General features: G+C 45.6%; 1 protein-coding gene across 2 annotated transcripts; it reads right to left on the bottom strand.

Annotated features, from left to right (window-relative positions):
* Positions 1 to 59,057: 59,057 nt before the first annotated feature.
* LOC138662920 (oocyte zinc finger protein XlCOF22-like) lies at positions 59,058 to 130,006 on the bottom strand. 2 transcript variants are annotated; one of them, XM_069748923.1, is made up of 7 exons: positions 129,917 to 130,006; positions 116,010 to 116,159; positions 115,701 to 115,880; positions 115,495 to 115,618; positions 115,314 to 115,411; positions 114,207 to 114,297; positions 59,058 to 60,473 (listed from the first exon to the last, which is right to left on the bottom strand). In XM_069748923.1, the coding sequence occupies exons 1-7, from the start codon at positions 129,941 to 129,943 to the stop codon at positions 59,113 to 59,115; spliced, it is 2,031 nt and encodes a 676-aa protein (XP_069605024.1). In that variant the 5' UTR covers positions 129,944 to 130,006; the 3' UTR covers positions 59,058 to 59,112. The 2 variants fall into 2 exon arrangements, with proteins under 2 accessions (XP_069605024.1, XP_069605025.1); XM_069748924.1 differs by having other exon boundaries at positions 59,058 to 60,470.
* Positions 130,007 to 144,179: the final 14,173 nt, after the last annotated feature.

Raw genomic sequence — 144,179 nt, 5'->3', positions numbered from 1 at the left:
CACCACCATCAGAGACACTTCATTGTACTATGAGGGACCCTGTGTCAGTGCCGTCGCCCAAAGAGTGGGCACACTCACCTGTCCAGGCAAACGGCACTCGCACGGGTGCTTGCGCCAAGTGGTGACCACGGCCCTGTGGGGGGAGTCAGCCCATTTAGGGAGGTATGAAAATGGCCTATGGTGGACATTCAGCAGCTGCAAACGGAGGAATTGGAGCAGTCAGTAAGAGGAGGCCAAAAGCAAGACATTTTTCAGGCAGGCTACATGTCAGCAGGGGAAGGTGGTGCAAAATAATTAGAAATCCATGATTTGTTCATTTTAATGAAGGTTAGATCATCAACATTTCGGGTAGCCAGACGTGTCCTTTTTTCGGTCAGTATTGAACCAGCAGCACTGAAGACTCTTTCTGATAGCAAATTAGCAGCTGGGCAAGCAAGCTCCTGCAATGCATATTCTGCCAATTCAGGCCAGGTGTCTATTTTGGATGCCCAGTAATCAAAGGGGAATGACCTGTGAGGGAGAACATCGATAAGGGAGGAAAAGTAGTTCGTAACCATACTGGACAAATGTTGTCTCTTGTCACTTTGAATTGATGCAGCAGTACCTGTCGTGTCTGCGGTCATTGCAAAATCACTCCACAACCTGGTCATACAACCCCTCTGTCCAACGCCACTTCGGATTTGTGCACCTCTAACACCTCTGCCATGTTGCCCCCTACAGCTCGTGTGAGAACCATCACCGCCGCTGTGTGCTGGGAATGCCTGAACCAAACGGTCTACAAGAGTTGCTTGTTTGGTAGCCAATATTTGCTCCAGGTTCTCATGTGGCATGATATTTTGTAATTTTTGCTTTGTATCGTGGATCCAGGAGGCAGGCCAACCAGTAATCTTCATCGGTCATCATTTTGATAATGCGGAGGTCCCTTTTTAGGATACGCAAGGCATACTCTGCCATGTGGGCCAATGTTCCAGGTGTCAATTCACTGCTTGTGCTGGGTTGAGGAGCACTTTCTTGCAAATCAACTTCACTTGTGGCCCGCAAAAACCCTGTACATGACCTTGCAATGCCACCAGTTTCTATTGCCCCCTGAAAAGCATTTTCCTCCCATAAATATTCATCCCCATCATCCTCTTCCTCCTCCTCCTCTTCGTCCGCCACCTCGTCCAGGAGAGTTCCCTGACCAGACAATGGCTGACTGTCATCAAGGCTTCCCTACTCCTCAGCTGCAGACGCCTGCTCCTTGATGTGCGTCAAACTTTGCATCAGCAGACGCATTAGAGGGATTCTCATGCTTATGATGGCGTCGTCTGCACTTACCAGCCATGTGCATTCCTCAAAACACTGAAGGACTTGACAGAGGTCTTGGAGCTTCGACCACTGCACACCAGACAACTCCATGTCTGCCATCCAACTGCCTGCCCATGTATGTGTATCCTCCCACAAATAAATGACAGCACTCCTCTGTTCGCACAGCCTCTGAAGCATGTGCAGTGTGGAGTTCCACCTTGTTGCAATGTCGATGCTGGGGAAGATTCAGCGATCACTGATGGTTCAGCATACGGCTGGAGTGTACGGGCGAACGGCGGATGTGCGAGCAAAGTCTTCGCACCTTCAGGAGCAGGGCTGGTAACTCCGGATAATTATTCAGGAAGCACTGCACCACCAGGTTCAAGGGGTGAGCCAGGCAAGGAATGTGATTCAGTTCTGAAAGGGCTATGGCAGCCATAAAATTCCTTCCGTTATCACTGACTACCTTGCCTGCCTCAAGATGTACACTGCCCAGCCATGACTGAGTTTCTTGCTGCAAGTACTCGGCCAGTACTTCCGCGGTGTGTCTGTTGTCGCCCAAACACTTCATTTGTAGCACAGCCTGCTGACGCTCACCAATAGCTGTTCCATAATGGGACACCTCATGCGCAACACTGGCAGCTGCGGATGGAGTGGTCGTGCGACTGCGCTCTGTGGACGAGCTTTCACTTCTGGAGGAGGAGGAGGAAGGGTGGTGAACGCCTACAGCCAACTGTTTCCTAGACCGTGGGCTAGGCAGAACTGTCCCACTATGGCTCTCCCCTGTGGACCCTGCATCCACCACATTAACCCAGTGTGCCGTGATGGACACGTAACGTCCCTGGCCATGCCTACTGGTCCATGCATCTGTTGTGAGGTGCACCTTTCTACTGACTGATTGCCTCAGTGCATGGACGATGCGGTCTTTGACATGCTGGTGGAGGGCTGGGATGGCTTTTCTCGCAAAGAAGTGTCGACTGAGTAGGTCATAGCGTGGTACTGCGTAGGCCATCAGGGCTTTGAAAGCTTTGCTTTCAACCAAACGGTAGGGCATCATCTCTAACAAGATTAGTCTAGCAATACGGTGAGCTGGACTGGAGAGCTGCATATGATGGAACTAGCGCTGGGGGTGGTGGACATGGCAGATTGAGAGAGGGTTGGTGATGGTATTCTTGATGTTGGCCTACCTACAGTGTTTCCTACCAAGAACCTTGTGATTCCCTGACTGCTTTGTCCTTGCGACAATACCTCCACATTTGCTGCTGGTGGTGTCCTAACCGGTGGGCTTACTGTGAGGGACGCAATGTAGCGTTGCTGACTACCTTCATTCTGAGCAGGTGCACCAACGGTACTGGACGTTTGGTAGTTAGTCCAGGCTTGCAAGTGCATGCTGGTTAAATGTCTACGCATGCACATTGTATTTAAACTTTGGAGATTCTTCCCTCTGCTAAAGGTCTTTGAGCACTTCTTACAGATAACTTTGCACTGATCATTCGGATCTTGGTTAAAAAATGCCCACACTGCACTCTTCCTACTATGGAATACCTTTTCAGGCATTGCACGCTGTGCTACTTTCACCAGATGGCCATGGTGTCCTAAAACTGTTTTTGGATTTGACAAACATTTTTAGCCAGATATGAGCCTGCCAGATGAAAGCTGTTGCGATGTAGATGGCTGCTGCGGATCATCCTCCTCCGCTTCTGAGCTACTGGCAGCGGCACCCTCTTCCCCCAATGGCTGCCAATCTGGGTCAACAATTGGGTCATCTATCACCTCCTCTTCAATTTTATGTGAACCTTCCTCTGTGTCACCGTGTAAGGTGCTACAGCGTTCGTGATGGGGCACCATAGTCTCATCAGGGTCAGATTCTGGCTCAGTACACTGCTAGGGCAATGTAGTGATCTGAGTCAATGGAACAGCATAATAATCTAGCTGTGGCTGTGCATCAGTGCACTCCATGTCCGATTCATCTTGTAATGGGCTTTTAACAATTTCCCTCTCTAACCCAGGCACGGTATGTGTAAAGAGCTCCATGGAGTAAACGGTAGTTTCGCCTGCCGCATCCTTCAATTTTGGTTTGGGTGAAGGACACAAGGAAGCGACTTGTTCCTGACTGGGAGCATCCACTGACGACTCGCTGCTTTTAGATTTCGAACCTTCTGAAGAGGAGGCGAAAGAGCTAGAGGCTGAGTCAGCAAGGAAAGCCAAAACTTTTTCCTGCTGATCCGGCTTTAAAAGCGGGTTTCCTACTCCCAGATAAGGGACCCTTTGAGGCCTTGTGTAGCCAGACGATGATGCTGGCTCAACACCTCGAGCCTTTGGTGCTATTTTGCTTTTCCCACTACCACCAGATGCTCCACCACCACCAACACCACCATCAGACTTCCTCATTTTTGGAAAAATCTAACCAAAATAACAACCGTTATATGGTACTGTGAAACAAGGTAGAAGGTGTATATAAACTTGTGGAGAATTTTAATCTCCCTTTTTTTTGGGGGGGGAGACTGCAACAAAACTCAGGCCCAGTGTATTACACTACACTAGGGTTGAGCGAAACGGGTCGGTCATTTTCATAAGTCGCCGACTTTTGGCAAAGTCGGGTTTCATGAAACCCGACCCAATCCCTGTGTGGGGTCGGTCATGCGGTACGCGACTTTCGCGCCAAAGTCGCGTTTCAATGACGCGAAAAGCGCCATTTCTGAGCCAATGAAGGTGGACGCAGAGTGTGGGCAGCGTGATGACATAGGTCTCAGTCCCCACCATCTTAGAGAAGGGCATTGCAGTGATTGGCTTGCTTTCTGCGGCATCACAGGGGCTATAAAGGGGCGTTCCCGCCGACCGCCATCTTACTGCTGCTGATCTGAGCATAGGGAGAGGTTGCTGCCACTTCGTCAGAAGCAGGGATAGTGTTAGGCAGGGTCAATTAACCCCCAAACCGCTTGTGCTGTAGCGATTTCCACTGTCCAACACCACCTTTTGTTTGCAGGGACAGTGGAGGCTACATTTTTTTTTCCTCAGCGCTGTAGCTCATTGGGCTGCCGTAGAAGGCTCCCAGATAGCTGCATTGCTGTTTGTACACCGCTGTGCAAACCAACTGCTTTTTTCAAAGCACAAGTCCTGTTGCTCCTTCCTTTCTGCACAGCTTCCTTGTTTGTTTGTCCACACTGTTGACTTTTTTTGTGCAGCAGTCCACTCCTTGTTATTGCTGCCTGCACTACTTTGCTGAGATTGTTTCGTTATATCTCTTCAAGCCACTTTCTGCCACAGAAAATATACTCTAGTAAGTGGCCCAGATTTATTCACTAGTCTCCCTGAAGAAGAAAAGAGTGCAGATTAAAATTGGCAAATCTGTATCAGTGGCAGTCCTGTGTGTGGCACCTGTCTCAAATTGTGTGCCACATTAAACCTAGTGTGTAATACTGGGTCAGATTTCTTTTAAATTCTCCCTGAAAAAAAATAGTGGGAGATTAAGATTGGCATTTCTACTTCAGTGCCACTCCTTTGTGTGCCACCTGTCTCAAATTGTGTGCCACATTAAACCTAGTGTGTAATACTGGGCCAGATTTATTTTAAATTCTCCCTGAAAAAAAATAGTGGGAGATTAAGATTGGCATTTCTGCTTCAGTGCCACTCCTGTGTGTGCCACCTGTCTCAAATTGTGTGCCACATTAAACCTAGTGTGTAATACTGGGCCAGATTTCTTTTAAATTCTCCCTGAAAAAAAATAGTGGGAGATTAAGATTGGCATTTCTACTTCAGAGCCACTCCTGTGTGTGCCACCTGTCTCAAATTGTGTGCCACATTAAACCTAGTGTGTAATACTGGGCCAGATTTCTTTTAAATTCTCCCTGAAAAAAAATAGTGGGAGATTAAGATTGGCATTTCTGCTTCAGTGCCACTCCTGTGTGTGCCACCTGTCTCAAATTTTGTGCCACAGAACATATACTGTATGAGAGTGGGCCACATTTCTTCAATATTCTCCCAGAAAAAATGAAAAGGGGGAGATTTGAATTGTTAGTGTCTGCATCAGTGTCATTCCTGTTATTGGCACATCTGTCTGCCACTGAAGCTGTGTACTGTTATACATTGGGCCTGATTTTCCCTGCTGTCTGACCCACCTATAAAGGGATATATAAATCCAACAGAAGTTTGAGTTCACCTTGTAACTGGTTTTACAGTAACAAATTTCTGTTAGTTTGGTTATGTTTTTAAGTCTGGTGGAAGAGGTTGTGGCCGTGGGCGGTCATTGCCAGCTGGTAATGATGGTAGTGGTGGTGGAGCATCAGGTGGTCGTGGGAAAACCAATATAGCACCTAAGTCTCGAGTTGTTGAGCCAGGTTCGTCGTCTGGCTACATAAGGCCTCGAACGCTCCCTTTTCTGGGAGTAGGAAAACCGCTTTTAAAGCCGGAGCAGCAAGAACAAGTTTTGGCTTTCCTTGCTGACTCAGCCTCTAGCTCTTTCGCCTCCTCTTCTGAAACTGCTAAATGTAAAAGCAGCGCGTCGTTAGTGGATGTTCACGGTCAGGGACAAGTCGCTTCCTTGTCTTCTTCACCAAGAACAACAGAGAAGGATGCGTCAGGCGACACAACGGGTTACTCCATGGAGCTCTTTACACATACCGTTCCTGGGTTAGAAAGTGAAACAGTTAACAGGCCATGCCCATTACAAGTTGAATCGGACATGGAGTGCACAGATGCACAGCCACAGCCAGATTACTATACTGTTCCTTTGACTCAGACCACAACATTGCCCTCGTAGTGTACTGATCCAGAATCAGACCCTGATGAGACTATGGTGCCCCGTCACGAACGCTATACCACCGGCTTACACGGTGACACAGATGAAGTTGCACACGAGATAGAAGAGGAGGTCATAGATGACCCAGTTGTTGACCCCGACTGGCAGCCATTGGGGGAACAGGGTGCAGGCGGCAGTAGCTCTGAAGCGGAGGAGGAGCCTCAGAAGGCATCAACATCGCAACAGGTTCCATCTGCCAGGCCTGTATCTGGCCAAAAACGCGTTGCAAAACCAGTTGTAGGACAGCGTGGACATCCGGTTAAAGAAGCTCAGTCTGCAATGCCTGAAAAGGTATCCGATAGTAGAAAGATTGCAGTCTGGCATTTTTTTAAACAACATCCAAATGATCAGCGCAAAGTCATCTGTCAAAAATGTTCAACTACCTTAAGCAGAGGTCAGAATCTTAAAAGTCTAAATACAAGTTGCATGCGTAGACATTTAACCACCATGCATTTGCAAGCCTGGACTCACTACCAAACGTCCCTTAAGGTTGTAGCACCCTCGGCCAATGAAGCTAGTCAGCAACGCTACATCCCTTCCCTCACTGTAAGCCCACCATTTCCCGCACCACCTGCAGCAAATGTGCAGATTTCGTCGCCAGGCCAAAGCAGTCAGGGAATCACCAGTTTCGTAGTAGGAAACACTGCATGTAGGGCACCAGCAAGAATACAATCTCCAACCCTCTCTCAGTCTGCCATGTCCACCGGCACCCCCGCTAGTTCCACGATCTGCAGCTCTCCAGTCCAGCTCACCCTACATGAGACTCTCGTTAGGAAAAGGAAGTACTCATCCTCGCATCCGCGTACACAGGGTTTGAATGCCCACATTGCTAGACTAATCTCATTAGAGATGATGCCCTACCAGTTAGTTGAAAGCGAAGCTTTCAAAGCCCTGATGGACTACGCAGAAGCATGCTATGAGCTACTCAGTCGACACTTCTTTTCGAGAAAAGCCATCCCAGCCCTCCACCAGCATGTAAAAGACCGCATCGTCCATGCACTCAGGCAATCTGTGAGTACAAAGGTGCACCTGACAACAGATGCATGGACCAGTAGGCATGGCCAGGGACGTTACGTGTCCATCACGGCTCACTGGGTTAATGTGGTGGATGCAGGGTCCACAGGGGACAGCAATATTGGGACAGTTCTGCCTAGCCCACGGTCTAGGAAACAGTTGGCTGTAGGCGTTCGCCCCCCCTGCTCCTCGTCCTCCTGCAGAAGCAAGAGCTCGTCCACAGACCGCAGTCGCACGAGCACTCCATCCGCAGCTGCCACTGTTGCACACAAGGTGTCCCATTATGGGACACCAAGTGGCAAGCATCAGCAGGCTGTATTGGCAATGAAGTGTTTGGTCGACAACAGACACACCGCGGAAGTTCTGTCCGAGTTCATGCAGAAAGAAACTCAGTCATGGCTGGGCACTGTACATCTTGAGGCAGGCAAGGTAGTGAGTGATAACGGAAGGAATTTTATGGCTGCCATAGCCCTTTCACAACTGAAACACATTCCTTGCCTGGCTCACACCTTAAACCTGGTGGTGCAGTGCTTCCTGAAAAGTTATCCGGGGTTACCCGACCTGCTCCTCCAAGTGCGCAGACTTTGCTCGCATATCCGCCGTTCGCCCGTGCACTCCAGCCATATGCAGAACCATCAGCGGTCTTTGAACCTTCCCCAGCATTGCCTAATCATCGACATTGCAACAAGGTGGAACTCCACACTGCACATGCTTCAGAGACTGTGGGAGGAGTATTTGTGGGAGGATACACATACACGGGCAGGCAGTTGGATGGCTGACATGGAGTTGTCAGGTGTGCAGTGGTCGAAGGTACAAGACCTGTGTCAAGTCCTTCAGTGTTCTGAGGAATGCACACGGCTAGTTAGTGCAGACAACGCCATAATAAGCATGAGCATCCCCCTAATGCGTCTGCTGATGCAAAGTTTGACGCACATAAAGGAGCAGGCGTCTGAAGCCGAGGAAGAGGGAAGCCTTGATGACAGTCAGCCATTGTCTGGTCAGGGCCATCTACAGGACGAGGTAACGGGCGAAGAGGAGGGGGATGATGGGGGTGAGTATTTTTTGTATGAGGAAGCTTCTCCGGGGCCAATAGCATCTGGTGGCGTTGCAAGGCCGGGTTCAGGGTTTTTTAGGGAGACAAGTGACGTAGATTTGCCTGAAACTGCCCCTCAACCCAGCACAACCGCAGATTTGACAACTGGAACTTTGGCCCACATGGCGGATTATGCCTTACGTATCCTCAAAAGGGACCCACGCATTATTAAAATGATGACCGATGACGATTACTGGTTGGTCTGCCTCCTTGATCCTCGTTATAAAGGCAAATTGCAAAATATCATGCCACGTGAGAAACTCAAACTAATATTAGCAACCAAACAAGCAACTCTTGTAGACCGTTTGAGTCAGGCATTCCCAACACACAGCGCCGGTGATGGTTCTCACACGAGCTGCAGGGGGCAACAGGGCAGAGGTGTTAGAGCTGCACAAATCAGAAGTGGCGTTGGACAGAGGGGTTTTCTGACCAGGTTGTGGAGTGATTTCGCAATGACCGCAGACAGGACAGGTACTGCAGCATCAATTCAAAGTGACAGGAGACAACATTTGTCCAGTATGGTTACTAACTATTTTTCATCCCCTATCGATGTTCTCCCTCAACCGTCATTCCCATTTGATTACTGGGCATCCAAAATAGACACCTGGCCTGAATTGGCAGAATATGCATTGCAGGAGCTTGCTTGCCCAGCAGCTAGTGTGCTATCAGAAAGATTATTCAGTGCTGCTGGTTCAATATTGACCAAAAAAAGGACTCGTCTGGCTACCTAAAATGTTGATGATCTAACCTTCATTAAAATGAACCACTCATGGATTTCGAATTATTTTGCCCCACCTTTCCCGGCTGACACCTAGCTTTCCTATAAAAAAGTCTTGCTTGTGGACTCGTCTTACTGACTGTTTCAATCTCTTAATTTGCAGCAGCTGTTTGTCCAGCATACAACATGTTTACACCTCCCTAAATGGGCTAACTCCCCCCACGGGGCCGTGGTCGCGCCACTTGGCGCAAGCACCCGTGAGAGTGCCGTTTGTCTGAAGAGATGGGTGTGCCCGCCTTTGGTCGACGGCACTGCAACTGGGTCCCTCATAGTACAATAAAGTGTCTCTGGCGGTGGTGGTGTGCACCCAACGTCAGACACACCGTTGTAACATGAGGGACCCTGGGCCTGTACCGCCGGCCACAAGAGAGTTCCCCCCCAGCTCAAACAGTGCTCTACCACTTGCAAAATTATCTCTCCCAGCTCCACCAATGTTTAGTCTATGCGCTGATATCCTTCAATGCCTGGCACTGACAATACCAATTTGTTGACATGTATGATGCTAGTTAAAATAGTCAGGGTCAGTGTCCTATATTGACACCAGTAAATACTTAGCGCCAAATTACTATGTTTGAAACTCAGCAGAGGAGCCCACCCCTATACCTAAGTATGCCAGCCTTTTGTTTTTTGTTTTCGTTGTTTTGCGAGACATTAACATCTATTTATTTTTTGGGAGTACTAACTGTGTCAGACACTCCTTCCAATCTTCCTCCGCTGACCACACCAATGCTGCCTGTGTACCTCTGCAAGATAATTCAAACTGCTTTGAGCCTAATTTGTTTTATATTAGGCCTACTAAGTCTGTCTGCGGTCCCTCCTTCCAATTGTCCTCCGCTGAACACACCAATGCTGCCTGTGTACCCCTGCAAGATAATTGAAACTGCCTTGAGCCTAATTTTTTTTATTTTAGGCCTACTAAGTCTCTCTGCGGTCCCTCCTTCCATTTGTCCTCCGCTGAGCACACCAATGCCGACCGTGTACCCATGTAACTTTTTTTCATCCTGCAGTGAGCCTAATTTGTGGTGTAAGGCCTACTAGCAGTGTCTGTCTGCACCACTTAATAGAGCTGTCCTCCTCTAAAAAAAATGGCAGATTTTCAGCTTGTCAGAATTATAAAACTGCATTGGGGCCACAAGTTTCGTTGTGGTCTACATACTGAGTCTTCCGCTCCAAGGTGTTCTCTCTGTTGCCTCTCCTTCGCTTCTATCTTGAAGCGCTTGTTAAGTAGTTGTTGAAACAACACTGCATTAGGCCTACAAGTTGGGTCTGGGTTGTAGAGACGATGTCTGCCGCTCCAAGGTGTTCTCCAGGTTGCCTCTCCATAGCTTCAATCTTCATGCTCTTGTTAAGTAGTTGTTGAAACAACACTGCATTAGGCCTACAAGTTGGGTCTGGGTTGCAGAGACGGTGTCTCCCGCTCCAAGGTGTTCTCCAGGTTGCCTCTCCATAGCTTCAATCTTCATGCTCTTGTTAAGTAGTTGTTGAAACAACACTGCATTAGGCCTACAAGTTGGGTCTGGGTTGTAGAGACGGTGTCTGCCACTCCAAGGTGTTCTCCAGGGTGCCTCTCCCTAGCTTCAATCTTCATGCTCTTGTTAATTAGTTGTTGAAACAACACTGCATTAGGCCTACAAGTTGGGTCTGGGTTGTAGAGACGGTGTCTCCCGCTCTAAGGTGTTCTCCAGGTTGCCTCTCCCTAGCTTCAATCTTCATGCTCTTGTTAAGAAGTTGTTGAAACAACACTGCATTAGGCCTACAAGTTGGGTCTGGGTTGGAGAGACGGTGTCTGCCGCTCCAAGGTGTTCTCCAGGTTGCCTCTCCATGGTGTTCTCCAGGTTGCCTCTCCATAGCTTCTATCTTGAAGCTCTCGTTAAGTAGTTGTTGAAACAACACTGCATTAGGCCTACAAGTTGGGTCTGACTTGTAGAGACGGTGTCTCCCGCTCCAAGGTGTTCTCCAGGTTGCCACATAATCGAAGCTGCATAGAGCCTATTTTGTTATTTTAGGCCTACTAAGTCTTTCTACGGTCCCTCCTTCCAATTGTCCTCCACTGAGCACACCAATGAAGACCGTGTACCCATGTAACCTTTTTTAAACCTGCATCGAGCCAACTTTGTGGTGTAAGGCCTACTTGCAGTGTCTGGCTGCGCCACTCAATACAGCTGTCCTCTTTAAAAAAATGACCTGCAATTATCAGGTTTTCAGCCTATCGGAATTTTAAAACTGCAGTGGGGCTACTAGTTTGGTTGGGGCCTACTAACAGTGTCTGCCGCTCCAAGGTGTTCTCCTGGTTGCCTTTCCTGAGCTTCTATCTTCAGGCTCTTGTTAAATAGTTGTTAAATGGAACAACTGCATTTGGCCTACTAGTTGGGTTGGGGCCTACTAACAGTGTCTGCCACTCCTTGCTGTTCTCCTGGTTTCCTGTCCTGAAATTCCATTTTCAGGCTCTCGCTAAGTAGTTGTTAATGTTAGACTGCATTTGGCCTACTAGTTGGGTTGGGGCCTACTATCGGTGTCTGCCGCTCCTTGATGTTCTCCTCCACTGAACAAACCAGTGCCGCCTGTTTACTTCTGTTACCAATTTTGAACTGCATTTAGCCTACTTACTGATTTGGGCCTACTCACTGTGTCAGCCTCTCATTACATTTGTACTCCACTGAACAAAGCAATTCCCCCTGGTTAGTCCTGTTACCAATTTTGAACTGCATTTAGCCCACTTTATTCTTTGGGCCTATATCTGTGTTTCCTCCTCATCCTGCCCATTGCCCAGCCAGTGATAGATGAGTCTGCTGGTAAATTGACCCATAACGCAACATTCCCCGTGCACACTACACAGCAAGATTGTGACCCTGCTGAAAGTCAGGTTCCCCTTCCCGCATACCATACCAGCTTACACGGGGACAAAGAGGAAGGTGCAGATGAAAGTGCAGGTTCCTTCATCAGGTGGGGGGAGGAATACTCGTTGGGGACGTCACTGGCACAGGGCCCCTCATAGTACGCAAAAGTGTCGCTGCCGGTGGGAAACGCCCCCGCCGTGCAAACACACCGCCGTACTTTGCGGGACCCTGTGCCAGTGCCAATGCCAACGAGTGGGCCCCCCCTGCTTGCTGAGGATCACAGCACTTGCAAAGTTGAAATACTTACCTCTCCCTGCTCCACTGCCGTGACATGGTCCAGATTTCCTGGGCCCACTAAATACTTGAACCAGCCCTACCCCCCACAACTTTAGCCAAATGACCCCCAATTTCCAATGCCTTACTATTATTATAAGGTAAATTAAGATTGACAAGCTTCAGTAACAAGAATGTATGTTTTTGCCGTTAAAATGGGCACTGTACATGTTTTCCTGGCCTCCACTCACTGCCGACTATGCTCCCCCATTGACTTGCATTGGGTTTCGTGTTTCGGTCGATCCCCGACTTTTCGCGATAATCGGCCGATTCCACTCGACTCGACTTATGAGATAGTCGGGTTTCACGAAACCCGACTCGACACTAAAAAACTAAAAGTCGCTCAACCCTACACTACACAATGTAAGTGGCAGAACGTGGCTGGAAGATGTACGACAAACTAACAGAACTGTGACGTAGATCCACTTAGTGCCAATTTAAATCTCCCTTTTATTTGGGGGAGACTGCACCAAAACTCAGGCCCAGTGTATTACACTACACAATGTAAGTGGCAGAACGTGGCTGGAAGATATATAAAAAAATACAAGGGCTGTAGTACTATTTCAATCTCCCTACAATGATCAAAGGACAAGTATGGCAGCAATAAAAAGGACTGCTGCACACAAAAGTGTGGACAAATAAACAAGATAACTGTGCAGAAAGGAGCAACAGGATTTTTGCTTTTAAAAAAGCAGTTGGTTTGCACAGCGGCGTACAAACAGCAATGCAGCTATCAGGGAGCCTTATAAGGCAGCCTAATAAGCTACAGAGCTGATGCACAAAAAAAAACCACTGTCCCTGCAAAGAAAAGGTGGTGTTGGACAGTGTAAATCGCTACAGCACAAGCAGTTTGGGTGTTAATCTTCCCTCCCAAACTATATCCCTTCTTCTGATGAAGCTGCAGCAACCTCTCCCTATGCTACGATCGGCAGAAGATGGCGGTCGGCGTGCACACCCCTTTATAGCCCCTGTGACGCCGCTGAAAGCAAGCCAATCACTGTCATGCCCTTCTCTAAGATGGTGGGGACCGAGACCTATGTCATCACGCTGCCCACACTCTGCGTCCTCCTTCATTGTCTGAAAAATGGCGCTGAACGCGTCATATGAAACGTGACTTTGGCGCGAAGATCGCCGACCTCATGGCCGATCCCACACTAGGATCGGGTCGGGTTTCATGAAACCCGACTTTGCCGAAAGTCGGCGACTTTTGAAAATGTCCGATCCATTTTGCTCAACCCTACTTATGAATTAAGTGAGGTCACCTAAAAGAATTAACAAACATTAGTGATGAGTGAGCACTAAAATGCTCGGGTGCTTGATGTTCGGATCGAGCAGATTGAAATACTCGGGTACTTGAACTGAGCAACGAGCCCAATGTAAGTCTATGGGAGACCCGAGTATTTTTACCGCGATTGCCCCTGGGCATCCTTTTAAGGTCTAAAAACGTCTGAAAATGATGGAAACACTGCTCAAATGACACGGGAACATCATGAGGATCGCCTCTGAAAGCATTTCTGACTCCTAGATCCCAGCTGTAAGCAATGTCAGAGTCTCACGCCATTTTTACAGGTGCACCAAAAAACATACAAAAACAAAACCAAAATGGATTTTGCTGGGAAATATGTTAAGGTACATCCTTTCCAGGGTAATGACTTGTATTATATATAAGACAAAATAATTAACCCCAGACCAAAATGTGCCTCCACCACTTGGGCTATGTTCACACGCAGCGTTTTGGTACGTTTTTTGACTTTAGCATTGCTTTCAACCACTATAAATGCATTCACTGGGAAATGTCATTGTAACATGTAACACCCCTAGCTGGCCATGTGGTGTGTGACACATAAGAAGACCCATCTTGTTTCATTTAGGAAGTAGGGACTCTTAAAGTCATAGAGCCTATTTTTAGAGGGGCATGGGGCGGCATTAATATTCTTAAAGGGCCATTATTAACCCCTTTACCCCCAAGGGTGGTTTGCACGTTAATGACGGGGCCAATTTTTACAATTCTGACCACTGTCCCTTTATGAGGTTATAACTCTGGAACGCTTCAACGGATCCCAGTGAATCTGACATTGTTTTCTCGTGACATATTGTACTTCATGACAATGGTTAAAATTCTTTGATAGTACCTGCGTTTATTTGTGAAAAAAATTGAAATTTGACGAAAATTATGAAAATTTTGCAATTTTCCAAATTTGAATTTTTATGCAATTAAATCACAGAGATATGTCACACAAAATACTTAATAAGTAACATTTCTCACATGTCTACTTTACATCAGCACAATTTTGGAACCAAAATTTTTTTTTGTTAGGGAGTTATAAGGGTGAAAAGTTGACCAGCAATTTCTCATTTCTACAACACCATTTTTTTTTAGGGACCACATCCCATTTGAAGTCATTTTGAGGGGTCTATATAATAGAAAATACCCAAGTGTGACACCATTCTAAAAACTACACCCCTCAAGGTGCTCAAAACCACATTCAAGAAGTTTATTAACCCTTCTGGTGCTTCACAGGAATTTTTTGAATGTTTAAATAAAAGTGAACATTTAACTTTTTTTCACAAAAAATTTAATTCAGCTCCAATTTGTTTTATTTTACCAAGGGTAACAAGAGAAAATGGACTCCAAACATTGTTGTACAATTTGTCCTGAGTACGCCAATACCCCACATGTGGGGGTAAACCACTGTTTGGGCGCATGGCACATCTCGGAAGCGAAGGAGCGCCATTTGACTTTTCAATGCAAAATTGACAGGAATTGAGATGGGACGCCATGTTGCGTTTGGAGAGCCACTGATGTGCCTAAACATTGAAACCCCCCACAAGTGACACCATTTTGGAAAGTAGACCCCCTAAGGAACTTATCTAGAGATGTGGTGAGCACTTTGACCCACCCAGTGCTTCACAGAAGTTTATAATGCAGAACCGTAAAAATAAAAAATCATATTTTTTCACAAAAATTATCTTTTCGCCCCCAATTTTTTATTTTTCCAAGGGTAAGAGAAGAAATTGGACCCCAAAAGTTGTTGTACAATTTGTCCTGAGTACGCTGATACCCGATATGTGGGGGTAAACCACTGTTTGGGCGGATGGGAGAGCTCGGAAAGGAAGGAGCGCCGTTTGACTTTACAATGCAAAATTGACAGGAATTGAGATGAGACGCCATGTTGCGTTTGCAGAGCCCCTAATGTACCTAAATAGTAGAAACCCCTCACAAATTCACAAATGACACCATTTTGGAAAGTAGACCCCCTAAGGAACTTATCTAGATGTGTGGTGAGCGCTTTGACCCACCAAGGGCTTCACAGAAGTTTATAATGGAGAGCCGTAAAAATAAAACAAAAATTTTTTCCCACAAAAATTATTTTTTAGCCCCCAGTTTTATATTTTCCCGAGGGTAACAGGAGAAATTGGACCCCAAAATTTGTTGTCCAATTTGTCCTGAGTGCGCTGATACCCCATATGTGGGGGGAAACCACTGTTTGGGCGCATGGGAGGGCTCGGAAGGGAAGGAGTGCCATTTGAATGCAGACTTAGATGGAATGGTCTGCAGGTGTCACATTGCGTTTGCAGAGCCCCTAATGTACCTAAACAGTAGAAACCCCCCACAAGTGACACCATTTTGGAAAGTAGACCCCCTAAGGAACTTATCTAGATGTGTGGTGAGCGCTTTGACCCACCAAGGGCTTCACAGAAGTTTATAATGGAGAGCCGTAAAAATAAAACAAAAATTAATTCCCACAAAAATTATTTTTTAGCCCCCAGTTTTGTATTTTCCCGAGGGTAACAGGAGAAATTGGACCCCAAAATTTGTTGTTCAATTTGTCCTGAGTGCGCTGATACCCCATATGTGGGGGGGAACCACTGTTTGGGCGCATGGGAGGGCTCGGAAGGGAAGGAGCTCCATTTGGAATGCAGACTTAGATGGAATGGTCTGCAGGTGTCACATTGCATTTGCAGAGCCCCTAATGTACCTAAACAGTAGAAACCCCCACAAGTGTCACCATTTTGGAAACTAGACCCCCTAAGGAACTCATCTAGATTTGTTGTGAGAGCTTTGAACCCCCAAGTGTTTCACTACAGTTTGTAACGCAGAGCCGTGAAAATTAAAAAAAAAATCTTTCCTCCCAAAATTATTTTTTAGCCCCCAGTTTTGTATTTTCCCGAGGGTAAAAGGAGAAATTCGACCCCAAAAGTTGTTGTCCAATTTATCTTGAGTACGCTGATACCCCATATGTTGGGGGGAACCACCGTTTGGGCACATGGGAGGGCTCGGAAGGGAAGGAGTGCCATTTGGAATGCAGACTTAGATGGAATGGTCTGCAGGCGTCACATTGCGTTTGCAGAACCCCTAATGTACCTAAACAGTAGAAACCCCCACAAGTGACCCCATATTGGAAACTAGACCCCCCAGGGAACTTATCTAGATGTGTTGTGAGAACTTTGAACCCCCAAGTGTTTCACTACAGTTTATAACGCAGAGCCGTAAAAATAAAAAATCTTTTTTTTCCCACAAAAATTATTTTTTAGCCCCCAGTTTTGTATTTTCCCAAGGGTAACAGGAGAAATTGGGCCCCCAACAGTTGTTGTCCTATTTGTCCTGAGTACGCTGATACCCCATATGTTGGGGTAAACCCCTGTTTGGGCACACGGGAGAGGTCGGAAGGGAAGAAGCACTGTTTTACTTTATCAACGCAGAATTGGCTGGAATTGAGATCGGACGCCATGTCACTTTTGGAGAGCCCCTGATGTGCCTAAACAGTGGAAACCCCCCAATTATAACTGAAACCCTAATCCAAACACTCCCCTAACCCTAATTCCAACGGTAACCCTAACCACACCTCTAACCCAGACACACCCCTAACTCTAATTCCAACCCTATTCCCAACTGTAAATGTAATCTAAACCCTAACTGTAACTTTAGCCCCAACCCAAACTGTAGCCCTAGCCCTAACCCTAGCCCTAACCCTAACCCTAACCCTAGCCCTAACCCTAGCCCTAACCCTAGCCCTAACCCTAACCCTAACCCTAGCCCTAACCCTAGCACTAACCCTAACCCTAGCCCTAACCCTAGCCCTAACCCTAGCCCTAACCCTAACCCTAACCCTAGCCCTAACCCTAGCCCTAACCCTAGCCCTAGCCCTAATGGGAAAATGGAAAGAAATACATTTTTTTAAATTTTCCCTAATTAAGGGGGTGATGAAGGGGGGTTTGATTGACTTTTATAGTGGGTTTTTTAGCTGATTTTTATGATTGGCAGCCGTCACACACTGAAAGACGCTTTTTATTGCAAAAAATATTTTTTGCGTTACCACATTTTGAGAGCTATAATTTTTCCATATTTTGGTCCACAGAGTCATGTGAGGTCTTGTTTTTTGCGGGACGAGTTGTCGTTTTTAATGGTAACATTTTCAGGCACGTGACATTTTTTGATCGCTTTTTATTCCGATTTTTGTGAGGCAGAATGACCAAAAACCAGCTATTCATGAATTTCTTTTGGGGGTGGCGTTTATACCGTTCCGCGTTTGGTAAAATTGATAAAGCAGTTTTATTCTTCGGGTCAGTACAATTACAGCGATACCTCATTTATATCATTTTTTATGTTTTGGCGCTTTTATACGATAAAAACTATTTTATAGAAAAAATAATTATTTTGGCATCGCTTTATTCTCAGGACTATAACTTTTTTATTTTTTTGCTGATGATGCTCGTTTTTTGCGGGACAAGATGACGCTTTCAGCGGTACCATCCAGGGATTCAAGCTTGAAGCTTGAAGAGGATTCAAGCTTGAAGAGGCTAATTTGCATATTCCAGGTGCCTTCTGGGAAGAGCGAAGAGTCTCCCTAAGCTAGAAGATCGTTGGGTACAGCCGGGACCAGCTGCTTGGAAAGCATCACCAAACTGCGCGCCTTATGGCGCGCAAATTTTTGCCTGTAGGACATTATTGCAAGAGAGCTTGGCTGAGTAGATTACACAAGAAGGATAACACACAGCAAGTCAGCAGGATCTAGGAGCAACATGGCAGATGTGACAACCTACATGGTGAGCTGCAGCATATGCTACATGTTCACAGATCGACCAGAAGAAGAATCAAATTTCACCTGTCAGAAGTGTAGACTAGTGGCCCTTTTAGAAGAAAAGGTGCGGGGTCTGGAAGAAAGAATAGCAACTTTGAAACTCATCAAAGAGAATGAAGACTTTCTAGACAGAACAGAAGCATCTCTACTGGTCACAGAAAGTGAAAAAAGTGTCAGAGAACCTCCAAAAGCAGATGAGTGGAAGCATGTGACCAAAAGAAGCAAGAAGACCATGGAGAAATCACCAACCACACAACTGAAGAACTGACATCAAATCTTTGTAGAGGATGAAGATGGCACACCTAAGGATGAAGCAATACCAGCAAGCAAAAAAGAAAAGGGCACACAGCAACAAGTGACAGCAAAAAGTACAGCCAAGAAGCAACGAAGAGTGGTGGTGGTGGGAGACTCACTACTGAGAGGCACAGAAGCAGCCATCTGCAGACCGGACATAACTGCAAGAGAAGTATGCTGCCTTCCAGGTGCGATGATCAAGGATGTGACCGATAGGATACCAAAGCTCTTCAGCTCCAAGGACGTCCACCCATTTCTTCTGATACATATTGGCAACAATGACACGGCAAGGAAGGACCTACCGACAATCTGCAAAGACTTTGAAGAGTTGGGGAAGAAAGTAAAGGAACTGGATGCACAGGTAGTTTTTTCTTCTATCCTTCCAGTAGACGGGCATGGCACCAGGAGATGGAACAGGATCCTTGATGCAAACAACTGGCTAAGACGATGGTGCAGACAACAAGGATTCGGATTCCTGGACCACGGTGTGAATTACTTGTATGATGGACTCCTCGCCAGAGACGGACTACACCTCAACAAACCTGGGAAACACACATTCGCCAGAAGACTCGCTACACTCATCAGGAGGGCGTTAAACTAGAAGAAGAGGGGACGGGAAGAAAAACATTAGACTTGAACAAAGAAGACCCAGGAAAACATACTCAGAAGGGAGGTAAGAACATTTCTAAAACAATCCACAGCGAGGAGATTGGAACAAAACAAAATCCTCTAAACTGCATGCTCGCAAACGCCAGAAGCCTGACAAACAAGATGGAAGAAATAGAAGCAGAAATATCTACAGGTAACTTTGACATAGTGGGAATAACCGAGACATGGTTAGATGAAAGCTATGACTGGGCAGTTAACTTACAGGGTTACAGTCTGTTTAGAAAGGATCGTAAAAATCGGAGAGGAGGAGGGGTTTGTCTCTATGTAAAGTCTTGTCTAAAGTCCACTTTAAGGGAGGATATTAGCGAAGGAAATGAGGATGTCAAGTCCATATGGGTCGAAATTCATGGAGGGAAAAATGGTAACAAAATTCTCATTGGGGTCTGTTACAAACCCCCAAATATAACAGAAACCATGGAAAGTCTACTTCTAAAGCAGATAGATGAAGCTGCAACCCATAATGAGGTCCTGGTTATGGGGGACTTTAACTACCCGGATATTAACTGGGAAACAGAAACCTGTGAAACCCATAAAGGCAACAGGTTTCTGCTAATAACCAAGAAAAATTATCTTTCACAATTGGTGCAGAATCCAACCAGAGGAGCAGCACTTTTCGACCTAATACTATCTAATAGACCTGACAGAATAACAAATCTGCAGGTGGTCGGGCATCTAGGAAATAGCGACCACAATATTGTACAGTTTCTCCTGTCTTTCACTAGGGGGACTTGTCAGGGAGTCACAAAAACACTGAACTTTAGGAAGGCAAAGTTTGACCAGCTTAGAGATGCCCTTAATCTGGTAGACTGGGACAATATCCTCAGAAATAAGAATACAGATAATAAATGGAAAATGTTTAAGAACATCCTAAATAGACAGTGTAAGCGGTTTATACCTTGTGGGAATAAAAGGACTAGAAATAGGAAAAACCCAATGTGGCTAAACAAAGAAGTAAGACAGGCAATTAACAGTAAAAAGAAAGCATTTGCACTACTAAAGCAGGATGGCACCATTGAAGCTCTAAAAAACTATAGGGAGAAAAATACTTTATCTAAAAAACTAATTAAAGCTGCCAAAAAGGAAACAGAGAAGCACATTGCTAAGGAGAGTAAAACTAATCCCAAACTGTTCTTCAACTATATCAATAGTAAAAGAATAAAAACTGAAAATGTAGGCCCCTTAAAAAATAGTGAGGAAAGAATGGTTGTAGATGACGAGGAAAAAGCTAACATATTAAACACCTTCTTCTCCACGGTATTCACGGTGGAAAATGAAATGCTAGGTGAAATCCCAAGAAACAATGAAAACCCTATATTAAGGGTCACCAATCTAACCCAAGAAGAGGTGCGAAACCGGCTAAATAAGATTAAAATAGATAGATCTCTGGGTCCGGATGGCATACACCCACGAGTACTAAGAGAACTAAGTAATGTAATAGATAAACCATTATTTCTTATTTTTAGGGACTCTATAGCGACGGGGTCTGTTCCACAGGATTGGCGCATAGCAAATGTGGTGCCAATATTCAAAAAGGGCTCTAAAAGTGAACCTGGAAATTATAGGCCAGTAAGTCTAACCTCTATTGTTGGTAAAATATTTGAAGGATTTCTGAGGGATGTTATTCTGGATTATCTCAATGAGAAGAACTGTTTAACTCCATATCAGCATGGGTTTATGAGAAATCGCTCCTGTCAAACCAATCTAATCAGTTTTTATGAAGAGGTAAGCTATAGGCTGGACCACGGTGAATCATTGGACGTGGTATATCTCGATTTTTCCAAAGCGTTTGATACCGTCCCGCACAAGAGGTTGGTACACAAAATGAGAATGCTTGGTCTGGGGGAAAATGTGTGTAAATGGGTTAGTAACTGGCTTAGTGATAGAAAGCAGAGGGTGGTTATAAATGGTATAGTCTCTAACTGGGTCGCTGTGACCAGTGGGGTACCGCAGGGGTCAGTATTGGGACCTGTTCTCTTCAACATATTCATTAATGATCTGGTAGAAGGTTTACACAGTAAAATATCGATATTTGCAGATGATACAAAACTATGATGAGGTTTAACAATGATAAATGTAAGGTTATACACATGGGAAGAAGGAATCAATATCACCATTGCACACTGAATGGGAAACCACTGGGTAAATCTGACAGGGAGAAGGACTTGGGGATCCTAGTTAATGATAAACTTACCTGGAGCAGCCAGTGCCAGGCAGCAGCTGCCAAGGCAAACAGGATCATGGGGTGCATTAAAAGAGGACTGGATACACATGATGAGAGCATTATACTGCCTCTGTACAAATCCCTAGTTAGACCACACATGGAGTACTGTGTCCAGTTTTGGGCACCGGTGCTCAGGAAGGATATAATTGAACTAGAGAGAGTACAAAGGAGGGCAACAAAATTAATAAAGGGGATGGGAGAACTACAATACCCAGATAGATTAGCGAAATTAGGATTATTTAGTCTAGAAAAAAGATGACTGAGGGGCGATCTAATAACCATGTATCTATAATATAACGCTGGGAGCGTCACTCTGTCCGAAGCCTCTATAGACTGCGCAAGCGCAAGCGCCGGAGCAGTCTGGGCCTCACAGAGCGACGCTCCCGGGAGATCGCGGTGTGCGTTCACACTGAACGCACACCGCGATCTCCACCGCAGAAGCAGGGACCGCCAGGAGGGTGAGTATCGCCTATATTCACCTGTAACCGTTCCATCGCTGAGCGGCGCCATCTTCCCGGTCTTCGGCCTTTGACCTTCAGTTCAGAGGGCGCGGTGACGCGCTTAATGCGCGCCGGCGCCGCCCTCTGACTGAACAGTCACAGCCAGGAGACCGGGAAGATGGCGCCGCTCAGCGCTGGAACGCCGGACAGGTGAGTATAGGAAGTGCTGGGGGGCCTGAGCTGGCGGCGATACCGGCACCTGACCCCCACAGCGCGCCGGTGTCCCCGCCTGCTCAGGCCCCCCAGCACTCGGCGCCGAGCGGGTCAGAGGCAGTATGGGGACGCAGGATGGAGCAGCACATAAGGATGGGGACGCAGAATGGAGCAGCACATAACAGTATGGGGACGCAGGATGGAGCAGCACATAAGGATGGGGACGCAGGATGCAGCAGCACATAAGGATGGGGACGCAGGATGCAGCAGTACATAAGGATGGGGACGTAGGATGCAGCATGAACATGAGGATGGGGACGCAGGATGCAGCAGCACATAAGGATGGGGACGCAGGATGCAGCAGTACATAAGGATGGGGACGCAGGATGCAGCAGCACATAAGGATGGGGATGCCGGATGGAGCAGCACATAAGGATGGGGACGCAGGATGCAGCAGCACATAAGGATGGGGACGCAGGATGCAGCAGCACATAAGGATGGGGACGCAGGATGCAGCATGAACATAAGGATGGGGACGCAGGATGCAGCAGCACATAAGGATGGGGACGCAGGATGCAGCAGTACATAAGGATGGGGACGCAGGATGCAGCAGCACATAAGGATGGGGATGCGGGATGGAGCAGCACATAAGGATGGGGACGCAGGATGCAGCAGCACATAAGGATGGGGACGCAGGATGCAGCAGCACATAAGGATGGGGAGGCAGGATGCAGCAGTACATAAGGATGGGGACGCAGGATGGAGCAGCACATAAGGATGGGGACGCAGGATGCAGCAGCACATAAGGATGGGGACGCAGGATACAGCAGCACATAAGGATGGGGATGCAGGATGCAGCAGCACATAAGGATGGGGACGCAGGATGCAGCAGTACATAAGGATGGGGACGCAGGATGCAGCAGCACATAAGGATGGGGATGCAGGATGGAGCAGCACATAAGGATGGGGACGCAGGATGCAGCAGCACATAAGGATGGGGACGCAGGATGCAGCAGCACATAAGGATGGGGACGCAGGATGCAGCATGAACATAAGGATGGGGACGCAGGATGCAGCAGCACATAAGGATGGGGATGCAGGATGCAGCAGTACATAAGGATGGGGACGCAGGATGGAGCAGCACATAAGGATGGGGACGCAGGATGCAGCAGCCCATAAGGATGGGGACGCAGGATGCAGCAGCACATAAGGATGGGGACGCAGGATGCAGCAGCACATAAGGATGGGGACGCAGGATGCAGCAGCACATAAGGATGGGGACGCAGGATGGAGCAGCACATAAGGATGGGGACGCAGGATGGAGCAGCACATAAGGATGGGGACGCAGGATGGAGCAGCACATGACAGGATGGGGACGCAGGATGGGAGCAGCACATAAGGATGGGGACGCAGGATGGAGCAGCACATAAGGATAGGGACGCAGGATGCAGCAGCACATAAGGATGGGGACGCAGGATGGAGCAGCACATAAGGATGAGGACGCAGGATGGGAGCAGCACATAAGGATGGGGACGCAGGATGGAGCAGCACATAAGGATGGGGACGCAGGATGCAGCATGAACATAAGGATGGGGACGCAGGATGCAGCAGCACATAAGGATGGGGACGCAGGATGCAGCAGCACATAAGGATGGGGATGCAGGATGCAGCAGTACATAAGGATGGGGACGCAGGATGGAGCAGCACATAAGGATGGGGACGCAGGATGCAGCAGCCCATAAGGATGGGGACGCAGGATGCAGCAGCACATAAGGATGGGGACGCAGGATGCAGCAGCACATAAGGATGGGGACGCAGGATGCAGCAGCACATAAGGATGGGGACGCAGGATGGAGCAGCACATAAGGATGGGGACGCAGGATGGAGCAGCACATAAGGATGGGGACGCAGGATGCAGCAGCACATAAGGATGGGGACGCAGGATGGAGCAGCACATAAGGATGGGGACGCAGGATGCAGCAGCACATAAGGATGGGGACGCAGCATGCAGCAGCACATAAGGATGGGGACGCAGGATGGAGCAGCACATAAGGATAGGGACGCAGGATGCAGCAGCACATAAGGATGGGGACGCAGGATGGAGCAGCACATAAGGATGAGGACGCAGGATGGGAGCAGCACATAAGGATGGGGACGCAGGATGGAGCAGCACATAAGGATGGGGACGCAGGATGCAGCAGCACATAAGGATGGGGACGCAGGATGCAGCAGCACATAAGGATGGGGACGCAGGATGGAGCAGCGCATGACAGGATGGGGACGCATGATGGAGCAGCGCATGACAGGATGGGGACGCAGGATGGAGCAGCACATGACAGGATGGGGACGCAGGATGGGAGCAGCGCATCACAGGATGGGAGCAGCGCATGACAGGATGGGGACGCAGGATGGAGCAGCGCATGACAGGATGGGGACGCAGGATGGGAGCAGCACATAAGGATGGGGACGCAGGATGGAGCAGCACATAAGGATGGGGGCGCAGGATGCAGCAGCACATAAGGATGGGGATGCAGGATGCAGCAGCACATAAGGATGGGGACGCAGGATGGAGCAGCGCATGACAGGATGGGGACGCATGATGGAGCAGCGCATGACAGGATGGGGACGCAGGATGGAGCAGCACATGACAGGATGGGGACGCAGGATGGGAGCAGCGCATCACAGGATGGGAGCAGCGCATGACAGGATGGGGATGCAGGATGGAGCAGCGCATGACAGGATGGGGACGCAGGATGGAGCAGCGCATGACAGGATGGGGACGCAGGATGGAGCAGCACATACCAGGATGGAGACAATATACCAATATAAATGCTCGCCACCCGGGCGTAGAACGGGTTCAATAGCTAGTAAGTATATAAGGGGACAATACAAATATCTCGCTGAGGATCTGTTTATACCAAGGAAGATGACGGGCACAAGGGGGCATTCTTTGCGTCTGGAGGAGAGAAGGTTTTTCCACCAACATAGAAGAGGATTCTTTACTGTTAGGGCAGTGACAATCTGGAATTGCTTGCCTGAGGAGGTGGTGATGGCGAACTCAGTCGAGGGGTTCAAGAGAGGCCTGGATGTCTTCCTGGAGCAGAACAATATTGTATCATACAATTAGGTTCTGTAGAAGGACGTAGATCTGGGGATTTATTATGATGGAATATAGGCTGAACTGGATGGACAAATGTCTTTTTTCGGCCTTACTAACTATGTTACTATGTTACTATGTTACCATCGTTATTTAAATCTGTCCTTTAGATCGCGTGTTATTCCACTTTTTGTTTGGCGGTATGATAATAAAGCGTTGTTTTTTGCCTCGTTTTTTTTTTTTTTTTTTCTTACGGTGTTTACTGAAGGGGTTAACTAGTGGGCCAGTTTTATAGGTCGGGCCGTTGCGGATGCGGAGATACTAAATATATGTACTTTTATTGTTGTTTTTATTTATTTAGATAAAGAAATGTATTTATGGGAATAATATATATATATTTTTTCATTATTTTGGAATATTTTTTTTTATATTTTTTTTACATATTTGGAAATTTTTTTTTTTACTTTTTTACTTTTTCCCAGGGGGAGACATCACAGATCGATGATCTGACAGTTTGCACAGCAGTCTGTCAGATCACCGATCTGATAGCAGTGCAGGCTGCTTCACAGTGCCTGCTCTGCGCAGGCTCTGTGAAGCCACCTCCCTCCCTGCAGGGCCCGGATCCGAAGCCATCTTGGATCCGGGCCTGGAGTAAGCAGGGAGGGAGGTAAGACCCTCGCAGCAACGCGATCACATCGCGTTGCTGCGGGGGGCTCAGGGAAGCGATGCTTCCCTGCACCGCCGGCACATCGCGATCATCTTTGATCGCGGTGTGCCAGGGGTTAATGTGCCGGGGGCGGTCCGTGACCGCTCCTGGCACATAGTGCCGGATGTCAGCTGCGATAGGCAGCTGACACCCGGCCGCGATCGGCCGTGCTCCCCCCGTGAGCGCCGCCGATCGCGCTGGATGTACTATCCCGTCCGTGGTCATAGGGGCCCACCACACCTCGACGGGACAGTACGTCCAATGTCAGAAATGGGTTAAACAGTGAGTCTCCTATGCTGTTATTGCCTATGCTGTGAGTGGCTGGGCTGCCAAGAATTACAATGCACCCCAATACCCCTTTCATGAGAGGTACAGGAGGGCCTCCTGAAAAATGTTCCATTGAATTTAAGGCCTGCCCTGCTACCAAGTCATATGCACCCAATAAGCCTTTGAACCCAGGTACTGGAAGCCACAGGAAAACCCACTTCACAGTCTTCAGTTGGTCCTGCCATACAGGTTCCTTATGCATTCAATGCAAGAGCCGCCTTTAACCAAATTTGCACGCACCCCAATCCCCCCTTGGAAGAAACATGGAGGAGGGCGTCCTAAACAAAAGTGTCCCATTACCAAGGAGCGTGTCTTATAGACTCATACTCATATGGGCTGATGTTATTAACTGGTGGTTTAGGAGCAACAGAACTCACAAAAGCAGAACTCACAAAAGTGCCACTTACAACCACCGGAGGGAGCCCAAGAGCGGAATTCACAACAGTATCCCCCCTTGAGGAGGGGTCACCGAACCCTCACCAGAGCCCCCAGGCCGATCAGGACGAGCCAAGGGAAAAGCACGAACCAAATCGGCGGTATGGACATCGGAGGCAACAACCCAAGAATTATCCTCCTGGCCATAACCCTTCCACTTGACAAGATACTGAAGCATCCGCCTCGAAAAACGAGAATCCAAAATTTTCTCAACCTCATATTCCAACTCTCCCTCAACCAACACCAGGGCAGGAGGATCAACCGAGGGAACAACGGGCACCACATATCTCCGCAACAAAGATCTATGGAAAACATTATGAATGGCAAAAGAGGCTGGAAGAGCCAAACGAAAAGACACTGGATTGATAATTTCAGAAATCTTATAAGGACCAATAAACCGAGGCTTAAACTTAAGGGAAGAAACCTTCATTGGAACATGACGAGAAGACAACCAAACCAAATCCCCCACACGAAGCCGGGGACCAACACACCGACGGCGGTTAGCAAAACGTTGAGCCTTTTCCTGAGACAACGTCAAATTGTCCACCACATGAGTCCAAATCTGCTGCAGCCTGTCCACCACAGAATCCACACCAGGACAATCAGAAGGCTCAACCTGCCCCGAAGAAAAACGAGGATGAAAGCCAAAATTACAAAAGAAAGGTGAAACCAAAGTAGCCGAACTAGCCCTATTATTAAGGGCAAACTCGGCCAACAGCAAGAAAGCCACCCAATCATCCTTATCAGCAGACACAAAGCATCTCAAATAGGTCTCCAAGGTCTGATTAGTTCGCCCAGTTTGGCCAATAGTCTGAGGATGAAATGCCGAAGAAAAAGACAAATCAATGCCCATCCTAGGACAAAAGGCCCGCCAAAACCTAGAGACAAACTGAGAACCTCTGTCAGACACAATATTCTCCGGAATGCCATGAAAACGAACCACATGCTGAAAAAACAATGGAACCAAATCTGAGGAGGAAGGCAACTGAGGCAAAGGTACCAGATGGACCATTTTAGAGAACCGGTCACAAACAACCCAGATAACAGACGTCTTCTGGGAAACAGGAATATCCGAAATAAAATCCATGGAAATATGCGTCCAGGGCCTCTCAGGGACCGACAAAGGCAAAAGCAACCCACTAGCTCGGGAACAGCAAGGCTTGGCCTGGGCGCAAGTCCCACAGGACTGCACAAAAGCATGCACATCGCGCGACAAGGAAGGCCACCAAAAGGACTAGCAACCAAATCTCTGGTATCAAAAATCCCAGGATGACCAGCCAACACTGAACAATGAACCTCAGAAATTACCTTACTTGTCCATCTATCAGGAACAAGCAGCTTCCCCACAGGACAGCGGTCAGGCTTATCAGCCTGAAATTCCCGAAGCGCCCGCCGCAAATCAGGGGAGATAGCAGAAAGAATCACCCCTTCCTTAAGAATGCCAACCGGCTTAAGGACTCCAGAAGAATCAGGCAAAAACTCCTAGAGAGGGCATCAGCCTTAACATTCTTAGATCCCGGAAGATACGAGACCACAAAATCAAAACAGGAGAAAAACAGGGACCATCGAGCCTGTCTAGGATTCAGCCGCTTGGCCGACTCGAGGTAAATCAGATTCTTATGATCAGTCAAGACCACAATGCGGTGCTTAGCTCCCTCAAGCCAATGTCGCCACTCCTCAAACGCCCACTTCATAGCCAACAACTCCCGATTGCTGACATCATAATTGCGTTCCGCAGGCGAAAACTTTCTGGAACAAAAAAAACACGGTTTCATCAAAGAACCATCAGAATCCCTGTGAGACAAAACGGCCCCCGCCCCAATCTCAGAAGCGTCAACCTCAACCTGAAAAGGAAGAGAAACATCCGGCTGACGCAACACAGGGGCAGAAGTAAATCGGAGTTTAAGCTCCCGAGAGGCCTCAACAGCCGCAGAGGACCAATTCGTCACATCAGCGCCTTTCTTCATCAAATCAGTAAGGGGCTTAACCACACTGGAAAAGTTGGCAATGAAACGGCGATAGAAATTAGCGAAGCCCAAAAATTTTTGAAGGCTCTTCACAGATGTGGGTTGAATCCAGTCATGAATAGCTTGGACCTTAACAGGATCCATTTCCATAGATGAGGGAGAAAAAATAAAACCCAAAAAAGAGACCTTCTGAACTCCGAATAGGCACTTAGACCCCTTCACAAATAAAGCATTATCACAAAGGATCTGGAATACCATCCTGACCTGCTTCACATGAGACTCCCAATCATCGGAAAAAATCAAAATATCATCCAAATATACAACCATGAATTTATCAAGATAATTGCGGAAAATATCATGCATGAAAGATTGGAACACAGATGGAGCATTAGAGAGCCCGAATGGCATCACGAGGTATTCAAAATGGCCTTCGGGCGTATTAAATGCAGTTTTCCATTCGTCACCCTGTTTAATACGAACAAGATTATATGCCCCTCGAAGGTCAATCTTAGTAAACCAACTAGCCCCCTTAATCTGAGCAAACAAATCAGAAAGCAAAGGCAAGGGGTATTGGAATTTGACCGTGATCTTATTAAGAAGACGATAATCTATACAGGATCTCAAGGAGCCATCCTTCTTAGCAACAAAAAAGAAACCCGCTCCCAATGGTGACGAAGACGGCCGAATATGCCCCTTCTCCAAAGATTCCTTAACATAACTCCGCATGGCGGCATGCTCTGGCACAGACAGATTGAAAAGTCGGCCCTTAGGGAACTTACAACATGGAATCAAGTTAATAGCACAATCACAGTCCCTATGTGGAGGAAGGGAACTGGACTTGGGCTCATCAAATACATCCTGGAAATCCGACAAAAACTCAGGGACCTCAGAAGAGGGGGAAGAGGAAATTGACATCAAAGGAACGTCACTATGTACCCCTTGACAACCCCAACTAGTCACAGACATAGTTTTCCAATCCAGCACCGGATTATGTTCCTGTAACCATGGAAAACATCCACAACATCATGCAGGTTATGCAACACCAGAAAATGGCAATCTTCCTGATGTGCTGGAGCCATGTACATGGTCATCTGCGTCCAGTACTGAGGTTTATCCTTGGCCAAAGGTGTAGCATCAATGCTCCTCAAAGGAATAGGGCTCTGCAAAGGCTGCAAGGAAAAACCACAGCGCCTGGCGAATTCTAAGTCCATTAAGTTCAGGGCAACGCCTGAATCCACAAATGCCATGACAGAGAAGGACAACAATGAGCAAATCAGGGTCACAGATAAAAGAAATTTAGGCTGTACAGTACTGATGGTAACAGACCTAGCGACCCTCCTAGTACGCTTAGGGCAATCAGAAATAACATGAGCAGAATCACCACAGTTAAAACACAGCCTATTCTGACATCTGAATTCCTGCCGTTCTGTTCTAGTCAAAATCCTATCACATTGCATAGGCTCAGGACTCTGCTTAGAGGACACTGCCATATGGTGCACAGCTTTGCGCTCGCACAGACGCCGATCAATCTGAATGGCTAGAGACATAGATTCGCTCAAACCAGCAGGCGTAGGGAAGCCCACCATAACATCTTTAAGGGCTTCAGAAAGACCTTTTCTGAAAATAGCAGCCAGAGCATACTCATTCCATTTAGTGAGCACAGACCATTTCCTAAATTTCTGGCAGTATAATTCTGCCACTTCCTGACCTTGACACAGGGCCAACAGGGTTTTTTCTGCACAGAATTAGGTTAGTCATACAATAATCCGAGCGCTTGAAAAAATGCGTCTACATTCAGCAATGCCGGATCCCCTGATTCAAGGGAGAATGCCCCGTCCTGAGGGTCACAACGCAGCAAGGATATGATGATTTTAACTTGCTGAATGGGATCACCAGAAGAACGGGGTTTCAAAGCAAAAAACAATTTGCAGTTATTTTTAAAGTTCAAAAACTTGGATCTGTCCCCAAAAAACAAATCAGGAGTAGGAATTTTAGGCTCAAAAGCCGGAGTCTGGACAACATAATCTTGGATACTCTGTACTCTTGCAGCAAGTTGATCCACACGAGAAAACAAACCCTGAACATCCATGCCAGAGCATAAATCCTGAACCACCCAGAGATCAAGAGGAAAAAAAAAGACAAAACAGAGCACAGAAAAAAAAATGGCCCAGAATTTTTTTTTCCTTCTTTTGAGATGCATTTAATTCATTTTTGGCCACTTGTACTGTTATGAACTGGTGGTTTAGGAGCAACATGGGACGAGCTCTGAAGGAGGTGGTACCTGTACTTACCGCAGTCCCTAAGCTCAACACAACACTAGAAGTAGCCGTGGGATGCTCCTGTCACTCCCTAGGCACCTCGTCACAGCCTGAGAATAAACTACTCCTAAAGATAGAAACAGGAAACCTATCTTGCCTCAGAGAAAATCCCCAAAGGATAGATAGCCCCCCACAAAAAATGACTGTGAGTGGAGAGGGAAAAGACATACACAGAATGAAACCAGGATGTAGCACAGGAGGCCAGTCTAGCTAGATAGATAGGACAGGATAGAATACTGTGCGGTCAGTATTAAAAACTACAAAAATCCACACAGAGTTTACAAAAATCTCCACACCTGACTAAAGGTGTGGAGGGTAAATCTGCTTCCCAGAGCTTCCAGCTTAACTGAATTAATCCATACTGACAAGCTGCACAAAACATAGAATGCACAGAATGAATAAGTCCACAACATGTGGACAGAAAAGAGCAAAGCAAGGACTTATCTTTGCTGAACTGGTCAGGATATCAGGGAAATCCAAGTTGCACTGGCTGTAAGGAAGAGCCAGGCATAAATAGCCGAGCAAAAAGACAATCAGTGGAAGCAGCTGCAGACTGCTAAATCCAAGGAGCAGTCATACCACTTAAATCCACCGGAGGGAGCCCAAGAGCGGAATTCACAACAGGCTGACCAACATTTCACCATGGGGGGGGTCAATTTAAAAAAAAAATTCATGACAAAATAGTGTTTACTGTTTTGAGCTAGGGTAACACACAGCAAAAAAAAGGAGAACATAAGCCTCAAAAGCGCACTTTGTAGCCCACAGATAGAAGAGGCGTGTCACGGAACTACCACACTGTAAACATTTTTTGTTTTAACCAAGATAGTGTATAGACCTGGGGAATTAGACAGACCAAAAATTGGAATGTATACATGAAAAAAAACTATTTTAGACCACACATAGAATGGACGTCGGACGGAGATAAAATACTGTTTCAATATGTGGGAAGTATTTTTAAAATTAAAAAAAAAAAAATAATGTATACACCAAGGGTATCAGAGCAAAAAATGGAATGTATGTCTGAAAAGACAAGATTTAAGACCACTGATAGACCAAACGTGTGACTGAGATAAAATACTGTTTCAATACGTGGGATATATTTTTAAGATTAAAAAAAAAACACAAGATACTGTAGACAGCAAGGGTATCAGACCAAAAACTGGAATGTATGGCTGAAAAGCCAAGATTTGAAGACCACACATAGACCAGACGTGTGACTGAGATAACAGACTGTTTCAATATGTGGAATTTATTTTTAAAATTTAAAAAAAACACAAAATACTGTATACACTAAGGGTAGCAGTCTAACTGACCCAAAAATGCAATATATGCCTGCAAAGGAAGGATTTGGACACCACAGATACACCATGCGTTTGACGGAGATAACAGAGTGATCAAAATGTGTTCTTGTTTTTTTTGGCCCACCAAAATTGAGTCCGTAAGTAGGCTATGCCACTAAAATAAAACATTTGGAGTACTAAAATTGTCCAAACATTTCCCCATGGGGGTACATATTAAAAATGGGTATCATACACACCCTTGCCCAAAAATTGAATGGCGCTGATGTCACTGTCCCCACCTTCGGACAAATCAAGCATCATGAGGCCGTCAGAGAGCAGCCGCGGCCCTGGCTTCCTGTTCATGTTCAATACGTCCGAAGGAAGGAGCAGTGAAGCTGCCGCTGATCGGGTGCAGGGCTCGTGTGATGTAACAACCTCACATAAACCCTGGGACAGTGAGTCTCGACACCGCTGAAGTGGAGCCGGCTGCCAGCAGAGTATGAGTGTTTTTATTTTAATGAGGCCACACATGAGGAATGACTTCACTGAAAAAAAAAAGATATACTGTATATACCGTATTTTTTGAACTATAAGATGCCCCTAAAGTGCCTTGCGAAAGTATTTGGGCCCCTGGAACTATTCAACCTTTTCCCATCATGCTTCAAACATAAAGATACCAAATGTAAATTTTTGGTGAAGAATCAACAAGTGGAATACAATTGTGAAGTTGAATGAAATTTATGATTATTTTTAATTTTTGTGGAAATTCAAAAACTGAAAAGTGGGGCATGCAATACTATTTGGTCCCTTTAACTTAAAGGGAAGGTGCCATCAAAAAAAATTTTTTTTCAGAAATTGTAAAAATGTAAAGAATTAATGATTACATTTTCTTAAAAAAATATTATCATTTGTTTATAATTTAGTAAAATATGAAAAATTATTTGAAAAGTTTTGGAATTTCCACTTTTCAACACTAGGGGGAGCAGCTGCTGAAATTTCAGAAAAACCTAGTGTACAAATAGCTCACATTACTGCACTGCAGTAATTATGGGCGGAGTCTGCTGACGTGTGTGATGTCTCCTCTCCTCCCCTCCTGGGTGTTTGCTAAGGGATTAGAGAGGATGATATTCAGGAACCCAGTGAGCAGCCATTTTGTTGGTGACTGCAGAGTATGGCTGCCGTCACACTATCAGTATTTGGTCAGTATTTTACCTCAGTATTTGTGGCCAAAACCAGGGGAGGAACAAATAGAGGAAAAGTATAATAGAAACATATGCACCACTTCTGTATTTATCACCCACTCCTGGTTTTGGCTTATAAATACTGATGTAAAATACTGACCAAATAATGATAGTGTGAAGGCAGCCTTATACTGAGAAGTAGACAGTCACCGAGGATGGCAGGCAGCAAGGATTCTGGGAGATATGTGGTGGAGGGAGCAGGGTGACAGCAGCACAGAGTATTTCAGGAGAGCAGTGTGCAGGTCTATGGGGGTGCCCCCTGTTTGGTGCGCGGAGCAGCCAGGGATTGTACATAGAGCGCTGTCTTTTATACACATGGATGGACCGTCTGCTTCACAGAAATCCAGGAAACATTTCTGCGGATTGATGGCCTGGTTTGATCCAGACTTTGCATGCAGACCCCATTCCCCTCCTTAGATCTTGTCCTGGCAATGTGTGAAAGCGAGGTGACAGGCGAAGTACGGGGTGACGCTGGGAAGGAAATGTAGCCATATAGTAACGATAAAAATGAGACCCCTCTCTTCAGCTGCCTCACCAGCCTTCCCCTGACTGCACCTAACTGGAGGTCATGCTGCCCCTTCTATTACCCCAGACCCGCGTGCAGGTGCTCAGCCAGAACCACTATAGAATGGGTCCGCTTTCTGAAGATAATACTGCCATAGTGTTCTCACATAATACCGCCATATAGATCACACAAAATACTATCAAATAGATCACACAATACTGTCATACAGTTCTCACATAATACCACCATATAGATCACACATAATACCGCCAGTGTTCTCACATACAGCCATATAGATCACACATAATACCGCCAGTGTTCTCACATACCGCCATATAGATCACACATAATACCGCCAGTGTTCTCACATACCGCCATATAGATCACACATAATACCGCCAGTGTTCTCACATACCGCCATATAGATCACACATAATATCGCCAGTGTTCTCACATACCACCATATAGATCACACATAATACCGCCAGTGTTCTCACATACCACCATATGCTTCTCACATAATACCGCCATATAGATCACCCATAATGCCGCCACATAGATCTCACATGTATTGTAAATAAAGAATCGGCCAGAATAAAGTCCTTTATTAATCTTTTTTATACCATACCGAACGCATAATCCTCGACTCCCTCATCTCCCACAACAAAAATAATAAACCACAATGGGGAAAGACACGCAGGGGGGAGAGGAGTGCATAGGAGAGGATTAGATACTGACTGCTGAGCCGTGTATCTAATCCTGTCCTGTGTGATACTGTGCTGCGCCGTGTATCTAATCCTATCTTGTGTGATACTGTACACAGGACAGGATTAGCTACACAAGACTAGATTAGCTACACAGGACAGAGGTAGCAGTGGTAGATGGTATATAGAGGCAGGCAGCAGTGGTAGATGGTATATAGAGGCAGGCAGCAGTGGTAGATGGTATATAGAGGCAGGCAGCAGTGGTAGATGGTATATAGAGGCAGGCAGCAGTGGTAGATGGTATATAGAGGCAGGCAGCAGTGGTAGATGATATATAGAGACAGGCAGCAGTGGTAGACGGTATACAGAGGCAGGTAGCGGTGCTATACAGAGGCAGGTAGTGGTGCTATACAGAGGCAGGTAGCGGTGCTATACAGAGGCAGGTAGCGGTGGTATGCAGAGGCAGGTAGTGGTGGTATACAGAGGCAGGTAGCGGTGGTATACAGAGGCAGGTAGCGGTGGTATACAGAGGCAGGTAGCGGTGGTATACAGAGGCAGGTAGCGGTGGTATACAGGGGCTGGTAGCGGTGGTATATAGGGGCAGGTAGCGGTGGTATATAGGGGCAGGTAGCGGTGGTATATAGGGGCAGGTAGCGGTGGTATATAGGGGCAGGTAGCAGTGGTATATAGGGGCAGGTAGCAGTGGTATAAAGGGGCAGGTAGCAGTGGTATATAGGAGCAGGTAGCAGTGGTATATAGGAGCAGGTAGCAGTGGTATATAGGGGCAGGTAGCAGTGGTATATAGGGGCAGGTAGCAGTGGTATATAGGGGCAGGTAGCAGTGGTATATAGGAGCAGGTAGCAGTGGTATATAGGGGCAGGTAGCAGTGGTATATAGGGGCAGGTAGCAGTGGTATATAAGGGCTGGTAGCAGTGGTATATAGGGACAGGTAGCAGTGGTATATAAGGGCTGGTAGCAGTGGTATATAGGAGCAGGTAGCAGTGGTATATAGGAGCAGGTAGCAGTGTTATATAGGAGCAGGTAGCAGTGGTATATAGGAGCAGGTAGCAGTGGTAGGTGGTATATATAGGAGCAGGTAGCAGTGGTATATAGGGACAGGTAGCAGTGGTATATAGGAGCAGGTAGCAGTGGTATATAAGGGCTGGTAGCAGTGGTATATAGGAGCAGGTAGCAGTGGTATATAGGAGCAGGTAGCAGTGGTATATAGGGGCAGGTAGCAGTGGTATATAGGGACAGGTAGCAGTGGTATATAAGGGCTGGTAGCAGTGGTATATAGGGACAGGTAGCAGTGGTATATAAGGGCTGGTAGCAGTGGTATATAGGAGCAGGTAGCAGTGGTATATAGGAGCAGGTAGCACTGGTATATAGGAGCAGGTAGCAGTGGTATATAGGAGCAGGTAGCAGTGGTATATAGGAGCAGGTAGCAGTGGTAGGTGGTATATATAGGAGCAGGTAGCAGTGGTATATAGGGACAGGTAGCAGTGGTATATAGGAGTAGGTAGCAGTGGTATATAAGGGCTGGTAACAGTGGTATATAGGAGCAGGTAGCAGTGGTATATAGGAGCAGGTAGCAGTGGTATATAGGAGCAGGTAGCAGTGGTATATAGGGGCAGGTAGCAGTGGTATATAGGGACAGGTAGCAGTGGTATATAAGGGCTGGTAGCAGTGGTATATAGGGACAGGTAGCAGTGGTATATAAGGGCTGGTAGCAGTGGTATATAGGAGCAGGTAGCAGTGGTATATAGGAGCAGGTAGCAGTGGTATATAGGAGCAGGTAGCAGTGGTATATAGGAGCAGGTAGCAGTGGTAGGTGGTATATATAGGAGCAGGTAGCAGTGGTATATAGGGACAGGTAGCAGTGGTATATAGGAGCAGGTAGCAGTGGTATATAAGGGCTGGTAGCAGTGGTATATAGGAGCAGGTAGCAGTGGTATATAGGAGCAGGTAGCAGTGTTATATAGGAGCAGGTAGCAGTGGTATATAGGAGCAGGTAGCAGTGGTAGGTGGTATATATAGGAGCAGGTAGCAGTGGTATATAGGGACAGGTAGCAGTGGTATATAGGAGCAGGTAGCAGTGGTATATAAGGGCTGGTAGCAGTGGTATATAGGAGCAGGTAGCAGTGGTATATAGGAGCAGGTAGCAGTGGTATATAGGGGCAGGTAGCAGTGGTATATAGGGACAGGTAGCAGTGGTATATAAGGGCTGGTAGCAGTGGTATATAGGGACAGGTAGCAGTGGTATATAAGGGCTGGTAGCAGTGGTATATAGGAGCAGGTAGCAGTGGTATATAGGAGCAGGTAGCACTGGTATATAGGAGCAGGTAGCAGTGGTATATAGGAGCAGGTAGCAGTGGTATATAGGAGCAGGTAGCAGTGGTAGGTGGTATATATAGGAGCAGGTAGCAGTGGTATATAGGGACAGGTAGCAGTGGTATATAGGAGCAGGTAGCAGTGGTATATAAGGGCTGGTAGCAGTGGTATATAGGAGCAGGTAGCAGTGGTATATAGGAGCAGGTAGCAGTGTTATATAGGAGCAGGTAGCAGTGGTATATAGGGGCAGGTAGCAGTGGTATATAGGGACAGGTAGCAGTGGTATATAAGGGCTGGTAGCAGTGGTATATAGGAGCAGGTAGCAGTGGTATATAGGAGCAGGTAGCAGTGGTATATAGGGGCAGGTAGCAGTGGTATATAGGGACAGGTAGCAGTGGTATATAAGGGCTGGTAGCAGTGGTATATAGGGACAGGTAGCAGTGGTATATAAGGGCTGGTAGCAGTGGTATATAGGAGCAGGTAGCAGTGGTATATAGGAGCAGGTAGCAGTGGTATATAGGAGCAGGTAGCAGTGGTAGGTGGTATATATAGGAGCAGGTAGCAGTGGTATATAGGGACAGGTAGCAGTGGTATATAGGAGCAGGTAGCAGTGGTATATAAGGGCTGGTAGCAGTGGTATATAGGAGCAGGTAGCAGTGGTATATAAGGGCTGGTAGCAGTGGTATATAGGGGCTAGTAGCAGTGGTATATAGGGACAGGTAGCAGTGGTATATAGGAGCAGGTAGCAGTGGTATATAGGGGCAGGTAGCAGTGGTATATAGGAGCAGGTAGCAGTGGTATATAAGGGCTGGTAGCAGTGGTATATAGGGACAGGTAGCAGTGGTATATAAGGGCTGGTAGCAGTCGTATATAGGGACAGGTAGCAGTGGTATATAAGGGCTGGTAGCAGTGGTATATAGGAGCAGGTAGCAGTGGTATATAGGAGCAGGTAGCAGTGGTATATAGGAGCAGGTAGCAGTGGTATATAGGAGCAGGTAGCAGTGGTATATAGGAGCAGGTAGCAGTGGTAGGTGGTATATATAGGAGCAGGTAGCAGTGGTATATAGGGACAGGTAGCAGTGGTATATAGGAGCAGGTAGCAGTGGTATATAAGGGCTGGTAGCAGTGGTATATAGGAGCAGGTAGCAGTGGTATATAGGAGCAGGTAGCAGTGTTATATAGGAGCAGGTAGCAGTGGTATATAGGAGCAGGTAGCAGTGGTAGGTGGTATATATAGGAGCAGGTAGCAGTGGTATATAGGGACAGGTAGCAGTGGTATATAGGAGCAGGTAGCAGTGGTATATAAGGGCTGGTAGCAGTGGTATATAGGAGCAGGTAGCAGTGGTATATAGGAGCAGGTAGCAGTGGTATATAGGGGCAGGTAGCAGTGGTATATAGGGACAGGTAGCAGTGGTATATAAGGGCTGGTAGCAGTGGTATATAGGGACAGGTAGCAGTGGTATATAAGGGCTGGTAGCAGTGGTATATAGGAGCAGGTAGCAGTGGTATATAGGAGCAGGTAGCACTGGTATATAGGAGCAGGTAGCAGTGGTATATAGGAGCAGGTAGCAGTGGTATATAGGAGCAGGTAGCAGTGGTAGGTGGTATATATAGGAGCAGGTAGCAGTGGTATATAGGGACAGGTAGCAGTGGTATATAGGAGCAGGTAGCAGTGGTATATAAGGGCTGGTAGCAGTGGCATATAGGAGCAGGTAGCAGTGGAATATAGGAGCAGGTAGCAGTGGTATATAGGAGCAGGTAGCAGTGGTATATAGGGGCAGGTAGCAGTGGTATATAGGGACAGGTAGCAGTGGTATATAAGGGCTGGTAGCATTGGTATATAGGAGCAGGTAGCAGTGGTATATAGGAGCAGGTAGCAGTGGTATATAGGGGCAGGTAGCAGTGGTATATAGGGACAGGTAGCAGTGGTATATAAGGGCTGGTAGCAGTGGTATATAGGGACAGGTAGCAGTGGTATATAAGGGCTGGTAGCAGTGGTATATAGGAGCAGGTAGCAGTGGTATATAGGAGCAGGTAGCAGTGGTATATAGGAGCAGGTAGCAGTGGTAGGTGGTATATATAGGAGCAGGTAGCAGTGGTATATAGGGACAGGTAGCAGTGGTATATAGGAGCAGGTAGCAGTGGTATATAAGGGCTGGTAGCAGTGGTATATAGGAGCAGGTAGCAGTGGTATATAAGGGCTGGTAGCAGTGGTATATAGGAGCAGGTAGCAGTGGAATATAGGAGCAGGTAGCAGTGGTATATAGGAGCAGGTAGCAGTGGTATATAGGGGCAGGTAGCAGTGGTATATAGGGACAGGTAGCAGTGGTATATAAGGGCTGGTAGCATTGGTATATAGGAGCAGGTAGCAGTGGTATATAGGAGCAGGTAGCAGTGGTATATAGGGGCAGGTAGCAGTGGTATATAGGGACAGGTAGCAGTGGTATATAAGGGCTGGTAGCAGTGGTATATAGGGACAGGTAGCAGTGGTATATAAGGGCTGGTAGCAGTGGTATATAGGAGCAGGTAGCAGTGGTATATAGGAGCAGGTAGCAGTGGTATATAGGAGCAGGTAGCAGTGGTAGGTGGTATATATAGGAGCAGGTAGCAGTGGTATATAGGGACAGGTAGCAGTGGTATATAGGAGCAGGTAGCAGTGGTATATAAGGGCTGGTAGCAGTGGTATATAGGAGCAGGTAGCAGTGGTATATAAGGGCTGGTAGCAGTGGTATATAGGGGCTAGTAGCAGTGGTATATAGGGACAGGTAGCAGTGGTATATAGGAGCAGGTAGCAGTGGTATATAGGGGCAGGTAGCAGTGGTATATAGGAGCAGGTAGCAGTGGTATATAAGGGCTGGTAGCAGTGGTATATAGGGACAGGTAGCAGTGGTATATAAGGGCTGGTAGCAGTCGTATATAGGGACAGGTAGCAGTGGTATATAAGGGCTGGTAGCAGTGGTATATAGGAGCAGGTAGCAGTGGTATATAGGAGCAGGTAGCAGTGGTATATAGGAGCAGGTAGCAGTGGTATATAGGAGCAGGTAGCAGTGGTATATAGGAGCAGGTAGCAGTGGTATATAGGAGCAGGTAGCAGTGGTAGGTGGTATATATAGGAGCAGGTAGCAGTGGTATATAGGGACAGGTAGCAGTGGTATATAGGAGCAGGTAGCAGTGGTATATAAGGGCTGGTAGCAGTGGTATATAGGAGCAGGTAGCAGTGGTATATAGGAGCAGGTAGCAGTGGTATATAGGGGCAGGTAGCAGTGGTATATAGGGACAGGTAGCAGTGGTATATAAGGGCTGGTAGCAGTGGTATATAGGGACAGGTAGCAGTGGTATATAAGGGCTGGTAGCAGTGGTATATAGGAGCAGGTAGCAGTGGTATATAGGAGCAGGTAGCAGTGGTATATAGGAGCAGGTAGCAGTGGTAGGTGGTATATATAGGAGCAGGTAGCAGTGGTATATAGGGACAGGTAGCAGTGGTATATAGGAGCAGGTAGCAGTGGTATATAAGGGCTGGTAGCAGTGGTATATAGGAGCATGTAGCAGTGGTATATAAGGGCTGGTAGCAGTGGTATATAGGGGCTAGTAGCAGTGGTATATAGAGACAGGTAGCAGTGGTATATAGGAGCAGGTAGCAGTGGTATATAAGGGCTGGTAGCAGTGGTATATAGGAGCAGGTAGCAGTGGTATATAAGGGCTGATAGCAGTGGTATATAGGGGCTAGTAGCAGTAGTATATAGGGACAGGTAGCAGTGGTATATAGGAGCAGGTAGCAGTGGTATATAGGGGCTAGTAGCAGTGGTATATAGGGACAGGAAGCAGTGGTATATAGGAGCAGGTAGCAGTGGTATATAGTGGCTGGTAGCAGTGGTATATAGGAGCAGGTAGCAGTGGTATATAGGAGCAGGTAGCAGTGGTATATAGGGGCAGGTAGCAGTGGTATATAGGGGCTAGTAGCAGTGGTATATAGGGGCTAGTAGCAGTGGTATATAGGGGCTAGTAGCAGTGGTATATAGGGGCTGGTAGCAGTGGTATATAGGGACAGGTAGCAGATGCATAAGAAAATAAAAACTCTGTACTTACCTTCAGTCCTCTTCCAGGAAGTGCTGAATCCTGTTCAGGGCAGAGCAGTGTGACGATCTCCCTGCTCTGCTCTGAACGGCAGTGAGCAGTGATTGCAGCCTGTGCTGTAATACTAAGTACAGGCTGCAATCACAGCTCCTGGCTGCAGATACTCACCTCGGACCCTCGCTTCCCAGCAGCAGCTTCTCCCTGGCAGCTCCTGCTATGATCGCACACACTGAGCTGCGTGTGCGATGACAGAGGAAAAAAACAAAATGGCCGCGATCTCCTCTCACAGCTGTGACGTAGCAGCCCAGGGGGCGTGCCCAAGTCACAGCTGAGAGGCAGGAGGAGCGGTCGGAGCCCGACTGTTGGCTCCTATGCCCATGGCTGCCGTAAGTGAGGTGTGCAAGTGTCGTGTCCAGACACTTACACCCACACTAATGAAAATGGCGGCCTCCAGTGGCAAAAGTAAAAATGAATAAATAAAAAAGTATTAAAGTACTACATTTACTTTTGTATTAAAAATAATTGATTATATAATCAATAATTATTAATACAAAAACTAAAATCACGGCACCCTCCCTTTAATACTTTGTTGCGACACCTTTTGCTGCGATTACAAGTCCCTTGGGGTATGTCTCTATCAGTTTTGTACAATGAGAGACTGAAATTCTTGCCCCATCTTCCTTGGCAAACAGCTCGAGCTGAGTGAGGTTTCATGGAGATCATTTGTGAACAGCAGTTTTCAGCTCTTTCCGCAGATTCTCGATTGGATTGAGGTCTGGACTCTGACTTGGCCATTCTAACACCTGGATAAGTTTATTTGTGAACCATTCCATTGTAGATTTTGCTTTATGTTTGGGATCATTGTCTTGTTGGAAGACAAATCTCCGTCCCAGTCTCAGGTCTTTTGCAGACTCCAACAGGTTTTCTTCAAGAATGGTCCTGTATTTGGCTCCATCCATTTTCCCATCAATTTTAACCATCTTCCTTGTCCCTGCTGAAGAAAAGCAGGCCCAAACCATGATGCTGCCACCACCATGTTTTACAGTGGGGATGGTGTGTTCAGGGTGATGAGCTGTGTTGCCTTTATGCCAAACATATCTTTTGGCATTGTTGCCAAAAAGTTGGATTTTGGTTTCATCTGACCAGAGCACCTTCTTCCACGTTTGGTGTCTCCCAGGTGGCTTGTTGCAAACTTTAAACAACACTTTTTATGGATATATTTGAGAAATGGCTCTCTTCTTGCCACTCTTCCATAAAGGACAGATTTGTGCAGTGTACGACTGATTGTTGTCCTATGGACAGACTGTCCCACCTCAGCTGTAGATCTCTGCAGTTCATCCAGAGTGATCATGGGCCTCTTGGCTGCATCTCTGATCAGTCTTCTCCTTGTTTGAGATGAAAGCTTAGAGGGATGGCCGGGTCTTGGTAGATTCAGTGGTATGATACTCCTTCCATTTCAATATGATCATATATAAGAAGAAAAAGAGGAATGCACTCACCAAACTTGTAAAATCCAGTCCTTTAATTAACGCATGGACAGACTTAGCAGGGAGGGGTGTGGAGGATGACGGTCTAAGGCCGTTTCGCGCTGCCGAGCGCTTCTGCGGGTCCTGATAGTGGCAGGAAGTGGGAAGGTCTCTTTTCACCTGTACAGGTTCAAGGTAAACTCCCACACAACCTGCATCTTGGCCATAAACTCCGCCTTACGAAACAGTATACATGTGACTTAAAATCTAATATATAATGCTGAATGTGTGTGTGTATGTGGTGTGTGTATGTATGTATGTATGTCCGGGATTGGCATCTGCACCGTCGCAGCTACAGCCACAAAATTTTGCACAGTCACACGTCTGGACCCCGAGAGCGTCATAGGCTATGTTGTGAGGCGAAATTTTAACGCCGCGCATTCCAATTCACCAAACAATTTTGCCCCTTTCTACATAATGGGGAAAAAAGTGAAAGGAAAAGTGTTGGAGGCGTCGCAGCTACAGCCACAAAATTTTGCAGTCACACATCTGGACCCTGAGAGCAACATAGGCTATGTTGTGATGTGAAATTTTAACCCCGCGCTTTCCAATTCACCAAACAATTTTGCCCCTTTCTACATAATGGGGAAAAAGTGAAAGGAAAATTGTTGCAGGCGTCGCAGCTACAGCCACAAAATTTTGCACAGTCACACGTCTGGACCCCGAGAGCCTCATAGGCTATGTTGTGAGGTGAAATTTTAACCCCGCACTTTCCAATTCTCTAAACAATTTTGCCCCTATCTACATAATGGGGAAAAGTGAAAGGAAAAGTGTTGGAGGCAAATTGACAGCTGCCAGATGTGAACAAGGGGGACTTAAAGAATGAGAGCGTTGGCACCAAAGAGTATATACCGTACAGTTGCTAAGGTGGGGCCTCGACATGGGATACTCACCACACATGGGGATATGAACACACACACAAAATGCGCCACACACTACCACGTGCTTGAGCACATATTACCCTCAGCACACATTTCACCACACATACACCAACCTCGCCACATAAAAGTCGAAACACAAAAGTCGCTGCTCAAAACTCGCCACGCGCAAAACTCGCCACATGCAAAAACTATGCTCACGCAAAACTCGCCACAAGTGCAAAACTCACCTCATGGAAAACTCGCCACACGCAAAACTTGCACACGCGGAAAAATTGCCACATGCACAAAAGTTGCAACACATGCAAAAGTTGCCTCACACAAAACTTGCACATACTCAAACGGCACCTCACATAAAACTCGCCACGTGCAAAACTCGCCATGCGCAAGACTTGCTGCACACAACTTGCTACACTAACCTGTCACATGCAACTCGACACACAAAAAGTTGCTACACGCATGTTGCCACACAAAACTCATCTCACAAAAGTCGCCACATGCATGTCACCACACGCAACTCAACACACACAACTTGACAAACGAAACTTGCCCTAAAACACACACAAGTCTGGTATTATCCTTCAAAAATAAAAATCTGATTAATAAGCAGACAAACTACAAGAGCAACAAATGTACCATATAGGAAATATGGCAGCTGTCAGTAACATGACCTGTCTATTATGTGTATGTGTGAGCTAATATATACTGCCAGGGGGAGGGCTTCCTGTTGGCTGGGGATTTATCAGGCTGCCAATTTAGCTTACAAATACTGAGGTAAAAATACTGAGCAAATAACGTGTGAACGAGGTCTAATACAGGAGGAGATGACACACAGGTATATACTATATACAGGGGAGATGACACACAGATATATACTATATACAGGAGAGATGACACACAGGTATATACTATATAGAGGAGGAGATGACATACAGGTACATACTATATACAGGAGGAGATGACATACAGGTACATACTATATACAGGAGGAGATGACATACAGGTATATACTATATACAGGAGCAGATGACCTACAGGTATATACTATATACAGGAGGAGATGACACACAGATATATACTATATACAGGGGAGATGACACACAGGTATATACTATATACAGGAGGAAATGACATACAGGTATATATATATATATAGAAGGAGATGATATACAGGTATATACTATATATAGGAGATGACATACAGGTATATACTAAATACAGGGGAGATGACACAGCAGGTATATACTATATACAGGGGAGATGACATACAGGTATATACTATATACAGGAGATGACATATAGGTATTTACTATATACAGGAGGAGATGACATACAGTTATATACTATACACAGGAGGAGATGACATACAGGTATATACTATATATAGAAGGAGATGACATACGGGTATATACTATATACAGGAGGAGATGACACACAGGTATATACTAAATACAGGAGAGATGACACAGCAGGTATATACTATATACAGGGGAGATGACATACAGGTATATACTATATACAGGAGATGACATACAGGTGTATACTATATATAAGGGAGATGACAAACATGTATATACTGAGGTGAAAATGAGAGGTGTGAGGTGAAAATGAAAAGGTGTGAGTGCAAAATGAGAGGAGTGAGGGAAAATAGTGGAGTGATCGGAAAATGACAGATGTGAGGTCGAATTGACAAGTGTTAGGGGGGAATGAGAGGAGTGAGGGAGAAAATGAGAGGTGTGAGGGAGAAAATGAGAGATGTGAGGGGGAAAATGAAAGATGTGATTGGGAAAATGAGAGGTGTGATGGGAAAATAAGAGAAGTGAGGTGCTATAACCAACCACAGATATTTACTATGCCCAGGCAACGCCGGGCTCTTCAACTAGTAAGAAATAAAAACAATAACACAAAAGACAAATCACAAAAGCATTACAAAACTGTCCATGAGAACATTTCATAAAAATACTGCCATGTCGACCTTGTCATTAAGTCCCACGGGTCCAGTAGCATTTGTGCGTAATGCTTTTGTGGAACCTGAGACTTCATCACTGTCTAATGGATTATTAGCAGGGAGGGAGGATGTGGCTTCATACTTCACGGAATGTGAGTTACATGAGGACGTGGTTTCTCTTAGTACAAAGACATTGGAGCACAAACTGATCAGCATAGCAGAAAGAGAGGTAAACCTCTTTTGGACGAATAATTCACTCAAATCATATGTTGACTGCGGAAGAGTCCCACGTGGATTAAGAGTCCTAAAGGACATGTCCCAATTTAAAGATAATGTGCAATTTGTGAATTCTTGGGAGAAAATCCTATTAAAATGCTCGCAAGATCTATTACAATTGGTCCTAAAACAAAATATGGATAATTATGAAACCACCAGAGTGGAGCTCAGTAAAACTAAAGAAGAGCTAAAAACAAGATTATCAGAAAGCCAGTGGTTGGCAATTGATAAAAAACTCGACACCAGGTTGGTTATCCTCCAAAATGACATAAAACAAAGAAAGCGAGATAAATTTATTAGGGACAAGGGAGATTTTGAATCAGGGAGAGCTTTTTCTTGGCACAGATTTGGGCAATTACAAGGAAACCGCAGATATTTAAATAAGTCTAAGCAAAGGAACAGAAATCTGTGGAAGAAAAATAATAAAAAAGACAACTGATTCAGACTCTAGCGCCATGGAAGATATAACTGCACCATCGACTTCAGCAGTAGCATCTGCCTCCACAGTAGGTGCATTAACCCCTTTAGACGCAGGACGCGCCGTGGGGGTAGGCGAAATGGTCATAAACAATGACCGAAAGAGGAAGCAGGTCTCATGGAGATCATCCCCGCAACGGATTTGACATTTAACACTGTCATTAATTTGACGGATCATGTTCTTGGCACGTCTCACTTTTCCGTCCTATCTAAGGACTTAAATTTTTGTATACCTGAAGAATTCGAAATAGTGGATTTCAAAATAGACTTGTTTAAAGCAATTAGAAAAATTCATTTGTTTAAATCTTTTTCTTCCCCCCAACAGTCTAAAACCACTGATTATCCGGGAGAAATCCCTTGTCATGTCGGCCCATTGGGTTTTATGGTTAATGAGGAGTCATTAAGCAACATGGAAGAGGACGCACAGTTATTATTGAGCCTTACGCAATCCCCTGGCACAGCCAGAGACCATAAAGTCATTGCACCCATCAAACCTTTTCTAGGGGGAGTTAAGTCTACCTATGTGCCCCCCAGTTCCCCAGGTAACCTTATTGATGTGTTTGAATCCCAAGTCATTAGAGAGGTGGAGGCTCTTATTTATGATAGGCTTCCACGTAATTTGAGTGCCACCGAGTTTGCCGCCCTGAAAGAAATACAGAGCTGGTCTGACACAGTCGTGCGACCGGCGGATAAGGGTTGGAATACTGTGTTGTTGTCGAAGGAGATCTATGTGACAGAATGTTTAAGACAACTTTCGGATAGGAACATCTATGTGGTCTTGAAAGGAGATCCAACGAATAAAATAAAAAGTGAACTGCGGTCTTTACTCAGAGGCTATGTGGAATTGGGTATTTTATCACAACGTCAAGCGGTAAAGTTATTACCAGAATTTCCAAGAAAACCTCACTGGTATCAGATACCAAAAATCCACAAGTCTATGAGTGAACCGCCAGGCCGCCCTATCGTGTCAGGGGTAGGCTCGGTCACTGAGCCCCTTTCCTGTTACTTGGACTGGTTACTCAACCCCCTCTTATTAGATATGCCGTCCTTCATAAAGGACACAAAAGACTTCTTGAGGGAAATTAAAGGCTTTGTGTGGCAGGAGGGGTTTTGTTAAACATCTATTGACATTGAAAGCTTATACACTAGAATACCGCAAACATTGGGAGTAGAGGCGGTTAAAAAAATTCTGGTAAATACACCTACTGATCAGAACACGGTAAAATTTATCTGTGAAGGTTTGACCTTCATTTTGAGCCACAATGCATTCAAATTCGACAGGAATTGGTAGACACAAACAGAAGGCACGGCCATGGGCACGCCAGTCGCATGCACGCTGACCAATCTGTTTCTAGCCGTTTTTGAGGACCAATACATCTACTCCATCCACAATCCGTTTCTTAAACACATCAAGCTATATTTAAGATATGTGGATGATATTTTCATGGTGTGGGATGGTACCCGGGAGGAGTTTGAAGCTTTTGTCCTCCACCTGGGAACATCCAACACCATGAATATGAGATTCACCTCTAATTTTGGGGGAAATGAATTGGGCTTCCTGGATGTAAAACTAAGGGTGGATTCGGGTAACATTTTCACAGAAATATACCGCAAACCCACTGCATCCAATTCCCTGTTGCACTATGATAGTGCCCATCCAGTGTACACTAGGCATGCTCTCCCTGATAGACAATTTTTAAGGGTTAAGAGGGTCAATAATAGTGAAGGGGGTTTTGTGCGTCAATCGCAGGAATTATATGCTAGATTTGTCCAACGTGGCTACCCCCGCACAGTCCTGGATAAGGCACTAGGTAAGGCTAAATCTAATACTGAAGATCCCCCGAGGTATTCGTTAGGGAATAAACAAATGATAAAAAAAGATGACAAGAAATTTGTGTTCAGCTTCAGGTATGGCCCTATGGATGCCCAAATTAGATCAGCGATAAGGAAAAATTGGCACATTCTGGGGGGATGCAGATTTAAAAGAAATGGTGGAAAAAGTTCCCCTCTTTTCCTGTAGACGTGGCAAGAACATTGGAGATTTTTTGGTGCGGAATCGATTTGAAACTCAAAGGGATAGATGGTTGAAAGCTAGTGTCCCTAAGGGTAATTTTAAATGCGGTCAATGCAGTTTTTGTCCATTACATCTCACAGGGGATAAAATACGGGTGGGTCCCATTAGTCATCAAGTTCGAGATTTTATCTCATGTCGGACCACACATGTTGTATATATAATCTTTTGCCCATGTCGGCTTTTTTACATTGGTAAAACAATACGCCCCTTATTTATAAGAATCAGAGAGCATATAAATTCTATATGTACCGGAAAGGGGGTTCCCCGTTTGATCTCTCATGTAAAGCAGGCACATGCAGGGGACACAAGCATATTACGCTTCGCGGGTCTAGAACGTGTAGATACACCGCGCCATGGAGGAGACTGGCATCGGCTTCTCTTGAGAAGAGAAGCCAAATGGATATTACGCACAAATGCTACTGGACCCGTGGGACTTAATGACAAGGTCGACATGGCAGTATTTTTGTGAAATGTTCTCATGGACAGTTTTGTAATGCTTTTGTGATTTGTCTTTTGCATTATTGTTTTTATTTCTTATTTTAAGTCACATGTATACTGTTTCGTAAGGCGGACTTTATGGCCAAGACACAGGTTGTGTGGGAGTTTACCTTGAACCTGTACAGGTGAAAAGAGACCTTCCCACTTCCTGCCACTATCAGGACCCGCAGAAGCGCTCGGCAGCGCGAAACGGCCTTAGACCGTCATCCTCCACACCCCTCCCTGCTAAGTCTGTCCATGCGTTAATTAAAGGACTGGATTTTACAAGTTTGGTGAGTGCGTTCCTCTTTTTCTTCTTATATATGGACATTTACTGCTTTCTTACCTCGGACACTGCACCACCAACTAGTCAGCAGGGACCGGCAGCATGGTTAAGGCTTTATGATTCGGCACTTTGAGTGAGCGCAGCTGTGCGGATGTGCTTTTTTCTTTTCTCTCTGTGTGGCTACATTTCAATATGATCGCTTGCACAGTGCTCCTTGGGATGTTTAAAGTTTTGGAAGTCATTTTGTATCCAAATCCGGCTTTAAACTTCTCCACAACAGTATCACGGACCTGCCTTTTGTGTTCCTTGGTCTTCATGATGCTCTCTGTGCTTCACACAGAACCCTGAGACTATCACAGAGCGGGTGCATTTATACGGAGACTTGATTACACACAGGTGGATTTATATTTATCATCATTAGGCATTTAGGACAACATTGGATCATTCAGAGATCCACAATGAACTTCTGGAGTGAGTTTGCTGCAATGAAAGTAAAGGGGCCGAATAATTTTGCACGCCCCACTTTTCAGTTTTTGAATTTCCACAAAAATTTAAAATAACCAATAAATTTCGTTCAACTTCACAATTGTGTTCCACTTGTTGTTGATTCTTCACCAAAAATTTACATTTGGTATCTTTATGTTGGACGCATGATATGTGGGAAAAGGTTGAAAAGTTCCAGGAGGCCAAATACTTTCGCAAAGCACTGTAAGATTTAGAGGAGGAAATTAGGAAAAAAAAATTGAAGCAAAAAAATTAGGTCAATTCCGTACTTAATATCTCCGATCCTGGTATATATGTCCCCTCACTCCCATCCTGATACACAAGGCCCCCTCATCCCTACCCTGGTGTGCATGCTTCCTTATCCTTACCCTGGTATGCATGAATCCCTCCTCCCTATCCTGGTATGCATGGATCTCTAATCCCTATCCTGGTATGCATAGATCCCTCTTCCCCATCCTGATACACAAGGCCCCCTCATCCCTACCCTGGTGTACATGCTTCCTTATCCCTACCCTGATACACAAGGCCCCCTCATCACTACCCTGGTGTGCATGCTTCCTCATCCCTACCCTGGTATGCATAGATCCCTCTTCCCCATCCTGATACCCATGGCCCCCTCAGCCTTACCTTGGTATTCATGGATCCCTCATCCCTATCCTGGCAGGAATGATCACCCTCATCCCTACTGTATACTAGTATGCATGGCCCCATCCTAATCCTGATATGCAGGGTCCCCCATCTCGTCGTAGTATGCAGGGCACCATCCCTATTCTGGTATGATTGGCACCATCCCGGTCCTGGTATGCAGGGCCCCCATCTCGTTGTAGTATGCATGACCCCCATACTTATTTTGGTATGCAGGGCCCCCATACTTATCCTGGTATGCAGGGCCCCATCCCTATACTGGTTTGATTGACCCCAATCCTGATCCTGGTATGCATGGCCCAATCCTTATAATTGGCCCCCATCCTGGTCCTGGTATGCATGGACCCATCAGAAAACATTAAAAAAAACTTTACACCTACCTACCCAGCACTCCCTCGTAGTGTCCTGCTCCGATGCCAGCAGATGATTTATGCTTGTAAGCAGCACATGGCAGGGACGTCACAAGCAGAGCACAGCTGCCGGAGAACTCGCCGGGACAGTGCGCACAGAGAGCGGTGAGTATTCATTGCACTTCAGTAGTGCAGTGTAGCCACTGGCTTCCTGCTGCTGCCGGCGGTCACGTGTGCCGCTACTTAAGAGAAATGAATATTCATTGGATTCATTCATTCATCAGGAGACTATTTAAAATTGAACTATATTCAAGCGAGACTAGACGAAGAAAACCCTAAAATCATGTATCATGTTATCCGAAACAGTCAGTAAGCCAGCCACATATTGGAAGATCCCAGACCTCAAACCAGGGCCGGACTGGGAATATAATTCAGCCCTGGCATGTGAAGGTACACGCCCACTTGTCACATGGTGACTGTATAATATCTTATTAGGTTACAAGTAGTGAGGGGAGAGTAACACGACTATATAACATATAATCACAGCTGTATCCAGCATTACAGCCTGGTCCTATTTATTGCTTTTAGTTGCAGTACCAAGAAAAGCCGCTACTTTACCTCCATAACTGGATCTCGTAGATAATGAAGAGATTGTGGAAACTCATTGAAAAAACGGGAAAATGCAAAATTATGGCTTAAAATACAACTTTATTATAATCATGTATAAAAATGTAATATTCAAGCAAAAAAAAAAAAAAGAGAGGGCAGGAGCTTGGAATCGCCCAAAATCCATTACATTAATATGCACATAGAATACTACATGTAACGAAAAAATAATAAAGTAAAAGTAACTCTCAAAGAAAAATGATGTACAGGTATGTGCGTGCATATAAAGTGACGCTGGTTCATATCAATTCATGTATAAATACGTTATAAAGTGCATAGTGCAACTGTGAGCAATATATACTTAGCAATAGTGGCAATGTTCAAAACTGGCGTATAGTTGCACCAACAAGAGCAAGCATGGTGCACCAAATAAAGAAAAAAATACTAGCAATATTAGAGCAGAAAAGAAGGCGGATGAATGGGAAATATCCAAGGAATATCTAGCTAGTGATAACGTGGCTGTAGTGCATGTGAAAATTATATAATAAATAATATAAAAAATAAATAATAAATACATAAGTTAATTATATAATATATAAGTGTCCTAATATTGTGAAAAATAATGTAAACAATAAAAGAAAAATAATAATAATAACAATTAAATAGAAATAAAGTATATGAATACACAAATAATAAATAATATGTATGCAAATATTCATTATTGAAAAGATCAAACAGAATACATGTGAATTTTATAAAAGATCCATATATTATAAAAACACTATAAATATAGTCTTATTTCAGGCCAAAATAACAAGATTCCTCTTCATCTCTTCACTCATCCAGAAATTACTGGCTGAAATATACTCACGTTAATATGTGTTGGATAGAACTCTAATCACATTTTTGTTGAATTCAGTATGATTGCTCACAGTTGCACTATGCACTTTATAACGTATTTATACATGAATTGATATGAACCAGCGTCACTCTACATGCACACACATACCCGTACATCATATTTCTTTGAGAGTTACTTTTACTTTATTATTTTTTCGTTACATGTAGTATTCTATGTGCATATTAATGTAATGGATTTTGGGCGATTCCAAGCTCCTGCCCTCTCTTTATATTTTTTGCTTGAATATTCCATTTTTATACATGATTATAATAAAGTTGTATTTTAAACCACAATTTTGCATTTTATCATTTTTTTCCTCTTTACTGGTATTGAGGGTGTGCATATAAGCTCCATAACCTTTGCCTACAGCCACTTTTGGCTCCGCTGCGCAGCACGAGACCCGGTGACTCTGAAGAGCAGTGACATCAGTAACATCACCGCTCTTCAGATATTCCGGGTTTTGCGTTCAGCTCGGCGACTGTGAAGAGAGGTATTGTTACTACCGTCACCGCTCTTCAGAGCCGCAGGGTCTCGCCAGGTCTGGGCTAGTAGTGGGGGTCTCTGATAGACACCTCTCCATTACTTACACCAAGGAATGATAGCAGCTGACATCAACCCTAAAAATCATTACACATACCAGAATTAAATGCTCTGGCGGCTGGGAAAAGCAGTAGAGTTAGCGCTATTCCCAGGCGCCGAGTGCTAGCTACAACTGTCATCATCCTTGCCTGGTCTCCCTGCGAAGCATTTCTGCTGTATTTACATGCGCTGATCTCAAGCCACTAAACGAGTGTGATTGACAATACTGAAGTCGTTCACTTGTTTCCTGGCCTCTTTACACTGAGAAAGAATGAAGGGAACAGAACAATCACAATTAGATCAATCTGTCCCCATACAGTATCATGTTATCAGCAGCACAACTACAGTTTACACCGGCGATGTGCTGCCGAGAACAAGGATGTTTGTTCCCACATAAACAAGCCAATCACTCGATGAATAGGCAGCATTTTGCTTCTTTAGTATAATACACCCCATAGTCCTCCATATATTATAATGTGCACCTCTGTCCTCCATATAGTATAATACACTCCTCAGTCCTCCATATACTATAATACACTCCTCAGTCCTCCATATAGTATAGTACACTCCTCAGTCCTCCATATAGTATAATACACTCCTCAGTCCTCCATATAGTATAATACACTCCTCAGTCCTCCATATAGTATAGTACACTCCTCAGTCCTCCATATAGTATAATACTCTCCTCAGTCCTCCATATAGTATAATACACTCCTCAGTCCTCCATATAGTATAATACACTCCTCAGTCCTCCATATGGTATAGTACACTCCTCAGTCCTCCATATAGTATAATTCACTCCTCAGTCCTCCATATAGTATAATTCACTCCTCAGTCCTCCATATAGTATTATACACTCCTCAGTCCTCCATATAGTATAATACACTCCTCAGTCCTCCATATAGTATAGTACACTCCTCAGTCCTCCATATAGTATAATACTCTCCTCAGTCCCCCATATAGTATAATACACTCCTCAGTCCTCCATATAGTATAGTACACTCCTCGGTCCTCCATATAGTATAATACACTCCTCAGTCCTCCATATAGTATAGTACACTCCTCAGTACTCCATATAGTATAGTACTCTCCTCAGTCCCCCATATAGTATAATACACTCCTCAGTCCTCCATATAGTATAGTACACTCCTCGGTCCTCCATATAGTATAATACACTCCTCAGTCCTCCATATAGTATAGTTCACTCCTCAGTCCTCCATATAGTATAATACTCTCCTCAGTCCCCCATATAGTATAATACACTCCTCAGTCCTCCATATAGTATAGTACACTCCTCGGTCCTCCATATAGTATAGTACACTCCTCGGTCCTCCATGTAGTATAATACACTCCTCAGTCCTCCATATAGTATAATACACTCCTCAGTCCTCCATATAGTATAGTACACTCCTCAGTCCTCCATATAGTATAATACTCTCCTCAATCCTCCATATAGTATAATACACTCCTCAGTCCTCCATATAGTATAATACACTCCTCAGTCCTCCATATGGTATAGTACACTTCTCAGTCCTCCATATAGTATAATTCACTCCTCAGTCCTCCATATAGTATAATTCACTCCTCAGTCCTCCATATAGTATTATACACTCCTCAGTCCTCCATATAGTATAATACACTCCTCAGTCTTCCATATAGTATAGTACACTCCTCAGTCCTCCATATAGTATAATACTCTCCTCAGTCCCCCATATAGTATAATACACTCCTCAGTCCTCCATATAGTATAGTACACTCCTCGGTCCTCCATATAGTATAATACACTCCTCAGTCCTCCATATAGTATAATACACTCCTCAGTCCTCCATATAGTATAGTACACTCCTCAGTCCTCCATATAGTATAATTCACTCCTCAGTCCTCCATATAGTATAATTCACTCCTCAGTCCTCCATATAGTAATATACACTCCTCAGTCCTCCATATAGTATAATACACTCCTCAGTTCTCCATATAGTATAGTACACTCCTCAGTCCTCCATATAGTATAATACACTCCTCAGTCCTCCATATAGTATAATACACTCCTCAGTCCTCCATATAGTATAATACACTCCTCAGTCCTCCATATAGTATAATACACTCCTCAGTCCCCCATATAGTATAATACACCCCATAGTCCTCCATATATTATAATGTGCATCTCAGTCCTCCATATAGTATAATACTCTCCTCAGTTCTCCATATAGTATAATACTCCTCAGTCCTCCATATAGTATAATACACTCCTCAGTCCTCCATATAGTATAATACTCTCCTCAGTCCTCCATATAGTATAATACACTCCTCAGTCCTCCATATAGTATAATACACTCCTCAGTCCTCCATATAGTATAATACACTCCTCAGTCCTCCATATAGTATAATACACTCCTCAGTCCTCCATATAGTATAATACACTCCTCAGTCCTCCATATAGTATAATGTACTGCCACAGTCCTCCAAATAGTATAGTACACTCCTTATAGTGCTCCATATAGTATAATGCACCACCATAGTCATCCATGTAGTACAATTCACTTCCCATAGTATAATGCACCGCACCCATAGTTCTTCATATAGTTTAATGTATTCCCCATAGTCCTTGATACAGTATAATGCAGCACACATATAGTATAATGATGTCATTCCCGAGTATAATGCAGTCACCCCACAGAATATATTGTAGCCCCCTGAGTATAATGTAACCCCCAGAGAATATAATGCAGCCCCCTCATACAGCATAATGCAGCCCACCATAGAATATAATGTAGTCCCTCCATAGACTACAATGCAGCCCTCCTCATATAGTATAATGCAGCTCCCCATAGAATATAATGTAGCCCCCTCATAGAGTATGATGCAATCACCCCTCATAGAATATAATACAGCCCCCCATAGAATATAATGTAGGCCCCAGAGAATGTAATACAGCTCCCCATAGAATATAATACAGCACCCCATAAAATGTAATACAGCCCACCTCCCCACAGAATATAATACAACCGCCCATGGAATATAATGTAGCCCCCATAGAATGTAATACAGCCACCCATAGAATCTAATACAGCCCAGCTCCCATAGAATGTAATCCAGCACAGGCCCCATATAATGTAATACAGCACCGACCGTGTAGAATGTAATACAGCACAGCACCCATAGAATGTAATGCAGCCAGCCCCCATAGAATGTAATAAAGCCCCCCCATAGAATGTAATACAGCACAGCACCCATAGAATGTAATGCAGCCAGCCCCCATAGAATGTAATACAGCACAGCCCCCATAGAATGTAATACAGCCAGCCCGCATAGAATGTAGTGCAGCACAGCACCCATAGAATGTAATAAAGCCCCCCCATAGAATGTAATACAGCACAGTCCCCATAGAATGTAATACAGCACAGCCCCCATAGAATGTATTACAGCCAGCCCCCATAGAATGTAATACAGCACAGCCCCCATACAATGTAATGCAGCCCCCCCAATTGCCCCACAATCCAGTTATCACTCACTGATATGTTAAAAAAACAAAAACACTCTCCTCACCTCTCCTCGTGCCCCGCGCTGCTCCCGGCTGCAGCCTCAGCAGCTACAGTCTGCCCGGCCACACAGCAGGTGCGCGATGATATGACATCATCGCGCACCCGCAGTGTCAGCGCAAGGCAGAGCGGGATGTCATGATTCACACCGTGACTGTCACCCCTACGTCACGGATCGGGGTGACTTTAGGCCAACAGACGGCTATAACATGTGCGGAGGGGCTTATCTTAGTTATCCCTCCACTGCTACACTGTGATGAAAACACACTCAAAGCTATTGACCTTTTAGTTTACAGCAGGGGCTTATTTTAGTTATCCCACTGCTCTTCAATATACCACGAACTGCAGGGATTTATGTATATCCCGCTTTACAGTTCCGCTTGAAAACTTGCAGCTCTCTGGCACCCCCTTACCCTCAGGTCAGATTAGGTACTGCACCTAGGGTAATTAGTCACCAGAAAGGCTGCCTGCTATGTACTGGCTATTGGGCACGCTGCAGCGAGGCGATATAACTACTCCCACTTAGGCAGGAACAATAATTATCAACGCCGCCGTCGCTACAACGACTCCCAAAGGCACCGTACAAGGTATGCTGCCACCAGCTTCGATTAAACGGGTCCGAAGCTAACCCAAAACAGTAGCGTAATTCCCTTCAGAAGACTTAGGGTATGTTTTAGAACAGGAGAACGAAACTAGTAATTTAGATATTTTACTCCGAAAGATAAGGCAGTGTTTATAAAAAATATTACAAGGATGTTACAAAAGAGACAATTGAAAAGATGTACAAGCAATTATAAAATAACGGGATTAAATGAGAAAAGGTAAAACTCACATGTTCTCAGGTCATTGCAGGCAAACCATGCTGGCAGGCAGAGCCCAGATGTCCCAGTGCATAGTACAGCTCCTCAAGCAAAAAACTCAGACTCAAGGCTGGGTAAAGTGGAGTCACTTAAAAACTGCAGCCCACTAAAAGGGTTGGTTTACTCAGTCCCTCCTATCTCTTCAGCTGCACAGTTTTCTCCAACAATTCTTATAATTCTTGTATTTTCGTTCCCGAACATGTCAGAATCATAACACACGCAGCATTCAGCTTATTTTAAAATTGGCTTTCTAATTAAACCAAATTTGGGCTAGTTGGGACACACAGTTCCGGAGAAATCCGTACTTTGTCCCTGTTGGAAGCTCCTGCTTACAGTGGCTGACAGATGCGCCGATGGAGAGTCGCAAAATGGACATATTATTTTCCTAGCAATGGCCCAATATCTCACTATAACAGGACAAAGAACTGCATGTCTTGAAAGGGATATTAGACCATTTCTAGCTGGCACAACTGTCCACTGCAGCTATAGCGGTCGTAAAAATTCTTCTGGGAGGGGCATGAGGGGTTTGGGATCTACACATACACATCTCAGCAAACACAAACACAGAGAGAACCACCCTATATGTGCTGGCAAGAGAAACTAAAACTTATATTATACATTATCCTCACATGGGAATGATGGGAGAGGGAGCGACAGAGGAAGCTCTCTCCTCCATCATTGCATTCAACTGTACCGGCGTCATGCCAGTATAGTTGAATGCGGGGCGAACAATCGGGGGGGGGGGGGTGAGTTGGCGCTGGCTGGAGGAGTCGACCCTCTCCTGGCACCGGCCCTTCTGGCATTTGCCAGAAGTGCCCGATGGCCAGTCCGGCCCTGCCTCAAACTATATACTTTGTAAGTTAATACGCCACTCCAGTGTCAGGAATAGATAGTATGTGAAAATACAGTATATACCACTCAGGGAACACTTAACGTTCCCAGAATATTTCCATATTCAGGCTATGTGCACACGTCAGGATTATTTGCAGAAATTTCCTGAACAAAACCGGACTTTTTCTGCAAGAAATCCGCTCGCGTTTTTTTCGCATTTTTTTACGTGGATTTTTCCAGAGCTTTCCACTACTATATTATATAGTGACAAATCCGGAGATTTTCTGCAAAATGAATTAACATGCAGCGTTTTTTCCGAGATGCGTTGTTTTGGGCAAAAAAAACGCAACATGTGCACAAAAATTGCTGATTGCATTCTAATAATAAGATACTTAATGTAATCTTTTTTTAGCGTTTTATTTATGTGGAAAACCGCTGGAAAAAAAACACAAAAAAACATGAAAAATCCTGAACGTATGCACATACCCTCATACTAAATAATGGCACAGATCACCCAGACATTATGATTGCACACATCCCCAGCCTTTATAACGATATTGCACTCATTCCTTGACAGACTGCAGCATGGCCATTAGTTAGAAGCTGCTATTGATCTTTGGAGCAGGTAAGTTTTCCCTGAGTGGTACATATTGGGCCGTCTGAAAACGGAGTTTAGTCCAGGACAATTTGTCTGCACTACTAATTAACAGCTGTTACAATACCAAACTAGGGCAGTCCCTATAGGAGGAAAACACAAGAATTATACTGTATTGTCACATACTATCTATTACTGACACTGGAGTGGCTTAGAAAACTTACAAAGTATATAGTTTGAGGTCTGGGATCTGCCAATATGTGGCTAGTATTCTGACTGTTTCGGATAACATGATACATGATTTTAGTTTTTTTTGTCTAGTCCCACTTGAAGATAGTCAATATTAAATAGTCTCCTGATGAGTTGCCTTTGGTGAGGACGATGAAACCAGTAGAAATCAGAGGCTTGGAGAGTGAGTGTGTATACATCACCTCACCCTATCTACTGAACTGTGGGGTACATGTTTTTTCTATTAGTCACCTACTGACTAACCTTCAGGGGATGAATTATGGGTATAGTTTTACATTTGGAATTAATAACGTTTTGTTTTATCCTTTTGTCAGCAAACATGAGGAATGACAAGAGATAACCCATTTAAGAAGATTCAATTTTGGTTAAAACTATTCCAACATTATGAACATAATAAAGGCTTCTCCCCTATGTGACGTCACTGATGTTTATTAACAGTTCATTTCCAAGTAAAATATTTCCCACATTAAGAAAATGTAAAAGTTTTCTCCTCTGGGTGAGTTCTATGGTGATTAACCAAATCTATTTTCCATTTAAAATATTTTCCATATTCTGAACATGAAAAAGGCTTCACCTCTGTGTGACTGCTCTGATGTCTAACAAGAAGCGCTTTCCGGTTAAAACATTTCCCACATTCTGAACAGGAAAAAGGCTTCTCCCCTGTGTGAGTTCTCTGGTGACTAACAAGATGCGCTTTCCGGTTAAAACGTTTCCCACATTCTGAACATGAAAAAGGTTTCTCCCCTGTATGAGTTCTATGGTGATTAACCAACTCTGATTTATGGTTAAAACATTTCTCACATTCTGAACATGAAAAAGGCTTCTCCCCTGTGTGAGTTCTCTGATGGCGATCAAGATCTATTTTCCATTTAAAACATTTCCCACATTCTGAACACGAAAAAGGATTCTCCCCTGTGTGAGTTCTCTGGTGACTAACAAGATGCCATTTCTGGGTAAAACATTTCCCACATTCTGAACATGAAAAAGGCTTCTCTCCTGTGTGGGTTCTTTGGTGTTCATCAAGATTCCCTTTTTTGGTAAAACATTTCCCACATTCTGAACATGAAAAAGGCTTTTCCCCTGTATGAGTTCTATGATGGCGATCAAGATCTATTTTACATTTAAAACATTTCCCACACTCTGAACAGGAAAAAGGCTTCTCCCCCGTGTGAGTTCTATGGTGTCTAACAAAATGTGATTTCTGGTTAAAACATTTTCCACATTCAGAACATGAAAAAGGCTTCTCCCCCGTGTGAGTTCTATAGTGATTAACCAAATCTGATTTCCAGTTAAAACATTTCCCACATTCTGAACAGGAAAAAGGCTTCTCCCCTGTGTGGGTTCTCTGGTGCTTAACCAAATCTGATTTCCAGTTAAAACATTTTCCACATTCTGAACAGGAAAAAGGCTTCTCCCCTGTGTGGGTTCTCTGGTGCTTAACCAAATCTGATTTCCAGTTAAAACATTTTCCACATTTTGAACAGGAAAAAGGCTTCTCTCCTGTGTGAGTTCTATGGTGAGTAACAAAATGTGATTTCTTGTTAAAACATTTCCCACATTCTGAACATGAAAATGACTTCTTTGCTTTAGGAGCAGTTTGCTTTTCAATGCCTCTTTTGTGACTTTGATTTTCCTTAGTAGTCAGTAATGAATCAGAAGATGAGATCTGTTTCATAGGATCAGATGATAGATCTTTGCTGTGAATGGATGATGATGTATCTGGAGTAATGGCATTCACTTCAGTTGTATCTTGTAGGATCTCAAGATCATCAGATTTAAAAATTGAAGATGTCAGCTGTCGCTCTGATCTGCTGGTACAGTCATCTGCTAATATAAAAACAATTATTATTTTTAATAAAATATCATTGAGTCTTATATTTTTTTAAATTTCCACTTAAACTGTCCATAAAATGGCAAGCTATGTAAAAAACTTTAAATACACTATGTAATATTTTTTTTCCTGGGTAAAAAGTGTGTTTTCTTAACCCGTTATGCCTAATACAAATAGAAAATAGTTGTTCCAACAAAACTTTGCTTCTGTGATAAGGACAATGACATTTTGAAATTTGTTTTTGGTAAAAATCTCGATTCGTATTCAATACTGAGTAGTCTTCTAGAATATTCTTGAACTGCTAGAATTGTGCAGAATTTTCCAGAATTATCTAGAAGTTTCTAGAAGCTTTTAGAACTTTCAAGAACATTCAATAGTAGGGACTGTTCAATAGTAGTCACACAAGTATAAAAGCACAGGTGACTCGAACCAACGTTTCGGTTTATGTTATTGCTTATTGCGAATTTCGCAGCAACCGACCGACCACTCAAGCAACTGCTACTTCTGCATAGTGGATCCTGCCAAACGTCACACAGGCAAGAATGTGCCTCAAATTGTTTATCCAGACATTCCTTCTTACATTGCCCCAGTACCACACTGCCCCGAGATGCCTGTTCCAACTCCCCCGATCTCCAGGAAAAGCAGCAAGTAAGACAGCGAGGAAGATATTGGAGACTAAGATTACATTTTCACAGATGCAGATGAGGAGAGAAGGCCATAATTTCCTAACCAGAAAGATGTCAATGATCTAATCAGAGACCTTCATCTTACCAAGTCCAATGCTGAGCTTCTGACATCCAGGCTCAAGCAGTGGAACTTGTTGGATGAAAGCGTGCAAGCCACAGATCAGAGAAAGCGTAACCAAACATTTTCCAACTTCTTCAGTTGAGAAGATGGGTTGTGCTTCTGCAACAATGTGGCCGGTCTTTTTGAGGCTATAGGTATCACCTGTAACCTGAGTGAATGGTGGCTATTCATTGACAGTTCATTCTGGAGCCTCAAAGCCATGCTGCTTCACAATGGAAACAACTACCCGTCTCTCCCTATGGCTCACTCTTTCTATCTCAAAGAGAACTACACCAGTGTCAAAAGGTCGCTGAGTGCCTTGAAGTATGACGACTATGGATGGCAGGTCATCGGAGAATTCAAAATGGTGTAATTTCTGATGGGCCTTCAAGTTGGTTTCACAAAACGTCCTTTGCCTCTGGGACAGCCATGACACTAAGGCGCACTATCACAGAAAAGACAGGCCACAGCGGACCGAGTTCTCTCTAGGGAAGAGCAACGTCAAGTGGGAGCCACTGATAGAACCTCTGAAGGTGCTGATGGCACCACTGCACATCAAGTTAGGCCTCATCAAGCAATTTATCACATCTCTTGACAAGGAGTCAGCAGTTTTCAATTACCTCCTATGTCTCTTTCCAAAGCTGTCTGAGGCAAAGGTCAAGGCTGGCATCTTCGTCGGACTGCAGATCAAGAAGATCATAGAATGTGACGAGTTCGCCAAGCTGCTGAACAGGACGGAGAAAACGGCTTGGAACAGTTCGTTGCACTGGTTCATGGCTTCCTGGGTAAACACAAGGCTGTAAACTATGTGCAGTTGGTTCAGACTCTCATAAAGAATTACGCCATAGTGTGATGTAGAATATCTCTCAAAGTCCATATCCTTGATGGTCTTCTTGACAAGTTGAAGGAAAACATGAGAACTCAGAGGAGCAAGGCGAGCGCTTTCATCAAGATATATTGGACTTACACTGTCTTTGGTAGCGACATTCAAACGAAAACATGATGGGGAATTCATTTGGGGGCTTCTTCGAGAAAGCGATTTGCAGTATGCTCGCAAATCTAGAACACCTACTCATTTCTGAACCTTTTTGAGAGATTTTTTACTGTCTTTGCCTATTCACCATGCAAGTGTTGTTTTTTTTATCAGACCGCATGAAAGAAAGAAAATATAATAATTTCCTTTTTTTGTTAAAATAAATACAACATTTTTCTGGGCTGTGGTCATAAAATCTAAGTTTGTGCTGAATGTAGTCATTTTTCCATAGTCTTTAAACATCAGCAGTTAAATATAACACTTGGAAGCCAAGAACAAAAATTGTGTCACATGGTGTTATTTACCAAGACATTGACTGTTCACAGTCGAATAGAAACCCTTGTTGGATGAGCCAGTAGTGTGTGGTGTTCAACTGTTTGTTCATTCTGACTCAAAAATATTGAATAAAAAGAAACCAATCAATGTTATGTAGGCGAAAATAATACCAATTCTCATCTCATAAAAAACAAGTCCCCACTCAGGTCCATCATCTGTCAATGAAAAAACAGAGGTTCCTACACTATTAGTGGCTCAAAGGCTGTTGAAAAGCAACAGAGTTTCTATAAACCAAAACAGCAAAATCCGCTCTCACTTCTGAGTCTTGCAGTGTGCTCAAACAACATTTAGGATCCCTGTATTTAGCAATATTATATAGTGAGAAAAGTCCACTTTGCTGTGTGTGTCTTCTGGAGCACAATTTCTGCTTCCACAGAATTAAAAAAAAAAAACTCATGAAATAGGCCTGGACAGAAATGATGGGACCTGTAACTTAATATTTTGTTGCACAACCTTTTGAGGCAATCACTTCAATCAAACAATTCCTGTAACTGTCAATGAGACTTCTGCACCTCTCGACAGGTATTTTGGCCACTCCTCTGGAGCAAACTGCTCCTGTTGTCTCGTGTCTGAAGGTTGCCTTTTCCAAACTGCATGTTTCAGCTCTTTCCAAAGATGCTCAATAGGATTTAGGTCAGGGCTCATAGAAGGCCACTTCAGAATAGTCCAATGTTCCTCTTAGCCATTCTTGGGTGCTTTTAACTGTGTGTTTTGGGTCATTATCCTGTTGCAAGCCCCATGACCTGCGACTGAGACCAAACTGTCTGACACTGGGCAGCACATTTCTTTCTAGAATCACTTGATAGTCTTGAGATATCATTGTACCCTGCACAGATTCTAGACACCCTGTGCCAGATGCAACAAAGCAGCACCAGAACAGAACAGAGCCTCCTCCATGTTTCACAGTAGGGACAGTGTTCTTTTCTTGATATGCTTCATTTTTCCGTTTGTGAACATAGAGCTGATGTGCCTTGCCAAAAAGTTCAATTTTTGTCTCATCTGTCCATAGGACATTCTCCCAGAAGCTTTGAGGCATGTCAACATGTAGCTTGGCAAAATCCAGTCTGGCTTTTTTATGATTCTTTTTCAACAATGGTATCCTCCTTGGTTGTCTCCCATGAAGTCCACTTTGGCTCATACAACGACGGATGGTGCGATCTGACACTGATGTTCCTTGAGCTTGAAGTTCACATTTAATCTGTTTAGATGTTTTTCTGGGCTCTTTTGTTACCGTTCGTATTATCCGTCTCTTTGATTTGTCATCAATTTTCCTCCTGCGGCCACGTCCAGGGAGGTCGGCTACAGTCCCATGGATATTAAGTTTCTGAATGATATGTGCAACTGTAGTCACAGGAACATCAAGCTGCTTGGAGATGGTCTTATAACTTTTTCCTTTAACATGTTTGTCTATAATTTTGTTTCTAATCTCCTGAGACAACTCTTTCCTTCGCTTCCTCTGGTCCATGTTGAGTGTGATACACACCATGTCACCAAACAGCACAGTGAGAATCTGAGAACAAAAACCACTGAAACATACTAATTAAATAGGTCCGATTACATACCTTTTCAAGGGGCTAGATCAATATTATCAAGGGCACTCCAAACTAGATAATTCCTGCACAAACACACGGAGTAAATGTCCAAAAAGAATTATTTAATAAAAATAAGAAAGCTTATTAAAAACATATTACATGAAAATCACAAAAAAATCATGATAAAAACAGCTTATCAATGACAACGCACATAGAGAGCTTCTGTGTGAAGGACACAAAAACAGTGGCACTGAGAAAAAGCAGGCTGGACAAACAGAGGTCATAAATCTCCACCTCAATAAACTTCAATGCAACAGCAAAAAGTGCATAGTGCAAATAAAGTGCAAACATTATACCAATTATCCGAAAAAGTAGAGGGCTTAATATGGCTTAATGTGGGAGAGTATACATCACTCTAAATAAACCCAAATATCACTACCCTAGGGAAAAAAGTGACACTCAAACAAAGTCCTGCTTACCCATGTCACATGTCAGCATGTGTCCAAGGCAGCTCCTACGCACGTTCAGTAGGCAGCCTCCCGAAGAAGCCCACGCGAAACGCGCATTGGGGCTGCCCTGGAAACACGCTGACAGGTGACATGGGTAAGCAGGACTTTGTTTGAGTGTCGCTTTTTTCCCTAGGGTAGTGATATTTGGCTAATGGGCTTATTTACAGTGATGTATACTCTCCCACATTAAGCCATATTAAGCCCTCTACTTTTTCTGATAATTGGTATAATGTTTGAACCTTATTTGCACTGTGCACTTTTTTGCTATTGCATTGAAGTTTATTGAGGTGGAGATTTATGACCTCTGCTTGCCCAGCCTGCTTTTTTTCAGTGTCACTGTTTTTGTGTCCTTCACACAGAAGCTCTCTATGTGCCTTGTCATTGATGAGCTGTTTTATCATGATTTTTTTGTGATTTTCGTGTAATATCATGTTTTCAATAAACTTTGTTATTTTTAGGAAATAACTGTTAGGAGTCGAGTTTCCTCTGCTGCACAGGGGGAATCTCGATCCGTCTCCGCTGCGGTCTCCCATTCTCCTCCAGCCGCAGTGGAGTCTGCTCAGCAGGGACGTCGATCCCAGCGTCTCGCTCAGTCTGACTCTGTGCGAAGAGTTGCTGCTGCTTCTCCAGTCTCTGCCATGAAAGTCAGTGCTGGTCAGCAGCGAGCGGACTTCTCTGGGACTAAGTCCTTGTCTGCACGTACTGAGCATGCCCAGGGTAAGATCTCCCGTTGGAGATCGAGGGTCATGTGCTCAGGCTCTGCAGCACATTCCATTGGTCCTCTTGGCAGGTCTTGGAAGACCAAAAGTGCTGTAGCCACTTCCTGTGCTGCAACTATATAAACTGCGCATGACCGCACGGCCATGCGCTAGTATTGTCTTGTAAATATGTGTGTGTGTTGTGAGTGAAAGTCGCTCTTTAAATAACCCTCCCTATTGAATGTCTGTTCGCGGAAGGTGTATGTTTGCTATCTAGCGCCCGACTTGTCCAACAGCACGAAACACACATTGCAGCGTCCTCTTGCTGTGTCCGCCTGTACGGCGCCGTGCGCTTGCCTTGCGCTTTCCATACCCAAGCCAGTGTGGTTGGTGGCGTCCGTCAGTGCGGCATTGCTCGCACTCCTGTGCATTTATATATTTATTCTTAGTTTCCTTACACACCCAGTTGTGGTGTAGTGCCAGCGAGGGTCTAATCGGACTTCAATCCCAGTTGGGGTTAAGTACGCTGACTGCTCGCTCGCGCTTTAGGTGCGGTGCCGTGATCCTGTGACGCAGCAGGATTGCTCCCTTCACGCTGGGTGAGGTTGAACCCACGTGTATATACTTTAGTGTACCGCCATATAGTCTGTATTTACTAGCAGCAGGTTTTCACCTGCACGGTGGACCCCGGACTGCGAACGCATCTATATCACCTTTCTTGGTGCGTTCCGCCAGTCCTAACAAAATACTAGCGCCAGAGTCTGGCTAGTAAATGATGGACGATCAGCGTTCACAGCGGTACATCCAGCAGCTGGAGGGAAGGTTGGCGGCTCTTGAGCGTTCAACTTCAGCTGTGGATGTCACTGCTGTCGCTGTTCAGGCTGCTAGTGTTGCTGCAGCCACCTTGTCCACTGCCGCTCCTGTCCCGACTCTAACTCGCCTCCCGCTTCCAGAGAAATTCTCTGGTGACAGTTAGTCTTGTAGGGGTTTCGTGAGTCAGTGCTCTATCCATCTCGAGCTTCTGGCCTCTCGTTTCCCTACAGAGCGGGCTAAGGTGGGATTTATAGTGTCTCTTCTGTCAGACAGAGCGTTGCAGTGGGCTACGCCGCTATGGGAGCGTAGCGATCATGTGGTGCAGAGTGCTCCGTTGTTTCTGAGCACTCTGAAACAGGTCTTTTTAGGACCTCGTGTCACCCATGATATGGCGCTCCAATTGTTGGCATTGACTCAGGGCTCGTCCTTGGTCAGTCATTTTGCCGTCCACTTCCGCACCTTAGCATCTGAGCTGGAGTGGTCGGATAAAGCCCTCATTCCTATATTTTGGAGGGGGCTGGCTGACCACGTTAAGGACGCCCTGGCCACTAGGGAGATTCCCGCCACACTGGAGGAATTAATTACTCTATCCACTCGTATTGATCTCCGTTCTCACGAGCGGAGGTTAGAGCGAGCCCAGTGTAGGCAGAGGTTTCGGCTGGCTCCCACCTTCGCCAAACCTTTGGAATCTCCAGACCAGGCTCCTGAGCCCCATGAGCCTGTGGTAGAGTCTCGAGCAGGATCTAAGTCCCGGACCGCTCGTGCACTCCAGATTTGTCATCTTTGCCAACAGTCTGGACATCTTGCCTCCAGATGTCTTCAGCGGTCGAGGAAACGTCAGCGTCTAGTGGTAGTTGGTGGAGGTGGACTAGACACGGCAACGTTTGCCTCCAAATTGTCCTTTAAGGGGACAATAACATTGGGCTCATCCTCTCACTCGGTGGAACTCTGCGTGGATTCTGGGGCGGAGGGCAATTTTATGTCTTCAGCCTTCGCCCAACGTCACGCAATTCCTCTGGTCATGCTATCTCAACCAGTAATGGTACGAGTGGTGAATGGGTCGACACTGCCCACACAGATTACACATCAAACTATCCCTTTTACTCTGTCCATGTCACCATCTCATCAGGAGATTATATCTCTACTCGTCATTCCTGAGGGAATTGATGAGGTTCTCTTGGGGATACCTTGGTTACGGTACCACTCTCCTCACATCGAGTGGTCCTCAGGCAGTATTCTGGGATGGGGTGAATCTTGTGGGAACAGGTGTCAGCGAGAGTGTGTTCAGGTTACTACTACAGAGGTACCCGCAGATCTCTCCTCTCTCCCCAAGCAATATTGGTCTTATGCAGACGTATTCTCCAAAAAGGCAGCGGAGACTCTTCCGCCCCATCGCCCCTATGACTGTCCTATTGATCTCTTGCCTGGTGCTGAGCCTCCCCGGGGTCGAGTCTATCCATTATCTCTCCCGGAAACGGAGGCAATGTCTCAGTACATACAAGAGAATCTGGCAAGAGGGTTCATCAGGAAGTCAGTGTCACCTGCTGGGGCAGGGTTCTTTTTCGTGCAGAAGAAGAATGGAGAACTACGTCCATGCATAGACTACAGGGGTCTTAATGCTATCACAGTTAAGAACAAGTACCCTTTGCCGTTGATATCTGAGCTTTTCGATAGGCTTCGGGGAGCTAGAGTGTTTACTAAACTAGATCTGCGGGGTGCTTATAACCTGATTCGCATCCGTGAGTGGGACGAGTGGAAAACGGCATTTAACACCAGAGATGGGCACTATGAGTATCTGGTGATGCCCTTCGGGCTCTGTAATGCACCTGCCGTTTTCCAAGACTTTGTCAACGACATCTTCCGGGATATGCTTTCCACCTCGGTTGTAGGCTATCTGGATGATATTCTCATCTTTTCTCCAGATATTGACTCCCACCGGAGAGATGTTGGCAGAGTCTTCGACCTCCTACGGGCAAACTCTCTTTATGCAAAGTTGGAGAAGTGTGTGTTTGAGCAAGAGTCCTTACCTTTCCTGGGCTATATCATCTCCGCCCAGGGATTGGCTATGGATCCTGCCAAATTACAGGCTGTGATGGACTGGCAAGAGCCCCATTCTCTTAAAGCGGTGCAGCGCTTTATGGGGTTCATAAACTATTACCGCCAGTTCATTCCCCACTTCTCAACTCTGGTAGCTCCCTTGGTAGCCCTCACCAAGAAGGGAGCGAATCCCAAATTGTGGTCGGAAGAGGTCTCCAAGGCATTCACTTCTATTAAGTCCCACTTTGCTAGTGCTCCCATCTTACATTGTCCCGATGTGGATAAGCCATTCCTACTGGAGGTGGATGCCTCGTCCGTTGGTGCTGGAGCAGTCCTCTACCAAAAGGATGCTCAAGGTCGGAAGCATCCATGCTTCTTCTTCTCCAAGACCTTCACGCCAGCGGAGAGGAACTACTCCATCGGGGACAGGGAGTTGCTAGCAATGAAGTTGGCCTTTTCGGAGTGGAGACACCTTCTGGAAGGTGCGCGGTTTCCCTTCCAAGTTTACACGGACCACAAAAATTTGGTCTATTTGCAGACAGCCCAGCGGCTAAATTCTCGCCAGGCCAGATGGTCCCTGTTCTTCTCCCGGTTCCACTTTTCCCTTCATTATCTCGCTGGGGAGAAGAATATCCGTGCTGACGCTCTCTCTCGCTCCCTTATGTCAACTGAGGAGGAGGAAGAGGAGCCTCGGCTTATTGTCCCTTCCGAGAGCCTGAGAACCGTGGCGCCGGTTTCGCTAGAGTCTGTTCCACCGGGCAAGACTTTTGTGCCCATTAATTTGCGACCGGAGGTTCTCTCTTGGGCTCATTCGTCCAGGGTGGGTGGACACTTTGGGACAAAGAGGACATCTGAGCTACTGGCGAGGACGTACTGGTGGCCGCATATGGTCCGGGATTATGTTCTGGCGTGTGTCTCCTGCGCCAAAAATAAGTCTCCGCGTCAAAGGCCAGCTGGTTTGCTCTATCCCTTGCCGGTGGCAGATAGGCCCTGGGAGATGGTCGGGATGGACTTTGTTGTGGGTTTGCCCAAGTCTCGCGGCTGTACCATCATTTGGGTCATCACCGATCATTTCTCAAAAATGGTGCATTTGGAGCCGCTGCCGCGGTTACCTTCTGCACGGGCCTTGGCAGCGTTGTTCATTAGACATATCCTTCCGCCTGCATGGTATGCCAGACAAAATTGTCAGTGACCGGGGTCCCCAGTTTGCGTCTCGGTTCTGGAGAGAGCTCTGTCGTCTTCTCAGTATTGAGTTGAATCTCTCTTCTGCTTATCATCCCGAGACGAATGGGTTGGTAGAGAGGGCCAACCAGACCTTGGTCACATACCTGCGACATTTTGTTTCAGCCAGGCAGGATGACTGGGCATCCTTGCTATCATGGGCAGAGTTTGCACTGAACAACGCCGTAGCCGACTCCACTGGACAAACCCCATTCCTCCTCAACTATGGTCAGCATCCACGGGTACCTGTGCCTATGCCCGTGTCTTCCGCCGACTCCAGGGTGGCAGACTGGGCTGTGGAGGCACGGGATATTTGGGACCGCACTCAGGATGCCATTCGGGCCTCTAAGGAGAGAATGAGGTCCTCCGCCGATGCTCATCGGCGCCCCGCTCTGACCTTTGCTCCTGGCGACTTGGTGTGGCTCTCCGCCCGTAACATCAGGCTGCGAGTTGAGTCCACTAAATTTGCTCCTCGCTACTTGGGCCCATTCAAGGTCCTCGAGCAGGTTAATCCTGTGGTCTATCGTTTGGCCCTTCCGCCACGCCTGGGTATCACCGACACCTTTCATGTGTCCCTCTTGAAACCCGTGTATATGTCCCGGTTTTCCGAGTCATCTGCTGGGACATCGGGTTCGTCTACGGACGATTATGAGGTGAACGCTATTTTGGGGTGCAAGGTGGTGCGTGGTAAAAAATTTTATTTGGTAGACTGGAAGGGTTATGGCCCCGAGGACAGGTCCTGGGAGCCTGTTGAGCACATTCGGGCTCCGCAGCTCATTGCTGCTTTCGAACGTAGCGAGGCCCAAGGAGGGGGGGGCCCTAGGAGGGGGGGTAATGTTAGGAGTTGAGTTTCCTCTGCTGCACAGGGGGAATCTCGATCCGTCTCCGCTGCGGTCTCCCATTCTCCTCCAGCCGCAGTGGAGTCTGCTCAGCAGGGACGTCGATCCCAGCGTCTCGCTCAGTCTGACTCTGTGCGAAGAGTTGCTGCTGCTTCTCCAGTCTCTGCCATGAAAGTCAGTGCTGGTCAGCAGCGAGCGGACTTCTCTGGGACTAAGTCCTTGTCTGCACGTACTGAGCATGCCCAGGGTAAGATCTCCCGTTGGAGATCGAGGGTCATGTGCTCAGGCTCTGCAGCACATTCCATTGGTCCTCTTGGCAGGTCTTGGAAGGCCAAAAGTGCTGTAGCCACTTCCTGTGCTGCAACTATATAAACTGCGCATGACCGCACGGCCATGCGCTAGTATTGTCTTGTAAATATGTGTGTGTGTTGTGAGTGAAAGTCGCTCTTTAAATAACCCTCCCTATTGAATGTCTGTTCGCGGAAGGTGTATGTTTGCTATCTAGCGCCCGACTTGTCCAACAGCACGAAAGACACATTGCAGCGTCCTCTTGCTGTGTCCGCCTGTACGGCGCCGTGCGCTTGCCTTGCGCTTTCCATACCCAAGCCAGTGTGGTTGGTGGCGTCCGTCAGTGCGGCATTGCTCGCACTCCTGTGCATTTATATATTTATTCTTAGTTTCCTTACACACCCAGTTGTGGTGTAGTGCCAGCGAGGGTCTAATCGGACTTCAATCCCAGTTGGGGTTAAGTACGCTGACTGCTCGCTCGCTCTTTAGGTGCGGTGCCGCGATCCTGTGACGCAGCAGGATTGCTCCCTTCACGCTGGGTGAGGTTGAACCCACGTGTATATACTTTAGTGTACCGCCATATAGTCTGTATTTACTAGCAGCAGGTTTTCACCTGCACGGTGGACCCCGGACTGCGAACGCATCTATATCACCTTTCTTGGTGCGTTCCGCCAGTCCTAACAATAACTTTTTGGACAGTGAGTATCTATAGCCGTATATACCATCCACTCACTGATTCCAAGATTGTAGACACCTGTGATGCTAGTTAGTGGACACACCGCGATTTAACATGTCCCTTTGTCACATTATATTGATGGATACTATCACTTCTCTCCAGGCCTATTTGATGAGTTTTATTTTATTTATTTTTTTAATTCTGTGGAAGCATGGTTGAACAGCAATGTCTGACTTTCATTTGTTCATTTTCATAGATCTTTTATTTCTTATTACTTTTGTCAGAATCAAGTTATTTCTGTGACCATTGTGGATTTTTCTGTCATTAAACGAGGGGCACCAACAATTTTGACCTCATATGTATAGATTATAACCCTCAGTGAATTAATTTATAAAATGGAATCCCTTTATGAGGATTTCGACTCTTCTGGTTTTCTGTCATTAATCATATTAGGGCTTCTGCATATGGTGTGTCCAATCTCATCTGGGATCTGTTCCTGCTGTCCAGCTGGAGTAATCTGCTCCCTACTTCAGCCAATTGGAAAGTACCACACCCTACTAAAGCTCAAAGCACATGGCCAGAATCTGCCAGAAACATTGTTGTTCTCCTCTGGTTCAGTCCTCTGTGCTCAGCTTGCGGCTTGTGTATTTGTTTTCTGTTGTGACCGTGGCCCGTTTACGGACTACTCTTGTGCCTTCTGATTCTGTACTTCTGGTTCTGACCCAGCTACCTGACTATTCTTCTTGCCATCTAATACCACAGAATAGCAGGTAACACCATGGTCCAAGCCTGAGGGTCCCAGTGTAAGTCCTGATCCATGTAATGGTGTTAAAGGGCGATGAGCGAGGCAATCCTTGGGATATGGAAAGCAGAGAAGATAGTGCCAAGCATGTTCATGGTGGAGATCTTTTGAGCTGCCAGTTGACCACAAACATTGCTTCCTAGGGTTGAGCGACTTTTAGTTTTTTAGGGTCGAGTCGGGTTTCGCGAAACCCGACTATCTCAAAAGTTGAGTTGAGTGGAATCGGCCGATTATCGCGAAAAGTCGGGGATCGACCGAAACACGAAACCCAATGCAAGTCAATGGGGAAGCATAGTCAGCAATGAGTGGAGGCCAGGAAAACTCCTACAGTGCCCATTTTAATGGCAAAAACATCCATTCTTGTTACTGAAGCTTGTCAATCTTAATTTACCTTATAATAATAGTTAGGCATTGGAAATTGGGCGTCATTTGGCTAAAGTTGTGGGGGGTAGGGCTGGTTCAAGTATTTAGTGGGCCCAGTTAATCTGGACCACCTCAGGGCAGTGGAACAGGGAGAGGAAAGTATTTAAACTTTGCAAGTGCTGTGATCCTGAGCAAGCAAGGAGGGCCCACTCGTTGGCATTGGCACTGGCACAGGGCCCCTCAAAGTACGGCGGTGTGTTTGCACGGCGGGGGCGCCTCCCACCGGCAGCGACACTTTTTGCGTAATATGAGGGGCCCTGTTATGGACCTGGTGGTTAGGAGCACCCGGAACGACCTGATGGTTAAACTAACACGGGACAAGCTCTGGGAAGTGGGAGCTCTGCTGACCGCAACCCCTAATCCTATCACACACACTAGAAATAGCCGTGGAGCGTACCTAACTCTGCCTAGACGCCTCTTCACAGCCTAAGAGCTAACTAGCCCTAGAGATAGAAAATAAAGCCTACCTTGCCTCAGAGAAATTCCCCAAAGGAAAAGGCCCCCCACATATATTGACTGTGAGTTAAGATGAAAGTCACAAACACAGAAATGAAACAGGTTTCAGCAAAGGAGGCCAGACTTACTAAACAGACTGAGGATAGGAAAGGTATCTTTGCGGTCACGGACTTTGCGGACTCACGGTGCGGAGGTGCCACTCTGCATCCCAGAGCTTCCAGCTAGCAAGGCAAAATCATGATAGCAAGCTGGACAAGAAAACAATGAACGAATAATTAACTAGCAGGGACTTAGCTTCTGCTGGAGTAGACAGGTAACCAGAAAGATCCAAGAGCGAACTGAACCAGTACAAGAACATTGACAGCTGGCATGGAGTAACGATCTGAGTGGAATTAAATAGAGCAGCCAGCCAAAGAATAAACTAAGTCACCTGTGGAAGGAACCTCAGAAGCAGCAGCTCCACTCACAGCCACCAGAGGGAGTCCATGGACAGAACTCGCCGAAGTACCATTCATGACCACAGGAGGGAGTTCGATAAGAGAATTCACAACAGTACCCCCCCCTTGAGGAGGGGTCACTGAACCCTCACCAGAGCCCCCAGGCCGATCAGGACGAGCCAAATGAAAGGCACGAACTAGATCGGCAGCATGAACATCAGAGGCAAAAACCCAGGAATTATCTTCCTGACCATAACCCTTCCACTTGACCAGGTACTGGAGTTTCCGTCTCGAAATACGAGAATCCAAAATCTTCTCCACCACATACTCCAACTCCCCCTCGACCAACACCGGGGCAGGAGGATCAACGGAGGGAACCATAGGCGCCACGTATCTCCGCAATAACGACCTATGGAACACATTATGGATGGCAAAAGAAGCTGGAAGGGCCAAACGAAATGACACAGGATTGAGAACTTCAGAAATCTTATACGGACCAATTGAACGAGGCTTAAACTTAGGAGAGGAAACCTTCATAGGAACATAACGAGACGACAACCAAACCAAATCCCCAACACGAAGTCGGGGACCAACACAGCGCCGGCAGTTAGCGAAACGTTGAGCCTTCTCCTGGGACAATGTCAAATTGTCCACCACATGAGTCCAAATCTGCTGCAACCTGTCCACCACAGTATCCACACCAGGACAGTCCGAAGGCTCAACCTGCCCTGAAGAGAAACGAGGATGGAAACCAGAATTACAGAAAAAAGGCGAAACCAAAGTAGCCGAGCTGGCCCGATTATTAAGGGCGAACTCAGCCAAAGGCAAGGACACCGAATCATCCTGATCAGCAGAAACAAAGCATCTCAGATATGTTTCCAAAGTCTGATTAGTTCGTTCGGTTTGGCCATTTGTCTAAGGATGGAAACCCGAAGAAAAAGACAAATCAATGCCCATCTTAGCACAAAAGGAACACCAAAACCTCGAAACAAACTGGGAACCTCTGTCCGAAACGATGTTCTCCGGAATGCCATGCAAACGAACCACATGCTGGAAAAACAATGGCACCAAATCAGAGGAGGAAGGCAATTTAGACAAGGGTACCAAATGGACCATCTTAGAGAAGCGATCACAAACCACCCAAATGACCAACATCCTTTGAGAGACAGGGAGATCTGAAATAAAATCCATGGAAATATGCGTCCAGGGCCTCTTCGGGACCGGCAAGGGCAAAAGCAACCCACTGGCACGAGAACAGCAGGGCTTAGCCCGAGCACAAGTCCCACAGGACTGCACAAAAGAACGCACATCCCGTGACAAAGAAGGCCACCAAAAGGATCTAGCCACCAAATCTCTGGTACCAAAGATTCCAGGATGACCAGCCAACACCGAACAATGAACCTCAGAGATAACTCTACTAGTCCATCTATCAGGGACAAACAGTTTCTCCGCTGGACAACGGTCAGGTCTATCAGCCTGAAACTTCTGCAGCACCCGCCGCAAATCAGGGGAGATGGCAGACAAAATTATCCCCTCTTTGAGAATACGCGCTGGCTCAGGAATACCCGGAGAGTCAGGCACAAAACTCCTTGACAGGGCATCAGCCTTCACATTCTTAGAGCCCGGAAGGTACAAAACCACAAAATCAAAACGGGAGAAAAACAGCGACCATCGAGCCTGTCTAGGATTCAACCGTTTGACAGACTCGAGATAAGTCAAATTCTTGTGATCCGTCAAGACCACCACGCGATGCTTGGCTCCTTCAAGCCAATGTCGCCACTCCTCGAATGCCCACTTCATGGCCAACAACTCCCGATTGCCAACATCATAATTGCGCTCAGCAGGTGAGAACTTTCTAGAAAAGAAGGCACATGGTTTCATCACCGAGCCATCAGAACTTCTTTGCGACAAAACAGCCCCTGCTCCAATCTCAGAGGCATCAACCTCGACCTGGAACGGGAGCGAAACATCTGGCTGGCACAACACAGGGGCAGAAGAAAAACGACGCTTGAACTCCTGAAAAGCCTCTACAGCCGCAGAGGACCAATTGACCACATCAGCACCTTTCTTGGTCAAATCAGTCAACGGTTTAGCAACACTAGAAAAATTAGCGATGAAGCGACGGTAAAAATTAGCAAAGCCCAGGAACTTCTGCAGGCTCTTCACAGATGTCGGCTGAGTCCAATCATAAATGGCCTGAACTTTAACAGGGTCCATCTCGATAGTAGAAGGGGAAAAAATGAAACCCAAAAATGAAACCTTCTGAACTCCAAAGAGACATTTTGACCCCTTCACAAACAAGGAATTCGCACGAAGGACCTGGAACACCATTCTGACCTGCTTCACATGAGATTCCAAATCATCCAAAAAGACCAAAATATCATCCAAATATACAATCATGAATCTATCCAGGTACTTTCAGAAGATGTCATGCATAAAGGACTGAAACACAGATGGAGCATTAGAAAGCCCGAATGGCATCACCAGGTACTCAAAATGGCCCTCGGGCATATTAAATGCTGTTTTCCATTCATCACCCTGTTTAATACGCACAAGATTATACGCCCCTCGAAGATCTATCTTGGTGAACCAACTAGCCCCCTTAATCCGAGCAAACAAATCAGACAGCAGCGGCAAAGGGTAATGAAATTTGACTGTGATCTTTTTAAGAAGGCGGTAATCAATACAAGGTCTCAAAGAACCATCCTTCTTGGCCACAAAAAAGAACCCTGCTCCCAACGGTGATGACGACGGGCGAATATGACCTTTCTCCAAAGATTCCTTTATATAACTCCGCATAGCGGCGTGCTCTGGCACAGATAAATTGAACAGTCGGCCCTTAGGAAACTTACTACCAGGAATCAAATTAATAGCACAATCGCAATCCCTATGAGGAGGTAGGGCACTGGATTTGGGCTCATCAAATACATCCCGGTAATCCGACAAAAACTCAGGGACTTCAGAAGGAGTGGAAGGCGAAATTGACAGCAATGGAACATCACCATGTACCCCTTGACAACCCCAGCTGGACATAGACATAGATTTCCAATCCAATACTGGATTATGGACCTGTAGCCATGGCAACCCCAAAAACGACCACATCATGCAGATTATGCAACACCAAAAAGCGAATATCCTCCTGATGTGCAGGAGCCATGCACATGGTCAATTGAGTCCAGTACTGAGGCTTATTCTTGGCCAAATGCGTAGCATCAATTCCTCTCAATGGAATAGGATACTGCAATTGCTTCAAGAAAAAACCACAGCGCCTGGCAAACTCCAAGTCCATCAAATTCAGGGCAGCGCCTGAATCCACAAATGCCATAACAGAATAGGACCACAAAGAGCAAATCAGAGTAACGGACAAAAGAAATTTAGACTGTACCGTACCAATGGTGGCAGACCTAGCGAACCGCTTAGTGCGCTTAGGACAATCGGAGATAGCATGAGTGGAATCACCACAGTAAAAACACAGCCCATTCCGACGTCTGTGTTCTTGCCGTTCAGCTCTGGTCAAAGTCCTATCACATTGCATAGGTTCAGGCCTATGCTCAGAGAATACCTCCAAATGGTGCACAGCTTTGCGCTCACGCAAGCGCCGATCGATCTGAATGGCCAAAGACATAGACTCATTCAGACCAGCAGGCGTGGGAAATCCCACCATGACATCCTTAAGGGCTTCAGAAAGACCCTTTCTGAAAATTGCCACCAGGGCACACTCATTCCACTGAGTAAGCACAGACCACTTTCTAAACTTCTGACAGTATACCTCCGCTTCATCCTGACCCTGACACAAAGCCAGCAAGATTTTCTCTGCCTGATCCACTGAATTTGGTTAATCATAAAGCAATCCAAGCGCCAGAAAAAATGCATCTACATCACGCAATGCAGGATCTCCTGGCGCAAGGGAAAATGCCCAGTCTTGAGGGTCGCCACGCAACAAAGAAATAATGATTTTTACTTGTTGAACGGGGTCACCAGAGGAGCGGGGTTTCAAAGCAAGAAACAGTTTACAATTATTCTTGAAATTCAGGAACTTAGATCTATCCCCAGAAAACAAATTAGGAATTGGAATTCTAGGCTCTAACATCGGATTCTGAACCACAAAATCTTGAATGTTTTGTACCCTTGCAGTGAGATGATCCACACAAGAGGACAGACCTTGAATGTCCATATCTACACCTGTGTCCTGAACCATCCAGAGGTTAAGGGGAAAAGAGACAAAACACACTGCAGAGAAAAAAAATGGTCTCAGAACTTCTCTTATCCCTCTATTGAGATGCATTAACACTTTGGGCCAGGTGTACTGTTATGGACCTGGTGGTTAGGAGCACCCGGAACGACCTGATGGTTAAACTAACACAGGACAAGCTCTGGGAAGTGGGAGCTCTGCTGACCGCAACCCCTAATCCTATCACACAGACTAGAAATAGCCGTGGAACCTACCTAACTCTGCCTAGATGCCTCTTCACAGCCTAAGAGCTAACTAGCCCTAGAGATAGAATATAAAGCCTACCTTGCCTCAGAGAAATTCCCCAATGGAAAAGGCAGCCCCCCACATATATTGACTGTGAGTTAAGATGAAAGTCACAAACACAGAAATGAAACAGGTTTCAGCAAAGGAGGCCAGACTTACTAAACAGACTGAGGATAGGAAAGGTATCTTTGCGGTCAGCACAATAAACTACAAAAAGACAACGCAGAGTGTGCAAAAAGACCTCCGCACCGACTCATGGTGCGGAGGTGCCACTCTGCGTCCCAGAGCTTCCAGCTAGCAAGGCAAAATCATGATAGCAAGCTGGACAAGAAAACAATGAACAGATAATTAACTAGCAGGGACTTAGCTTCTGCTGGAGTAGACTGGTAACCAGAAAGATCCAAGAGCGAACTGAACCAGTACAAGAACATTGACAGCTGGCATGGAGTAACGATCTGAGTGGAATTAAATAGAGCAGCCAGCCAAAGAATAAACTAAGTCACCTGTGGAAGGAACCTCAGAAGCAGCAGCTCCACTCATAGCCACCAGAGGGAGTCCATTGTTATGACCTGGTGGTTAGGACAATAATGGACCTGGTGGTTAAGAGCACACGGAATGACCTGATAGTTACTAATCATATAGGACGAGCTCTGAGACGTGGGAACTCTGCTGACCGCAATCCCTAATCCTATCACACACACTAGAAATAGCCGTGGATTGCTCCTAACGCTCCCTATGCAACTCGTCACAGCCTAAGAAACTAGCTAGCCCTGAAGATAGAAAAATAAAGCCTACCTTGCCTCAGAGAAATTCCCCAAACGAAAAGGCAGCCCCCCACATATAATGACTGTGGGTAAAGATGAAAATTACAAACACAGAGGTGAAATAGATTTAGCAAAGTGAGGCCCGACTTACTGAACAAACTGAGGATAGGAAAGGCAACTTTGCGGTCAGCACAAAAAACTACAAAAAGACCACGCAGAGGGCGCAAAAAGACCCTCCGCACCGACTCACGGTGCGGAGGCGCTCCCTCTGCGTCCCAGAGCTTCCAGCAAGCAAGACAAAAATCAAAATAGCAAGCTGGACAGAAAAACAGCAAACAAGAGAAAAACAAGCAGGAACTTAGCTTCTGCTGGGAAGACAGGTCACAAGAACGATCCAGGAGAGAACAAGACCAATACTGGAACATTGACAGGTGGCATGGAACAATGATCTAAGTGGAGTTAAATAGAGCAGCAAGCTAACGAATTAACCTCGTCACCTGTGGAAGGAAACTCAGAAGCCGCAGCCCCACTCACAACCACCAGAGGAAGCCCATGGACAGAACCAGCCGAAGTACCATTCACGACCACAGGAGGGAGCTTGACAACAGAATTCACAACAGTACCCCCCCCTTGAGGAGGGGTCACCGAACCCTCACCAGAGCCCCCAGGACGACCAGGACGAGCCAAATGAAAGGCACGAACCAGATCGGCAGCATGAACATCGGAGGCAAAGACCCAGGAATTATCTTCCTGACCATAACTCTTCCACTTGACCAGGTACTGGAGTTTCCGTCTTGAAATACGAGAATCCAAAATCTTCTCCACCACATACTCCAACTTCCCCTCAACCAACACCGGGGCAGGAGGATCAACGGATAGAACCACAGGCGCCACGTATCTCCGCAACAACGACCTATGGAATACATTATGGATGGCAAAAGAGGCTGGAAGGGTCAAACGAAACGACACAGGATTGAGAACCTCAGAAATCTTATACAGACCAATAAAACGAGGCTTAAACTTAGGAGAGGAAACCTTCATAGGAACATAACGAGACGACAACCAAACCAAATCCCCCAACACGAAGTCGGGGACCCACACAGCGCTGGCGGTTAGCGAATGTTGAGCCTTCTCCTGGGACAATGTCAAATTGTCCACCACATGAGTCCAAATCTGCTGCAACCTATCCACCACAGTATCTACACCAGGACAGTCCGAAGACTCAACCTACCCTGAAGAGAAACGAGGATGGAAACCAGAATTGCAGAAAAACGGCGAAATCAAAGTAGCCGAGCTGGCCCGATTATTAAGGGCGAACTCAGCCAAAGGCAAAAAGGACACCCAATCATCCTGATCAGCAGAAACAAAGCATCTCAGATATGTTTCCAAAGTCTGATTAGTTCGTTCGGTTTGGCCATTTGTCTGAGGATGGAAAGCCGAGGAAAAAGACAAATCAATGCCCATCCTAGCACAAAAGGCTCGCCAAAACCTTGAAACAAACTGGGAACCTCTGTCCGAAACGATGTTCTCCGGAATGCCATGTAGACGAACCACATGCTGGAAAAACAATGGCACCAAATCAGAGGAGGAAGGCAATTTAGACAAGGGTACCAAATGGACCATCTTAGAGAAGCGATCACAAACCACCCAAATGACCAACATCTTTTGAGAGACAGGGAGATCCGAAATAAAATCCATAGAGATATGCGTCCAGGGCCTCTTCGGGACCGGCAAGGGCAAAAGCAACCCACTGGCACGAGAACAGCAGGGCTTAGCCCGAGCACAAGTCCCACAGGACTGCACAAAAGGGCGCACATCCCGCGACAAAGATGGCCACCAAAAGGATCTAGCCACCAAATCTCTGGTACCAAAGATTCCAGGATGACCAGCCAACACCGAACAATGAACCTCAGAGATAACTCTACTAGTCCATTTATCAGGGACAAACAGTTTTTCCGCTGGGCAACGGTCAGGTCTATCAGCCTGAAATTTTTGCAGCACCCGCCGCAAATCAGGGGAGATGGCAGACAAAATTACCTCCTCTTTGAGAATACCCGCCGGCTCAGGAACACCCGGAGAGTCGGGCACAAAACTCCTTGACAGGGCATCAGCCTTCACATTCTTAGAGCCTGGAAGGTACGAAACCACAAAATCAAAACGGGAGAAAAATAGCGACCAACGAGCCTGTCTAGGATTCAACCGTTTGGCAGACTCGAGATAAGTCAAATTCTTGTGATCCGTCAAGACCACCACACGATGCTTGGCTCCTTCAAGCCAATGACGCCACTCCTCGAATGCCCACTTCATGGCCAACAACTCTCGATTGCCAACATCATAATTGCGCTCAGCAGGCGAGAACTTTCTAGAAAAGAAGGCACATGGTTTCATCACCGAGCCATCAGAACTTCTTTGCGACAAAACAGCCCCTGCTCCAATCTCAGAAGCATCAACCTCGACCTGAAACGGGAGCGAAACATCTGGCTGGCAGAACACAGGGGCAGAAGAAAAACGACGCTTCAATTCCTGAAAAGCTTCCACAGCCGCAGAAGACCAATTGACCACATCAGCACCCTTCTTGGTCAAATCAGTCAACGGTTTAGCAACACTAGAAAAATTACTGATGAAGCAACGATAAAAATTAGCAAAGCCCAGGAACTTTTGCAGACTCTTCACAGATGGCGGCTGAGTCCAATCATAAATGGCCTGGACTTTAACAGGGTCCATCTCGATAGTAGAAGGGGAAAAAAATGAAACCCAAAAATGAAACCTTCTGAACTCCAAAGAGACACTTTGACCCCTTCACAAACAAAGAATTCGCACGAAGGACCAGGAACACCATTCTGACCTGCTTCACGTGAGACTCCCAATCATCCGAGAAGACCAAAATATCATCCAAATATACAATCAGGAATTTATTCAGGTACTCTCGGAAGATGTCATGCATAAAGGACTGAAATACTGATGGAGCATTGGAAAGCCCGAATAACATAACCAGGTACTCAAAATGGCCCTTGGGCGTATTAAATGCTGTTTTCCATTCATCGCCCTGTTTAATACGCACAAGATTATACGCACCACGAAGATCTATCTTGGTGAACCAACTAGCCCCCTTAATCCGAGCAAATAAATCAGACAGCAGCGGCAAAGGGTACTGAAATTTGACTGTGATCTTATTAAGAAGGCGGTAATCAATACAAGGTCTCAAAGAACCATCCTTCTTGGCCACAAAAAAGAACCCTGCTCCCAATGGTGACGACGACGGGCGAATATGACCTTTCTCCAAGGATTCCTTTACATAACTCCGCATAGCGGCGTGCTCTGGCACAGATAAATTGAACAGTCGGCCCTTAGGAAACTTACTACCAGGAATCAAATTGATAGCACAATCGCAATCCCTATGAGGAGGTAGGGCACTGGATTTGGGCTCATCAAATACATCCCAGTAATCCGACAAAAACTCCGGGACTTCAGAAGGGGTGGATGACGAAATAGACAAAAATGGAACATCACCATGTACCCCCTGACAACCCCAGCTGGACACAGACATAGATTTCCAATCCAATACTGGATTATGGACCTGTAGCCATGGCAACCCCAAAACGACCACATCATGCAGATTATGCAACACCAAAAAGCGAATATCCTCCTGATGTGCAGGAGCCATGCACATGGTCAATTGGGTCCAGTACTGAGGCTTATTCTTGGCCAAAGGCGTAGCATCAATTACTCTCAATGGAATAGGATGCTGCAATTGCTCCAAGAAAAAACCACAGCGCATAGCAAACTCCAAGTCCATCAAATTCAGGGCAGCGCCTGAATCCACAAATGCCATAACAGAATAGGATGACAAAGAGCAAATCAGAGTAACGGACAAAAGAAATTTCGACTGTACCGTACCAATGGTGGCAGACCTAGCGAAACGCTTAGTGCGCTTAGGACAATCGGAGATAGCATGAGTGGAATCACCACAGTAAAAACACAGCCCATTCCGACGTCTGTGTTCTTGCCGTTCAGCTCTGGTCAAAGTCCTATCACATTGCATAGGCTCAGGTCTATGCTCAGATAATACCGCCAAGTGGTGCACAGCTTTACGCTCGTGCAAGCGTCGATCGATCTGAATGGCCAAAGACATAGACTCATTCAGACCAGCAGGCATGGGAAATCCCACCATGACATCCTTAAAGGCTTCAGAGAGACCTTTTCTGAAAATTGCTGCCAGGGCACATTCATTCCACTGAGTGAGTACAGACCACTTCCTAAACTTCTGACAATATATCTCTACCTCATCCTGACCCTGACACAGAGCCAGCAAGATTTTCTCTGCCTGATCCACTGAATTAGGTTCATCATAAAGCAATCCGAGCGCCAGAAAAAACGCATCAACATGACGCAATGCCGGATCTCCTGGCGCAAGGGAAAATGCCCAGTCTTGAGGGTCGCCAAGTAACAAAGAAATAACGATTTTCACTTGTTGAACAGGGTCACCTGAGGAGCGAGGTTTCAAAGCAAGAAACAATTTACAATTATTTTTGAAATTCAGAAACTTAGATCTATCCCCAAAAAACAAATCAGGAATAGGAATCCTAGGCTCTAACATCGGATTCTGAACCACAAAATCTTGAATGTTTTGTACCCTTGCAGTGAGATTATCCATACAAGATTTCAGACCTTGAATGTCCATATCTACACCTGTATCCTGAACCACCCAGAGGTAAAGGGGAAAAGAGAGACAAAACACACTGCAAAGAAAAAAAAATGGTCTCAGAACTTCTCTTATCCCTCTATTGAGATGCATTAGTACTTGTGGCCACCTGTACTGTTATGACCTGGTGGTTAGGACAATAATGGACCTGGTGGTTAAGAGCACACGGAATGGCCTGATAGTTACTAATCATATAGGACGAGCTCTGAGACGTGGGAACTCTGCTGACCGCAATCCCTAATCCTATCACACACACTAGAAATAGCCGTGGATTGCTCCTAACGCTCCCTATGCAACTCGTCACAGCCTAAGAAACTAGCTAGCCCTGAAGATAGAAAAATAAAGCCTACCTTGCCTCAGAGAAATTCCCCAAAGGAAAAGGCAGCCCCCCACATATAATGACTGTGAGTAAAGATGAAAATTACAAACACAGAGATGAAATAGATTTAGCAAAGTGAGGCCTGACTTACTGAACAGACTGAGGATAGGAAAGGCAACTTTGCGGTCAGCACAAAAAACTACAAAAAGACCACGCAGAGGGCGCAAAAAGACCCTCCGCACCGACTCACAAGACAAAAATCAAAATAGCAAGCTGGACAGAAAAACAGCAAACAAGAGAAAAACAAGCAGGAACTTAGCTTCTGCTGGGAAGACAGGTCACAAGAACGATCCAGGAGAGAACAAGACCAATACTGGAACATTGACAGGTGGCATGGAGCAATGATCTAAGTGGAGTTAAATAGAGCAGCAAGCTAACGAATTAACCTCGTCACCTGTGGAAGGAAACTCAGAAGCCGCAGCCCCACTCACAACCACCAGAGGAAGCCCATGGACAGAACCAGCCGAAGTACCATTCACGACCACAGGAGGGAGCTTGACAACAGAATTCACAACAGTCCATGGACAGAACTCGCCGAAGTACCATTCATGACCACAGGAGGGAGTTCGATAACAGAATTCACAACAGGGCCCTGTGCCAGTGACGTCGCCAACGAGTATTCCCCTCCCACCTGATGAAGGAACCTGCACTTTCATCTGCACCTTCCTCTTTGTCCCCGTGTAAGGTGTTATGGTATGCGGGAAGGGTAACCTGACTTTCAGCAGGGTCACATTCTTGCTGTGTAGCGTGCACGGGGAATGTAGCGTTCTGGGTCAATGCACCAGCAGACTCATCTATCACTGGCTGGGCAATGGGCAGGATGAGGAGGAAACAAAGATATAGACCCAAAGAATAAAGTGGGCTAAATGCAGTTCACAATTGGTAACAGGACTAACCAGGGGGCATTGCTTTGTTCAGTGGAGTACAACTGTAATGAGAGGCTGACACAGTGAGTAGGCCCAAATCAGTAAGTAGTCTAAATGCAGTTCAAAATTGGTAACAGTAGTAAACAGGTGGCACTGGTTTGTTCAGTGTAGGAGAAAATCAAGGAGCGGCAGACACCGTTGGTAGGGCCAACAAAACAAGTAGGCCAAATGCAGTGTTATATTAAAAACAATTTAACGAGAGCCTGAAGATAGAAGCTCAGGAAAGGCAACCTGGAGAACACCTTGGAGCGGCATACACCATTAGTAGGCCCCAACCCAACTAGTAGGCCAAATGCAGTTGTTTAATTTAATAAGAGCCTGAAGATTGAAGCTCAGGAAAGGCAACCTGGAGAACTCCTTGGAGCGGCATACACCGTTAGTAGGCCCCAAACCAACTAGTAGCCCCACTGCAGTTGTTCGATTAAAAAACTATTTAACAAGAGCCTGAAGATTGAAGCTCAGGAAAGGCAACCTGGAGAACACCTTGGAGCGGCATACACCATTAGTAGGCCCCAACCCAAGTAGTAGGCCAAATGCAGTTGTTTCATTTAATAAGAGCCTGAAGATTGAAGCTCAGGAAAGGAAACCTGGAGAACACCTTGGAGCGGCATACACTGGTTGTAGGCCCCAACCCAACTAGTAGCCCCACTGCAGTTGTTCGATTAAAAAACTATTTAACAAGAGCCTGAACATTGAAGCTCAGGAAAGGCAACCAGGAGAACACCTTGGATCAGCAGACACTGGTAGTAGGCCCCAACCCAACTAGTAGCCCTACTGCAGTTGTTCGATTAAAAAACTATTTAACAAGAGCCTGAAGATTGAAGCCTAGGAAAGGCAACCAGGAGAACACCTTGGAGCGGCAGACACTGGTAGTAGGCCCCAACCCAACTAGTAGCCCCACTGCAGTTGTTCGATTAAAAAACTATTTAACGAGAGCCTGAAGATTGAAGCTCAGGAAAGGCAACCTGGAGAACACCTTGGAGCGGCATACACCATTAGTAGGCCCCAACACAACTAGTAGCCCCACTGCAGTTGTTCGATTAAAAAACTATTTAACAAGAGCCTGAAGATTGAAGCTCAGGAAAGGCAACCAGGAGAACACCTTGGAGCGGCAGACACTGGTAGCAGGCCCCAACCCAACTAGTAGCCCCACTGCAGTTGTTCGATTAAAAAACTATTTAACGAGAGCCTGAAGATTGAAGCTCAGGAAAGGCAACCTGGAGAACACCTTGGAGCGGCATACACCGTTAGTAGGCCCCAACCCAACTTGTAGCCCCACTGCAGTTGTTCGATTAAAAAACTATTTAACAAGAGCCTGAAGATTGAAGCTCAGGAAAGGCAACCTGGAGAACACCTTGGTGCGGCACACACCGTTAGTAGGCCCCAACCCAACTAGTAGGCCAAATGCAGTTGTTCCATTTAACAACTATTTCACAAGAGCCTGAAGATTGAAGCTCAGGAAAGGCAACCTGGAGAACACCTTGGAGCGGCAGACACTAGTAGTAGGCCCCAACCCAACTAGTACCCCACTGCAGTTGTGCCATTAAAAAACTATTTAACAAGAGCCTGAAGATTGAAGCTCAGGAAAGGCAACCTGGAGAACACCTTGGAGCGGCATACACTGGTAGTAGGCCCCAACCCAACTAGTACCCCACTGCAGTTGTTCCATTAAAAAACTATTTAACGAGAGCCTGAAGATTGAAGCTCAGGAAAGGCAACCTGGAGAACACCTTGGAGCGGCATACACTTGTAGTAGGCCCCAACCCAACTAGTAGCCCCACTGCAGTTATTCTATTAAAAAACTATTTAACGAGAGCTTGAAGATTGAAGCTCAGGAAAGGCAACCTGGAGAACACCTTGGAGCGGCAGACACCGTTAGTAGGCTCCATCCAAACTAGTAGCCCCACTGCAGTTGTTCGATTAAAAAACTATTTAACAAGAGCCTGAAGATTGAAGATCAGGAAAGGCAACCTGGAGAACACCTTGGAGCGGCAGACACTGGTAGTAGGCCCCAACCCAACTAGTAGCCCCATGGCAGTTGTTCCATTAAAAAACTATTTAACAAGAGCCTGAAGATTGAAGCTCAGGAAAGGCAACCAGGAGATCACCTTGGAGTGGCATACACCATTAGGAGGCCCCAACCCAACTAGTAGCCCCACTGCAGTTGTTCGATTAAAAAACTATTTAACGAGAGCCTGAAGATTGAAGCTCAGGAAAGGCAACCAGGAGAACACCTTGGAGCGGCAGACAACGTTAGTAGGCCCCAACCAAACTAGTAGCCCCACTGCAGTTGTTCGATTAAAAAAACTATTTAACAAGAGCCTGAAAATTGAAGCTCAGGAAAGGCAACCTGGAGAACACCTTGGAGCGGCATACACCGTTAGTAGGCCCCAACCCAACTAGTAGCCCCACTGCAGTTGTTCAATTAAAAAACTATTTAACGAGAGCCTGAAGATTGAAGCTCAGGAAAGGCAACCTGGAGAACACCTTGGAGCGGCAGACACTGGTAGTAGGCCCCAACCCAACTAGTAGCCCCACTGCAGTTGTTCCATTAAAAAACTATTTAACAAGAACCTGAAGATTGAAGCTCAGGAAAGGCAACCAGGAGAATACCTTGGAGCGGCAGACACTGGTAGTAGGCCCCAACCCAACTAGTAGCCCCACTGCAGTTGTTCAATTAAAAAACTATTTAACAAGAGCCTGAAGATTGAAGCTCAGGAAAGGCAACCTGGAGAACACCTTGGAGCGGCATACACCGTTAGTAGGCCCCAACCCAACTAGTAGCCCCACTGCAGTTGTTCAATTAAAAAACTATTTAACGAGAGCCTGAAGATTGAAGCTCAGGAAAGGCAACCAGGAGAATACCTTGGAGCGGCAGACACTGGTAGTAGGCCCCAACCCAACTAGTAGCCCCACTGCAGTTGTTCAATTAAAAAACTATTTAACAAGAGCCTGAAGATTGAAGCTCAGGAAAGGCAACCTGGAGAACACCTTGGAGCGGCATACACGGTTAGTAGGCCCCAACCCAACTAGTAGGCCAAATGCAGTTGTTCCATTTAACAACTATTTAACAAGAGCCTGAAGATTGAAGCTCAGGAAAGGCAACCTGGAGAACACCTTGGAGCGGAAGACACTGGTAGTAGGCCCCAACCCAACTAGTAGCCCTACTGCAGTTGTTCCTTTAAAAAACTATTTAACAAAAGCCTGAAGATTGAAGCTCAGGAAAGGCAACCTGGAGAACACCTTGGAGCGGAAGAATCAGTCTGTAGACCACAACGAAACTTGTGGCCCCAATGCAGTTTTATAATTCCGACAGGCTGAAAACCAGCCTTTTTTTTTTTTTTTTTTTTTTTTTTTTTAGAGGAGAACAGCTGTATTAAGTGGCGCAGACAGACACTGCTAGTAGGCCTTACACCACAAAGTTGGCTCACTGCAGGTTGGAAAAAAAGGTACATGGGTACACGGTCGGCATTGGTGTGCTCAGCGGAGGACAAATGGAAGGATGGACCGCAGACAGACTTAGTAGTCCTAAAATAAAAAAAAATTAGGCTCAATGCAGTTCGAATTATCTTGCAGGGGTGCACAGGCAGCATTGGTTTGTTCAGCAGAGGACGATTGTAAGGAGTGTCTGGCACAGTTAGTACTCCCCAAAAATAAATAGATGTTAATGTCTCTCAAAACAACTAAACCAAAAAAAAAAGGGTGGCATACTTAGGTACAGGGGTGGGTTCCTCTGCTGAGTTTCAGACATAGTAATTTGGCGCCGCTAAGTATTTACTGGTGTCAATATAGGACACTGACCCCGACTATTTTAACTAGCATCATACATGTCAACAAATTGGTATTGTCAGTGCCAGGCATTGAAGGATGTCAGCGCATAGACTAAACATTGGTGGAGCTCTGAGAGATAATTTTGCAAGTGGTAGAGCACTGTTTGAGCTGGGGGGGAACTCTCTTTTGGCCGGCGGTACAGGCCCAGGGCCCTTCATGTTACAACGGTGTGTCTGAAGTTGGTTGCGCGCCACCACCGCAAGAGACACCTTATTGTACTATGAGGGACCCAGTGGCAGTGGCGTCGGCCAAAAGCGGGCACATCCACCTCTTCAGACAAACGGCACTCTCATGGGTGCTTGCGCCAAGTGGCGAGACCACGGCCCCATGGGGGGGAGTTAGCGCATTTAGGGAGGTGTAAACATGTCTTATGCTGGATGTTGTGAATTCTGTGGCAGAGCTCCCTCCTGTGGTCACAAGTGGTACTTCGGCTGATTCTCTCTGGGAGCTTCCGTTTGTGGAGGAAAGTTGTACTGCGGCTTCTGAGGTTCCTCCCTCAGGTGATCTGGTGAGGTCGTTAGGTGCTTCTCTACTTAACTCCACCTAATGCTTTGATCCATGCTTCCTGTCAATGTTATATAACATCCGAAAAAAGGAGTCACGAAACTGCCACTTCAAGTATAAAAAGTAACACTATTTATTAACAACCTTATAAAAAGCTCAATGTACATACATATAGATAGGGTAATTATTGTGAATCACGAATAGGGTAACAAGACCAACATACACAACCAAATCAACGGCTTGAGGTCTCAGGTTCACTAGAAGCACATATATGATAAGTAGTATTCCATAGCTCGTCCAACTCAGGACCCATATAGCCATATAAATAAAAAAAAACATACAGGACTGGACCTCACCCATGTCAGCCGAGTTGTGTAGGTAGTCACGCCAGCCCCTACGCGCGTTTCGCGTAAGCTTCTTCCGGAAGAAGACCTGGGTGAGGTCCAGTCCTGTATGTTTTTTTGATTTATATGGCTATATGGGTCCTGTACTGAGTTGGACGAGCTATGGAATACTACTTATCATATATGTGCTTCTAGTGAACCTGAGACCTCAAGCCGTTGATTTGGTTGTGTATGTTGGTCTTGTTACCCTATTCGTGATTCACAATAATTACCCTATCTATATGTATGTACATTGAGCTTTTTATAAGGTTGTTAATAAATAGTGTTACTTTTTATACTTGAAGTGGCAGTTTCGTGACTCCTTTTTTCGGATGTTATATACTATTAGTGGAGTGTTGTTCTGTCCATCTGTGGACTCATATATGTGTCTCGAATCTAATTATTTTCCTGTCAATGTTCCAGTGTTGGACTTGTTTTTCCCTGGATCATTCCTGTGGCCTGCTGCTCTGCATAGCTAAGTTCTTCTTTGCTATTTGTTTGCTATTTTTTCTGTCCAGCTTATCTAATTGTTTTGCTGGAAGCTCTGGGACGCAAAGGGTGTACCTCCGTGCCGTTAGTTTGGTACGGAGGGTCTTTTTGCCCCCTTTGCGTGGTTTTCTTTAGGGTTTTGTGTAGACCGCAAAGTTATCTTTCCTCGCTCTGTTAAGAAAGTCGGGCCTCACTTTGCTGAATCTATTTCATCCATACGTTTGTCTTTTCATCTTAACTCACAGTCATTATATGTGGGGAGCTGCCTTTTCCTTTGGGGTATTTCTCTGAGGCAAGGTAGGCTTATTTTCTATCTTCAGGCTAGTTAGTTTCTCAGGCTGTGCCGAGTTGCATAGGCAGAGTTAGGCGCAATCCACGGCTGCCTCTAGTGTTGTTTGGAGAGGATTAGGGATTGCGGTCTGCAGAGTTCCCACGTCTCAGAGCTCGTTCTATTATTTTGGGTTATTGTCAGATCACTGTATGTGCTCTGACCGCTATGTCCATTGTGATACTGAATTGCCTATCACAACAGTACAGGAAGCCAAAAGTGCTAATGATTCTCAATAGAGGGAAAAAAGAAGTTCTGAGACCATTTTTTTTTCTTTGCACTGTGTTTTGCCTTTTTTTTCCCCTAGACATTTGGGTGGTTCAGGACACAGGTGTAGCAATGGACATTAAAGGTCTGTCTTCATGTGTGGATCAGCTCACGGCAAGAGTTCAAAATATTCAAGATTTTGTGGTTCAGAATTCTTTGTTAGAACCGAGAATTCCTATTCCAGATTTGTTTTTTGGAGATAGAACTAAACCGGCGCTGTGTGCTGGGAATGCCTGAATCAAACGGTCTACCAGAATTGCTTGTTTGGTTGCTAATATTTGTTCGAGGTTCTCATGTGGCATGATATTTTGCAATTTGCCTTTATAGCGAGGATTAGGGAGGCAGGCCAACCAGTAATCGTCATCGGTCATCATTTTAATAATGCGTGGGTCCCTTTTGAGGATACGTAAGGCATAATCTGCCATGTGCCAAAGTTCCAGTTGTGAAATCTGTGGTTGTGCTGGGTTGAGGGGCAGTTTCAGGCAAATCTACGTCACTTGACTCCCTCAAAAAACCTGAACCCGGCCTTGCAACGCCAACAGTTTCTATTGGCCCTGAGAAGCTTCCTCATTCAAAAAATGCTCATCCCCATCATCCTCCTCGTCCTCCTCCTCTTCGCCCGCTATCTCGTCCTGTAGACTGCCTGACCAGACAATGGCTGACTGTCATCAAGGCTTTCCTCTTCCTCTGCTGCAGACGCCTGCTCCTTTATGTGCGTCAAACTTTGCATCAGCAGACGCATTAGGGGGATGCTCATGCTTATTATGGCGTTGTCTGCACTAACCAGCCATGTGCATTCCTCAAAACACTGAAGGACTTGACACAGGTCTTGTACCTTCGACCACTACACACCTGACAACTCCATGTCTGCCATTCAACTGCCTGCCCGTGTATGTGTATCCTCCCACAAATACATAACAGCACGCCTCTGTTCGCACAGTCTCTGAAGCATGTGCAGTGTGGAGTTCCACCTTGTTGCAACGTCGATGATTAGGCGATGCTGGGGAAGGTTCAAAGTCCGCTGATGGTTCTGCATACGGCTGGAGTGTACGGGCGAACGGCAGATATGCGCGCAAAGTCTGCACACTTTGAGGAGCAGGTCGGGTAACCCCGGATAACTTTTCAGGAAGCACTGCACCACCAGGTTTAAGGTGTGAGCCAGGCAAGGAATGTGTTTCAGTTGTGAAAGGGCTATGGCAGCCATAAAATTCCTTCCGTCATCACTCACTACCTTGCCTGCCTCAAGATGTACACTGCCCAGCCATGACTGAGTTTCTTTCTGCAAGAACTTGGACAGAACTTCCGCGGTGTGTCTGTTGTCGCCCAAACACTTCATTGCCAATACAGCCTGCTGACGCTTGCCACTAGCTGTCCCATAATGGGACACCTCGTGTGCAACAGTGGCAGCTGCAGATGGAGTGGTCGTGTGACTGCGGTCTGTGGACGAGCTCTTGCTTCTGCAGGAGAACGAGGAGGAGGAGGAGGGGGGGCGAACGCATACAGCCAACTGTTTCCTAGACCGTGGGCTAGGCAAAACTGTCCCAATATTGCTGCTGTGGACCCTGCATCCACCACATTAACCCAGTGTGCCGTGATGGACACGTAATGTCCCTGGCCATGCCTACTGGTCCATGCATCTGTTGTCAGGTGCACCTTTGTACTCACAGATTGCCTGAGTGCATGGACGATGCGGTCTTTTACATGCTGGTGGAGGGCTGGGATGGCTTTTCTCGAAAAGAAGTGTCGACTGGGTAGCTCGCAGCGTGGTACAGCGTAGTCCATCAGGGCTGTGTACGCGGATGCAAGGATGAGTACTTCCTTTTCCTAACGAGAGTCTCATGTAGGGTGAGCTGGACTGGAGAGCTGCAGATGGTGGAACTAGCGGGGGTGCCGGTGGACTTGGCAGACTGAGAGAGGGTTGGAGATGGTATTCTTGCTGGTGCCCTACATGCAGTGTTTCCTACCACGAACCTGGTGATTCCCTGGCTGCTTTGGCCTGGCGACGAAACCTGCACATTTACTGCAGGTGGTGTGGTAAACGGTGGGCTTACAGTGAGGGAAGGGATGTAGTGTTGCTGACTAGCTTCATTGGCCGAGGGTGCTACAACCTTAAGGGACGTTTGGTAGTTAGTCCAGGCTTGCAAATGCATGGTGGTTAAATGTCTACGCATGCAACTTGTATTTAAACTTTTAAGATTCTGACCACTGCTTAAGGTAGTTGAACATTTTTGACAGATGACTTTACGCTGATCATTTGGATGTTGTTTAAAAAAATGCCAGACTGCACTCTTTCTACTATCGGATACCTTTTCAGGCATTGCAGACTGAGCTTCTTTAAACGTATGTCCACGCTGTCCTACAACTGGTTTTGCCATGCGTTTTTGGCCAGATATGGGCCCGGCAGATGGAACCTGTTGCGATGTTGATGCCTGCTGCAGCTCCTCCTCCTCCACTTCAGAGCTACTGCCGCCTGCACCCTGTTCCCCCAATGGCTGCCAATCGGGGTCAACAACTGGGTCATTTATGACCTCCTCTTCTATCTCGTGAGCAACTTTGTCTGTGTCACCGTGTAAGCCGGTGGTATAGCGTTCGTGACGGGGCACCATAGTCTCATCAGGGTCTGATTCTGGATCAGTACACTGCGAGGGCAATGTTCTGGTCTGAGTCAAAGGAACAGCATAGTAATCTGTGGCTGTGCATCTGTGCACTCCATGTCCGATTCAACTTGTAATGGGCATGGCCTGTTAACTGTTTCACTTTCTAACCCAGGAACGGTATGTGTAAAGAGCTCCATGGAGTAACCCGTTGTGTCGCCTGACGCATCCTTCTCTGTTGTTCTTGGTGAAGAAGACAAGGAAGCGACTTGTCCCTGACAGTGAACATCCACTAACGACGCGCTGCTTTTACATTTAGCAGTTTCAGAAGAGGAGGCGAAAGAGCTAGAGGCTGAGTCAGCAAGGAAAGCCAAAACTTGTTCTTGCTGCTCCGGCTTTAAAAGCGGTTTTCCTACTCCCAGAAAAGGGAGCGTTCGAGGCCTTGTGTAGCCAGACGACGAACCTGGCTCAACAACTCGAGACTTAGGTGCTATATTGCTTTTCCCATGACCACCTGATGCTCCACCACCACTACCATCATTACCAGCTGGCAATGACCGCCCACGACCTCTTCCACCAGACTACCTCATTGTTTGAAAAACGTAACCAAACTAACGGTATTTGTTACTGTAAAACCAGTTACAAGGTGAACTCAAACTTCTGTTGGATTTATATATCCCTTTATAGGTGGGGGAGACTGCAGGGAAAATCAGGCCCAATGTATAACAGTACACAGCTTCAGTGGCAGACAGATATGCCACTAACAAGACTGACGCTGATGCAGACACTAACAATTAAAATCTCCCCCTTTTTATTTTTTCTGGGAGAATATTGAAGAAATGTGGCCCACTCTTATACAGTATATGTTCTGTTGCACAAAATTAGAGACAGATGCCACACACAGCACTAGCACTGAGGCAGAATTGCCAATCTTAATCTCCCACTATTTGTTTTTTTTCCAGGGAGAATTTAAAAGAAATCTGGCCCAGTGTTACACACTAGGTTTTCTGTGGCACAAAATTAGAAACAGGTGGCACACACAGGACTGGCACCGAAGCAGAAATGCCAATCTTAATCTCCCACTATTTGTTTTTTTCCCGGGAGAATTTAAAAGAAATCTGGCCCAGTGTTACACACTAGGTTTAATGTGGCACAAAATTAGAGACAGGTGGCACACTGTTGTGAATTCCGCTCTTGGGCTCCCTCCGGTGGTTGTAAGTGGCACTTTTGTGAGTTCTGCTCTTGGGCTCCCTCCGGTGGTTTTAAGTGGTATGGCTGCTCCTTGGATTTAGCTGTCTGCAGCTGCTTCCACTGATTGTCTATTCTGCTCGGCTATTTAGCCTGGCTCTTTCCTTCAGCTGGTGCCACTTGTCAATGGTTCCTGGTTGGATTCACATCTCTTTGGATTTCCCTGTTATCCTGACCAGTTCAGCAAAGCTAAGTCCTTGCTTGCTCTTTTCTGTCCACAGGTTGTGGACTTATCCGTTCTGTGCTTTCTATGTTTGTCCAGCTTGTCAGTATGAATTAATTCTGTGATGCTGGAAGCTCTGGGAAGCAGATTTACCCTTCACACCTTTAGTCAGGTGTGGAGATTTTTGTAAACTCTGTGTGGATTTTTTGTAGTGTTTTATACTGACCGCACAGTATTCCATCCTGTCCTATCTATCAAGCTAGACTGGCCTCCTGTGCTCATCCTGGTTTCATTCTGTGTATGTCTTTTCCCTCTCCACTCACAGTCATTATTTGTGGGGGGCTATCTATCCTTTGGGGATTTTCTCTGAGGCAAGATAGTTTTCCTGTTTCTATCTTTAGGGGTAGTTAGTTCTCAGGCTGTGACGAGGTGCCTAGGGAGTGTTAGGAGCATCCCACGGCTGCTTCTAATGTTGTGTTGAGCTTAGGGACTGCGGTCAGTACAGATACCACTTCCTTCAGAGCTCGTCCCATGTTGCTCCTAAACCACCAGATCATAACAGCACACACAGGACTGGCACCGAAGCAGAAATGCCAATCTTAATCTCCCACTATTTGTTTTTTTTCCGGGAGAATTTAAAAGAAATCTGGCCCAGTGTTACACACTAGGTTTAATGTGGCACAAAATTAGAGACAGGTGGCACACACAGGACTGGCACCGAAGCAGAAATGCCAATCTTAATCTCCCACTATTTTTTTTTCCTGGGAGAATTGAAAAGAAATCTGGCCCAGTATTACACACTAGGGTTTCTGTGGCACAAAATTAGAGACAGGTGGCACACTCAGGACTGGCACCGAAGCAGAAATCTTAATCTCCCAATCTTAATCTCCCACTAATTTTTTTTTATTTATGTGAGAATTTGCAAGAAATCAGGCCCACTGTTAGACTGTATGTTTTCTGTGTCAGAAAATGAGACACAGATGCCACACACAGGACTGCCACTGATGCAGATTTGCCAATTTTAATCTGCACCCTTTATTTTTTTTTCTTCAGGAAGACTAGTGAATAAATCTGGGCCACTGTATTAGAGTATATTTTCTGTGGCAGAAAGTGGCTTGAAGAGATATAACGAAAAAAAAAAGGGACTGTCCTACAATTACTATCTCCCTGCAGTAATTTCAGCAAAGTATGGCAGGCAGCAATAACAAGGAGTACACTGCTGCAAAAAAAAGTCAAAAGTGTGGACAAACAAACAAGATAGCTGTGCAGAAAGGAAGGAGCAACATGATTTGTGCTTTGAAAAAAGCAGTTGGTTTGCACAGCGGTGTACAAACAGCAATGCAGCTATCAGGGAGCCTTCTAGGGCAGCCCAATGAGCTACAGCGCTGAGGAAAAAAAAAAAGTAGCCTCCACTGTCCCTGCAAACAAAAGGTGGTGTTGGACAGTGGATATCGCTACAGCAAAAGCGGTTTGGGGGTTAATGTACCCTGCCTAACGCTATCCCTGCTTCTGACAAACCGGCAGCAACCTCTCCCTATGCTCAGATCAGCAGCAGTAAGATGGCGGTCGGCGGGAACGCCCCTTTGTAGCCCCTGTGATGCCGCAGAAAGCAAGCCAATCACTGCAATGCCCTTCTCTAAGATGGTGGGGACTGAGACCTATGTCATCACGCTGCCCACACTCTGCGTCCACCTTCATTGGCTGAGAAATGGCGCTTTTCGCGTCATTGAAACATGACTTTGGCGTGAAAGTCGCGTACCGCATGGCTGACCCCACACAGGGATCGGGTCGGGTTTCATGAAACCCGACTTTGCCAAAAGTCGGCGACTTATGAAAATGAACGATCCGTTTCGCTCAACCCTATTGCTTCCAATACATTGTGTCTGCAAACTATTCCAGCTAGATCTGCAGTCAAACAGCTAAATGGCGCTCCTTCCCTTTTGAACACTGCCATGTGCCCAGATAGTAGTGTACAATCGTATGTAGGGTATTGTGAGAAGCTGGAAAATAATTTGTAAAATCCATTTGTTTTCTATTATCCTTTGTGAATAATTCCTGTTCAAATAATTTTTATTATAACTTTGAAATTTAATATTAGCATGTGGAAATAATCATATAGTCAGCTCGCAAGGGAATAAGGGTAAGGAGAGGGAGGGAGGTAGGGGAGATGGGTTTGGGGAATGGTAACCTGTGATCATACTTATTCAAATAATTTTATTATATCTTTGAAATTTAACATTAGCATGTGGAGTCAGCTCACAAGGGAATAGGGGAAGGAGAGAGAAGGAGGTGGGGGGGTGGGTTTGGGGAAAGGTAAGAACGACATTGTGGACACGCTGTCCATTTTAAACAAAATTTGATAATGATTAACAATTTTTAACAGATTAATATATAGTAACATATAATAGCATATAATAATAGCAAAGAGCATATAATAAGTCGTAATAACCTCACAGGTATGTAGAAGCCATCATCTTCCCTTTAATGCGATAGATTGGAGTTTACCTCAACCCATTTCTTCCATTTCCTATCATGTTTCGTATAGTAATTTTTTACTATTGCGAAGTTTTCTTCGTATGTCTTGTGTAAGTTAATTTGGTCTATAATTTCAGTAAAAGCCGGTAAAGTCGGATTCTTCCAATGGAAAGCTATGATTTGTTTGACCACAAGGCAGATATGGATGATAAGAGATCTCACATTTGTGTCTATTTTTTCCCAGTTCAGGGACAACAAGGCCATTGCAGGGGTAACTATAATATTACCTGTTAATAATTTGTTAATTAATTTTATGGCTTGCCTCCATAAGGGTTTTACCCGGGGGCATGACCAAAACACATGTAGCAAACTTCCACGCTCTCCACATTCTCTCCAGCATAATGGAGATCCTCCTGACGGCAGATGAGAAAGGCGAGCCGGAGTATAGTACCATCTTGTTATTATTTTATAATAGGCCTCTTTCAGTGTCATGCAGATGTTTGATGCATAAGTAAAGTGGATTGCATTTTCCCACTGTTCTGGAGTGAACGTTACATTCAGATCCCCTTCCCATTTTATCATATGAGCTAACTTATTGAATTGTGTGTCATTGTTAAACCACCGATATATTTGCTTGTTATTCCAAAATAAATTGTGTGTGATATTTTTTAGTAAATTAATAGTTGCTTCAGATATTTTTGGTTTCTTTGTAATGAATTTTTGAACTTGGTCCTTTAGTACCATGTAAGGGAAAAAGGCTGAGGAGGGTATTTTAAATTTTTGTTTAATAGAGCTGAAGGTGAGAAATTTAACCCCATCATGGATATCATTTAATTTTTGAATCCCATTGTCTCTCCATATGGGGGAGGGGTTAATATTTTGGGTAAGCATGATAATCTCTATAGGGGTATTTTGGAGGAGGATTTTCCTTTTGGAGCCTCTCTTTCATTTGGACAATTTATTCCAGGCGTATATAATGGGAGAAAAGATAGGGTGATGGGCGTAGGCCTTATAAGGTCTGTTGAGAATATGGTCAAAAACCAATTCTTTGGGAGATTTCCTATGGTTAAGTTCAATTTCAAGGTCAAGCCAATTCGGAGGATCTTCTTTCATGAACCAATACTGGCTTTGTTTTATTAAATTCGATAGATATAAAGCTGTAATGTTTGGTAAGCCTATGCCCCCAAATTCCTTGCATTTATATAGAATGTTTGTGGAAATGCGGGCCCTTTTTTAATTCCAAATAAACGTATTTATTGTTGATTGGAAGCTAGTCAGGTAGAAAGTGTTGATTTTTAGGGGAAGTGTTCTCAGTATATAAGAGATTTTTGGGACAATAAAAATTTTAGTTGCCAATACTCTGCCCCACCATTAGAGGTCTTTTGTACCGAGGAAACCCAGGTCTTTGTTTATATTTTCCAAGAGTTTGTTCAAGTTTTTCTTCATTAATGTGCCTAAGTTTTTTGAAATGATTATACCTAGATAGTCTAGGTCTCCTTCCGACCAACTGAATGAAACTATATCTTTTATTTTCTTTGTTTCTAATTCCGTCAAGTAAAATGGCAATATTTTGGAATTATTTTCGTTTATCTTAAAAAGGGTAATAGTTGAAAAAAATTGAAGGGTTTTTTGTAGCTCCGAAACTGATTCATAGGGGTCCGTCAGGGTAAACATCATGTCTTTGACAAAGAGCCCTATCTTATAATGGCGTGTTCGCGTTTGTAGACCTTTTATGGAATTATTTTGCCTAATTGATTGCGCCAGTCGTTCCATTGATAAAATAAAAAGCAGCGGAGATAAAGGGCACCCTTGTGTTGTACCATTTGAAATGTTAAATGGTGTAGAGGAGTAGTTGTTTGCATAAATTTTGGCTGTTGGTTTTGAATAGAGTGCCATTACGCTGTTGATATATTTTTCATTAAACCCAAATTTTTGAAGTACTGATGTTAAATAAAGCCAATTTAATCGGTCAAAAGCCTTTTCGGCGTCTAGAGTAATAATTACAGATGGCACTTTAGAGGAATGAATCAATTTAATTGAGTTGATAAGTCTTCTAGTACCATCTGGCGCTTGACGACCTGTTATAAAACCCATTTGGTCCCCATGAACCAATAACGGCAAATAGGATCTGAGCCTATTTGCAATTAGCTTGGAGTAAATTTTCAGATCTGTATTGATTAAGGAAATTGGCCTGTAATTATTAACAAGGGTTAAGTCCGAATTGTGTTTGGGAATTAAAATAATTGTCGATTCTAACATTTCTGCTGGGAATTTACCTGAGGAACTAGCTATATTAAAAAGGTTTTGTAGATGTGGGGAGAGTAATTTGGTGAAGGTTTTATAATATTCGTTTCCGAAACCATCTGGGCCTGGCGATTTAAAGTCCTTGAGTTGAAGAATGGTTCTTTCTATTTCTTCTAGGGAAAATGGGGAGGTTAGGTTTTCTAAATCATCAAGGGTCAATTTTGGAAGGCTAATTGAGGTCAAGAATTTTTCAATGTCAGAAACATTGGGAAGTGGGGTGGAGGGTTGGGAATGTAAATTATATTATTTGCTGTAATAATCTGCGAAGGAGTTGGCTATATCTTGGGGATGAGATACCGTTGTACCATTTTTTGTTTGTATTTTGGTGATCCTGTTTGCTTGTCTTATTTTTTTCATTCTATTAATCATGTAATGCGCTGGCTTATTAATTGAGGAATATTGCTTCATTTTGGAAATTTTGACCATGGTGTGGAATGATGAAAATATGATTTTCTTAAGCTCCTGCCTGAGGTTCAGTAGCTCTATTTTAATTTGAGTAGACGGGGGGTTTAAACTTTTATTTTATTTTGAATGTCTTCAATCTGAATTCTAAGCAACCTTTTCCTTTTTGCAGAGATTTGGATCATGATACCCCTCATGACTGCCTTATGGGCACACCAATGGGTGAAAGGGGATGTTTCAGTAAGCGAATTCTCTGTGAAATAATTTGTTAGTGATTTTTCTAATATTGGTCTATGGTCAGGGTGGTGTAGTAGGTTAGCGTCACATTTCCATAGTGAATTTTTATTAACCGAGTGGCCAATTTGGATTTCTGCTGAAACTGGGGAGTGGTCCGAGAATGTTTTCCTTTCTATTGTGATTCTATAGATTTTAGGGAGCGTAAAAATGTCCGATAAGATTAAATCGATTCGTGACGCTGATTGATGAGGGTCAGAGAAATGGGTGTATTCAATTGAAGTGGTGTTTAGACACTGAAAGATGTCAAATAATTCATTTTGGTGTATCCAATTGCCTAAAGTATATGGTCGGTATCTATTTGGGGTGGAGGAATCCATATTTGCATTTGGTACCAAATTAAAGTCTCCCAACCAAATCATGGCACCTCTCTTGATTGACATTACTTTTTTATTTACTTTGTTCAGAAAACCTATTTGACCTGTGTTGGGGGCGTAAATATTGATGATAGTGCAAATCTGGTTATTCAAGGAACAAACAAGAATATGAAACCTCCCTTTAGCATCTTTGATCTCCTCTAGAAATTCAAATGAGATAGTTCCTTTAAGAATTGTGACCACACCGGCTTTCTTTTTTGTGTTGTCCGACTTGTAAATATGTGGGAAATTTTTATGCGAAAATATTGAGTTGTCTGAGTGTTTAAATTTGGATTCCTGTAAACAAATTATATCGGCATGGCTTTTGGATAGTTCTCTCCAAAGGGTGTGTCTTTTGTGTGGACTATTTAAGCCTCTAACATTGTAAGATAATATCTTTAAACTCATTGTGTAGCAGCAAATCTGTGAGGATTAAGAAATCAATATACGTTAAGTAAGAGTAAGAACAATAAACAATAAACTGTAATATCCACTTGAAGTGGTCCACTACGGTGAACCTGACTTCACCTGTTGGGGGAAAAGTTTGTGTTACTAGCTCCCAAGAAACACCTTCTTGGTTGTTGAACTTATACCCATGTAACATTAACAGGAACGACCAAAAATAGGTATTAGCTTCTTATCGGGATAGTTTCCCATTTAAGTAAACAATAAACTTGAACAAAAACGTTTCATGTTTTACCATCAGAGTCAAGGCTATCCTTATGTCGTGGTTGAAGAGGAATAATGATAGAGTGCAAGAAGTCTCTGCCTTCTTCTGGAGAATTAAGAACGATAAAGTTGCCTTTGTAGTTGACTATTAACTTGAGTGGGAATCCCCACTTATAGGAGATTTCATTGTCCCTGAGAGGTATGGTAATGCTTTGAAAAGTTTTCCTCCCTTCAATCATTTCTTTGGAGAGGTCAGCATATATTTTTAGTTTTTCAAATGGCTCAGGGAAATGTTTATTTTCTCTAAAGTAATTTTGGATTCTTTCTTTCGTTTTGAAGAAGTGCACTCTCATGAGTGTGTCTCTGGGTAGGTCTTTAGGGATGATGGGCGGTTTTCGCAGCCTATGTATTCTGTCAATTTCTAGCTCTTGCTCCGTTAGGGAGGGAATAATTTTCCTGAATAATTTTTTGGTAAATTCCTCCAGTTTGTTTGGGCCTATGGTGTTAGGGGTCGAGTTCCTGCCTCTGCACAGGGGGAATCTCGGGCCATCTCCGCTGCGGTCTCCCATTCTTCTCCTGCCGCAGTGGAGCTTGCTCAGCAGAGACGTCGATCCCAGCGTCTCGCTCAGTCTGACTCTGTGCTTAGAGTTACTGCTGCGTTTCCTGCTTCTCCCATTGAAGTCAGTGCTGGGCAGCGGCGAGCGGATGTTTCTGGGGCTAAGTCCTGCTTTTTACATTCTGAGCATGCCCAGAGTAAGATCTCTCAGTGGAGATCGAGGGTCACATGATCAGATACTGCAGCTAAGGTCCTTGTAGCTGCTAGGACTAAATCCTGCTTTGCACTCTGAGCATGCCCAGGGCGAGATCTCTCAGTGGAGATCCAGGGTCACATGCTCAGGTGCTGCAGCACTCCATTGGCCCTTCTTTGGAAGGTCCTAAACATGCTGCAGCTATTTAAGCCTCGCATGGCCGCACGGCCATGCGCTAGTATTGTCTTGTAAATATGTGTGTGTGTTGTGAGTGAAAGTCGCTCTTTAAATAACCCTCCCTATTGAATGTCTGTTCGCGGAAGGTGTATGTTTGCTATCTAGCGCCCGACTTATCCAACAGCACGAAACACACATTACAGCTACCAGTTGCTGTGTCCGCCAGTACGGCGCCGTGCGCTTGCTCTGCGCTTTCCTGACCCAAGCCTGGGTGGTTAGTGGCGTCCGTCAGTGCGGCACCGCACGCACTCTTGTGCCTTTATATTACTATTTATGTTCCTCTGACACACCCAGTTGCGGTGTTGTGCCAGCAAGTGTCTAATCGGACTTCAATCCTGTGTAGGGGTTGAGTCCGCTGACTTCTTGCTCGCGCTTTATGTGCAGTACTGCGGTCCTGTGACGCAACAGGATCGCTTCCTTCACGCAGGGTGAAGTTAACCCATGTGTGTATACTTAGTACCGCCATATAGTCCGTCTTACTAGCAGCAGGGTCTTTTACCTGCACGGTGGACCTCGGACGGCGAACGCACCTAATACCATTACACCTTATACTTGGTGCGTTCCGCCAGTCCTAACATAATACTAGCGCCAAGGTGTGGCTAGTAATGACGGACGATCAGCGTTTACAGCGGTACATCCAGCAGCTGGAGGGAAGGTTGGCGGCTCTTGAGCGTTCAACCTCAGCTGTGGATGTTACTGCTGTCGCTGTTCAGGCTGCAAGTGTGGCTGCAGCTACCTTGTCCACTGCCGCCCCTGTACCGACGCTATCTCGCCTCCCGCTACCAGAGAAATTTTCTGGTGACAGTAAGTCCTGTAGGGGTTTCGTGAGTCAGTGCTCAATACATCTCGAGCTTCTGGCCTCTCGTTTCCCTACAGAGCGGGCTAAGGTGGGCTTTATCGTATCTTTATTGTCGGACAGGGCGTTGCAGTGGGCTACGCCGCTGTGGGAGCGTGGCGATCATGTGGTGCAGAGTGCTCCGTTATTCCTGAGCACTCTGAAACAGGTCTTTTTAGGACCTCGTGTCACCCATGATACGGCGCTCCAACTGTTGGCATTGACTCAGGGCTCGTCCTTGGTCAGCCAGTTTGCCGTCCACTTCCGCACGCTAGCATCTGAGCTGGAGTGGTCGGATAAGGCCCTTATTCCTATATTTTGGAGGGGGCTGGCTGACCACGTTAAGGATGCCCTGGCCACTACGGAGATTCCCGCCACACTGGAGGAATTAATAACAGTATCCACTCGTATTGACCTCCGTTTTCACGAGCGGAGGTTAGAGCGAGCCCAGTGTAGGCAGAGGTTTCGGCTGGCTCCCTCCTTCGCCAAACCTTTGGAATCTCCAGTCCAGGCTCCTGAGTCCCATGAGCCTATGGTAGTGTCATGAGCGGGATCTAAGTCCCGGACCGCTCGTGCACTCCAGGTTTGTCATGTTTGCCAACAGTCAGGACATCTTGCCACCAGATGTCTCCAGCGGTCGAGGAAACGTCAGCGTCTAGTGGTAGTAGGTGGAGGTGCACTAGACACGGCGACGTTTGCCTCCAAATTATCCTTTAAGGGGACAATAACATTAGGCTCATCCTCCCACTCGGTAGACCACTGCGTGGATTCTGGGGCGGAGGGCAATTTTATGTCTTCTGCCTTCGCCCAACGTCACGCCATACCCCTGGTTATGCTACCTCAACCAGTAACGGTACGAGTGGTGAATGGGTCGACACTGCCCGCACAGATAACACATCAGACCATCCCTTTTACTCTCTCCATGTCACCATCCCATCAGGAGATTATATCTCTGCTCATCATTCCTGAGGGGATTGATGAGGCCCTGTTGGGGATACCTTGGTTACGGTACCACTCTCCTCACATCGAGTGGTCCTCAGGCAGAATTCTGGGATGGGGTGAATCATGTGGGGGTAGGTGTCACCGAGAGTGCGTTCAGGTTGCTACTACAGAGGTACCCGCAGATCTATCCTCTCTCCCCAAGCAATATTGGTCATATGCAGACGTGTTCTCCAAAAAGGCGGCGGAGACCCTTCCGCCCCATCGCCTCTATGACTGTCCTATTGATCTCTTGCCTGGTGCTGAGCCTCCCCGGGGTCGAGTCTATCCATTATCTCTCCCGGAGACGGAGGCAATGTCTCAGTACATTCAAGAGAATCTGGCAAGAGGGTTCATCAGGAAGTCAGTGTCACCTGCTGGGGCAGGGTTCTTTTTCGTGCAGAAGAAGAATGGGGAACTACGTCCATGCATAGACTACAGGGGTCTTAACGCTATCACCGTTATGAACAAGTATCCTTTGCCCTTGATATCTGAGCTTTTTGATAGGCTTCGGGGAGCAAGGGTGTTTACAAACTAGATCTGCGGGGTGCTTACAACCTGATTCGCATCCGTGAGGGGGACGAATGGAAAACAGCGTTTAACACCAGAGATGGGCACTATGAGTATCTGGTGATGCCCTTCGGGCTCTGTAATGCCCCAGCCGTTTTCCAAGACTTTGTCAATGACATCTTCCGGGATATGCTTTCCACCTCGGTTGTAGTCTATCTGGATGATATTCTCATCTTTTCTCCAGATATTGACTCCCACCGGAGAGATGTTGGCAGAGTCTTCGACCTCCTTCGGGCAAACTCTCTTTATGCAAAGTTGGAGAAGTGTATGTTTGAGCAGGAGTCTTTACCGTTCCTGGGCTATATCATCTCCGCCCAGGGATTGGCTATGGATCCTGCCAAATTACAGACTGTGATGGACTGGCAAGAGCCCCATTCTCTTAAGGCGGTGCAGCGCTTTATGGGGTTCATTAATTATTACCGCCAGTTCATTCCCCACTTCTCAACTCTGGTAGCTCCCTTGGTAGCCCTCACCAAGAAGGGAGCAAATCCCAAAGTGTGGTCTGAAGAGGTCTCCAGGGCCTTTTCTTCTACTAAGTCTCATTTTGCTAGCGCTCCCATCCTACATCGTCCCGATGTCGATAAGCCGTTTATAATGGAGGTGGATGCCTCTTCCGTTGGTGCTGGAGCAGTCCTCTTCCAAAAGGATGCTCAAGGTCGGAAGCATCCGTGCTTCTTCTTCTCCAAGACCTTCACACCAGCGGAGAGGAATTATTCCATCGGGGACAGGGAGTTGCTAGCGATGAAATTGGCTTTCTCAGAGTGGAGACATCTCTTGGAGGGGGTTCGTTTTCCCTTTCAAGTTTTCACAGACCACAAAAATTTGCTATATTTGCAAACAGCCCAGCGGCTAAATTCTCGCAAGGCCAGATGGTCCTTATTCTTCTCCCGATTCCACTTCACCCTCCATTATCTCGCTGGGGAGAAGAACATTCGAGCTGATGCCCTTTCTCGCTCTGTTGTGTCATCTGAGGAGGAGGAAGGAGAGCCTCGGCTTATTGTTCCTTCTGAGAGCTTGAGAACCGTGGCTCCGGTGTCGCTTGAGTCTGTGCCTCCGGGCAAGACTTTTGTGCCCATAAATTTGCGACCGGAGGTTCTCTCTTGGGCTCATTCCTCCAGGGTGGGTGGACACTTTGGGACAAAAAGGACATCTGAGCTGCTGGCGAGGACGTACTGGTGGCCGCATATGCTCCGAGGTGTCAGAGATTACGTTCTGGCGTGTGTCTCATGCGCCAAAAATAAGTCTCTTCGACAACGGCCGTCTGGGTTACTCTGTCCCTTGCCGGTGGCAGACAGGCCCTGGGAGATGGTCGGGATGGACTTTGTAGTGGGTTTGCCCAAGTCTCGCGGCTGTACCGTCATTTGGGTTATTACCGATCATTTCTCGAAAATGGTGCATTTGGTGCCGCTCCCACGGTTACCTTCTGCACGGGCCTTGGCAGCGTTGTTCATAAGACACATCTTCCGCCTACACGGCATGCCAGACAAAATTGTCAGTGACCGGGGTCCCCAGTTTGCATCTCGGTTCTGGAGAGAGCTTTGTCGTCTTCTCAGCATTGAGTTAAATCTCTCTTCCGCATATCATCCCGAGACGAATGGGTTGGTAGAGAGGGCCAATCAGACTCTGGTCACATATCTACGACATTTTGTTTCTGCCAGGCAGGATGACTGGGCATCTTTATTACCATGGGCAGAGTTCACCCTTAATAATGCTGTAGCTGACTCCACTGGTCTGACACCTTTCCTCCTTAATTACGGCCAGCATCCGCGGGTTCCTGTGCCTATGCCCGTGTCCTCTGCTGACTCCAGGGTGGCAGACTGGGCAGTGGAGGCACGGGACATTTGGGACCGCACTCAGGATGCCATTCGGGCCTCAAAGGAGAGAATGAGGTCCTCCGCCGATGCACATCGGCGCACTGCCCGACCTTTGCTCCTGGCGATTTAGTGTGGCTCTCCGCCCGTAACATCAGGCTGCATATAGAGTCCACTAAGTTTACACCTCGCTACTTGGGTCCCTTCAAGGTCCTCAAATAGGTTAATCCTGTGGTCTACCGTCTGGCCCTTCCTCCACGCCTTGGTATCACCGACACCTTTCATGTGTCCCTCCTTAAGCCCGTATACATGTCCCGGTTTTCTGAGTCATCTGCCGGGACATCGGGTTCGTCTACGGATGATTACGAGGTGAACGCTATTTTGGGGTACAAGGTGGTACGTGGTAAAAAATTCTATTTGGTGGATTGGAAGGGTTATGGCCCTGAGGACAGGTCCTGGGAGCCTGCTGAGCACATTCGGGCTCCGCAGCTCATTGCTGCCTTTGAACGTAGCGAGGCCCAAGGAGGGGGGGCCCTAGGAGGGGGGGGGGGGGTAATGTTAGGGGTCGAGTTCCTGCCTCTGCACAGGGGGAATCTCGGGCCATCTCCGCTGCGGTCTCCCATTCTTCTCCTGCTGCAGTGGAGCTTGCTCAGCAGAGAAGTCGATCCCAGCGTCTCGCTCAGTCTGACTCTGTGCTTAGAGTTACTGCTGCGTTTCCTGCTTCTCCCATTGAAGTCAGTGCTGGGCAGCGGCGAGCGGACGTTTCTGGGGCTAAGTCCTGCTTTTTACATTCTGAGCATGCCCAGAGTAAGATCTCTCAGTGGAGATCGAGGGTCACATGATCAGATACTGCAGCTAAGGTCCTTGTAGCTGCTAGGACTAAATTCTGCTTTGCACTCTGAGCATGCCCAGGGCGAGATCTCTCAGTGGAGATCCAGGGTCACATGCTCAGGTGCTGCAGCACTCCATTGGTCCTTCTTTGGAAGGTCCTAAACATGCTGCAGCTATTTAAGCCTTGCATGGCCGCACGGCCATGCGCTAGTATTGTCTTGTAAATATGTGTGTGTTGTGAGTGAATGTCGCTCTTTAAATAACCCTCCCTATTGAATGTCTGTTCGCGGAAGGTGTATGTTTGCTATCTAGCGCCCGACTTATCCAACAGCACGAAACACACATTACAGCTACCAGTTGCTGTGTCCGCCAGTATGGCGCCGTGCGCTTGCTCTGCGCTTTCCTGACCCAAGCCTGGGTGGTTAGTGGCGTCCGTCAGTGCGGCACCGCACGCACTCTTGTGCCTTTATATTACTATTTATGTTCCTCTGACACACCCAGTTGCGGTGTTGTGCCAGCAAGTGTCTAATCGGACTTCAATCCTGTGTAGGGGTTGAGTCCGCTGACTTCTTGCTCGCACTTTATGTGCGGTACTGCGGTCCTGTGACGCAACAGGATCGCTTCCTTCACGCAGGGTGAAGTTAACCCATGTGTGTATACTTAGTACCGCCATATAGTCCGTCTTACTAGCAGCAGGGTCTTTTACCTGCACGGTGGACCTCGGACGGCGAACGCACCTAATACCATTACACCTTATACTTGGTGCGTTCCGCCAGTCCTAACATATGGTCTCGGGGATGCCCCTAATTTTAATATTGTTTCTGCGATTTCGATCTTCTAAATCCGCTACTTTGAGCTTCAGCTTGTGCAACTCTTTTGTGATGTCTTTATTTATTTTAGAGGTTAGATCTGGCCTCTCTTCTATTTTTTTAATTCTGTCCTCAAACCCGTCCATCCTTTTGCTGAGGAGGGACAATGAGTCTTCTAGTAATTTATTTTGTTTATCAAATTTTTCATTCATACTATTTTCGAATTTGTCCATTTTCCCTGTCAATTTAGATATAAGAATCCCCACAGAATTCAAGTCAAATCCCTGGGTATCGTCTATGTTTGGGTTACTTATTTTTTGCTTGGATTTAGCTGGACTCAAGTTAGGAGAGGTTTCTGAGACCTCGTCAGATGAGTCATGTGGAGTAGTGTATTTTTCGGCTATAACCTCTGGAATTTTCCTCTTTAAAGAGGTAGATGAATCCATCTCTATAATAGTAGTGGGGAAGGATTGTTTTACTTCATTTTGGTTAGAGAGTTTTTCGTGGTCTGAATCTTCCTCATCTTTTAGTGGGGACCTGGACCTATTGGGACTTGTTTTAGTTATCAAGTCTTTTGATGTATTTCGCCCTACCCCTTTAAATTTTTGAGCTTTTTGAGAATTAGATAAGGCCATGTTTGAGAATTGGGGTTTGGCCGAAGATTTACTCATAATTATCCCCGATCCGTGCTCTAGAATTCAGATAGTAGTAACTAAGACAGTCACAGAATAGGGTAGGAGGGTTGCCCACACTCTAAATCTCCCAGCAAAGTTGGAGTTATATAGAATGATTTATATGTTGTCGTGGAAGAATTTTAGGGAGGATTAATCAGAATTCTCTACTGGTAACTCTGAAGTAAGAGACAAAGGGTTGCTTATTAGAATAACCCTAAGAATATAATTTAGGAGAGAGAGGTTACTATATAGGCAGGCAGTAGTTATGACTATGCAGAGATGCAGAGGGGTGTGTAAACTAATACTATTCACCTGGGTTTGATCCTACCAGAGAAATTAGGTTATAGCTCTTTTGCATTAAAAGCCCTTCAGGCTCCTAACTAGTCATCAGCAGGATTAGTTGTGTTGTAGTCTCCTCTTCTTGATAGTGGATCTGGCAGGGTCTTCAAAGCCAACGGCGTTCCGGACCGTCGGACTCCGTTAATCTCTCTACCCCCTGTGATGCAGCATCCAGCATAAGCTGGAACTCACCACCTCCAGAAATGGCGCTGAAGCAGTCCGGCCGGCTGTCTAAGTCCTCAGCTTGTGTTGACGCGTTGTCGTCTTCCGGTGCATGGACTTTCCCAGCCAGGAGCTGGAATTTACCGCCGATTAGATTTGCAGCTGATCAGGTCCAGCTTGTGTTGTCCGGCGCAGCTTTAACAGGAGCCGGTCGTGTGTGTCGCCTGGTCCGCCGCTGGCCACCAATAAAATGGCGGCGTCTTCTGTTTTCTCCTATGATGCGAAGTAAAGGGGAGTGTCGGAGGTGGCGAGAAGCGCTGTCCGTCACTTCACCGGATCCTCCCTGAATCCTTAATTGTTCTTTTCTGCCTCCGCCTTTCCGACCGGGGAGGCTTGGTGCTGTATAGAGATGGGCAGGACGGTAAATACTCCTATTGTGTCAGATGACGATTTTCTAAGATGGCGCCCGGAGAGCTGGTACTTCTTTAATTAGCCGGGCCGGTGTCGGGGTGAAGGTTATAAACTCTGTGACCCGTTAATTCCGAGGGTTCTTCTGTTGTCAGGTGGGTTGTCACAGTACTAGGTGGACAAGTTGAGGAATCACAGTCAATTTAACAGTGAGAAAACTGGCAGGAAAAACAGCTGAAGATTCCTGTCACAAAGATTGACAGGCCTCAAAATGCTGAAAGGGATTTCTCTCAGAAGAGACAATTAAGTCACAAATTTAGGTTCTCTGTTATCCTAGAGAGATACTGGGAACATATCCTTGATTATTTTTACCAAAGGATGCTGTTTTTCCACGGTTTGAGTTGATTTCAGACGATGTCACTCAGGAGCTTAGGCACCGCACACCTTACACCATTGCTGCCTAGGCCACGCCCCCTTTGTGAATAATTCCAAAGTTATCACCACACAAAGTGACACACGTCAGATTGTAAAAATGGGGCCTGAATAAGAACACAAAACTGGAAGAGGTTAAATCAGAGGATTCTGGACACTACTGTAATCAAAAACTGACTATAGACAATAACATCTACTGAAATGCTCAAACTGAACAGTCTCCATCAGTAATAAATGAGCAGCTAGTGGTGAAACCTCTCTGGGGGAATTAGAGCACGGGGCTCGGTGACTTCACAATGTAAACTATCGGAAGCTCCAACATTTTCTGTCAGATGAGTTTCAATAAGAAATATTACACACTTAAAGAGAACTGTGTATAATAGTTGTTATACAGGCAGGATATGGCGGACACACAGGACAGAGCAAGGCACAGAAGGACCTGGGTCAAATGAGGACAAATGACAATCAGGCATGGAGCAGAGGAAGGAGTGACCTTAAATAGACCGAGTGCTGCAGAACTTCCGGGTCAAGATCCTCCAGAATCATAGAGTGGAAGGATGGAACGTCTGCTCTGGTTCCTTCTTGCACAGAAGTGTTCCGAGCAAACACAACCCTAGTTAGGGTATTAGTCCCACTAATATTACATGACTCTGTGAAGCAACAAGGTTCGTCCTTGTACTGACCGAGTGACGGAACTCGCGTCTAATTTGGCATTGTACCGCCATATGGGGCCGCCATTTCACTAGCAGCAGTTCTGTCTCCTGTACGGTGGACCCCGGGCTGCGAACGCACCAATATCAACATCACATTTACTCGGTGCGTTCCTCCAGCCGTAACATAAGGTCAATGGCGGCACCTACGCAGTAGCATCTATAAGTAAGAGATAGAGGTTAGTGGACAGGTGCCACTGGTGTCATTTTGCTGGATGTAATTATTTTTTCTAAGCCTCCCAATAGTCACAATATAGGCATTATCAAAAATAATATCAACAATATTATATGTATTATGTAAAATGGGGGGCAGGTCAGTGAGGGATCAGCGACCTGTCATAAGCCAATACAGATGAATTTGTAATCAGAGCACGACATAAAGACCCGCCCACAGACCAGCCCCAAAGCACCACAGAAAGCCCCGCCCACAGCCCCGCCCCAGAGCACGAGAATCTCATTAACTGAAAACTACAAATACAGATTAAACAAGAGTAAACCAAAGTTGCATTCATTTATGGTGGACCATTGGAGCTACTATAAATCCTGACCAGAAGTTTAGAGAAAATAATATTGCTCCCCATTTCAGGAGAGATTGTGCAGTAATCTGAATTTCTTAGGATTAAAAACAATGTAATTTATGACGTGGAATGAATCCATGAATCCAGGGCCATGACGACACATCTCCTGCTTAAAAAAATAAAGGGAACACTTAAAGAGCAGAATATACGGTAACTCCAAATAAATCAAACTTCTGTGAAATCAAACTGTTCACTTAGGAAGCAACACTGATTGACAATCAATGTCACATGCTGTTGTGCAAATGGAATAGACAACAGATGGAAATTATTGGCAATTATCAAGACCCCCTCAATAAAGGAGTGGTTCTGCAGGTGGGGACCACAGACCACATCTCAGTAACAATGCTTTCTGGCTGTGGTTTTGGTCACTTTTGAATGTTGGTTGTGCTTTCACACTCGTGGTAGCATGAGACGGACTCTACAACCCACACAAGTGGCTCAGGTAGTGCAGCTCATCCAGGATGGCACATCAATGCGAGCTGTGGCAAGAAGGTTTGCTGTGTCTGTCAGTGTAGTGTCCAGAGGCTGGAAGTGCTACCAGGAGACAGGCCAGTACACCAGGAGCCATGGAGTGGGCCGTAGGAGGGAAACATACCAGCAGCAGGACCGCCACCTCAGCCTTTGTGCAAGGAGGAACAGGAGGAGCGCTGCCAGAGCCCTGCGAATAGACCTCCAGCAGGCCACAAATGTGCATGTGTCTGAAGAAAAGGTTAGAAACCGACTCCATGAGGATGGTCTGAGTGCCCGACGTCCACAGATGGGGGTTGTGCTCACAGCCCAACACCGTGCAGGATGCTTGGCATTTGCCACAGAACACCAGGATTGGAAAATTCACCACTGGCACCCTGTGCTCTTCACAGATGAAAGCAGGTTCACACTGAGCATGTGATAGACATGACAGAGTCTGGAGATGCTGTGGAGAGTGATCTGCTGCCTGCAACATCCTTCAGCATGACCGGTTTGGCAATGGGTAAATAATGGTGTGGGGTGGCATTACTTTGGAGGGCCGCACAGCCCTCCATGTGCTCGCCAGAGGTAGCCTGACTGCCATTATGTACTGAGATGAGATCCTTAGACCCCTTGTGAGACCATATGCTGGTGCGGTTGGCCCTGGGTTCCTCGTAATGAAGGACAATGCCAGAACTCATGTGGCTGGAGTGTGTCAGCAGTTCCTGCAAGATGAAGGCCTTGAAGCTATGGACTGGCCTGCCCGTTCCCCAGACCTGAATCCAATTCAACATATCTGGGACATCATGTCTCGCACCAGCTACCAACGTCACGTTGCACCACAGACTGTCCAGGAGTTGGCGGATGCTTTAGTCCTGGTCTGGGAGGAGATCCCTCAGGAGACCATCCGCCGCCTCATCAGGAGCATGCCCAGGCGTTGTAGGGAGGTCATACAGGCACGTGGAGGCCATACACACTACTGAGCATCATTTCCTTGTATTGAGGCATTTCCACTGAAGTTGGATCAGCGTGTAACTACATTTTCCACTTTGATTTTGAGTATCATTCCAAATACAGACCTCCGTGGGTTATTCATTTTGATTTACATTGATTATTTTTGTTTTATTGTTCTCAACACATTCCACTATGTAATCAATAAAAATTTACAACTGGAATATTTCATTCAGTGATATCTAGGATGTGGGATTTTAGTGTTCTCTTAATTTTTTTGAGCAGTGTATATTACAGCCATCAGCCACGCACAGTTCAGAGATATATCATGGCACCGGTGTGATGGGTTTATGTAGATTATCACAATCCTCCTTGAAGTCAGTCGGTTTTAATACAAATTGAAAAGTCAAGATAAAGGGAAACTCTGTTATTGTCCAGAAATTCACACTTGGCCTAGGGTTCTAGGAAGCCAACAGCATCATTACCCTCCGCTTTCTCTTACAGGCCCATCTTAATATTTTTATTCAAATGATTTTCTATCTTGTCAGCTGTCATTTGGCTAAACTAAATCCGAACTAATTATCTTTCCTCCATCACGCATATCTTCCCTACCTGATCGATCTATCAAAATAAATGAAATCACACTTTCCCCTGTCCCGGAAATCCGCTGTGTGGGAGTAACCCATGACTCTGCCCTGTCGTTCAAACCGCACATCCAAGCTCTCGCCACCTCCTGTCGCCTCCAGCTCAAAAATATTTCCAGATTCCATCCTTTCCTCATCCCTCACTCTACCAAAATGCTTGTGCATGCCCTAATGATCTCCCGCCTCGACTACTGCAATGTCCTCCTCTGTGGCCTACCTTCTAACACTCTCGTACCTCTCAAGTCCATCCTTAGCTCTGCTGCCGACTAATTAATCTCTCTCCTCGCTACACTCCTGCTTCCCCTCTTTGCAAATCCCTTCACTGGCTCCCAATTTCCCAGTGTATCCAGTTTGAAGTACTAACACTGACCTACAAAGCCATCCATAACCTTTCTCCTCCAAACTAATCTCTCAATATCTTCCCTCACGTAATCTCTGGTCCTCCCAAGACCTCCTTCTCTCATCCACGCTTATTCGCTCCTCACCCAATCGCCTCCAAGATTTCTCCTGAATATTCCCCATCATCTGGAATTCTGTGCCGCAACAAGTCCGGTTATCCACCACATTTGGATCCATCAAACAGAACCTGAAAACCCACCTCTTCAGGATAGGTTACAACCTGTAATGACCACACAGCCACCTGAAAAACATCGGAACTCCTGCAACCCCCGACCTGCTGCCTCCTTCCCCATAATCCTGTAGAATGCAAGCCTGCAAGGGCAGGGTCCTCGCCTCTCTGTATCAGTCCATGATTGTTAGTTTGTTTACTGTAAGTGATATTTGCATTTTAATGTAACCCATTCTCATTTACAGCACCATGGAATTAATGGTGCTATATAAATAAATAATAATAATAATTTGGCTTTGTAGTTCACAGATCTGGGCAGGTAACAGCGTCTCCTAAACCCAGGGGGTAGGTTGATCTACCAGGCTGTAAGTTCTATAGAAAAGGGCTTTCAATGACCAAAGTCATTTGAACAGTTTTGGGTGGAGAAGAATGTTGTGGTCTAGAGGCAAAATGGTGATCATGGTAATACGGCCGGACTACACCACCGATAAAGCAGCCACAGCCGGTGACTAAGAAGAATCTGTGACCTCTCTGCATTTAGTGCTTACTACTCACCTGGATAGCCATATGTGGGAATCTCCTCTTTACACCACTCATTCCCACTCACATATGTCTCTGTAGTATTAATATGGGCCCGATCTTCACCCTGAAACAAATATTTTAAAAGTCACCGACAGATGGAGAAGTGTTATGATCTGGTGATTAAGGAGCTACATGCGACTAGCTCTGAGCAGGTGGTAACTATACTGACTGCAGTCCCTAAGCTCGACACAACACTAGAAGTAGCCGTGGAATGCTCCTAACTCTGCCTAGGCATCTCGTCACAGCCTAAGAGCTAACTACCCCTAAAGATAGAAGCAGGAAAACTATCTTGCCTCAGAGAAAATCCCGAAATTATAGATTAGCCCTCCACAAGTAATGACTGTGAGAGAAGAAGGAAATGACATACGTAGTATGAAACAAGATTTAGCACAGGAGGCCACTTCTAGCTAGATAGACATAGTACAGGACAGAACGCTGTGCGGTCAGTAATAAAAACTAGAAAAAATCCACCGCAGAGGAATGCAAAAATCTCCACACCTGACTAAAGGTGTGGAGGGCAAACTCTGCTGCCCAGAGCTTCCAGCCTAGCTGAATAGATCCATACTGATAAGCTGGACAAATGAACAAAACATAGAAAGTGCTGAACAACAAAGTCCACAACAAGTGAACTGCAAAAGGACAAGCAAGGACTTAGCTTTTGCTGAACTGGTCAGAGTGTCAGGAAAATCCTAAGAGCAATGACTCCAGGCAGGAACAATTGACAACTGACATTGAATGAGGGAAAAGGCCAGACTAATATAGCCGAGCCAGAAAGACGATCAGTGAAAACAGCTGCTGAAGCTAAATCCAAGAAGCAGCCATACCAGTCAAAACCACAGGAGGGAGCCCAAGAGCAGAACTCACAAAAATGCTACTTACAACCACCGGAGGGAGCCCAAGAGCGGAATTCACAACAGAGAAGTCACATCTATGATCAGCTCTAATCCTGCCATCTCCACAGCTCTCATTACACAAGTATAAAACATATAATACTCGTGGATAAAACAAGACTGAGCACAAGACCTTCACCGGTGTCTACACATCATAGGGGAGATCTCCTGACACCTTCTCTCCATCTACCTGATGATCCTGAGGAGTATTGGGATCTTCTTGCTTGCAGTCTTGTGGAAGAAGAGGACGGGGACATCTCTCTGGTGTTGTCCTCTTACTGGATAGATCTGGAGGAAACACATACAGGGAGTGAATTCATTCTTTACATACAGATAATTATAGGCCGTGTGTATTTAGTCCTGTCTATTACCTGGAGATGTGAGGGGCTGGGGAACCTCCATTATGACGTTCTTGTACAGATCTTTGTGTCCTTCTAAATACTCCCACTCCTCCATGGAGAAATAGACAGCGACATCCTGACACCTTATAGGAACCTGACACATACAATTATACCGTCATCCCCCAATCTCTTCATAGCGTTACTGTATAATGTCCCAGCATTCCCAGCAGTGTCACCTCTCCAGTCAGCAGCTCAATCATCTTGTAGATGAGTTCTAGGACCTTCTGATGATTGATGTCCTCATGGATCAGGGGGTGAGGTGGAGGCCCCGTGATTGGGCTCAGGGGTCTTCCCCATCCCTCAGACACAGGGTCCTTACTGCGATCACTAGAGGTCTTCTTCACCACTGTGTAATCCTGGTAATGGAGAGACACATTAATAAATCTTACTACAGACATTTCCAGAGTCCTCACCTCTCCAGTTCTGTCCATCTGTTATTCCCATAGATAAGAATGATGTAATGTGACGTCATCAGAATCTCTCACCTCTCCAGTAAGCCGGAAGAGGATCTCTAGGGTGAGGTGTAATATCCTCTCCGCCATCTTGTCTCTGTCCATATCCATCTTTGATTGGTAAAACAGGAAAATTTTCTTTTGTAGAAGATCTTCACTGAAGGGATCCGATATTGTAGAGACCTGAATGAGAAGATGAGCCGATGTAACATTGCAGAAATCATGTGTAATAATACAATTACTGGAAATAATAAGGGAAACATATGAGGAGATTTATTATTTTACAGTATTTAGTTTCCTTCTTTACATCTACTAATAAAACCTATATATTTAGGCCACAGACAACAAGCAGTTTCTTCCTTGGAGTTGATATAGAAGGGTTAATAGTTTGCCTTTAAGTGCCTTTTGCCTTTAATTGTTAGAATTACTAGAATCTGTTGACACAGTAGTCTGATGGTCTCCTTTCAAGGAGACTATACTTCTTATCAATGTATGTTCTTAATAGTCAGCAACAACATGTTCTGGGTTATGGTAAATAAAGTATGACCCTGGGTGATGGTGGGGGCTACATGACTTACATTGACATGCATTTGTTGTAAATGGTATAAAATATTGCCTCTTGCTGCATTATATCAGATAAAAGTGACTTGCTCACAGAATGTGTGAGGTGTTTTTTTGTCTCCAAGCACGCTTGTAAAATGACGGGCGTAATTCCACAATTTGGCCTCACTGGTGATCTGTCAGCTGACATTGGTCAGAACGAAAACAGCTATGACACTTTTGGCTCCCAACGTGGGGCCTTGTGACCAGCCTATTCGGAATCCGTATGTGGGAGCTTTCTGGGAGATTGGCCATGCAAAACACCAGCTGCAGCAAGGTGAGAAATTTTATTCTTACAATCTGTTTTGCACTTGCAATCTCTCTTCTGGATCTCTCCATACCTCTGGGTAAAAGGCTGCGAGCACGGTTCAAAGAATCCACATCACCAGTGAGTTTTGTGTTTTGTCTGTTTATGTCCGTATGAGAATTGAATAATAAAGTAATAATGGTGATAATTGTTATCTGTATTATTTGTCAATATTCTAATTGGTTATGTATTTGTTTTGTGTGTGTGTAATACAGAGCTGGGATAGACTCTGTGCAGTACTGTTATTTTGTTCATTTTGGATTGGCAGTACATCATATGAAGCTGTAATTTCAGGGCCGTGGTTTTTGTTGTTTGGCCTTTAGTGTTTTCAGAGTGTCAGTGGACACTGTTGCAGTTTTTTTTATATAGAGTTGTGTTAATTCCAAAGTGCAAAATAGGCAGGCTGTGTGAACCTTGTATGTATATGAGAAACTCTGAATGAGATGACAGGTGAGTAAATGAAAATAAGGGATAAATAGATAAATCCCTGATTGATGAGGGGTTCCGTTAGGTGTGGTCCTCTGTATGTGACAGAAGACATTCTTCAACTCAGTTTGAGCTGAGTTAGGTGGAGTGATTGAGATAAGGGATTTTCTTCTTGTAAAAATCAACTGAAAAGTGAAAGGAAAGGAAAAAAAGCAATCCCTGAATGAGCACGTATGAATGAATGATCACATAAGTATCATTACTTATCTAACTGCTGTTCATTGTCCAGGATGAATGAGTTGTGGATATTTTTAATGTACATTTAATTTACATCTGAGATTCAGTGAAACCCGTGTTATATATGGTTTGATATTGGATAGGTTTCTATATGTGTTTTGGCCGGACGCAGTCAGAATCAGCTTATTCAAGTTATGCAGTGATCTGCCTGTATAGAGAAACTGTTTTTAATTCCGAGAGGATGAATGTTTTGTAGACATTAAGTCTGAAAACTGCTGCATTCTGTTTCTGTGTGTGTAAGACACCAAGCTCGTATCTGTGTTTATACCTAATGGGAGGGGTGAGTCGAACGCCTGCCCGAATTGCTTGTTATTTCTCCTTTCTGTGCTGTGGGCCAGAGGAAGGGGGCATGCAGCTGCGCTGAAGAATATGGAGCTGTGCATATTCTGTCCTTGGTTTAGTACACGCTGAAAAATTTGTGTTTAAAGTACTGTATGTATTGAAGTAGAAAAAATATTGTAAATTGAAGTTGGAATTTGAAAGTAAAAGAACTGTGCCTATTTTAGAGGAAACTTGTAAGTGATTGAAAGATTGGTAAAAAGATTCACCTGCTTCAAGTTGAGTGATTGATATATAGCAAATTGAGGATCAACGGAGGAGGTAGCTAACTGCATTGCTGATGTAGTAGGTGAGAGGCCTAACACATCTGGGCCTTCTTGCTACAGTCAGCTGGTTTTTGTTGCGGGTGAGAGGCAGGAAAAGCCTTCCCGCTCCATGGAGCTGAGCTGAAGGGTTAGAGGCCTAACACACCTGGGCCTTCCTTTTCTAGCCAGCTGATCTAACGAGTGAGAGGCAGTTTTAGCCTTCCCGTTACATCCTTTAGGTCTACCGGGTGAGAGGCAGGAAAAGCCTTCCTGCTAAATCTTGACACTCGCTCTGACTTGCTACGTGTGGCCACCCGTAGATGGAAAAACAACATTAAAAAGGGCATTTGCAGAATAAAGGTGAGCTGTCTGAGGAATAAGTTGAAGCCATGGGCACCTTGTTCTGTGTGCAGTCAGGGACCCCAATGGGATCCAGAACCGCTGTACAGATTGAAAAAGGAAGCAGTGAAAGATGTGAGACCAATATTGAAAAAAAAGGCAAAAATGCCAGTGTGTGGATGTTTGGATGTACAAAAAGGCACAAAGGCACAGACAAGGGAAGAAAATAGCATGTGAATAAATGGCGTCTGGGAGAGTGCAGCAGGACGGAAGTAAGGTGTATTGTGAATGTTTTGATGCTCAAAAGTCTGACTATGACCGACACATTACTGCTACCGTTATACCTTTGTATAACCAGAAACCCAGACAAGACAGATGGATTTGTAAACATTGTGGTCAGACAAGCCCAGACTGAAGAAATACTTGTATGATCCGTGCTGCAACCCGACCTAAGTGAATTGCACTGAATCCTGTCCAGACAAGATCACATGTAGTGACATAAGAAGCTGACACAGGATTGTGGGTAGTGGGGACATTGACTTTTTGGGAGTAAGCTGACAGTAATCCTTTTGGGAAGGAGCTGTAGACCAGCATGTCATGTCACCCCCAACCGGACATCTAGTCACCCCCACCACCAGAGAACCAACCACAACAGGTAGGGTAAGACAGATACAGGAGTACTATCCCTGGAGGCCCTCTGACTAGCTAGCAACGCTAAAACAATTGGCTAACCCTGAGAACCAACCTTTCCCATTTTACAGACAAAAAAAGACAATATGATGGACGTATAAGTGCACCTGAGCAGACCTAGAGAGTTGGTGAGCACAAAAGCAGGTGACGTACTAGGACGCAAATTAAGACTTTTACAGATGTGACAAAAGGAGAGAGCATAGAGATGTACTTTGGACGGTTACAGTTGAAATGGGCAGACATGGGGTACAGTCCAGTAAACCCACTTGATGTTAAAATATTGGTAAATACATTCATTGACGGTATGACAAAAGGCTTACGAGACGCAGTACAGACAGCCAGACCTGAATGGAGAAATATAGATCCAAAGACCTCCTGAAGGTTGCTAAAGGAGTTGAACAAACTAGGACAATAAGACGACGTGTCATGTATGCTGGAGTACAAGGAAAACAGTAGAGACATAGTAAGGGATCTAAGGACTTAGAAACAGTGAAGTGCTGGAATTGTGGAGAAAATGGACACTCAGACCAATCTTCCACCTCCTTCACCTTCAGATTAGGAAACTGACAACCCAGTGACAAATGTGTGCCCTGTTCTTGTCCCCTCCGGACCTGGTCCTGCCTTGATGACCACCATACCAGTGCCGGGAGGGAAAGAGACAGAATTCTTGACTGACAGCCAGAACTGTGGTACACAAAGACTTGATAATGCCAGACATGATTACTGACGAGACTGTGGAATGTGTGAGAGTAGAGGGACAAGCGACTGAAGCCCCTATGACTAAACAAAAAAGACTAGCCAAGAGGTGCTTACAAACTTATTGTTAGTGACAATACCCCTATGAATTTGGTGGGAGCAGAGTTGAGTGCTGTCTAGGCCACCATACAGTACTCTCCTGAGGGTATTACAGTCACAAGTCCCCTTTCATATAAACACTTGGGGCAGAGGGACGCCAGGGTCTTCCACGTGCACATTCTACCACAGGTAAATCATGCCCTATTATAGCTACACTTAATTTCATTCATTTACCAGTTTAGTAGTTTCCTTACACAAAGATGGTATAGTTACCGTGTATTTCTAGGTTGTCTTCATATGATATATAGTTTTTAGCCATTCATTATATTCGCTCAAACCATAGTCGCTGTTTATTTGTCTTTTCCACTTCTTATACCTTATCGCAAGCAACTGGTATCGATATATGGTATTTTTCAAATCCCTTCTTTTTGTATTTACAACTGTTAGTTATGGATTTATATAGGGCTGCTACATTCTTAGAATTGTGCTTTGCTGTGGCCTATGGCATTGTGCTCCCCCGTTTTATGACTCAGCATCTTTCGTAATTATATATATTTTTTAGAGCTGCTGCAGGTAAAGTCGCTAACAGTTACACAGATTCGAATTGTGCATGGGGAATATCCCATGATTATTGCCCTATCTGAAGAAGCAGAATGTTTCTTACATCAGCCGGTAAGCCCATTAAAAATGCAGAGCTGGTGAAACAATTAGTGGAGGCATTGATGTTACCAGTCCAGGTTGGCATCGTCAAGGTAAAAGCACACACAAACGGTGACTCTGTGGAGGTAGAGGGCAACAGAAGGGCGAACGAGGCTGCTAAAGTAGCAGCAAGGCGGCCTAGGGAGCAATGGAAGGTGGTGGGGAGTCAGCGTATTCCAGCTATACTGAGCCTAGATGTTCTGAAATCCCTCCAGCTGCCCAGAGAAGGAACACTGGGAGAATGGGAGCTGAGCTGAACTCAGAAAGAGTATGGGAGAATAAGGATAAATCGTATATACCAAGATCCCTGCTCCCAATCATGGCGCAAGCAACACATGGCCCCACTCACACCTCAAAATGTCACATGTGTCCATGGTAGATGCCTTCTGGATCGCTCCTGGTTTCAGTTACGCAGCCGCAAAGCTCGTACAGTCATGCCTCATCTGTGCACAGCACAACCCAGGTAAAACAGTAAAAGTCCCTAAGAAAGCGACACCCAGGCCTCTCTACCCATTTCAGAGACTGAAGACTGGCTACATACAGCTACCCAATGTAGGAGTGTGTGAAAAATGTCCTTTTATGTGTAGATCTCTTCTCTGGTTGGCTGGAAGCCTATCTGGTAAAATGTGCAGATGCTAAAGCGACTGCAGACAAACTGATGAAAGAACTGATCTGCAGGTATGGTGGTCCAGAAACCATAGAAAGTGATAAGGGTACACACTTCACGGGAGAAATAATGAGGGAAGTCATGCTGGCCCTGGGAGAACATCAAGCATATCATGCACCATATAGACCACAAAGTAGTGGGAAAGTGGAGAGACTAAATGGGACACAAACTGAAAAATCAAAGGTCACGGCAGACACAGGAAAGAGCGGGGTAGAGTGCTTGTCTCTTGCACTCTTGTCAGTCAGATACTCCAAATAGAAAGACAGGCTTGTCTCCTTTTGAAGTCCTGTTTGGTAGTTTGCCAAAGACTGGTCTGTACTTCCCACAGGTGCTACAAATGCAACACGGTGCTATGACAGCCCATGTCTAGGCCTTGCAGAAAAGACTTAATGTGGTGCATAAACATATGTTTTCATCCATTCCAGATCCTAATGCCAGTGCAGACGTACATCAGCTGAATCCAGGTGATTAGGTGGTCATACACAGACACGTGAGAAGGAGCCTAGATCCACGGTTTGATGGCCCGTTTTACAGTCCAGCTGACCACATTCACCTCAGGGAAACTTGAGGGAAAGCCCATCTGGATCCATGCCAGTCACTGCAAAAAGATCTTTTCAGCAGCAGAATGACTGTTCTCCTAATCACATTGCTGGCAGTGGTAGGATGTTTGCACCTTAGAGTACCGTCACGTGCTGTGCTTTGCTTTCACTTTACGGCCGGCAGTCAGTCAGTGCGGGAAGCAGACGGCAAGGGACAGACACCGGAATGTAAGTATGTAGTGTTTGGTTTTTTTTTACGCTGGTAACCATGGTAAACATCGGGTTACTAAGCGCGGCCCTGCGCTTAGTAAACCGATGTTTACCCTGGTTACCCGGGGACCTCGGCATCGTTGGTCGCTGGAGAGCTGTCTGTGTGACAGCTCTCCAGCGACCACACAACGACTTACCAACGATCATGGCCAGGTCGTATCGCTGGTCGTGATCGTTGGTAAATCGTATAGTGTAACGGTACCCTTAGAGACACTGGATAAACTTTTAAATGTTGACAAGGACAACAACTTATTCAACATCTTGCTTTTCTTATAAAAGACGCGGAAGGACAAAAACTGCTGGACTGTTGGATCTGTATAAACAGCCCAGTATCTGCAAGGACTATGCTGTACTTAGCCTTCCTAGAAAGCTCCCAGGCTCGAGTTCATATGAGGACAACCAGCAGAGGGCGCCTCTTATGAACTCGAGCCTGGGAGCTTTCTAGGAAAGTTCCCACAATCTAGGGACAACCAGCAGAGGGCGCCTCACCGCAAATGAAGGTAAATATAGGTCATTGACCTACTTTACCTTCATTCCCCGGGGTTTTGCAGCCACGAACAACGTTGCATTAGCAAAGCTCGTGGCTGCAAAATATTTTAACCCCTTCAGATGGATTTACATCGTTGGACATTACAGATCTTCGGAAGGTAAGGATATTGTTGGTTTATTTTTTTTTTATTTGTTACAGAACAAGGGTCTTCAGTGACTGGATTGGGCGTTGAATAAAATATTACAACAACCTTTGTGTTTATTTCATTAAAATAATTTTTAATAATGTGTTTGTGTTTTTTTAACCCTTTACTAGTATTGGATTAATAATGGATAGGTGTCATAATTGACGCCTCTCCATTATTAATCTGGCTTAATGTCACCTTACAATAGCAAGGTGACATTAACCCTTCATTACCCCATATCCCACCGCTACACGGGAATGGGAAGAGAGTGGCCAAGTGCCAGAATAGGCGCATCTTCCAGATGTGCCTTTTCTGGGGTGGCTGGGGGCAGATGTTTTTAGCCAGGAGGGGGGAGGGCCAATAACCATGGACCCTCTCTAGGCTATTAATATCTGCCCTCAGTCACTGGCTTTACTACTCTGGCGGAGAAAATTGCGCAGGAGCCCACGCCAATTTTTTCCGCCATTTAACCCTTTAATTTAGTAGATAGAACGCCCAAATTTTGCATATACACACTACTAACATTAGTAGTGTGGAATATGCAAAAAAAAAAGATGATATGAGATGGTTTACTGTATGTAACCATGTCTCATATCATGTCGGGTTTAGGAAGGAGATAGCAAAAGCCGGCAATTGAATTACCGGCTTTAAAGCTATCTAGCGCTGTATGAAGTAATAATATATATACATATATGTGTCTAATGACATATATATATATATATATATATATATATATATATATATATAGACAGTATATATATATATATATATTTTTTTTTTAACACATGGATCCCTTGTATAGCCGTATGTTGGTTTTGCAAGCCTGCGAGAAAAACACAGTACGGATGCCATACGGATTACATACGGAGGATGCCATGCGCAAAATACGCTGATACACCCTGCCTACGGAGGAGCTACGGACCACTATTTTGGGGACTTTTCAGCGTATTACAGCCGTAATATACGGACCGTATTGTCTTACGCTGAGTGTGACTCCAGCCTTAGGGTTTGGATTAGGGTTGAGATTAGGGTCAGCATTAGGGTTAGGTTTGGGATTAGGGTTATGGTTAGGGTTGGGATTAGGGTTAGTGGTGTAATGGGATTAGGTTTGGGATTAGGGTTAAGGTACCGTCACACTAGACGATATCGCTAGCGATCCGTGACGTTGCAGCGTCCTCGCTAGCGATATCGTCCAGTGTGACAGGCAGCAGCGATCAGGCCCCTGCTGTGCTGTCGCTGGTCGGGGCAGAAAGTCCAGAACTTTATTTGGTCGCTGGACTCCCCGTAGACATCGCTGAATCGGCGTGTGACACCGATTCAGCGATGTCTTCACTGGTAACCAGGGTAAACATCGGGTAACTAAGCGCAGGGCCGCGATTAGTAACCCGATGTTTACCCTGGTTACCATCCTAAAAGTAAAAAAAACAAACACTACATACTTACCTACAGCTGTCTGTCCTCCAGCGCTGTGCTCTGCACTCCTCCTGTACTGGCTGTGAGCGTCGGTCAGCCGGAAAGCAGAGCGGTGACGTCACCGCTCTGCTTTCCGGCCGCTGTGCTCACACAGACAGTACAGGAGGAGTGCAGAGCACAGCGCTGGAGGACAGACAGCGGTAGGTAAGTATGTAGTGTTTGTTTTTTTTACTTTTAGGATGGTAACCAGGGTAAACATCGGGTTACTAAGCGCGGCCCTGCGCTTAGTTACCCGATGTTTACCCTGGTTACCGGCATCGTTGGTCGCTGGAGAGCGGTCTGTGTGACAGCTCTCCAGCGACCAAACAGCGACGCTGCAGCGATCCGGATCGTTGTCGGTATCGCTGCAGCGTCGCTAAGTGTGACGGTACCTTTAGGTTGGAAGTTAGGGTTGAGATTAGGGTTAGGGGTGTGTTGGGCTTAGGGTTTTGATAAGGGTTATTGTTGTGAATTCTGTGGCTGAATTCACTCCTGTGGTCACAAGTGGTACTGCAGCTTCTGAGCTTCCTCCCTCAGGTGTTCTGGTGAGCTCGTTAACTGCTTCATTACTTAACTCCGCCTGATGCTGCTATCCTTGCTCCTTGTCAATGTTTCAGTGTTGGATCTGAGCTTCTCCTGATTGTTCCTGTGACCTGCTGCTCTGTATAGCTAAGTGCTTTTTGCTTTTTTGTTGCTTTTTTTCTGTCCAGCTTGTCTTTTGTTTTGCTGGAAGCTCTGAGACGCAAAGGGTGTACCGCCGTGCCGTTAGTTCGGCACGGTGGGTTTTTTTTGCCCCCTTTGCGTGGTTTTGCTTTAGGGTTTTTTGTAGACTGCAAAGTTCGCTTTACTGTCCTCGCTCTGTCCTAGAATATCGGGCCCCACTTTGCTGAATCTATTTCATCCCTACGTTTTGTCTTTTCATCTTACTCACAGTCATTATATGTGGGGGGCTGCCTTTTCCTTTGGGGAATTTCTCTGGGGCAAGTCAGGCCTATTTTTCTATCTTCAGGCTAGCTAGTTTCTTAGGCTGTGCCGAGTTGCCTAGGTAGTTGTTAGGCGCAATCCACAGCCGCTTTTAGTTGTGTTTAGGATAGGATCAGGTGTGCAGTCTACAGAGTTTCCACGTCTCAGAGCTCGTTCTTGTATTTTTGGGTATTTGTCAGATCACTGTGTGCGCTCTGATCGCTAAGCACACTGTGTTTCTGGATTGCCTTCATAACACCTGTCATTAGCAAACATAACAGGTTATGGTTAGGGTTGGGATTAGGGGTGTGTTGGGGTTAGGGGTGCGATTATGGTTGGGATTAGGGGTGTGTTGGGGTTAGGCTTGTGATTAGGATTATGGATAGGGTTGGGATTATGGGTGTGTTGGGGTTAGTGTTGGAGTTAGAATTGGGGGTTTTCCACTGTTAAGGTACATTATGGGGTCTCCAAACGCGACATGGCTCCACCATTGATTCCAGACAATTTTGCATTCAAAAAGTCAAATGGTGCTTCCACCCTTCTGAGCTTTGCCGTGCACCCAAATAGTGGTTTACCCCCTCATATGGGGAATCAGCGTACTCAGGACAATCTGGACATCAACTTTTGAGGTCCAATTTCTCCTGTTACCATTGTGAAAATAAAAAATTGCAAGCTAAAGAGTCATTTTTGAGGAAAAATTTTTTTTTTTAATTTTCACGGCTGTACGTTATAAACTTCTGTGAAGCACTTGGGGGATCAAATTGCTCACCACACATCTACATAAGTTCCTTAATGGGTATAGTATCCAAAATGGTGTCACTTGTGGGGGGTTTCCTCAGTTTAGGCACATCAGGGGCTCTCCAAACGCGACATGGCGTCCGATCTCAATTCCAGCCAATTCTGCATTGAAAAAGTCAAATGGCACTCCTTCTCTTCCAAGCTCTGCCGTGCGCCCAAACAGTGGTTTACCCCCACATATGGGGAATCGGTGTATTCTGGAGAAATTGCACAACAAATTTTGTGGTTTATTTTCTCTTTTTACACTTACGAAAATAAAAAAAACATTGGTTCTGAATTAAAATGTTTATTAAAAAAAAGTTAAATGTTAGTTTTTTCTTCCACATTCTTTCACTTCTTGTGAAGCAAGTAAAGGGTTAATAAACTTTTTGAATGTGGTTTTGAGCACCTTGAGGGGTGCAGTTTTTAGAATGGTGTCACACTTGCTTATTTTCTATCATATAGACCCCTCAAAGTTACTTCAAATGTGATTTGGTCCCTAAACAAAAATGGTGTTGTAAAAATGAGAAATCGCTGGTCAAATTTTAACCCTTATAACTCCCTAACAAAAAAAAAATTGTTTCCCAAATTGTGCTGATGTAAAGTAGACATGTGGGAAATGTTACTTATTAACTATTTTTTGTGACATATCTCTGTGATTTAATGGCATAAAAATTCAAAGTTTGAAAATTGCAAAATGTAAAAAATTTTTGGCATGCTCCCGTTTTTTTCATAAATAAACGCAAGTAATATCGAAGAAATGTTACCACTAACATGAAGTACAATACGTCATGAAAAAACATTCTAAGAATCAGCGGGATCCCGTAAAGCGTTCCAGAGTTATAACCTCATAAAGGGACAGTGGTCAGAATTGTGAAAATTGGCTCTGTCACTAAGGGGTTAAAAGAAGCTGAGCTGTGATTGGTTGCTATGAGTAACAGTTTTACCACTCCACAACACCTCAGCAGACACTGACCGGGTGGGAAAAATCTTGCATCCCTGGGAACATAAGCTCCAGCCATTGTCTGCCCCCAGAAAGGAGCAGAGAGCACATGACAGAAATGAATCCCCCTCCTCTATTACTGCCGCGCTCTATTGTTACCGGCGTAGAAAATCGCATCATCAGCGGCCGCACACAGAGCCGCACTGCCAGGTTACATAACAGCACATCTCCAGGAACTCCCTGCTCAGCGCCACCCAGCTCGGGACTATGGGATGGAGGATGTGTGATGGGTATATGGGCACGGGAATATGGGATGGAGGATGTGTGATGGGTATATGGGCACGGGAATATGGGATGGAGGATGTGTGATGGGTATATGGGCACGGGAATATGGGATGGAGGATGTGAGAAGGCTATATGGGCACGGGACTATGGGATGGAGGATGTGTGATGGGTATATGGGCACTGGACTATGGAATGGAGGATGTGTGATGGATATATGGGAACTGGACTATGGGATGGAGGATATGTATGATGGGTATATGGGTACTGGACTATGGGATGGAGGATGTGTGATGGGTATATGGGCACGGGACTATGGAATGGAGGATCTGTGATGGGTGTATGGGCACTGGACTATGGGATGGAGGATGTGTGATGGGTATATGGGCACAGGACTATGGAATGGAGGATCTGTGATGGGTATATAGGCACTGGACTATGGGATGGAGGATATGTATGATGGGTATACAGGCACGGGACTATGGGATGGAGGATGTGTGATGGGTATATGGGCAGGGGACTTTGGGATGGAGGATGTGTTATGGGTATATGGGCACGGGACTATGGGATGGAGGATGTGTGATGGGTATATGGGCACTGGACTACGGGATGGAGGATGGGTATATGGGCACTGGACTATGGGATGGAGGATGTGTATGATGGACACTTGACTATGGGATGCAGGATGTGTGATGATCTCCCGCTTCGACTACTGCAACATCCTTCTCTGTGGCCTCCCTGCTAAAACCCTTGCACCTCTCCAGTCCATCCTTAACTCTGCTGCCCGACTAATTCATCTCTCTCCTCCGCTTCTCCCCTCTGCAAATCTCTTCACTGGCGACCATTCCCTCTTGCCTTGTCCATGTATGGCTTGGTCCAGTAGCCCATTTATCATCAGATTGTCCTGGTTCCTCGACTTCTGACGCGGACCTTGTTAATCCAGGCGACGTCTGAGCCGGCATGACTCTCTTTGTTCGTGACACTCTCATGTTTATTGAGGTAGGCACCATAGTGTTATGGACCACTACTGGTATATTATGTCCCACAGGGCAGAGCCAGGATTTGAACCCCAGTCTCCCACATTGGTGGCTGTGATTTTACTAAACGCGGCACATGTATTGCCGGCTTCTATTATGTCTTTTACCGAATGTTACCGACTTTTCCGATAATAAGAAAAATGCTTGTGTTACCGATCATGTATCCGAATGTACCATATTCGCACCGAATTTATGTTTGGCGATTATTTTCTGAACATATTCGCTCATCTCTAATTATGGCCACCACAACCTGCTACACAAAATAATAACCCCCACTCAGTATGGAGGAATTTACAGTCCACCACAACCCCAGTATAATGGCTCCTACCAGCCACACATTCAGCATGAGAGTCCTGACAGCTCTTCTCTTAATATGATGCCCCACAATTCCTGATATTTGAAAAAAATAACCTCACACTACTCATCCAACCCGGTTCCTGAGGAGCGCTGCTCTGGTCTGTGCGGTGTGAGTACTGAGGCTCCGTACTACAGGTGTGATGTAGTGACGTCATTGTGCCTGCAGTGCACGGAGTCTCAGACTCAGAAGTGAAGGCTGAATGGTGGATCAGGAGCTTTCCACTCCCTGATTCACTAATCTATTCAGCGGTATCACCGTCATGGGAATGTGGATATCGCTGAAATTGTGATGGTGGGAAGGAGAGGGCGACCAATACCGCACCCCACCGAGCCCTGTCAATTCATAGGCATCATAGCAACCGAGTGGGCTACCTTTATGGATAATACCCTCCTGCCTATCCAACTATTGTATGGGAAATATCTCATAGATCCTGGGTTCATTAGTATCTGCACCAAGAATTAGGCTAAGTGAGTATTTATTAATTGTCGGTGGTCGGAGGTAGTCAGTGATGTGGATGGTACCATATTGTGCATGTAGGGGGCAGTACTGTGGGAACATTAGTAAGTGGGGGGATGGCAGTACTGTGGGGACATTATACTGTGTGTGAGGGGGATGCCAGTCCTGTGGAAACATTGTCCTGTGTCTGTGGGAACTTTATACTGTGTGGCGGTATGGCGGTACTATGAGAACATTATACTGCGTGTGGTGGTATGGCGGTAATATGAGAAGATTTGTGCTGTGCTGCATTTGTAGAAAAAGACTGCTATCTGCTGTCCAGGCGGGACCATGTGACATCAATGGGAAGAGGGAGGGTTTCCGGAGGGAAGAGTCTAGAGGGTGCACCTGGTCAGGAGACCTTGATGACGCAGTTACTGATATTATAAAGGCCGGAGCCCCAAAGGCAGAACAGATTTGGCGCCAACAAAGGAAAGGGGTGCGGGGAAGAATCTGAGGTACCAGCTCATGGTAAAGTGCCCGAGGCAGCTGGGTGTGGGGCAGAACCTGCTTACAGGGCATAATGGGGGCATTACACTGTGTGGGGCCAAGAAAGGGTCCCTGTACTAGGAGAACAATCCGCTCCCTCACTTCCTGTCCTCCATAGTTGGCTCGTATGTATCTATTACAGGAAACAGAACAACAACGTTATGATTCTTATAAAGTGGCAACAACAACCCCCAAAAGAGTCTCAGTGCAGAAGGGGTTAATGTCCCCGCACTCAGTAATGGGGAATCTCCACATACCTCCACCTGCAGAGCCGCACTCCACATATATGGCTACTCTGTGCGCACAGGACCTGTGCTGAGGTCACAGGAGGGAGGAGTCAGGGGTCATGTGATCCGCAGTGAAGACGCTACATGGAGACTTCTCCTCAGTCAGTGACATTTCCGCCATTATTCGCCCTCACTACTGGCACAATTACCTCGCGCCGCCTTTTCTACACAATGTTATGTGTGGAATGTAACGTGTGATTTCTCTGGAGACAAATAGACCCCACACATGAGGGAATTATTACCGGTTACCGGATGTCTAGTATATGGCGGCATATGATTGTGCTATCGCCTCCACACCAGGAGCACCGATCATTTCCGGGTTTGCTCGGTGGGAGTTCGGGTCCCCGCGCTGCATGTTTGGTGCTCTTTAGAGAGCCAATAAACATGCAGGGATTGTCTGCCACGCACTGTAATGCCGTAGCCATGTTGGTTGTGGCATTACAGTGATTGGCTGGCCGCACAGCATCATCAGGTCTATAAGAGACCTGGCCCCGCCCTGCTCGTCACATTCAGCTCTGGATTCAAACAGTGTAGGGAGAGCTGCTGCCGAGATAGGGTCAGATGTGGGGGGGTTTCAGTTAGTGAGGGTCTACCATCATAGAATCCACAAATCCAGCTAAACCAACAGTCCTTCTAAGGACTAATTCCAGAGTATATACAGTTAGGTCCATATATATTTGGACAGAGACAACATTTTTCTAATTTTGGTTATAGACATTACCACAATGAATTTTTTACACAAAACAATTCAGATGCAGTTGAAGTTCCGACTTTCAGCTTCATTTGAGGGTTTCCACATTAAAATTGGATGAAGGGTTTAGGAGTTTTCAGCTCCTTAACATGTGCCACCCTGTTTTTAATGGGACCAAAAGTAATTGGACAATAGACTCCAAGGCTATTTCATGGACAGGTGTGGGCAATCCCTTCGTTATGTCATTCTCAATTAAGCAGATAAAAGGCCTGGAGTTGATTTGAGATGTGGTGTTTGCATTTGGAAGGTTTTGCTGTGAAGTAAACATGCGGTCAATGGAGCTCTCCATGCAGGTGAAACAAGCCATCCTTAAGCTGCGAAAACAGAAAAAACCCATCCGAGAAATTGCTACAACATTAGGAGTGGCAAAATCTACAGTTTGGTATATCCTGAGAAAGAAAGAAAGCACTGGTGAACTCATCAATGCAAAATGACCTGGGCGCCCACAGAAGACAACAGTGGTGGATGATCGCAGAATAATCTCCATGGTGAAGAGAAACCCCTTCACAACAGCCAACCAAGTGACCAACACTCTCCAGGAGGTCGGCGTATCAATATCCAAATCTACCATAAAGACAAGACTGCATGAAAGTAAATACAGAGGGTTCACTGCACGGTGCAAGCCACTCATAAGCATCAAGAATAAAAAGGCTAGACTGGACTTTGCTAAAAAACATCTAAAAAAGCCAACACAGTTCTGGAAGAACATTCTTAAGTCAGATGAAATCAAGATCAACCTCTACCAGAATGATTGAAAGAGAAAAGTATGGCGAAGGCGTGGTACAGCTCATGATCCCAAGCATGCCACATCATCTGTAAAACCCGGCGGAGGCAGTGTGATGGCTTGGGCATGCATGGCTGCCAGTGGCACTGGGTCACTTGTGTTTATTGATGATGTGACACAGGACAGAAGCAGCCGAATGAATTCTGAGGTATTCAGAGCCGCCATACTGTGTGCTCAGATCCAGCCAAATGCAGCCAAACTGGTCGTCATTTCATACTACAGATGGACAATGACCCAAAACATAAAGCCAAAGCAACCCATGAGTCTATTAAAGCAAAGAAGTGGAATATTCTTGAATGGCCAAGTCAGTCACCTGATCTCAACTCAATTGAGCATGCATTTCACTTGTTAGAGACTAAACTTCAGACAGAAAGGCCCACAAACAAACAGCAAGTGAAAACCACCGCAGTGAAGGCCTGGCAGAGCATCAAAAAGGAGGAAACACAGCGTCTGGTGATGTCCATGAGTTCAAGACAACAAAGGGTTTTCAACCAAGTACTAAAAATGAACATTTTATTTACAATTATTGAATCTGTCCAATTACTTTTGGTCCCTTGAAAAACAGGGTGGCACATGTTAAGGAGCTGAAACTCCTAAACCCTTCATCCATTTGTAATGTGGATATCCTTAAATGAAAGATGAAAGTCTGAACTTCAACTGCATCTGAATTGTTTTGTTTAAAATTCATTGTGGTAATGTTTATAACCAAAATTATAAAAATGTTGTCTCTGTCCAAATATATATGGACCTAACTGTAGATTGCAGTGCTAGGTAGGCAGGGGAGTGTATGTGGCTCTATACATATCAGGGCAAGGCCTGCAGGCACTGTATGTGGGTATATAGATATCACTGCATACATCAAGAGGGTCCATTCCATTACTGTCTGACTATTACATATATACCTAGCCCCAGGTATCAGTGACCAGGAATAATTTTTTTTGCATCTTAATCCTGATTATTTTATTTCAAAGCAATCCAGAGCCCCTTTTTCTCCATTTGCTTGTTGACACTGGCAGACTTCTTGTAGCTCAGCGTAAAAATCCGGCTATTTTACACGAGTTTGCCCGTCCCAGCAATCAAATCTGAGTGCACAGAAAATTCTGCCATTTTTTGTGGTACTGTAACATTTTTTGGAGTGTCTTATTCAAATTCTTGACACCATTTTGCTGCCCCAAAAATATTTAGTAACAGAGCAGATATTGTAAACTGAGTTTTGTACCCCACACGGATCACATATCATTGCGCTCAATATTGTGCCATTTCAGGGCTCCAAAGATTTTTTTGTTGTGCCATTGTCTACTTATTGACACAATTTTCCTGGCCCCCCAAAAAATACAGGCCTTATATTTGAAAGTGGGCTCTCTCTGTCACACGCCTCATCTATCTGTGGGCTACATATTGTGGCATTTGAGGCCTCTATTCACCTTTTTTGCTGTGTGTGTTACAACACTAAACAGTTACATTTTATGATTGGAGTATTAGCCCCTTAATCCCATATGACAAACTATCCCGTCAAGGTGACCTGGGACTTAATTCCCAGGGATGGGATAGTACCTCATGGGCGATCAGCCACACTCACGGGGGGAGCTGTTATGATTAGGCAATTCAGTACCACAGTGAACATAGAGGTCAGAGCACATACAGTGATCTGACAATAATCCAAAAACATAGAACGAGCTCTGAGACGTGGGAACTCTGTTGACCGCAATCCCTAATCCTATCCAACAACACTAGAGGCAACCGTGGATTGCGCCTAACGCTACCTATGCAACTCGGCACAGCCTGAGAAACTAGCTAGCCTGAAGATAGAAAATAAGCCTACCTTGCCTCAGAGAAATACCCCAAAGGAAAAGGCAGCCCCCCACATATAATGACTGTGAGTAAGATGAAAAGACAAACGTAGAGATGAAATAGATTTAGCAAAGTGAGGCCCGACTTTCTGAACAGAGCGAGGATAGGAAAGGTAACTTTGCGGTCAACACAAAACCCTAAAAAACACGCAAAGGGGGCAAAAAGACCCTCCGTACCGAACTAACGGCACGGAGGTACACCCTCTGCGTCCCAGAGCTTCCAGCAAACAAATAGATAAGCTGGACAGAAGAAAAGCAAACAAAATAGCAAAGGAAAACTTAGCTATGCAGAGCAGCAGGCCACAGGAACGATCCAGGAGGAAAACAAGTCCAATACTGGAACATTGACAGGAAGCCAGGATCAAAGCACTAGGTGGAGTTAAGTAGAGCAGCACCTAACGACCTCACCACATCACCTGAGGGAGGAAACTCAGTAGCCGCAGTACCACTTCCCTCCACCAACGGAAGCTTACAGAGAGAATCAGCCGAAGTACCACTTGTGACCACAGGAGGGAGCTCTGCCACAGAATTCACAACAGGGAGCGTGGCCGATCACCGCGGGTGTCAGCTGATTATTACAGCTGACATCCGGCACTATGTACCAGGAGTGGTCACGGACCGCCCCCGGCACATTAGCCCCTGGAACACTGCGATCAAGTATGACTGCAGCGTTTTGGCGGCATAGGGAAGCATCGCCCAGGGAAGGGGCTCCCTACATGCTTCCCTGAGACCCTCGGAACAACGCGATGTGATTGCGTTGCTCCGAGGGTCTCCTACCTTCTTCTCCCTGCAGGCTCCAAATCCAAAATGGCCGCGGGGCTCCTTTCCGGGTCCTGCAGGGAGGTGGCTTGCAAGCCTGCAGAACTGCCTGTCATATCGCACTGCCTGTTAGTATCGCCGCATCTGTAACGTCCTGATCTATAAAACTGTTCCACTAGTTAACCCCTTCAGTGAACACCGTAAAAAAAAAGAGGCAAAAAAGCAACAATTTACTATCATACCGCCGAACAAAAAGTGGAATAACACGCGATCAAAAAGACGGATATAAATAGACATGGTACCACTGAAAACGTCATCTTGTCCCGCAAAAAATGAGCCACCATACATCATCATTAGCGAAAAAATAAAAAAGTTATAGTCCTCAGAATACAGCGATGCAAAATAATTATTTTTTCTGCAAAATAACTTTTATCGTATAAACGCGCCAAAACATAAAAAAAAGATATATATGAGGTATCGCTGTAATCATACTGACCCGAAGAATAAAACTGCTTTATCAATTTTACCAAACGTGGAATGGTATAAACGCCTCGACCAAAAGAAATTCATGAATAGCTGGTTTTTGGTCATTCTGCCTCACAAAAATCGGAATAAAAAGCGATCAAAAAATGCCAAGTGCTCGAAAATGGTACCTATAAAAACGTCAACTCGTCCCGCAAAAAAAAAAAGACCTTACATAACTTTGTGGACCCAAATCTAGAAAAATTATAGCTCTCAAAATGTGGTAACGCAAAAACTATTTTTTGCAATAAAAAGCGTCTTTTCGTGAGTGACAGCTGCCAATCATAAAAAAACCTGCTATAAATAGTAAATCAAACCCCCCTTCATCACCCCCTTAGCTAGAGAAAAATAATATAATAAAAAATATGTTTATTTCCATTTTCCCATTAGGGTTAGGGCTAAAGTCAGGGTTGGGGCTAAAGTTAGGGTTGGGGCTAAAGCTAGGGTTTGGTTTACATTTACGGTTGGGGTAAGGGTTGGGATTAGGGTTATGGTTGGGATTAGGGTTAGGGGTGTGTTGAAGTTAGGGGTGTGGTCAGGGTTGGGATTAGGGTCAGGAGTGTGATGGGGTTAGGGGTGTGGTTGGAATTAGGGTTAGGGGCGTGTTTGGGTTAGGGGTTTGGTTAGGGGTACTGTTAGGGTTGGGATTAGGGTTAGGGGTGTGTTTGGATTAGGGTTTCAGTTAGAATTGGGGGTTTACACTGTTTAGGCACATCAGGGGCTCTTCAAACATGACATGGCGTCCGATCTCAATTCCAGCCAATTCTGCGTTGAAAAAGTAAAACAGTGCTCCTTCCCTTCCGAGCTCTCCTGAACACCCAATCAGGGGTGCACTCCAACATATGGGGTATCAGCGTACCCAGGACAAATTGAACAACAACTTTTGGGGTCCAATTTCTCTTGTTACCATTGGGAAAATAAAAATTTGGGGGCTAAAAAATAATTTTTGTTTTTTATTTTCACGGCTCTGCGTTATAAACTGTAGTGAAACACATGGGGGTTCAAAGTTCTCACAACACATCTAGATAAGTTCCTTGGGGGTTCTAGTTTCCAATATGGGGTCACTTGTGGGGGGTTTCTACTCTTTAGGTACATCAGGGGCTCTGCAAACGCAATGTGACGCCTGCAGACCATTCCATATAAGTCTGCATTCCAAACGGCGCTCCTTCCCTTCCGAGCTCTGCCATGCGCCCAAACAGTGGTTCCCCCACATTTGTGGTATCAGCGTACTCAGGACAAATTGGACCACAACTTTTGGTGTCCAATTTCTCCTGTTACCCTTGTGAAAAAACAAAACTGGGGGCAAAAAAATAATTTTTGTGGAAAAAAAAAGAATTTTTATTTTCACGGCTCTGCGTTATAAACTGTAGTGAAACATTTGGGGGTTCAAAGTTCTCACAACACATCTACATAAGTTCCTTAGGGGATCTACTTTCCAAAGTGGTGTCACTTATGGGGGGTTTCCATTGTTTAGGCACATCAGGGGCTCTGCAAACGCGACATGGCGTCCTATCTCAATGCCAGTCAATTTTGTATTGAAAAATCAAACGGCGGTCATTCCATTCCAAGCTCTGCCATGCGCCCAAACAGTGGTTTACCCCCACATATGGGGTATCAGCGTACTCAGTACAAATTGGACAACAACTTTTGGGTCCAATTTCTTCTGTTAACTCTAAATAAGATATAATTAAGGTTTCAAACACATACTCATATAAATTCCCTATTCCAATACCACTTTATTAGTTAAAAGAACCCACAATTAGTTCACACCAAAATGACAAAAAACAGACACAAATCAAAAAAAGTGATCAAAAAGTACTTTTAAAATATTGGGGTGATCTAGATGTCCCTGGTATATTGCCTAAGCTCAAGCTACTTAACCGCGGGGGTTGGCACCCTAAGAGGGAGCGTTATGGTGCCCCCGCTACATGATGCTAACCCTAGGGACCCTGGTAAACCCTACCGCCACTAGAGGATCCCTCTGCCCAGTGTCTAGAGGGACCACTAACAATAGACATAGATCAATCCTATGCTATAGAAGACCCTAGACCCCAACATATTAAAAACATATATACTGGACACATACGGCAGACTAGTGGCCCAACTGGTGAAGAAGTTAATTTACAAAAAAACTTTCGCAGATACAAGACTCGATGATGATGGAATAATCATACATACATCAAGTTTGCTATTGAAATGGTTTAAACACACCGACCATCTGAACCTGTTATTGACACTCTATAACAGCCGTAGATCACTGAGACGTTATCATATCATGATAAGTTTACTGGCACATCAGGATCAATCCTGGAGACATTAATCCATTCGCCCCTTGTCCATATTGATTCATTTAGCCAGTCAAATTATAACGTCTCAACATCACCAAATGACATATAGAGCTCTCAAATAGATTGTATCGATCTATGAAGCAAAAAAATGGTCACTGACCAGATCAGATGGACAAATATTGATACTCATCATATTTTCACCTGCCCTGTAGGTATTAACGCCTCAACGCGTTTCGCCTCATTAGGCTCATCAGGAGGCCTGATTAGTGGATATCATGTGTCCTGATATGGTGTATTGACTAAGCCATGATAGAACACCCTCCTTTTAAAACTACCACCATAGACAGAACACCCACCAATGGTGATTCACCCGTCATCACAGGACCGCCCCTCGTTATTGAGAGCTCATGCCCTAGCTGGAACACATATTCTATCCAGCCAATCACCAGACAGCAAGTGGAGCGCAGAGGTACTCTCACCTATCACATATCCTGGACTCAGGTTCCACTTCCGGGTGGGGATCTCGCGATATTCGCGCCCCCACAATGTGCATATGCCAAACAGCCAATCCTACATCGTGAAGCAGACACTTCCCTTTCGCGTCAAGCTTCGCATCACAGGCCTCCAGCGGACCTCGCCTTCGTATGGAGGTGCCACGACACCGACACCAACTCACTCCGCACGCTCCAGCTGCCCGGCACTAAATCCGGCTGAATACTGTGGAACGCAATCTTTCCCCCTTAGCTGCAGTCAGGCTGCACTGTGCAGGCTCAAAGCGGAACGCACCACGCAGGCTCAAGGCAAAACGCACCGCCATGTCCAGAAAAACATGCCCATCCAGGCAAAAAGTTGCAAAAGTTCTCCATTTTTGTAAATAAACATATGCAACCAATGTACGTGGGATTTATGTTATGAACAGGTAATTCAGAACCACAATGGACCTTGAAGTTCAGAGCACACAAAGTGACCTGACATTTACCAAAAACATAGGACGAGCTCTGAGACGTGGAAACTCTGCTGACCGCAATCCCTAATCCTATCACACCACACTAGAGGTAGCCGTGGATTGCGCCTAACGCTCCCTATGCAACTCGGCACAGCCTGAGAAACTAACTAGCCCTGAAGATAGAAAAATAAGCCTACCTTGCCTCAGATAAATTCCCCAAAGGAAAAGGCAGCCCCCCACATATAATGACTGTGAGTAAAGATGAAATACAAACACAGAGATGAAATAGATTTAGCAAAGTGAGGCCCGACTTACTGAATAGACCGAGGAAAGGAAAGAAGCTTTGCGGTCAACACAAAAACCTACAAACAACCACGCAGAGGGGCAAAAAGACCCTCCGCACCGACTAACGGTACGGAGGTGCTCCCTCTGCGTCTCAGAGCTTCCAGCAAGCAAGAAAAAACAATATAGCAAGCTGGACAGAAAATATAGCAAACAAAAATAACACAAGCAGAACTTAGCTTATGCAGGAAGACAGGCCACAGGAACGATCCAGGAGGAAGCAAGACCAATACTAGAACATTGACTGGAGGCCAGGATCAAAGCACCAGGTGGAGTTAAATAGAGCAGCACCTAACGACTTAACCTCATCACCTGAGGAAGGAAACTCAGAAGCCGCAGTACCACTCTCATCCACCAAAGGAAGCTTATAGACAGAACCAGCCGCAGTACCACTCACGACCACAGGAGGGAGCTTGGCCACAGAATTCACAACAGTACCCCCCCCTTGAGGAGGGGTCACCGAACCCTCACCAGGGCCCCCAGGCCGACCAGGATGAGCCACATGAAAGGCACAAACCAGATCGGCAGCATGGACATCAGAGGCAAAGACCCAGGAATTATCTTCCTGACCATAACCTTTCCACTTAACCAGATACTGGAGTTTCCGTCTCGAAACACGAGAATCCAAAATCTTCTCCACAATATACTCCAATTCCCCTTCAACCAAAACCGGAGCAGGAGGATCAATAGATGGAACCACAGGTGCCACGTATCTCCGCAACAATGACCTATGGAACACGTTATGGATGGAAAAAGAAGCCGGAAGAGTCAAACGAAAAGACACAGGATTAAGAACCTCAGAAATCCTATATGGACCAATGAAACGAGGCTTAAACTTAGGAGAGGAAACTTTCATAGGAATATAACGAGATGACAACCAAACCAAATCCCCAACACGAAGTTGGGGACCCACACAGCGCCTGCAGTTAGCGAAACGTTCAGCCTTCTCCTGGGACAAAGTCAAATTGTCCACTACATGAGTCCATATCTGCTGCAACCTATCCACCACAGTATCCACACCAGGACAGTCCGAAGACTCAACCTGCCCTGAAGAGAAAAGAGGGTGGAACCCAGAATTGCAGAAAAACGGCGAAACCAAAGTAGCCGAGCTGGCCCGATTATTAAGGGCGAACTCAGCCAAAGGCAAAAAGGACACCCAATCATCCTGATCAGCAGAAACAAAACATCTCAGATATGTTTCCAAGGTCTGATTGGTTCGTTCAGTCTGGCCATTTGTCTGAGGATGGAAAGCAGAGGAAAAAGACAAATCAATGCCCATCCTAGCACAAAAGGCTCGCCAAAACCTCGAAACAAACTGGGAACCTCTGTCAGAAACGATGTTCTCTGGAATGCCATGTAAACGAACCACATGCTGAAAAAACAATGGCACCAAATCAGAGGAGGAAGGCAATTTAGACAAAGGCACCAAATGGACCATCTTAGAGAAGCGATCACAAACCACCCAAATGACCGACATTCTTTGAGAGACGGGGAGATCCGAAATAAAATCCATAGAAATATGTGTCCAAGGCCTCTTCGGGACCGGCAAGTGCAAAAGCAACCCACTGGCACGAGAACAGCAGGGCTTAGCCCGAGCACAAATCCCACAGGACTGCACAAAAGAACGCACATCCCGCGACAGAGACGGCCACCAAAAGGATCTAGCCACCAAATCTCTTGTACCAAAGATTCCAGGATGACCAGCCAACACCGAACAATGAACCTCAGAGATAACTTTATTTGTCCACCTATCAGGGACAAACAGTTTCTCCGCTGGGCAACGGTCAGGTCTATTAGCCTGAAATTTTTGCAGCACCCGCCGCAAATCAGGGGAGATGGCAGACAAAATTACCCCCTCTTTGAGAATACCCGCCGGCTCAGACAAACCCGGAGAATCGGGCACAAAACTCCTAGACAGGGCGTCCGCCTTCACATTTTTAGAGCCCGGAAGGTACGAAACGACAAAGTGAAAACGGGAGAAAAACAGCGACCAACGAGCCTGTCTAGGATTCAACCGTTTGGCAGACTCGAGATAAGTCAAGTTTTTGTGATCAGTCAAGACCACCACGCGATGCTTAGCTCCTTCAAGCCAATGACGCCACTCCTCGAATGCCCACTTCATGGCCAGCAACTCTCGATTGCCCACATCATAATTACGCTCAGCGGGCGAAAACTTCCTGGAAAAGAAAGCACATGGTTTCATCACTGAGCAATCAGAACCTCTCTGTGACAAAACCGCCCCTGTTCCAATCTCAGAAGCATCAACCTCGACCTGGAACGGAAGAGAAACATCTGGCTGACACAACACAGGGGCAGAACAAAAACGACGCTTCAACTCCTGAAAAGCTTCCACAGCAGCAGAAGACCAATTAACCAAATCAGCACCCTTCTTGGTTAAATCAGTCAACGGTTTAGCAATACTAGAAAAATAATTGATGAAGCGACGATAAAAATTAGCAAAGCCCAGGAACTTCTGCAGACTCTTCAGGGATGTTGGCTGAGTCCAATCAAAAATGGCCTGAACTTTAACAGGGTCCATCTCGATAGTAGAAGGGGAAAAGATGAACCCCAAAAATGAAACCTTCTGAACACCAAAGAGACACTTTGACCCCTTCACAAACAAAGAATTAGCACGCAGGACCTGGAACACCATTCTGACCTGCTTCACATGAGACTCCCAATCATCCGAGAAGACCAAAATATCATCCAAGTATACAATCAGGAATTTATCCAGGTACTCTCGGAAGATGTCATGCATAAAGGACTGAAACACTGATGGAGCATTAGAAAGCCCGAATGGCATAACCAGGTACTCAAAATTGCCTTCGGGCGTATTAAATGCTGTTTTCCATTCATCGCCCCGTTTAATACGCACAAGATTATACGCACCACGAAGATCTATCTTGGTGAACCAACTAGCCCCCTTAATCCGAGCAAACAAATCAGACAGCAGCGGCAAGGGGTACTGAAATTTGACCGTAATTTTATTTAGAAGGCGGTAATCAATACAAGGTCTCAGCGAACCATCCTTCTTGGCCACAAAAAAGAACACCGCTCCCAATGGCGACGATGACGGGCGAATATGACCCTTCTCCAAAGACTCCATTCACGTAACTCCGCATAGCGGCGTGCTCAAGTACAGATAAATTAAACAGTCGACCCTTAGGAAACTTACTACCAGGAATCAAATCGATAGCACAATCACAATCCCTATGCGGAGGTAGGGCATTGGACTTGGGCTCATCGAATACATCCCGGTAATCAGACAAGAACTCTGGGACCTCAGAAGGGGTGGATGATGAGATAGACAGAAATGGAACATCACCATGTACCCCCTGACAACCCCAGCTGGACACAGACATTGATTTCCAATCTAATACTGGGTTATGGACTTGTAGCCATGGCAACCCCAACACGACCACATCATGCAGATTATGCAACACCAGAAAGCGAATATCCTCCTGGTGCGCAGGAGCCATGCACATGGTCAGCTGGGTCCAATACTGAGGCTTATTCTTGGCCAAAGGCGTAGCATCAATTACTCTCAATGGAATAGGATGCTGCAATTGCTCCAAGACAAACCCACAGCGCCTAGCAAACTCCAAGTCCATCAAATTCAGGGCAGCGCCTGAATCCACAAATGCCATGACAGAATAGGAAGACAAAGAGCAGATCAAAGTAACGGACAAAAGAATTTTCGACTGTACCGTACTAATGGTGGCGGACCTAGCGAACCGCTTAGTGCGCTTAGGACAATCGGAGATAGCATGAGTGGAATCACCACAGTAGAAGCACAGCCCATTCTGACGTCTGTGTTCTTGCCTTTCAGCTCTGGTCAAAGTCCTATCGCACTGCATAGGCTCAGGTTTATGCTCCGATAATACCGCCAAATGGTGCACAGATTTACGCTCACGCAAGCGTCGACCGATCTGAATGGCCAAAGACATAGACTCATTCAGACCAGCAGGCATAGGAAATCCCACCATGACATCCTTAAGGGCTTCAGAGAGACCCTTTCTGAAAATAGCTGCCAGCGCACATTCATTCCATTGAGTGAGCACGGACCACTTTCTAAACTTCTGACAATAAATCTCTATCTCATCCTGACCCTGACACAGAGCCAGCAAATTTTTCTCTGCCTGATCCACTGAATTAGGTTCGTCGTACAGCAATCCGAGCGCCAGAAAAAACGCATCAATATTACATAATGCAGGATCTCCTGGTGCAAGGGAAAATGCCCAGTCTTGAGGGTCGCCACGTAATAAAGAAATAATGATTTTAACTTGTTGATCTGGGTCACCAGAGGAGCGGGGTTTCAAAGCCAGAAATAGTTTACAATTATTTTTAAAATTCAAAAACTTAGCTCTATCTCCAGAAAATAACTCAGGAATAGGAATTTTAGGTTCTAACATAGGATTCTGAACCACTAAATCTTGAATGTTCTGTACTCTTATAGTGAGATTATCCATCAAAGGGGACAGACCCTGAATGTCCATGTCCACACCTGTGTTCTGAACCACCCTGATGTAAAGGGGAAAAGAAAGACAGAACACAGTGCAAAGAAAAAAAAATGGTCTCAGAACTTCTCTTTTCCCTCTATTGAGAAGCATTAGTACTTTGGGCCTCCAGTACTGTTATGAACAGGTAATTCAGAACCACAATGGACCTTGAAGTTCAGAGCACACAAAGTGACCTGACATTTACCAAAAACATAGGACGAGCTCTGAGACGTGGAAACTCTGCTGACCGCAATCCCTAATCCTATCACACCACACTAGAGGTAGCCGTGGATTGCGCCTAACGCTCCCTATGCAACTCGGCACAGCCTGAGAAACTAACTAGCCCTGAAGATAGAAAAATAAGCCTACCTTGCCTCAGAGAAATTCCCCAAAGGAAAAGGCAGCCCCCCACATATAATGACTGTGAGTAAAGATGAAAATACAAACACAGAGATGAAATAGATTTAGCAAAGTGAGGCAAGGACTCCCCATCGCAGTGCCCCTGAGCTGGTGGGAGTGTTTGCCATCAAAGGTGAAGGCATTATGGGTAAGTGTGAATTCAAGAAGAGACAACACGAAGCTATTATGTTCATCATATGATACTGATCTTTGTTGCAAAAAATATTCAACACCCCCAATCCCCACTCTGTGTGGTATGCTACTATATAGAGCCTCTATATCAATTGATGCCAGCCAGGAATCCTCTTCAAGGTGAATACCCTCAAGTCTAAGTAACAGGTCTGCCGTGTCTCTCAAATATGATGGAATGGAAACAACAAAGGGGCGTAAGATTTGATCTATATAAATGCCACAGTTGTGTTAAAGAGTCTACCCCTGAGACAATGGGTCGTCCCTTAAGTTGATCCAGACCCTTGTGGACTTTAGGGAGAGCATAAATTGTCACCACCAGTGGAAATTTTGGCAGCAAAGAATCGAATTCAGCTTTGGAGATCAATCTATTGGAAAGTGCCCCATCCAATAGTCCCTTGAGCTCTTCCTTGAAGGTAGCTAGTGGACCACCAGTCAGTACTTCATACGTTATATTATGATGTAGGATAGGATCCATAATCACCAGGTTACCACCTTTATTGGAAGATTTTATTATCACCTGGTCATTTTTCTTTAAGGCCTCCAGGGCTCCCCGTTCACCCTCCGACAGATTTCCTTCCCTATCCCATTCTGAACTTTTCAATTTTTTTAGATCTCTCTCAACCAGCAGTGAGAATATATCAATATTGCCAGTACCTCCCTGTGGTGACATCTTGACACTTCTGTTTTTCAGGGCTGTAAACGGGCCTTTACCATCCTCAGGGGCTCTATTATTCTCCCGAAGGAGATCCCTGAATGCCATATAGCCTTCCATATCCTCATCACTGAGGCCCTGTTGATAACACTCCTCACGGCTATTGTGCCTAAAGAATTTCTTCCATTTAATTTCCCTACAAAACAGGTTGAGGTCCTTTACCCCCTCAAAGCAATTAAATTTACTTGT

Source organism: Ranitomeya imitator, chromosome 2, assembly GCF_032444005.1.
Source record: "Ranitomeya imitator isolate aRanImi1 chromosome 2, aRanImi1.pri, whole genome shotgun sequence".
Taxonomy (NCBI): domain Eukaryota; kingdom Metazoa; phylum Chordata; class Amphibia; order Anura; family Dendrobatidae; genus Ranitomeya; species Ranitomeya imitator.
This window is presented reverse-complemented; position numbering and strand designations above follow the sequence as displayed.

What these genes read in the sequence shown, in the direction of transcription:
- LOC138662920 (XM_069748923.1), bottom strand. Translation starts at nt 129,943, where the DNA reads ATGTGGAGTGCGGCTCTGCAGGTGGAG. An exon ending in TCTTCCGGCTTACTGGAGAG is followed by an intron (nt 115,881 to 116,009) that starts GTGAGAGATTCT and finishes CTCCATTACCAG; the next exon opens with GATTACACAGTGGTGAAGAA. An exon ending in TTGAGCTGCTGACTGGAGAG is followed by an intron (nt 115,619 to 115,700) that starts GTGACACTGCTG and finishes TGTATGTGTCAG; the next exon opens with GTTCCTATAAGGTGTCAGGA.